The sequence below is a fragment of the Misgurnus anguillicaudatus genome, chromosome 11 (assembly GCF_027580225.2).
Source record: "Misgurnus anguillicaudatus chromosome 11, ASM2758022v2, whole genome shotgun sequence".
NCBI classification, from domain to species: domain Eukaryota; kingdom Metazoa; phylum Chordata; class Actinopteri; order Cypriniformes; family Cobitidae; genus Misgurnus; species Misgurnus anguillicaudatus.
This window is the reverse complement of record NC_073347.2, coordinates 1,430,438-1,574,616: the sequence shown is the minus strand read 5'-3', so window position 1 is coordinate 1,574,616 and position 144,179 is coordinate 1,430,438. Positions and strand designations below refer to the sequence as shown.

At 39.1% G+C, this 144,179-nt stretch overlaps 4 protein-coding genes and 1 pseudogene across 5 annotated transcripts in view; 3 read left to right on the top strand and 2 right to left on the bottom strand.

The window, feature by feature from the left end:
- col21a1 (collagen, type XXI, alpha 1) overlaps positions 1-11,311 on the top strand; it is a 114,171-nt gene extending 102,860 nt beyond the window's left edge. The window contains exons 28-29 of the mRNA XM_073872801.1: positions 8,029-8,106; positions 10,079-11,311. Of these exons, the coding sequence (XP_073728902.1) occupies positions 8,029-8,106; positions 10,079-10,266 (266 nt within the window). The 3' untranslated portion in view covers positions 10,267-11,311. The remainder of the gene's footprint in view (positions 1-8,028; positions 8,107-10,078) is intronic.
- Positions 11,312-13,650: 2,339 nt separating this feature from the next.
- Positions 13,651-44,472, top strand: bmp5 (bone morphogenetic protein 5). The gene is made up of 7 exons (XM_055171024.2): positions 13,651-14,563; positions 18,890-19,082; positions 34,427-34,575; positions 39,447-39,644; positions 41,627-41,703; positions 41,785-41,895; positions 43,606-44,472. The coding sequence occupies exons 1-7, from the start codon at positions 14,110-14,112 to the stop codon at positions 43,753-43,755; spliced, it is 1,332 nt and encodes a 443-aa protein (XP_055026999.2). The 5' UTR covers positions 13,651-14,109; the 3' UTR covers positions 43,756-44,472.
- Positions 44,473-54,700: 10,228 nt separating this feature from the next.
- LOC129416878 (5S ribosomal RNA) lies at positions 54,701-54,817 on the bottom strand (annotated as a pseudogene).
- A 16,396-nt stretch (positions 54,818-71,213) lies between these two features.
- hmgcll1 (3-hydroxymethyl-3-methylglutaryl-CoA lyase like 1) lies at positions 71,214-130,982 on the top strand. Of its 2 annotated transcripts, XM_055170787.2 has the most exons (9): positions 71,583-71,965; positions 72,949-73,026; positions 73,563-73,670; positions 76,207-76,302; positions 76,577-76,725; positions 78,836-78,899; positions 79,205-79,393; positions 102,946-103,071; positions 103,719-104,195. In XM_055170787.2, the coding sequence occupies exons 1-9, from the start codon at positions 71,870-71,872 to the stop codon at positions 103,818-103,820; spliced, it is 1,008 nt and encodes a 335-aa protein (XP_055026762.2). In that variant the 5' UTR covers positions 71,583-71,869; the 3' UTR covers positions 103,821-104,195. The 2 variants fall into 2 exon arrangements, with proteins under 2 accessions (XP_055026763.2, XP_055026762.2); XM_055170788.2 differs by lacking the exons at positions 102,946-103,071; positions 103,719-104,195 and adding an exon at positions 130,862-130,982 and having other exon boundaries at positions 71,214-71,965.
- gfral (GDNF family receptor alpha like) lies at positions 118,272-135,436 on the bottom strand. The gene is made up of 9 exons (XM_055170784.2): positions 135,253-135,436; positions 134,803-134,940; positions 133,873-134,025; positions 131,142-131,198; positions 130,721-131,048; positions 119,844-120,097; positions 119,606-119,752; positions 119,425-119,509; positions 118,272-119,044 (listed from the first exon to the last, which is right to left on the bottom strand). Exons 1-9 carry the CDS (start codon positions 135,281-135,283, stop codon positions 118,960-118,962), a joined length of 1,278 nt encoding a protein of 425 aa, XP_055026759.2. The 5' UTR covers positions 135,284-135,436; the 3' UTR covers positions 118,272-118,959.
- Positions 135,437-144,179: the final 8,743 nt, after the last annotated feature.

Sequence of the window (144,179 nt, the reverse complement as noted above, 5' to 3'; positions counted from 1 at the left end):
TTCTCACTTCCTGGTTTCCAGGACAACGCTATCAGGGCTTTACGAGCCACAGGTGTGAAGCATCTTTGAAGCAAACTGTGATTGGAGGCTGGGGGTTGATGAGACACATAAATAGCTCTACAGGAACACAAGTGAAGGTGCGATGTACACAAGAGGCAATTGACACGGGGGAGCTCCTTTGCCAAAGGCAAAACAAAGACACGCACCTTTTGAAGAGCCCGAAGGCTCTGTTGATCCGGGGATCGCTGAAGCGAGCGGAAAGAGGACAGAGCCACAGGAGGCGAAAGGAAGGCAAGCCGTGGATCTTTAAAAAGGAGCACCCCGAAATCGTGCATGTTGTTGGTGTTGCCGGTGTGTATCGAAGCGCTGAGTTGGGCTCGCCTAATACGCTTATTTGATCGCTGTACTTGCTCTCTCTCTCGTCTCGTGTTGTGGATTTATGTTGATGGAGATACCGAAGACCTTATAGGTTGAAGAGCAAACGGATCTTGACATTTGGATGAGAGAAACAAAGGAAGAAGAAACGTACCATTGTGAGACGAAGAAAGTGCAGTAGTCGTGAGTAACATAACCCATTTATGGAAGCGAATTGCATGTACTTGACCTGTATATCTTTTTGAGTGTTTCCAAGAGAGAGTGGGTGGCCCTACCCCTGAGTCAGTGTGGTGGGTGAGCCGAAGGGGCCTTGTGTTGAAACAGCTACAGTGACGAAAACAAACACTAGGCCGTGTTACCATCTCCATATTCTCGCCCAGAGCGAAGTGAAGGAAGACGGGCGTCTATTGTGTGCACTGAGCGTGGTGGGTGAGTCTTTGGATGTAGAAATTTTCACTTTGAAGTGGTGCTGTGTAATGCTGTGTATTGCAGTGAGATTGCTGTGTCTTGTCAGACATACCCCCGCCTCCAGTCACTCGTCCCGGGACGACGAAGAGGAAAACGGTTCTAGAGCAAACCTGTATATGATTATGCTGTGAGTGTGTTTCAGTCTTAAAATCACGGAGTGGCATCCTGAAGTATTTTCGCAGCCAAACGCTTGGCGGACTTGTGTTTAGGAGTGGCGGTGAAAAACTGTGCAATTGGCGGTGTGTGAGTATTACAAATAATATTGCTACCTTACCTGTGTATTTTCATCATCGCAGAGCTAGAGGCGAAGGAGATCCGCCGCCCCGAGGTCTCTACGAAGGGGCGCCCCGGTCCAGTTTTTTGATCGCCCAACGGGTATCGAGAAAAGGGCAGCGCTCGACCCGGTGTGACGGCGTGACGTTCTCGCCCCTCTGTAGACCAACGAGCTCGCCGAGAGGGTTTGGTCCCCGGCGTCATATAGAAACCACTGTCCAGTTGACGCATTGCGTAAGCCAGCTATCGTAAGTCCGCCACCCTGTAAAGTACAGCATAACCTGTTAAGTCTGCCGATCAACAGGGACGAGGAGTGTGTTGTGAGAGCTGTGAAGAGAACCATACCTACCCAGAAGCTGTAGTCAGCGAAGAGGTGAGAGAACCAATTGAAATCGATTCACTGTGTCCCTGTGTCCCAGCTGTCGTCTGTGGAGAGAGAGAGAGCCAGCGTGAACGCTAAGACACAGAGCTGTGAAGAGAACCATACCTACCCAGAAGCTGTAGTCAGCGAAGAGGTGAGAGAACCAATTGAAATCGATTCACTGTGTCCCTGTGTCCCAGCTGTCGTCTGTGGAGGAAGAGAGAGAACAAGCGTGAGCGCTAGGGAAACGAGCTGTGAAGGAAAGCCATAATTACCAACAAGCTGTAATCAGCGAAGAGCTGTCGTCTGTGGAGGAAGAGAGAGAGCCAACGTGAACGCTAAGGGAATGAACTGTGTGAAAATCCAGTTGGTGGTGAAGGAGGAGAGCCTAGAGTGGCCGTTATTTTAAGTTCCCCTTTTCCCTTCCCTATTTATTATTTTTAAGTAAATTAAATAAAGTACATTTTAATTTATGCTTACCTTGTGTGTCTGGTCATTGGGGTGGCTTTGGGAATCTCCTCGAGGTGGAGAAAGGGGCGTGACCTTATTTACACCTGGGTTCACCCCTACCTGTGACATCAACACATCTCACTCAGGACCGCAAGGAGATGAGACGCGCCGGCGCGGATTTAAAATTAAATATTGCAGTGATGAGAGACAAAGAGAGCGGGAGAACTTTTAGCCTACATTAACACCAACAACATTATAGATGCGAATAAAGGTTTCAGACATCAGTGCCAAGTTAAGGAAAACCGGATAAAAGATGAGAAACGTGTAAAAGATACAAGTATGTAGATTGCCCTGCCACTCACCTCATTACAGTATGCTATCGATAGTACTTATTGTATATGTATGTATCTTATGCCTAGAATTAGTTAAGGGGGTTGTATGATTCTTTGTTTCATAACTGCCTATTCTAAAAGTTTCATTAATTACATATGACATGTGCAGCAACTGCATAGAGGTAAGTAACTGCGCAAAGTGACGCCGGAATGACGTCTTTTTCATGTAATTTTTGGACGTCCGAATTCGGTCCATAAAAGGGGTTGTTTTGTAACGCCAGGTGACGTCTTTTGTTCGACGTCTAAAGGTTGACATCCGTAGGACCTCCGTGTAAGGAAAAAAGACATGAAAAAAGCGAAAAGAGATGATTGTCTCTGCACTTCACCCATCCATTGCAACACCGAAACACTTCAGTCATTTCCTGACAGCCGTAGGATTCGAACTCTTGATACCAATCTCTGGGTCACAAGCAAGTCTCGCTAATCACTCTGCTGCATGGCCATATCTTTACATCATACATAAGGCACACTTATTGCATTATGATCTCAACATTATGAGAATATGTGACAATATTTTCATGTTAAATTGTTAGTATGGTCATATAATTTTAATACAATGAACTACACATTTAATTACAGATTTTTAAATGAAGTTTATTTAACTAACATCGGGAGGACTAACCTCACTCTCATCTAGATTCATTTATCACAGATAAAGAGGGGGGAGTACTCTGGGTTCGGGCTAAAATTCCGAGCTCGGAGCCCTCTCCTCAGACAGCACGCCAAATATGCTTTATCTCATTCCCTAGTTATTACATGTTAATGCGAACTCGTGAATTGTACATTTAGATGAATTTGAATATAATTCAAGAAAGCAAAAAAAGTACTGTATAAATAATATAGACTATCCGTAAGTATTAATCATGTTGGTACAATAATGCTGATATTTGTTAATAAACAAATTTTTATATGCCTTATCATGTAATATAGACATTGTCCTGTCATAGATGTTTAAATGATGTCCAAAGAATTACCCAGTTTAAACGTCAAATGTTACCCGTAAATATGACGTCCCAAAAATTACCCAGTTAAAACGTCAAATGTTGCCGTAAATATGACGTCCAAGTAGGGTCATGGTTGGACGTCCAAATAGTGGACCTAGTTTGGACGTCGAATAGATGTCCAGAATTGGTCATGGACCGACGGACGCAATATAGACATGATCTGCACGTCTATCCGACGTCCTGTTTAGTGGGTATTTAGTATTTTTCAGTAATGCAGTTATTTTAGAAAAAATTTGAATAATTGCATTGCAGGCTGATTTAAGGTGTGCCCTAAATTTTCTGCTAGTACTCCTTAAATTTTCAGTCAGGGGCTACAGTGCTCCTAATAACAAAAAAATTAGTCTGGAGCCCTGAATGACTAGAGTTCAATATATATAAATAAAAAATGTAGAATTTTGTTTTGGGGGGGCACTTGAAATTTGGTCACCCTGGGGCACTTCACTGTGTTAATCCGGGCCTGGCTGCTGACCGCTGCTTTTGACTATAAAAAAATCGTGTGATTGACACTTCCTGCGGAAAAGCGCAAAAACAATATAACAAATCATCATTTTTTTCACAAAACAACATACTTTAGATATTATTTGATAGACTAGTAAGTGTGGATTAATGATGTTTAACCTGGTGGTCAGGAAATGAATGGATCAAATCAGCAGATTTGCAAAGGTTTATTTATCGCCACATATATCATAAATACAAATTAGCAGTGTAACTTTGCAGTATACCACATTATATTTCCTACGTATATATGATTTCCATATTATAGACGAGACTATTCAACGGCAATAAACGTCTCATATGGCAATACATATTTTCACAACATTATTATTTCTAAAACGTTGACAAAATTTTTTCAAATAAACTGTATTCTTACAGTTATTCAAAGATGCACACATTATTCCGCATATGACTTGATATTGACTTAACATAACAGTATCATGAAATGAATAAACAGAAGGAAGCAGGATTGATGTAAATTGTATTATTATAAAACAGCAATATTACTGAAATAAACTCTTGAGGTAAATGCGCCAAACACTCTTAAAACCACACTAACAGGTCAAAATAAGCAATAACAGTGGAAAAAACATTATTATCTCTCAACACTTTATATGACAAACAATATATTTAAAGGAAATGTTCTTACAGTATTCAAAGATGTACAGTCAGTATAGCCTACCCTTCAATACGCTTCTGCTATAAAAGTGTATAAGGTACAGAAAGTTAAATGTACGTTTGGTCTGATCGGGTCAATATGCTGATGTACGGGTGTGCAAGACTAGTCGATCTGAATCTATTTGAATTTGTGTCACTGCAGGTTTAAGGCATAATATAGAATGGTCATTTAATGCGTTATCACTTCATCTGTGTTATTTTATGCAAAGAAGTATACCTGAAAATTATTTTGTATGTATTTCTAATTGTTTTGGCCATTCGGTTCGCAGTAACCTATTTCGAGATTTAACACCGCTGGGTTTTCTGATTTCACTTGCTTGCGTGTTATTTAGTCGTGCTCCGCATCATGAGAAATTAGCCTCTTTTTACTGATAAAACAGAAGAACTAATCGAGACAGACACGGAGAATGAAACAAAACTTAGAAAACAATTATATGCTGTGCTCTTATGAACCGGATTGCTGGAGATGCAAACAGTAAAACAAGCAATGACTCAGTCTTAGATCCTTACGAAAATTAATCATAGTTTTACTATAGTTAAAGCCAAAATCATGGTTACAACAAGATGGTTTCGAAAACCAACCACCCAACAGCTTAAAAAACCTTAAACCTTACTGTAGTAAAACCACGGTTATTCTTGTTAGATGATTAACAATTATGCAATAATGGATTAAGACTTTCACCGGAACAGATAATGTTTATTCTTCTACAAAAACATGTCAAACTAGATAAAGAAGTAGTCTGTTATAGCCTATATACCTTTTATCATTCTTTCCGTGTGAGGTTAACATCATTATCTGTATTTTAAAATCATAAAAAAATAACAATGTTTTCAACGTAAAAATACATTCACATACATGTAACAGTCAGTGTTTATTTGAAAAAAAGATGACGGTTTTAATGTTTGCTGGATTTATTTTTGTTGTTATGTTGTTAATGTTAGTTATATGTTGTATTTAGAGTAATTTTTAAAGAATGATGTTTGTTCATTGTTACCATGATTGAGAAGTGTGTGTTCAGTGTAGAGGGCAGCACAATGAGTTAGCGCGCATTATTGTTGCCTCACAACAAAAAGGTCGCTGGTTTAAGTCAGACAAAGACTTTGTTTATGAGACCTTTCTGTGTACAGTCCAAAACATGTGATTAGTTAAATTTGGATATACTAAATTACTCTTTACCCAACTTAGTCACTAGTTGAGTAAACATAGAAATTTGCTTATTACCTAATCAGTTTAAGTTGGTTCAACTTTTTGGTGTAAGTTGACATTACTCAGTAAATTGAGTTAGGTGAACTACATCATCCAAGAGTTGAGTAAACTCAAAAAAGCTGGGCAGCAAGTTGCCTTGAAAATTTAAGTTAAGTCAACTTTTTATTTTTTACAGTGTAGTTCTGTCACCTACAGACAAGTAATAATCTCCATAAATACTAATATTTCTCCGTTTATGATTCGGTCAGCGAATCAGTGGCTTGTTTACCATTTTTGGGGCCTTTAGCAAAGTCCAAGAACCAGGGACCACCATGCCCCAGCATTGCCCAAGGTTTTTCATTTGAATTGCACAACAATAATATTCAGTATATAGAATTGAGATGTATATAAAGCTGGTTTATTTTGTTTTACACTGCTTAAAATAACACTAAATTGTTACAGTTTGGTATGACAAAAATTATTGGCTTATATGTATTTTCGACATGATTTAAACCCCTGCGTGGTGTCTTTATCATGTTTATACCTGTACGAGTGTGGGACAAAAGATGCGTGCCACTGATCAAACCAAACCACCAATCACATGTGTGAAGCCCGAAGTCTTTAAACTTGACTTGACCATCAAGTGAATGTTGTGCAGTTACGAGAGCACAGAGAGAGTCGAGCGAGCGCTCGTTCCAGTACTTGTTTGGCTGCATTTGTTCGCGCTGAGCAGAGTTGCGCTTTCCCGTACAGTTTCGCTCATGAAGTAGCTTATATGTGCCCTCATGAGGATGCACGCAAATATTAGTTTGTGTGCATACTCGCACATCTCTCGCTTGCGCATGCTTTATCCATACCTTAGATTTGCGTCTGAATAAACGTAACATACTTTCCCACACCTTGTGGCCAGTAGGGGGCCCCCCAAGCCTGCGAGGCCCCATGCAATTGCGTGGTTTGCGTGGTGGGTAAACAAGCCACTGCAGCGAATATAACACTCTCAATCAGCCCTGCTGCCGCCATGTTTCCCACGTAAGAGGCCAGGCAATGGGAGTTGTTGGCCCCGCCTTGACGCAGTGATTCACAGGGCGGGGGCGTGGTCGTGGTCAACTCAGAATGCATTTCCAATTGAATTTTGCTACATCCGTTGTGCGCTATGTAAATGAAAATGCAATCCCAAGTTTCCCACCCGTAAATGTAAATGCATTTTGGGAAAAGTACATTTAAACGATCATTTTCCTACAGTTTTTGCTTGACTATGTAAAGCACATCTAATCAATCCAGCTAATACATTTCCAATTTAATTTTGCTACATCCATTGCACGCTGTGTAAATGAAAATGCAATCCCAAGTTTCCCACCTGTAAATGTAAATGCATTTAGGGAAATTTACATTTAAATGATAATTTTGCTACAGTTTTTGCTTGACAATGTGAATCACATTATATCAGTTCGGGTAATACATTTCCATTTTAATTTTGCAACTTCTAAAGCATTAAAATATGTATTTAAAACAGGGCTGTAGAAAATGGAAAATGTAAATTAAAGTATTACATTTTCATTTCTACTTTGCACCAAGGATTGCACATACCTGTTATCATAGGAATTTACTCTGCAATTCCTGAGCAGATTTCTTATGAAGATGTGGTTGATTCATCAAAAATGTAAGAAAAGTTGAAAACAAACTTTGATGCTCCTCATATCATCATTAGATTGAGACTTCACAGACAGACCTGCAAATGTCAGACATTTTAATAATGAAATTAATATATCTCACATAAAGGGGGAATAAAGTAGTGGTAGCAGCAGAAAAAGAAACAGGACATACTGAAGTCACGTCACATTACATGCTTTCATTACATGCCAGTTTCTTTAAACAATGTGAACAATTTGCTACACTTTGGCCATCTAGTGAGCAGCTGTTTGTGTTTGGTGTGTAAACATATTTATGTATTATTAATTTTGAGGAAATGAGTGTACAGTCAATACATTTTTCAATAAAACAAGAAACTATAAACTTTAAAAAAAACTATAAAGAAGTCCCAATTGAGATCTGCTACAAGAGCTAAATAAATGTAAAAGTAAAATCTGAAATATTTTTTGACTTTTGAGGCAGATGTACAGTACATTTGCTTAATACTACACAATAAAAGGTGAAAAATTGGATCAACATTGGTAAAACTTAAAAAAAACATTTTTCACTTAACTTTTAAGTTTAAAAAAATGTACTTTTAAGTGTAACCAAGTGTATTAAGTTTTTAAGTTGATCCAACTTTTTCAGTGTTTGTGTAGTTATCTAGAATAATATATTGAATAAACAAGTGCACAAAATACAATTTTATGTTTTTAGGTGATCCAGGAGAGAAAGGTGAAAAAGGAAGACAAGGAAGGTCAGAAATTGGAGATCCAGGTCTCCCAGGTTCACCAGGTAAAGTATCTTTACTTATAAATGATATAAAAGAAGATTTTTGTCAGATATTTTAATTAGGAGTATTACGCATTTATTAAAGCAAGCCCCAAAGTGTGTCTGCATCAGAGCGCAGTTCCCAACAAACACAGACGCAGCAAAGACACAATGAAAATATGATTTAAGACTGTGGTGTTTATTTTTATAAATCAACATTCATCTAAAATAAACATTAACAATTATATCGTGCAACTGTTGAAGTGATGATCAAATATGCGTGGTAAATATGCATGCTTAACTTCGACTCTTTCCCCGTCAGCGTTTTTTTTTTTTAAGTTGCCACCCAGTTTTAGTTGAATGCCTTACAGAAAAATTATCTTCTTTAAATAAACATAAAATATCAAATGAAAGAACAGAGGCTCCACTTTAAAAAAAAAAGTTTCATCCTACCTTCATTAGTTCTCTTATCACCTCTCAAATGTTCAGCTAAAAGCGGAGATAATTCCATTTTTGTGAATAACTTTTGTAAGAGATCAGATTCAGAACCATGAACGGTACTACACGGTGTTTCCAGTGTTGAGTGAATGCGTCAGTGTTTAAGTTGGGTAAGATCGCCATCTAGTGGATAATGGAAATATGAATTTGAGTTAGAAACTCCTCAGGAAAGCGTTTTCTCTTTATTGATTAGGTGACTTAACAATATTTATTGACATTTATCTTGATATCGCCATTAATTGTACAATAGTAGACACATTAAAAATATGATTAAAGAGTGTGGTGTTTATTTTCATAAATCAGTACGCAGCAACCGTGGCATACTTATGTAATGTGGTCTAAACCGTGAGGTTACTGGGGTATTTTATCACGGCTTAGAACGTGTTTCAACCAATCAGAATGAAGAACCAGAACGGGCCGTTTTATAATTCACATTTTAGTTCATTTAGTGTGAGAAATGAGCAATAGCACTTTGGTCTATTTACGCATGAGCAGCAGGTTTGCTATCTTTGTTTAGGCTCATTTTCCAGCTCCCCTTGAGTTGAACATTTGATTTTTGCCGTTTTGGAGTCCATTCGGCTGATCTCCGGGTCTGGTGCTAGTACTTTTGGCATGGCTTGGCATGATCCATTGAATCTGATTTGACCATTGGCGTCGCGCTCAGAAAATAAGCAAAGAGTTTTAATATTTTTCCTATTTGGGGCTTGACTCTTCTGTGGTTACATCGTGTACTGGGACCAACAGAAAATAATTTTGTTGCGGTTTTCTAGGCTGATATGGACTGTACTCTCATTCTAGTGTAATAATCAAGGACTTTGCTGCCTTACCATGGCTGCAGCAGGAGCAATAATATTACGCAATGCCCGAAAATAGTCCCCTTGGTAACTATAAATAGCAGGGGACTATTTTTGGGCACTGCATAATATTGGGCCTGCTGCAGCCATGGCAGCAAAGTCCTTCATTATTACACCAGAATGAGAGTATAGTTCCTAGACATATCTGCCTAGAAAATCACAACTTTTATTTTTTCTGTGGGTCTTAGTACACAATGTAACTACAGAAGTGTCAAGTTTTAAATAGGTTAAGTGAAATATCAAAACTATTAGATTCAATGGATTATACTAAGCTATGCTAAAAGCGGTAGCGCCAGACCCGGAGATCAGCTGAATGGATTCCAAAACTGTAAAAATTAAATGTTTAACTCTAGGGGAGCTGGAAAATGAGCCTAATTTCCAAAATAGTGGAGTGTCCCTTTAAATGTTGGGATGATTTTAGGTTATGCAAAGTGCAGGTATTTCACAGAGCCAAAGGCAACGTCATGGGTTTGCTCCCAAGAAATACACATCCTGATTAAAACCATATCTTTATTGAATTGTAAATTGCTTTGTATAAAAGCGTCTGCCGAAAGCTTAACTGTAAATGTAATTGTAGTAATCTGTCTATCCAGTTAAAGCGTATGCATATTTTAAAATATAATTTTGGCATAATTTCATTTCAGGTCCTACCGGCCCAACAGGGGTCGGCAAACCGGGTCAACCGGGTAAGCCAGGCCCACCTGGACATAATGGGGCAGAGGGAAAGAGAGGATACCCCGGCGAGCCGGGTCAACCAGGAGTGTGCCATCCATCAATGTGCTACAGTGCGATATTACGAAGAGATCCGTTCAGTAAAGGGCCAAACTATTGAAACAGCTTGAATATGGTGCTGCTCAGACAGTGAAAGTAACAGCCAATCTCAGGATAATCATGTTTTTCAGGAGTGTCTCCCACTCGTGGACACATGAAGTACCTCTTCAATTGTAAATAATATGATGTTGCCTACATTAACACCAGCGACGGTCCGTGTCTCACGTCAGCCCTTGTGTCATAAGATGAGATGTGCCATGATTTCTCCATGCTGTTTGTCATGAAAAGTAAAAAGCCATGAAAAGCATCCATTGTAAGAAGCTTTTCAGCACTGGCAGTGGAAATTCTACCTAGATCTCGGCTTATTTCTTTACTCTCTAGCTCCCCCATGTGGCTCTTAACCATCGCCAGTCATCTCATTTATTTATAGTAACAGATTTGTTGTTTGTTTTGTGATTGTGGCTTGGTCACCTTTTGTCAGCCTCCTCTTTTGCAGTGTTGATGTAAACCGCAAGGCTCCACAGGCTTGAGCTATTTTGTGAGTGTTTTCGTCTGCAGTGCTCGTTCTTATTCCTATTGTTATTTCCAATGTCTCTCAGTGTTATTATTATGACCACTATCACCTTTCTGACCATTTGCATAATCTTTCTAGTTGTTTGGGGGGGGGCTTTGAATAAATTGAATACTTTTTTAGGATATGGAATTGATTGCCAGCCTATAAGTGTAAATATGCAAATGAATGAAAAAAAATGGCCAAGACTTGCCCTAAATCGTCTTTTCCAGGCACTTCCAATAATGATGTCAAAGTACCTTTTTATTTACACTCAGATTTTGGGGAAAAAATTAGATAGAAGACCTTGGGTTATGAATAATAAACCTTTGTTGGGTTGTTTCCCTCCCTGGTTGGGTAACAACAACTCCACATAAGCTTATTTATATACCAGCGTCGTCTTTCTAATGTTGTTTTTCTCCGAAATTTGTGTTCTGTCCAATATTTACCCCGCATTGGATTAAAACAAGTTAGTGTAACAGTTACAGTGCAGTGTAACTTTTATATAGATATTTCACAATTAGAAATGATAAATTGAATGACCTTTTTATAAAAATTTAAAAATAAAATCCAGACAGACACATAGGGACATTCTTTTGCCTTTTGAGTAATAAAACGTAAACGTACTTTGAGGTTGTTATTTATAAAAACTGTTGCAGCAGTTACAGCAATTCCAGCAACTTCTTTTTTTATGTGATTGAATGACTTTTGATAATAGTAATAAAAACCTTTATTAATTTTTTTTGTTGGTTCCTTGTTTTCCATTATGCATTATATGGGGAAATATTTTGAGTGCAGTTATATTTCTAGTAATGTCCTTATAAAAAATCTGTAATAACATTTCTGGGCAAAAATAACCCTTTAAATGAATAATTTAAAGACAACCCCCTCCCCCAATGAATTAATTTCTTTCATGTGAAACATCCTGACATTTGTTATTTTTTATTCTATTCCTAATCATAGAATGCATCCTAATAAGATGTTCAGGACCTCTGTTACAAAATCAGGTTCAAAACAGTTAAGGTCCGGTGATATATTTAACTGTAGACATAGAGCACTTTTCAATCTTTGTGTGCACCAAAGCCATCTTGTGTTCCTGCTGCCAAAAACCTCTTTTATGTTTCATATGTTTTGTCTGGCTCTCTCTCAAGTTTTTTTTCTCCCTAGGACTTTACCCACTGGGTTTTTCTCCTAGTACATTTTTTCAACCCCTACACTCTTAAAACAAAATAATGTGTTAAAATAACACATTTCTGTGTTATTTTTAGAACAACAGCTGCATCTTATGTTGTCCACCAATTTTTTTGTTTGTTTGTTTTCTCCTGCTTTTTTAATGTAAAGCTGCATTGAAACATTTAAACAATTGTGAAAAGCGCTATATAAATAAAATTTAATATAGAATTAAATTGAATATGGCCGCAGAACTCAGTCCTGTTCAAAGTTCCAGTTTGGCAAATAAATATACTGGAGTTTGTTTTTGCATGAGAGCAGAGGATTTCTTAAACTGTGTCCCAAACAATTTGTCGTTATGGAGGTGCTGCTTTCCATTTTTTAAGCTTTCTTACCCCATGATTTAACAGATTTTTTTAACTGAAGTTCTCCATATGTGATCCTGGAGTCTTTGTCCACTCAAATTATTCTCCTTGCTGAGCTTTATATAGACGCACCTCCTCTTTCAGGCAGATTTGCAACATCTTCAGTTGGTTAAAACATGTTCATTATTTCCTTGATTGTGGACAGAGATGTTTTTATGGTTGAACTATTTCCTCAAAGCCACTTTTTATTTTGCGTAGCTCAAAAATCTTTTGCTGCACATCAGAACTGTAGTCTTTGGTTTTATCCACTGTGATGAATGATTATGTGTTACTTAATATTTATTCTCTCATGAAACAGGAAGCCATGACTGGACATCATATTTTTGTGATATTTTTTGATTAAAGCTTTAAAGAAGAATTTTTTTATAGCTTTCTTTGCTCATATTTACTAAGGGTGCCAAAACTTTTGGTCATGACTGTATATAAACATTACATATATTATGTGATGTTTTCCAGGTTAAAGTATTCAGATCAAGAGTTTATGTTCATCATTTAACATTGTCAATTTTGATATGTCCTATTATTATGCCCTATAAGGTAACATCCCCCTAAAATCAACTCCAGGGGCAAATATTTTCCAATAATGGGGGAAAAAATGTGGATATTGCCCAACTGGCTTATGCCTTTAAATAAAAAAGGTCTATACTATAAAGTCTCTGTTTTTTTTTAAGACAAGGTAGGTATAAGGCCTAGTCGTTGATTTTGATGTTGAGTGGTGAAAGATATTTCAACCTTCAAAGAATCAATTTTAAGTACTCGAGGCTTCACTTTTTAGAATGAAAGCTAAAATGTTTTTAAACCAAATTCTACACCAAAACCTTTTACTGTTCTCTTGCAATTGCATTAAAATCTTAGAGTCAGATCTAGATGTCGCTGTTACTCTGACAAACTTGTGATTAGACCTGCAGTCGTCCGCTACGTAACCTCAACTGGTTCATGTTAACCGTCCGTGGCATACATATATTGTGGGCAATGCTTGTTGCCACAATCTTTGCTTAGGTTGCTTTTGGGTATTTTTGTGGTTCCATTTTTGTGGTTTTAAAAAGCATGGAAAAGTACGAAAAGGAAACACTTCTAGATAAAGATAATTCATCAGGTAGTTCTGGGCTTCTGTTAATTCGCACTCAATTGTAGTGCGTGTAAGACTGAGCAGTGCTGAAATAAAGCTGACAGGCGTTTGCCTTTGAATGATCATGAAACTTCTCATATATCAAGTGTATCTTGTTTCATGGTAAGGTTCCATGCGTGCCCTAGGTCAATGTTGTTTTAGGTACGACCGCTAGAGGTTGATGCAAACCCTCCAAAGTGTGGGACGGACTTTCTAAGGGATGTAGTCGACTGTTGATGCGCGCACAACTTCAGGTAGCCACTTTATGCGCTGATTTGTGTGGCTGCGCGCTTCTATATTCCCACGCCTTGCGCATTTCGTTGTGGTGCCATTCACGAGTGAAGAGTCCACTGTTAGACTTTCTTCTTTGAAACGATATTTGTACTTTTTCTATAACGCAAAGACAGTAACGGTAATGCTGCCCAATGGTACAACATATCTCTGATGATAAACAAGCAAGGGTAGAGCTGGTACATCACTTTTGAGTGCGAACGGAATAAAATACTTGATTAACAAGGACAGGAGTCACAGCTACGAGAACGGAGCGAAGTTTAAAAAACAACAACAACGCGACTATTAATGGTGCGCCATGGAGAGCACCGTCATCTACCCAGCGCGCGCTTGTTAAAAGCATCTTCCTGAGAGATAAAGATGAGAGCGCCAACATTTGGATTTGTGTGGTGCTGTCTGGGCTTTCTTCACAGCGTTCAATGCGGTTTGGGAGACAACCATGTGCATTCGAGCTTCATTTACAGGCGCTTGCGGAACCACGAGCGCCGAGAGATTCAGAGAGAGATCCTCTCCATCCTGGGCTTGCCCCACCGTCCCAGGCCCTTTTCCCCGGGCAAACAAGCGTCCTCGGCGCCCCTGTTCATGCTGGACCTCTACAACGCGATGACGAGCGACGAGGAGGACGCGATGCTCGGAAAGGCGCTCGCTGGGAAACCGCGTAAAAGCGCCTCCGTGGTCCCGCATGGATACTCGCGCGCGCCGCAGCAGCCGTACCGCGCCGCGGCCGTGACCAGTCAAAGTTCGCCACTGACCACCAAGCACGACACCAACTTTCTAAATGACGCGGACATGGTGATGAGTTTTGTCAATCTGGGTATGTATGAGTTAAGGATTAAAGATTTTGGTTAAGGATTAAAGATTTGGGTTTAGTTGGCGATGGGAGAGCGCCAAATCAGATGTGCTCTCTCTCTCTCTCTCTCTCTCTCTCTCTCTCTCTCTCTCTCTCTCTCTCTCTCGGTTTGTTTCTGTATGTACCCTATACAAGAAATAGGCTAATAGAAAAGAAGAAAATCAACTAGAGAGTTAAACAATGGTTTTAGCCCTAATTTTTATTAGGATATTTTAGAGCTGCTGATCAGTTAATCAGTTAGTAAATAGGCCTATATAGTAAATCTGAGGACTTCAAGCAGAAGTAACACAGTAACGTTTTTAAGTAGGATGTTTAATAATGTTATTAACCTAAAATCTGGTTTCAAATTAATTCTCATAAGACTGGATAACGTCATTAAGTATCAGTTTGATAAGTTAAAAACGCAAAATGGCCTTAAGGTCTATCAGAACTCATACAGACAGTAAAAGGAACTACTACTGTAATTTCATTCCCTAGAGCACATGTCATAGAGGGAATGAAATTACAGTAGTATGTCCCTTTAAAACTGTAAATGTATAACCCATTGAATCAGAAAAAAATCAGCAGAAAAAATAACCAAATTAAAACAACTATAAAATGTCATTTTTTTCCTGGAATATTTAGATGGTCATTTGAAATCAAATGAGCTTATTAGGACAGATAAATACTGGATACAGCTGTACAGAAAAATGCATTAAACATGCCGTTTTCAACAATATAGAAAATGCAGTCAGTGTAATTTAAAGTGCATAGCCCCTTTCAGCTTTAGTTTAGTTTTATTTAAGATTTCACTTGGTAGGTTATTGCAGCCTAGAAAAGATTTGATTAACAACGATGATGGATTACATAATTTTTTCATTTATCATTCGTTCTAAATCTGAACAAGTTTGTACAGTATTATAATACATTGTGATCATTTGGTTGCTACTACATTAATTCAATGCTTTTTTAAATTCATATGTAGTGCATACATAAAGGAATTACATTGGCCTGAATGTTAAAATAACAGTTTTTTTTTTTTCCCGTTTATAACATGTTACTGGAATATAGTCATCAACGTTCAAGCTGTACTTGAAAACTCCATATAAACTGTATATATAGGACTGTATGGTTACTGGAAATACTTAGGCAATTGCAGGTTTGGGGAAAAAATAAAAAAATGCGGCTATAAAGAGTGTCATTATATAAGGATATGCTTTTTAAAACACACACGCACACAGATGCACGCACACTTGCACACACACACACACACACATACACAGAAAATGTGAATCAAATTGTAAGGGACATTTACAAGTGTAGAGTTTGTTAATATTCTGCTGCTGCAGAAATGTGTTTTTGAAGAATGTTGAGATGAGATGATAAGTATATACTCTGAAGTGGCTGTGACCTCTCACCTCACAGTTCATGTAAACTTATCTAGTGACTGTCTGACCTGAGGATAATTTGCCTTAATTACTTCCTGTTGTTAAGCAGAGGAAAGAGCTTGAAGAAAGGCCGCTTTTGCTTAAAATCTGGTAATCTGGTGCCAGTAGCTAGTGTGTGTGTGTGTGTGCGTGTGTGTGTGTGTGTGTGTTTTCTTTCTTTGCTAATCTAATTTATGTGTTAGAAGCTGGTACAGCCATTTCTACTTGTTCTTATATCAAATAACATGCCTTTAAAAGGAGGATTTCACAGAAATGTTGTGTTAAGTTGTTTTCAATGTGGCATAAATATACAAAGAAAGTTTAGGTTAAAATATAGTTTAGATCTTGCAGAGTTAATAGTAAACGTGTTTGTAAATGTAGAGTTCACCATCATCACCTTAACACCATCTGTTTTCATTTATACAGGAGAATGAGGGCATGTACAGCACTTCAAGAATAAAGTCATAAAATAAACCCTGTATATTTTCAAGCCTCTAAACATTTTGATTAAATAACATATGATGATGATGGGTGTAAAGCAGCATGTCTACAGTGTCAGTATTGATCAGGAAGTGCACCCATAGAGACTAAACATCTCAAATTAGATCTCTTTATTATCTCTAGTGTTTAGTCTCTCATTTAGACCCGTGGAAGAGATTTTGTAACTGTGTCTCATTGTGTTCAAACTCCCCAAGATACCAAAGCCTACAGTCATTCGTTTAAGAGATTTTAAAATTAACTTTATTATTATTATTATATTTTATAGAATCTGGTCTGTTGAATGCTTTATTCTGAAATGTCCCATGGGTGTTGATTATTTTTCTGTAAACCGCACACCTTTCAAATGTCTTAAAAATAGGCCCCACAGATTGTGGTAATTCTGTCATAAGAGGAATAATTGACTCCGGTCCTTTGAATTATTCGAACATAATGCTTCATGTCGTGCTGCTTTACCACCTTGGGTGTGCATTATATTCTTATAATTCAACGGCCCATCGTCAGTTATTCCTTACATAACTAAAGGTTTGTGGTAAATACTGTACGCTGTATATTTTCTTTAAAGTTCTTTGTGTGTGTGTGTGTGTGTGCCTGGTAATTATCACGTTGTGGGGATCAATTGTCTCCACAAAGATAGGAATATCAGTATTTTTGTGACCTTATGGGGACATATTGAGGTCCCCATGAGGAAATAAACTTATAAATAAATCAGAATGATGTTTCTTGAAAATGTGAAGTAGCAGAAAGCTTTCTGTGATGGTTGGGGTTAGGGGATGGGAATAGCAGCTTGTACAATAAAATATAATGCTTTACATCTATAGAATGTCCATACATTGAAACCAGAATGTGTGTGTGTGTGTGCGCGCGCGCGTGCGTGTGTGTAATTAATCGTTTATGCCAGTGTTCTTCATTAGCAGCCAGGATGCTGAAGTTGACTTTGGCCAGCTGGTCTAACGGCTGCCTGCCCTCTGACCTCTTTGTGTTAAGTAACTACAGACTTTCACTGTTGATAAACTATCAGAGAAGCCGAGCTGCGCTATTTCACGAGCACCACGAAGCAAAACGCACTACGCTATGATGCACTTCACCAGCAGTGCTGTTTGCCTACACATCACTCTACAAGCTTTACATTAAAAAACAAGGACTGTCAGGACAACGTTTCATTTTAACTCTTGAAGGCTCACGTGCTAAATAAACAATGGAAAGTTATTCCTTTACAAGTAAAACAAATGTCATAATAATGTAAAGAAACATTGTTGTTCAGAAAGTAGCAAAGAGTTAAAGTGCATCAGCATTGACTTTTGTCATTAACATTAAATTGAAAGGCTTTTTCACCTTTAACATTTGTCTTGCAATAAAAACTAATGATGTATCAATCCTCACAATTCTTGTGACTAGCACACCAATTAGCATGGCATACCAAATATATATACTTTTGTGACTATTCCTATAAGACTTAATACAGAGTTATTTAGCCAAAGTGTGCTATGCACAATATGTTGTTTGAAAAACTAAAATACTTAAGTGCAAGTAACTGAATAGACAGCCAAACAGTTTTCAAAAAAATTTAACAGCTTAACAAAGCTTTTCCATTATCTATTGAGAAAACTAGTATTATAGTCATAGGTTTATTTATAAAATAAAAACATGCTTGCTCTTGAAAAACACATGAAAACTTTTGCATATGTTATGATTGATTTGACGTCCAAATAGATCCAGAGGAACAATGTACAGTAGTGAGAACGAATGAATCTCTGTGCTAAATACAGTACAGCACCTGCATGGTAGAGATCCCTCAATCTCATTTTTTATAGGATTATATTTGAAAAGCACAGGGTTAAAACACAAATTGAATGCAGTGCGTAATAGCCATTTGTCAGAGTTGTTTCTAGATATATGGGGCATCTCTCGTCATCTTGAAAGCACTTTCTATATATCAGACATGAAGGGTTTCTGCTCTTTAAGTCACATTACATCTGTGATTGTGATATCATTTTACCATCATGGATTTTTCGGCAGATTTAAAACTGACATCTTGGGAGGTCAGAACTTTTGATACATTGTTTACCGAAACGCTAACTTTTAATTTGTGACTTGTCAGCTTTTCGCTGCGTAGTAGCTCAGTATGTTATTAGCGAAGGCCTGTTATTCTTACCTGACAGCCCATTTATCATGGAGAGAGAATACAGGAAAGGGCCTGTCTACAGATTGCTACCTGTGTTCAGATGGCTGATTTAATGAACTCGATATTGCTTTTGTTGGTCGTCTGATGACACATTTTTGAAAAAATCGGCTATTGACGTCCTGCACATCCAACAGGGAAATCTGGAGTGAATCTGATGCATCCTGTACAGTTTCTCATTGTACATTTTGTGTTTCCGGTCAGTTGAGAGGGATAAGGATTTCTCCCATCACAGAAGACATTACAGGGAGTTTCGCTTCGACCTGACTCAAATTCCTGAAGGCGAAGCCGTGACCGCCGCCGAGTTCAGGATTTATAAGGACCAAAGTCATGCCAGATATGAGAACGTTACACTCAAGGTCACCATACATCAGGTCATCAAAGAATATCCAAACAGGTGAGCAAATCTATTTACACAACCTTATACGTAACTTAAAACATTATTAATATGTGACTTAAATCAGGTTACTTATGCATGTATCTATTTACAGAAAGTTTAAGATGATTTCATTAAACGGTTTTGCCACTTTTGAATTTGGCATTTTACCTTGACAACATCCATCATATTTACGAACCCCAATCCAGTTTTATCAGCTGTGAAATGTGCATAGTAAAACTGTAAGCATTAAAAGTTATAGTGAATCTTCTCAGTCCACACACGCCTCCTTATATTAGGCTCAGTATAGATGTGCTTTATTCCCAGTCGCAATGCACTGTTGTTGCCCATGGGAAAGCTTCTGGAAGGGTTGTTTGTAAAAACTGCAGTACTTAAATGTTATAATATAACAAAGGCCTAGTCCTGGATTAACATAAACCCTCTCTGGGAAACCGTCTGTTATAAACTGTTACATAGCATTTTTACTTTATAAAAACATTAAAAATTTAAATCTATAATTTGATTTTCAAAGATTTTTTATAAAAACTGATATTTTTCTCCGCAAAATGCAATAAAAAAAAGGGAGAAAAGATGACAGAATAACACGGCGGATATTGGATTTTGCGTAAAATTAAGAATTTACTTTTTAATAATGACCTGATAAAATACTAATTTTGGTGGTAACTAATTTTTTTTTAATGGCGTTTATCACGTTTTGGAACCAAACTTTTCATATTTCATTTTCGTAGTTTTTACGAATGTTTGTACATTGTATTGTCTTTTTGTAAATTTGTCTTGTTATTTATGTGTAACTATTTGTTGTTTGCACTCGGCACTTTATCTTGGCCAGGTCGCCGTTTTAAATAAGAAATTGTTCTCAACGTGCCTACCTGGTAAAATAAAGGTTAAATAAATAAATAAATAAATATGCTGGAGCATGCTGCACATTACAGATTATAATGGGCTGTTTCAGGTGTATGGATTCAGTGGTAGACTGATGCCATACAGTTCCCATGATAGGAAGTAACATTCAGCACAGATTATATTTTGCAATATTACCTGAATTAAAGGAATAATTCACCCAATTGAAATATGAATATATATTCAAATTAGGTCACTTATGTAGTAGAAATGTGAAGTTTTTTTTTTTAGATTGGTGCCTTCTAGGCTGAGAAAAGACAGAAAATGTGTTTTTTGCTAATGTGGATGAAAGACCCAGAATGCATTGCTTTGCTGCTTTGCTGCGGTTCGAGAGGGCAGGAGGGAGGGACATTCAACTAGGCTAGCTACTAGCAAGTTTACTCAAAAACTGAAATGGCACTGGTTAACTACCTTTTAAATACTACCTTTTTTCCATTGAAATTGTGATAAGTTGCTTTGTACCGGGATGTACGGTTAAAACCAGGAAAGCAGTAAGTAGAAAAGCAGTAAAAGGCGAGTTTGCATTAAAATGTCCATGCTAAGCGTTTAAAATATAACATCTATTTGTGTATTATTTATTGTATTACATATGAGAAATATTTAAATTCCATCGGATTTAGTATAAAATAATCAGCACGCCCCAGCTTGAGTCTGCCCGGGCTCTGGCCATTCTTCCTGTCTGCCAGGCAAGGCTCGCTCCTCGGCTAAAGCAGCCGCTTCGGCATCCTCTTGTTTCTCGCTGTATTGCGGTTCGTATGTGTAGCCAAAAGCATCGGATTTGCCCACCAGATCTTCAAAATCCTCTTCTGCCATATCGTCTTCAAAACTAAGATAGCTGACACTGTTTATTGCCTGTTGTTATAAATATTTACTGCTGAAAAGAGAGAGCTTAGCGAAGATTCAAGATGGCTGACTCTCGTTTTGATTCGTACTTTTCCGAATGGACTCGGCAGTCGAACCCCTATGGGTGGGTTGAAAACATGCGGAAATGGCTCCTACTACTGGCTGTAGTCTTTTGCCTCTGGCCAAAAAGTCCTCAGAAATCATCATTTTTTCCAGAACCAAAATACAGATATCTCCCCCCACAGGGGGACATGAGGGAGGGAAACACGGTCATTCAGAAATTCTGCAGGGTTTTTTACTGATGCAAAGCTGAATGCTAAATCGGTGAAGAATCCCTTTAAATGATAGAACAGTACAGCCAGTGTGTGCACATGCACAGTTTGTTCTTACTGTAGGAAATTCACCTGGTTATTTTTTAATGATAATGTAAATGAATGGGAGCCTATTGGACAGAGATCAGTGGTGTTTATAAAGCATTTCTGTTTTCTCCTATAAACTCAGATTTAGTCATTTTAACTTACTGTTATTTATCATGCCTAGATATTGTTATAACGTATAACATATAGTTGAAAGTTCATCTTTTGTCAAAATAAATAATAGTATGTTGCCATGACTTGTAAATCTGAGTTGATTCAACTAAAAATGTAAGGCAGCAAAGATTGCTTTACAGTGCCTGAACTTCCAATTAAAGCTTTAAAATGGACGTTTAAAGCATGCCTGCTGTGTAAAAACACTTTAGGCAGCCAATCAAGCGGAAAATAAAAGCACATCCTGTTTACACGAGCGAGTCTGGAGTCAGTCTGGAGTTTTGCCCTGTGCGCATTCAGTTTGTTTCATTTCTTACAATTGAAAATGCTGACAATTAGACACACAGATTTGTCTTCTAATCACTTCTGAAAATGTATAAATCCAAATATGCTTGAATCACAAATGTAATTTACTGTTATATATTACCATAGTTTGGACATTTTTCAAAGTTGCATTCAAATGACACAGAAACATGCAGGAAAATCTTTGCTTTCACAACCACACTATATTTCCTTTAGGATATAACTAATGTCATTTTCTTGTTTAATGTATAGGATAAATGTATAAATGCACATTGCACACAAATGATTTGCTTTTATTGAAAGCTTATTTTAGATGTATGATCTCAAATGATGGGTTGCAAAAATGACAGATCTCTGCTGTGGTCTCTTCTGTTAAGCAGGGCTAAAATTCTTATCTTTTTTTTAATGAGGTCAATGGACAGTTTGTGTGGCATGCCCACATCCTGAAACTTCATAATAACACATTACAAGGTGTTACCATATAAAGGGCTGAAGAAAATTGATAACAGGGTTCATAATCCTGGAAAAGTCTGAGGCTTTTACAGGCTAAATTGCTCTCTGTTAGCACAACATACTGTATATACAAATCTTTGAAAACATCCTTATAATCAATTAATCATAAGAAAAGTTAATTGATCAACAAATCCTTATTTTTTTGTACAACCTGTAGAATATATGATGCCAGTAATGCAACTCATTTCATTTAAATATCGCTCTGCATCTGAAGCATCGGGAAATGATGTATGGAAACGTTTCGCTAGAGAAAACTACTCCAGCCTTGTGATTGTTTTTTTTTTTATATAGCCAGCTTGTTCCAACTAAACAGCCATGACATCAGCCCAGTCCGTTTGATGTAATTTTGAACACCTCTTCTTTGCTAGGAATAACTTTGCTTTGCCAGGTGCACAGCAGAGCCCACCCAAACCAAAGCAACCCTGTTCTTCCTCAGTCTCACCAGATATACTCGTTGGTAATGGCCACGGATAAAGCTTTCCATTAACAGCTCATTTGCAAGCTCTAGCACTTATGGAAGTCTTGAAAGTCCATCAGATGTCACTCTTTGCATATCTGTGCGGCTTGTCAGAGCGCTTGCACCCGAGAGAGGTCTGGCCATCTGGCCTTAATAGAGTGGCCCTTTACATCAAGAGACTGCCAAAGGTCTCCAAACCCACCTGCCTCTTCACATTTCTAATGCTCTTCTTATCTAGATTGAGACCTTATCTTCAGTCATACGTAGGCACGCTTAAGCCAGGGCCATTGCTCTGAATGCATGCTACTAAAACATTGAGATGCAGATAGGGCTTTCCTGGAGGAACGGGCGAGGGCTTCAGATGGATCCGTCCATCAGAGACCTTATACGCTCATAGCTGTGTTTACCCACGCATGACAACCTCACACATTCACTCCTCGTCTGCGTCTGTACTGTGACTTTCCTGTGGTAAATAGAAGTATACATTTCACAGCTTTACACCCACGTCTTAAAGTTTTTTTTTTTTCTCTTTAAGGCATAGCAGAAAACTTACAGAAATGTACTGTGGCAGTAAAGGGATGGATTTGACTTGACATAATCTGGATTTCTGCACTGTGCTCATAAAACGTGGTCTGATTTTACATGCATGCATTTGGCGGGTATCTTAATTCAAAGCAATTTATAGTGAATTCAAGTTATACAATTCAGTTTGTGCGTTGCCTGATTGAACTTTTACATTGATATTTTAGTGCTCTACTAAACTTTAGTTTAATAACCATTAAGACTGTTCATATTTATGCTTATTTGTACTTTCTCACAAAATACATAATTTCAAGAAGTATGCAAATTTGGGTAAATTGTGATGTTTATTCACCAAATTTACATTTACCATGAGTTATAATGCAGGATTCTTTGTAAAGCTGCTGTGGATTGCAATACAGATAAATCAAGAACAAAAACATTATTCTAATTGTACCCTACACTCTTAAAAACATTGGGTTAAAACTACCCAAATTGGGTTGTTTTTAGCCCAACAGCTGGGTAAATATTGGACAGAACACACACTGGGCTTAACTAACCAAACAAGTTGGGCTGTTAATTTTAACCCAGCAAATGGGTTGTTTTTAACCTAATGATTGTTTCATTTTTGTTTAAACATTGGGTTAATTTTACTTTATAAAAAGATTAATATTATTATTATTTTATATTTGCTTAATTTGTTTTTTGGAATAAAACTCAAATCACAATAAAAATAAATTGTAAGCATCTATTTCACCAGAAAAAAAAGATAACTTCATTAAGTATGAAAAAGTATTTCCTCTTGAAAAGTGCTGACTGGAGTCTGTTCTGGGGTGCGTTTGCGTTCCACTCCAGCTTTAGACACACACTCACAAACTCCCCTAAACACTCCCCCTCTGGGGAATCCCTATCGCCATTTTAAAGTGCGTTCCACTTTGTCAAGTGGACAAGGGAAGTTTGTATGGACAGACCCTCGCTCCCTCGATTTTGACTGAGGGAGCGAGTCTACTTCATATGTACACTTCAGGCAGCTCCATATACCACCATTTTGTGACGTCACTTCAGCAACTCGCGCTTTGCACATGGAGGGGGCGGTCTCCACTTGACATGTGATCAAGGGCTTAGGGCGATCCATTTGAACCTACTTCAAGTGTTTCAGCAGTAGTGGGCACAACACGTAAGCAATGACGTACATCCGAGTGAACGAGACTGAGGGAAGTTAGCGAGGAAAGGTCATAATAAAACCAACTGGAACGCAGGGGCTGATGATGGTCCAAAATGCCGGCGTCAGAAAACTTACCAGCAGGGTTAATTTGACCTAGCGCCTCTGTATGGAAACTTGAGGTGCAGGATAAGCAACTTAAGCTTTTTACATGGACACAAGAAGTTGTTTTTAGACAACTATATATATATATTGGAAATTAACTATATATTTAGATATATTAATTGTCTCCAGGCCCGGATTAAGAGGACTTTGGGCCCTGGGGCTATAGCAACACCAATGGCCCCCTTTCATCTGATTGCCAAGCCAGTCTTCTACCGCAATACATATTTTTTAGTTATTAATCAATGAATTTAATTAATGTTTTCTTTATCATTAGTTATTATTATTATTTTTGCACACTAAATATTCCAGGCTATTTAATACAGTAACCCTCTGCACAGATTTTGGGAACATTTTATTGGTAAAAAAATTTGTACCCCATGTACATTTACTCCAGATATGAACTCAAAAACATAAAGGTTGCCAAAATCAGCAAAAACATTACTCATACTTTAGTCATACTTCCTCAATAAGTACTTAAAGGAATAGTCCATTTTCTTAAAAGAAAAACCAGATAATTTACTCATCACCATGTCATCCAAAATGTTGATGTCTTTCTTTGTTCAGTCGAGAAGAAATTATGTTTTTTAAGGGAAATATTGCAGGATTTTTCTCATTTTAATAAACTTTAATAGGGCCCAACACTTAACAGTGTTTTTCAACGGAGTTTCAAAGGACTATAAACGATCCCAAACGAGGCATAAGGGTCTTATCTAGCGAAACGATTGTCCTTTTTGACAAGAAAAATAAAAAATATGCACTTTAAACCACAACTTTTTGTCTAGGTCCGGTCCAGCGCGACCTCACGTAAATGCATAGTGACGTAGGGAGGTCACGTGTTACATATATGAAACGCACATTTGCGGACCATTTTAAACAATAAACTGACACAAAGACATTAATTAGTATCCTTTGACATACAACTTTCCAGTGTTGAGTTGGGTATTGGGTGTTGGGCTCTATTAAAGTCCATTAAAATGAGAAAAATCCTGCAATGTTTTCCTCAAAAAACATAATTTCTTCTCGACTGAACAGAGAAAGATATCAACATTTTGGATGACATGGTGGTGAGTAAATTATCTGGATTTTTCTTTTAAGAAAATGGACTATTCCTTTAACCATGAATAATTTAGTGATGTTCAATAACATCACCCTCATTTACACTGCATTTTACAATTACATAATGCTATAATTGTTATTTTAGAAGAGTTTATTGAGTTTATTAAGAGCTGATATACGAGGTGATTTTGGCTACATTACCTGTGTGTCTCATGCAGTGCAGAGCTTTACTGATGCTCTTCTCATCTTGTTGTGTTTATGAGCGCTTTTCATTTTAAATGCAAGTGATAGTTGGATTTTAGATCGTGTATAGCGCAGATTTAGCGCAAATTCAAAAATATGAAAGAAGACACTGTTACACAGAACAACAGAACGCGCGCGCCCTAACCTGGAAGCTTTGTTTATGCTCGCGCTTTGGTCCGCAACGCAAGCCTCCGCGGATCGCGCGCGCGTCTCACCAAACGGACGCACCGCACCATAGGGAGGGAGAGAGCTCGCACACAGAGAGCCGATGTCTGTGTGGGAAAACACTGCTATAAACTCAGCCGTCTTATCTGTATCTGTATCTATCTGTATCTAGTAACATCTGTTGACGTTTACGTGAAAATACAAGTACATGAAGGATCGCACATGGAAAACACCGCCAACTTTTAATTCTTTCACTCACATGTGAAAGCACTGTCGAGGTGCCGCACACAGCAGAGAGCGTGCGCGCACGAGAGAGGCGCCGCTGAGCCCTAACAACAGTGAATGAAGCCGTTTTAAATATTAAAATAAAAATGTAAATGGTAATCATGAAAAATCTATTCGTGGCGGCCAGTGTTGATTCTGTGGGGGCGCGCCACAAATACTATATGGGAAACACTAAAATTATCATCCAAATAGTGCTTAACTCATTAACTTCAGCTGCTTCGACGTATAAAACACGCAGATCGGGGAAGACGCAGGGGGTTAAGCTTGTTTTTCCTTTTTTTGTGAACCACTATCACTTTTTTTCATCATTTTTGAACTCCAGCAGAGGGGTCTGTCTGCGGATTGCAAGAAAGCGGCGTAACTATTGCTCCAGCGAGCGTTGTATAGACCTACAATGTTCTGCATGAAAGCATAACGAAAAGAGGAAATGGACTAATTTAGTCCTAGACTAAAATAAATGTAAGAGCTGTCCAAACTGAAAATAACTTGCACTGACATCTTAAAATACATCAGTGCCCTTTTTTGCCTCAAACTGCACAAAAGTAATGGTTTTAGGAATGCATGTTTTCCTAAGTAAACTAAGGCCTAGTCCTTGCTTAAGCTAATCCCTGTCTGGGAAACGTCTCGGTTACGGATGTAACCCTCGTTCCCTGAAGGAGGGAACGGAGACGTCACGTCGTGACCGACGAATTGGGAGCTCGCTTAGAGAGACCAATCTGCTTCGAATACTACTAAAACGCCAATGAACTTGGCATTGAGATATTTGCATAATGCTGGCGCCGCCCCGCCAGGTGCGTATATAAGGCGCACGTGCAAATAGGGAAATCAGCTTCTGTTCGCTGAGAAAGCCGGAAGGTGACCGGCCTAAACAGCAGGTGGCAGCACCTGTGGCGACGGGACGTGACGTCTCCGTTCCCTCCTTCAGGGAACGAGGGTTACATCCGTAACCGAGACGTTCCCTTTCAGTCGGTCACTACGACGTCACGTCGTGACCGACGAATTGGGAAACCCTACTAAAACGCCACTAGGGGCTGACCTCTTCCAGTGTCTGCGTAAAGCCCTCCGGTTCCACTTAAGGATAGGAGAATTAGGTTTTAAGGCAGAAGGCCGGGCACTAGATGTTCCTTTAACCCCACAGTAGTGCCAGTGACTGGGAAGCGCCCTAACTGAGCGGTATAGGGACGCTGCGGAAGCCACCGCCCCGTTAAGGGCTATTGGTGGGCGAAAGTCAACCGTAGCTGAGGTAAAAATGACAGCCGTGGCTGTGTAAGCAAAGCAGTGCTCTGCTAAGGGAAACGTGGGCTGGTAGGATTAACCCCACGGAATAATACTCACAAAGGAACCCGTTGGGACACAATGTGGGGCCCTGGCCAAACACGTAGGTTCGTAAGAATACAACTAGTGAAAGGCTGACAGCCAATGCTCCGCAACAAAGGCTGTCAAGGCAGTGGAGAGAGCAAATCAAACCATTACGCATTTTTGCTCTGTTAGCCTTCCATACTGAAACTCAATTTGGAGCCTCAGTCGGAGGCTGCAAGCCGACTTGCGAGTCTGCTCTCCGTGTCCTCCCTGGTGAGGACAGAACACGAGAGGATACAGGCTCGATACGAACATTGTAGAATCTAATGAACGTATTAGGTGTCGCCCAACCAGCAGCTCTACAGATGTCTGTTAGCGAGGAACCACGAGCTAATGCCCAAGATGAGGCAACACTCCGAGTGGAGTGCGCTCTCAAATTAAAGGGGCAAGGAATGCCCTGCAAATTGTAAGCTAGGGCGATAGTATCAACTATCCAATGAGACATCCTCTGCTTAGTGACAGCTTTCCCTTTCTGCTGACCACCATAACAAACAAAGAGCTGGTCCGAGGTCCTGAAGCTTTGCGTGCGGTCCACGTAGAATCGCAGTGCGCGTACGGGGCACAACAAAGCCTCGGTTGGGTTTGCCTGCTCCAAAGGCAATGCTTGCAAGCTCACCACTTGATCTCTAAAGGGAGTAGTGGGAACTTTGGGCACGTAGCCTGGTCTGGGTCTCAAGGTCACGCTCGAGACAGAAGGACCAAACTGAAGGCACGAATCGTCAACAGAGAATGCATGTAAATCCCCTATTCTCTTCACCGAGGCCAATGCTAGTAGGGTCAGAGCCTTCATGGATAGAAGCTTCAGACTCGCAGACTGCAAAGGCTCGAACGGAGGACTCTGTAGCGCTTTCAGCACCATGGACAGGTCCCAGGGAGGAATAGAAGGAGGGCGCGAGGGGTTTAGCCTGCGAGCGCCTCTCAGGAATCTAATAACCAAATCATGCTGGCCCACTGATCTGCCGTTAATAAGTGAGTGATGCGCAGATATAGCGGCGATATCAACTTTAATAGTGGACGGTGACAGCCTACCATCTAATCTATGTTGAAGATATAAAAGCACAATGTTAATAGGGCATTCTCTGGGGTCCTCGCGTTGCGAAGAGCACCAGGTGACGAAAAGGTTCCATTTTAACGCGTAAGCCCGTCTCGTAGACGGAGCTCGTGCCGCGTCAATAGTGTTAGATACCGCCTGGGGTAAATCACTTAAACCTTGCGCGCACTCAACGACCAAACGTGGAGATTCCACAGGTCGGGGCGCGGGTGCCATAATGTGCCCCCTCCTTGAGAAAGAAGGTCCTTCCTCAGGGGAATCCGCCAGGGAGGGGCTGTCGCGAGGAGCATTAATTCCGGAAACCAATTCCTGGTCGTCCAATATGGGGCGATCATTAAAAGGCTCTCCTCGTCCTGCCTGACTTTGCACAGTATCTGTGCTATTAAACTCACTGGGGGGAACGCATATTTGCGCATGCCCCGCGGCCAGCTGTGTGCCAATGCATCCACGCCGAGGCTGCCCTCGGTTAGTGAATAAAACAGGCGACAATGGGTATTGTCCGGTTACGCAAATAGGTCTATCTGCGCTCGACCGAATTTCCTCCAAATCAGCTGGACCGTCTGGGGGTGGAGTCGCCATTCGCCGGGGTGCGCTGCTCGGGAAAGCGCGTCTGCCGCTGTATTGAGCGAGCCCGGTATGTAAATGGCACGAAGGGACCTCGGATGCTTCTGACTCCAAAGGAGGAGATGACGAGCGAGATGCGACAGGTGACGAGAGCGCAAACCGCCTTGACGGTTGATATACGCTACGGTCGCAGTGTTGTCTGAGCGTACTAGTACATCCTTCCCTCGCAGCTCCTGAGCGAAGCGTACGAGTCCCAGATATACTGCCCATAACTCGCGGCAATTGATATGCCAATGCAACTGGGGTGCTGTCCACACCCCCGAAGCCGTGAGCTCGTCGTACGTGGCTCCCCAGCCCGTGTCGGAGGCATCTGTGTGCACAACAGCATGCCGGGAGACCTGTCTCATGGACACGCCGGCCCTGAGAAACACGGGGTCTGACCACGGGGGGAATGTTAGGCGACACGCAGGTGTAATGGTTACACGATGAATGCCAGCGCGCCACGCTCTCCTCGGGACTCGATCGTGAAGCCAACGCTGAAGCGGTCTCATATGGAGCAGCCCGAGCGGTGTCACGGCCGCTGCTGCTGCCATACGCCCCAGGAGTCTCTGAAATTGTTTCAGAGGGACCGCATTCTTCCCTCGGAATGAACCGAGGCAAGTCAGAATTGATTGGACGCGCTCTTCTGTTAAACGCGCCGATAAATCGATCGAGTCCAGTTCCATACCGAGAAAAGAGATCCTCTGCGTAGGGCAGAGTTTGCTCTTTTCCCAGTTGACCCGAAGACCCAAACGGGCGAGATGTTGAAGTGTTAGATCTCTGTGTTCGCACAGCGTCCGCAGAGAATGCGCTATTATAAGCCAATCGTCGAGGTAAGCCAGAATGCGAACACCGCTCTCTCTGAGGGGCTTTAGCGCCGCCTCTACTACTTTCGTGAACACACGGGGAGAGAGAGACAGCCCGAACGGTAAAACTTTGTACTGATATGCCCGTCCCTCGAACGCAAACCGGAGAAACGGTCTGTGACGAGGGAGAATGGACACATGAAAGTACGCGTCTTTCAGGTCTATCGCTGCAAACCAATCTTGGGGGCGTATTGCACTGAAAATTTGTTTCGGTGTAATCATCCTGAAAGACCTCTTCTGAAGAGATTTGTTCAGGACACGCAAATCCAAAATCGGTCGTAACCCGCCGCCTTTCTTGGGTACTATGAAATACGGGCTGTAAAAACCCGATCTCATCTCGGTAAGAGGGATCGGCTCGATCGCGTCCTTCGCCAGCAGGACTTCGACCTCTGCACGCAGTACATGTGCAACGGACGCTTTCACCGTGGTGAAACGTATGCCCGCAAATTTGGGAGTGTGCCGATTAAATTGAATTTCGTAACCGAGGCGGATCGTGCGTAAAACCCAACGAGACGGACTGGGAAGCTGAAGCCAAGCCCCCAGGGACCGTACGAGAGGAATTAACGGCACTACCGGTGTACCCGCGGCGGGGCAGCGAGGCGGGACAGGCGGGACTGCCAGTGCGTCTGCCGTGACAGCATAAGCATCTACAGTATGTGTGTGTGTGACACTGACCTGAGCCCGCTGAGGGAAACGGTCGTCCGGTCTCCTCAGCTGAGGACGCAGACTCCGAAGGGGTTGCTGGTGGTCCGGTCTCCGTAGCGGAGAGCTCGAACTCCTCAGAACACCCACTGGCGACAGAGGAGAGGGAGGAAGAGCATCTGACTGCCCGCTCGCATCTATCTCGATCCTCTGGAGACCTGGAGAAGGAATAGGAATGCACTCTTTTTGTGGTTTTGTGGGTGCCGGCTGAGAAGCCGGCGGAACAGAAACAAAACGAAACAAAAGATTTTCCACCCGGCCCTCTACCGGTGGAAGGAGCGGTGCCATCACCGTCTCCCGCTGAGTGATCCCATCCAACTCCAGGTCGACCGTCTCAGGGCCGCTTCGATTTCCGTTTGCCACGGGAAGCGGGTGGTGCGGGCGGGGCGGGCTGCCGACGGCTGTTCCCCCTCCGTGGTCTAGAAGACGTTCTAGCGGGGGGGGCGGAGGCAGCCGCCGGAGGGCGCCCTCGGCGAGGAGCAGGCGGGGCCGCCGGCGCTGGGGGGCGAGATGCAGGTCGCTTGCGCCGGGGCATGATCTGAGCGATCGCTTCCGTCTGCTTCTGGGCGGCGGAGAACTGCTGGGCAAACGACTCCACCGACTCGCCGAACAGGCCTGCCTGGGATACGGGCGCATCCAAGAACTTGTTCTTTTCAGCATCCGTCATGTCGGCCAGACAGAGCCACAGATGGCGTTCTTGGACCACCATCGTGGACATCGCACGACCGATCGCCTGTGCCGTGACCTTCGTAGCACGGAGGGCCAGATCCGTAGCGGCCCGGAGCTCCGAAAGCACAGGCGAGTCGTGTCCTCCCTCGTGCAGATCTCTCAAGGCCTTGGCCTGGTGGACCTGCAGCAACGCCATAGCGTGCAGGGCTGAAGCCGCCTCTCCACATGCATGGTAGGCAGCCCCCGTTAAACCGGAAGACTGTCTGCAAGCACGGGAGGGGAGGGTTGGACGATCCTTCCAAGTGGGAGCGGTAGCCGGACACAGTTGCATCACAACCGCACGCTCCACGGGGGGAATCCCCGTATAACCCTTAGCGGCTCCATCGGTGAGGGACGTGAGGGGGGAGGGCTGAAACGGCCGTAAACGGGTAGAATACGGCGACCTCCAGGTCCTGGTCAGCTCCTCGTGCACCTTGGGAAAGAAAGGTACTGGCGGAGAGGGCTGTGAAACCCGGGCAGCTCCAAAGAACCAATCATCCAGGCGGGACGGTTCGGGCTGTGGGGGGTGAACCCACTCCAACCCGACGGTCTCCGCCACTCGAGAGAGCAAGGCCACCATCTCTGGATCGAAATCCGGCGTCACGACCCGTCCGGAAGGGGGGAGGACATCCGGATCCTCAGAGGTAGAGGGCCCACCCTCGGATGCTGTGGTCTCCGTGGACCCGGAGGGAGGCACGACAGATCCAACAGACATCGTAGAACACGACTCTGCAGTTTCCATCGGCGCATCAACCGGCTGGGGATGAGGAGGCTGAGAGGCGGAGGACGAATCCCCCGCCCGGTTCAGCACAGTGATGCGGAGATCATCCTTCGAGAGCTTCACAGCCGCACCGTGGCGGCGATCAGAGCTCGTCGGACGTGGGTTGCGTTTTTCCCGGAGGAAAGACAACCGTCTCCGCAAATCCACAAGGGACATGTTCTCGCAGTGAGAACACTTACCCCCAGCGAACGCTGCCTCAGCGTGCTCGATGCCCAAGCACGAAAGACAACGCTCGTGACCGTCCTTCGGACCCATATACTTCCCGCATCCAAGATCGCACGGACGAAAAGCCCTCCTGAAAAGGACGCTAATCTCCGGATATACGAGAGAGTGGCTGCCTTTAACAAGGCACAAAGCTCTCTCGTATCACTCTTTTAGGGAAATTCACTCAGATGCTCAGTTGATGATGCGCACAGGGAAAGGCAACGCACACACTAAACTCAAAACAAAAAAGATGCAGAGCCTGTGGAATACTGCGAAGCGTCCGCTGTGGTACTGCCAGTCCAACCAACTTCCGCAATCGATCCCAACAGAGTGAAGTAGCTTCTCAGTAGCAGATACTGCCGGCTTTCGAAGCGATAAAAAGCTGATTTCCCTATTTGCACGTGCGCCTTATATACGCACCTGGCGGGGCGGCGCCAGCATTATGCAAATATCTCAATGCCAAGTTCATTGGCGTTTTAGTAGTATTCGAAGCAGATTGGTCTCTCTAAGCGAGCTCCCAATTCGTCGGTCACGACGTGACGTCGTAGTGACCGACTGAAAGGGAACCTAAATGTACATGCCTGTGTGCGAACAGTTTGAGTCAGAAACTGAGATGGCAGGCCAGAGCTCGACATTTTTTGTGATGAAATATGCAATTTCTGAATGCAGAACTTTTTTTAGTTATAAAAACACCTGCAAGGCCTGAAAGAGATCAAGCCTCAGCCAAGAAAAAGTAAGGCAAAAGTAACTAAAAATTGGCGTAAGCATCACTTGCCATGAAAAGTAACTAATTTGTATTTTTTTGGGGGGGAGTAACTTAATATTGTAATGCATTACTTTTAAAAGTACACTGTAAAAAAATTCTGTAGAAATTACAGTATTACTGGCAACTAGCTGCCAGTAACTTACTGTAGATTTTACATTTATGTTATTTACTGGCAACATTTTGTTTAAAGTTAAATGAACATGAAACATTTTCAGTCTTTATCTTCTACAGTAAGTAACTGGCAACCAGTTTGCATAATTACAGCTAATTTTTTACAGTGTAACTTTTCCCAACACTGCCCAAGACTGAGAAAATAACCCAATTAAATAACCCAAAGGCTCAACCCAGAATTTGGGTAGAAAAAATAACCCAGGAATTTTTAGAATGTAATAATTTCTTGAACTTTAAAATGTATGTATTTATTTTAAAAGCTATTTTAGCATCTATGGCTATTTTCATTTTGAGAACTGATTAATTTATACAAAAGTTTGTTTTCCAATTTACATGTTTTTAGCCTGTTGGAGTACATCCTGTTTGAGTACATCCCACGTTAGTACAATTATGATATAAACCCATCCTTTAATTTTCACTTTAAAATGTCACATTTCATATATATATATATATATATATATATATATATATATATATGTGGTCCTTGAAAATATATATATTTATAATTGCAGTACAATTCTCAGAGATACATCCTTTGTCACAATGTTTGGTTTATGTACAGACTGCGTGCTTCACGTCTACTGGATCTAAACAGCCACGTCAAAAGTAAAACAACAATTTTAAAATAATAACATAACAGGGCAACCAACAGGAGACCCGCGTGCTGTTCTTTCTCGTTGTTGCTTGTTAGGACATGTCTCTGATCTGTCTCTGTGAGATCACGCCGCTGTCTCGCTGTGTGGCCCATGTGCTGTTTTGCAAGGCAACTAAATGAACAGGAATGACTTATTGACAAAATTGTGGTTGAGATGAAAAGGGAAGGTTGAGAGAGAATTTGGTTGCAATTACAATTGACATTTGTAATTGAAATGTTTTATGACTGCAATTAGAAAAATCCAGCTGCAGTTTAAACAAGTCATTTTAATTTAACATTAGTTTATTTGCACAGGATTAAAATATAAAATATAACGTGAATCATATTATTGTCTCATCAGGGATGCTGAAACGTTTCTCTTGGACTCTAAAAAGATCCGTGCTTCTGACGGGGGATGGCTGGTGTTTGACATCACAGCCACCAGTAATCACTGGGTTTTAAACCCGCAGCAGAACATGGGCCTTCAGCTGTGTGTGGAGACCACCGACGGTAAGAGATTCACTTTATATTTTACACAGAAAATAACCAGGGCATGTAAAAATGATCAAAGTTATAGGTAATTGTTAACCAATTAGAATATCATTAAGAAACAGGGTCATTTGTGCTTTAAGACTTTAAGCCTTCTCCTAGGGACCAACTGTCCTGCAGTGTTTCCTCCAACACTAATCACACACACTTAAAGCTGCTGAAATTACAGAAAATTCACAAGAAAATTACAGGCAGGACAGTGGATCCCGGGAGCAAGATCTCTGCTTTAAGAAATCGTGCTTTATTTTCGTACAGTACATTTACTCGCAGTAGCTTTAATCTGAAATGACAAACAAGAAATGTAACAGTTTGACAAAGCGATTCTTCCTGATGCTGTAGGAAACAGTAACATGATAGGAACTGCAAAAGTGATAAAACAGTGTAGGATTAAAATCTTATAGAGTAAGAGATTGTGTCTGCGAGGGTTTCATACGGTTGGGAAGATTATTTCACTAGCAGGGAACATTTCAGACACAAAGCTCTTTTCACAAACTCAAAACAGATTTTGCACATTGCTATTTGTCAGACGACAAAAACGGCTATGTTATTTTTAACCCAGTGTTGCATCAAAAAGGGACAAACCCAGACAGGTTAGGTTCGTCCATTTTTGACCCATTTTTTAGGGTCCACTGCAGTGTGCAGGGTTGCTACAGAGTCATATATCATTTACAAGAAGATAAACAGGAGAATAATACCTCGCTGATATTCATGGCTGCCATCTTGTGTTAATACCTTTTGCTGTTCTTTCATTTTTAAGTGCAAAAAACTCAAAACTTACTGTATAGACGGTTTCAGCAGTAACAACATAAACAAACGGCTTTCGTGGAACAAGCTGAAATTCCGGTCAACTCTGCAAAGATTCAATAACAATAGAGTCCTTTAAGAGTAGTTCATTTCTGATAACAAGCTAAATTAAACTTAGTTCAAATCATAGCTAAAGCGTTTTAAAAACTACACTTAGCTAACGTTACTGTGTAAAATATGTACTATATAATGTATACAATGTTAACTATAGATCGGCTGGCAAACCTCCCATCAAATAGCAGTAATCCATGATCACCGTCTTCCCTTAGAAAACCAAAACATTTATTTTCGATTTTTTTATTTGTTCAAGAGTTCAGTTTAGCCACTAGCCATACCATTAAACAAACAGAGACCAATGGCTGGTTGCATAAACATAGCCGTGACATTAAGACTGCATCTTAAGAATGATTCTGACTAACTAGCAATTAGTTAGGGCTAATCAGTCTTATTATTTGGATTTAAATTAGACCGATCTTGTCACGATCGGGAACACGAGTAAGGACACAAACGCAGGGCTCACACGAAAGGGTAACATTTAATATAAATAACATGAAATCAAACACGAGGAACAACACGGGCAGGTAAGAACAATGACTGAAACCCTGGAAACAAACATGACATCAGCGACAATCATCCGGCAAGTGAGTACAACACAAACAGGGGTATAAATACAGACAGACTAATGATGTGCAGGATTTCACCGTGACAGATCTACCTTTCTATATAACATACTTAAAACAGTTAAGATCAGTCTTGAAGAAAAAAAATCCATAACTAACTTTAAGACAAGTCTTAAAGTTTTATGCAACCGGCCACAGAAGTTAAGTTCACATTACAGACAGACTAATGATGTGCAGGATTTCACCGTGACAGATCTACCTTTCTATATAACATACTTAAAACAGTTATGATCAGTCTTGAAGAAAAAAAATCCATGACTAACTTTTAAGACAAGTCTTAAAGTTTTATGCAACCGGCCACAAAAGTTAAGTTCCGCTCCGACACGTAACCGCGTCAACGCACGTGCGTCTGATGTAACGTCTATACGATATACCCAGGGCCTGAAATGAACACCCGCCAATTGCAGGTAGATTTTCGCTGTGGCGGGTAAGACAACCAATCCCACTAGCCACTTTGGCAGGTTGAATATCATTTTTTTAAATTGTAGTTTTCTTAAAAGTTATGCGCAATGATAAACAATGTGTAATGTGACACTGGTAAAGTACAACTCCCATGAGCACTCGCTGCACCCAGCACAACATACAGTAGGGGTTATATACCATAGAGCTCAAACGCTGATGGATTTGCGAATGCTCGGGATGCAGTCTGAACGCATACACGCACACTTCGGGAAAGATAAAACAATTGCATGGAAGTGATTGAAGAGAGGTAAAGTGTGTGCACACTCTCTGGACAAGAGTGGAGAGAAATTCATAGCACACACCTTAACGCACACGTCCCAGTTTTGTCCGAAGTCAAGGAAAACCTGCGAGCGGACTCAGCGGAGAGGTTCGCACATCATATTATTGTATTTTACCAACAACAAAATTGTGGCCAGTAAAAATGCTGAGTGGCTAGTAACTTTGGAAATCAACTAGCCACTTTGGCTGGGAGCAAAAAAGTTAATGTCACGGCCTGGATACACCTTTCCAACAAGTAAACGCGACATGTTTGTCAAGTATCAAACACAAACTTGAAATGTGACCTCTGCATTTAACCAATCTTAGTGTGTAGTGAACACACAGACTGCAAAGTGAACACACACCGTCCAGAGCAGTGGGCAGCTATCCCTACAGCACAGCACACGGTGCGATTGGAGTTAAGGGGCCTTGCTCAGGAGCACCTCAGTCGCAACCTGCCGGCTGTGGGATTCAAACCGTCAACTCCCGGGTTACAAGTCCGACTCTCTTGCCACTAGGATGCACAAACAATATTTGAGACATCATGACAGTGACCGGTATGATGTCTTGACTGATTACAGTGTTTTGTGCAGAAGTCATACTGTATTTTATTGAAGTTATTAAATTAGAAATCTTATAATTTGTGAGAACATTTCAATAAAATCAAAAACATTTATTTTTGCAACCTTAGTTTATACACTGTCCGAAAAAAGGGCCAATAAAGGTGATACTGCCCCAGTGACAGCTTGGAACAATTTTTTGACAATTTTTTTCCAGATAGTGTACCTAGCTGGTCAACAATATTTAGTCAAGAGCAAACTGTCTGTAATGTAAATTGATTAAGGATAAGGTGTGATGTTTTTACAAAATATAAACTAATAATTATATTGTAGGCTTCCATTTATTTAAAAGTTACGGGGTGCAGGTACAGCGTGTGATAGGAGAACTGGCCTTCTCGGCTAAGTCTGGTTTCTCACAAGGTTTTTTCTTCACAAGTGAAGTGTTTTTATACTGCTCTTCATGGTATTATTGCAGATTCATTATGTAATGTCAAACTCCTGCTCTTATGTAATTTGTTTTTCTTTCAGGGCCATTTCCGTGTAAGATGAAAAGGCAAATCTAGTTTGACGCCTGTTATTTATCATATTAATTGACTACAGGTTTTATAGTCAATAAAAACATGCATACCATTTAATTATAAAATTTGAATAAAATAATACTGTATAATCTGTTATATATTCTAATTATCATTTTTTATCTTTCTTGGAAAGCTGATTTGAAGTGATGAAACACTTTAAAAAATACTATACATATAAATTTGACTTGACTTCATGTGATATATGATTTTTTGTGTGTTTGGTACACAGTTCTTGATTAGGAAAGATTCAAATATTTGACAAAAAAAAATAAAACAGGTATGTAAAAAATCTAATTCAGTAATCATATACTTAACCTCATGGTGTAGATCAAGTAAATGAATGAAATGTTTTTGATAAACTCGTGTTAGATATTGGCAAATATTCCTACTTGCTTTGAGAACTAGCTAAGGCGGTCACAATATGTTGATTTAATAATCTGAAATCTTAATACAGGGTGTGTTTTGTATTTAATGTACTTTACAATGGATGTCTGCCCGAACAGCACATGTTATTTTTGTTGTGGTTTTATTTACTGTAATGATAACCATTTGGTCACTTTATAGCGCTCCTTCCTGCAGAAAATGTTTTTCTGTTTCAATTATTTATTGTCGCATTCCCAGTGTACTGACAATAAGGGCCATCAGACACATCTGCTTTCATGTCCTGTCGCATGGTTAGTATATTCGCTTAAAAACAGACACGTTTACCAATGTGAGACACCATTGACCGCAAAAGTATCATCTTTGAGCCATGACTACGCCCAGCTTTTTCTTTCTAAAATAGAAACCTGATGCCATAAAGTTGTCTGCGATATACGATCAGATTTCAGCTCTCTCCTATTCTGTTTGACATGTGGACAATCACTATGGTACCTATTGTATCATAGAAACCGACACAGAATCGGACACACAAATGGTACATATTTACCTTTTTAAAAGATACCATCACAGTGACAGCTTTTGTACCTTTTTTTTGATATCGTTAAAGATTAACAATTACGTGATTAACGATGATTAACGACAGCACGCAAGCAATGATTTGTCAGGAAGCCACGTGTTCACAAGACATGACAAACTTATATTATCTGATGAAATATTATGTAGTCTGAATGGGCATATTTCTCAGATTAATACACCTTGCTGTAACCCCTGACGCTCTCCTGATTTTGCCAAGTGGTTGATGTCCTCAGGGCTACATTATGTTGACCCTGGGACAACATTTCAATCAACCAATCAGATTTCAGAAATAAGTTTACAGTTTGTTTTAAGTTTAAGCTTACAGCCAGGATTAGCTGTTCCTAGACCATTGTTTTTCACTTATCATGTCCCTCTGATTTTAGGGTTTGGTTATGGTTGGGGTTTGGGGTGGGTTTAGGTTTTATTTAGAAAAATGTTGTCCTTGGGTCAACACAATATGTTGCCCTGAGGACATCAACCACTTGGCAAAATCAGTTCGAGCAACATCTGACACACATCTTTTTGTTTTCCAGGTAGAAGCATTAACATGAAATCTGCTGGCGTTATTGGAAGGAACGGCCCTCAGTCCAAACAGCCATTCCTTGTTGCTTTTTTCAAAGCCAGTGAGGTGCTGCTCCGTTCTGTAAGGGCCACGGGTGGAAAGAAGAAAAACCACAATAGAAATAAAACCAAAACCCAGCAAAAATCTTCACCAGCTCTCAAAATTGGAGGTAATGTAGAGTTGGTCATTCCAATATTAAAAATATCTAGCGGACCTGGAAGCTGGAAGTTTGAATCATTAGAACTTTGAACAAAAACTTGAAAAAGTACACTAGTTACTGTATGTCCAGTATACACTGACCTAAAGGATTTTTAGGAACAAATGTTCAATTTCTCATTAATGCAAATATCTAATCAACCAATCACATGGCAGTTGCTTCAATGCATTTAGGGGTGTGGTCCTGGTCAAGACAATCTCCTGAACTCCAAACTGAATGTCAGAATGGGAAAGAAAGGGGATTTAAGCAATTGCGTGGCATGGTTGTTGCTGCCAGACGGTTCGGTCTGAGTATTTCACAATCTGCTCAGTTACTGGGATTTTCACGCACAACCATTTCTAGTGTTAACAAAGAATGGTGTGAAAAGTGAAAAACATCCAGTATGTGGCAGTCCTGTGGGCGAAAATGCCTTGTTGATGCTTTGACTGAAATAACCACTCATTACAACCGAGGTATGCAGCAAAGCATTTGTGAAGCCACAACACACACAACCTTGAGGCGGATGGGCTACAACAGCAGAAGACCCCGCCGGGTACCACTCATCTCCACTACAAAGAGGCTACAATTTGCATGAGCTCACCAAAATTGGACAGTTGAAGACTCGAGTCTCGATTTCTGTTGAGACATTCAGATGGTGGGGTCAGAATTTGGCGTAAACAGATGAGAACATGGATCCATCATGCCTTGTTACCACTGTGCAGGCTGGTGGTGGTGGTGTAATGGTGTGGGGGATGTTTTCTTTGCACACTCTAGGCCCCTTAGTGCCAACTGGGCATTGTTTAAATGCCACAGCCTACCTGAGCATTGTTTCTGACCATGTCCATCCCTTTATGACCACCATGTACCCATCCTCTGATGGTTACTTCCAGCAGGATAATGCACCATGTCACAAAGCTTGAATCATTTCAAATTGATTTCTTGAACATGACTATGAGTTCACTGTACTAAAATGGCCGCCACATCACCAGATCTCAACCCAATAGAGCATCTTTGGGATGGGGTGGAACGGGAGCTTCGTGCCCTGGATGTGCATCCCACAAATCTCCATCAACTGCAAGATGCTATCCTATCAATATGGGCCAACATTTCTAAGAATGCTTTCAGCACCTTGTTGAATCAATGACACGTAGAATTAGAGTAGATTATTCTTTATTGTCGATTCTTCACATGTTTCAAGCATACAAAGCAATCGAAATTACTTTTCTCTCCATTCCACGGTGAAATACAAAAACATATAATTACAGTAATAGACTTAAGTTTACAAACATCAAAAGTGTGCAAATGGCACACGAATTGACGAAGAATTAAGGCAGTTCTGAAGGTGAAAGGGGGTCAAACACAGTATTAGTATGGTGTTCCTAATAATCCTTTAGGTGAGTGTATATTCTGCTTCTTAACTTAGTTTGCGAAATAATCAGTATTTATAACTGGACTGACAAAAGTCTAGATGCATGTGAAGTCTTTTCGTAGTCTTTCAGTGTTTCCTGTACAACCTTTCACGGTGACTGCCATACAAGTCCTTAATAATTTTTCATGAATGAAAAAAACTGTGGCTGGTCACTTCACATGTCAGTCAGGTCCTACTTTGTGAGACTGCACCTAGTCACTACAGGTGCACTCACACTATCCAAACCGTGACCCAGCGTGATTGCCCCCCCCACTCCCCCAGAAGCATGCACTCACATTGTTCTTTTATCGATCTGAGCCCTTTTCATGCTATTTCATGTTACTTGTCATATAATTGATTGTCTTCTGAGCATGTGGTGTCTTTATAGTCATAAAAACACTTGAGTACTACATTCAACATCTATAATCATAGATATCCTGGCAGTTGTCAACACAGAGAGTATGGAGCCCACATGCGCTCATAGACTAAACAACGCAACTGCTACACTGTTTGACTACTTAACGTCTGATTTGTTGTCTTTATCTAGATCAAAACACCAGTGAACAGAGGCAAGCCTGCAAGAAGCACGAACTATACGTCAGCTTCCGCGACTTGGGGTGGCAGGTACACACCCACACCCACAGTAATCGAGCACATCATAATTGATTTACTTAACCGGAGCATCTCACTGTCTCTATATTACAGGACTGGATTATTGCTCCTGAGGGATATGCAGCCTTTTATTGTGATGGGGAATGTTCATTTCCACTCAACGCACATATGAATGCAACAAACCATGCCATTGTGCAAACCTTGGTAGGCGACTATTGCTTTATATAAAATTAATATATATATATTTATATATTTAGCCTGCCACGTAACCAGTGTTGGAAAATTTTTTTCGAACTATAAATTAAAACTCATTTACAGTCTTTAAAAGTTTATGACACTGTTGTAAGACAGGGTTTAGATTAAGCAGAACTTGGCAAGAGTTATAGAGTGTTGCAGGATGAGGTATTTTTGTAGGCAAAACCCAGAAGCACTAGGTTATATGTAAGGGATAATCCACGGCTAGCCATGCATTAAAGGGTTTTATTGCACGACGTAGAGGAAAAGAACCACCCGACCACCCTTTAATGCATGGCTAGCCGTGGATTATCCCGCTTATACCTTGGTTATTTGCCAAGTTAAAGCTGTAATTAATGTTTACAGTGTAATTTTTTTCATTTTCTTAAGTTAAGGCTCACACTCCATCCGCTTTAAATAAAGTAGTGCTGAAATAAAACCTGCGCACTTTAAAGAGAGACGCACTTATGTCTCGCTCGCTCTCTCTGCAAGTGTAACTGTGTTACTATGGTTACCAATGTTTACAGTAGCAGATTAATTTCTAACTGTAATCAAACTGACTGGAACTACCTGTGCATTAAATGGTTTTAATGCACACCTTCCAGCCAATCAGAATCGAGTATTTAAACAGACCATGGTATAAGGTATAGGACTTCCCTCTCCATCATCCTGAACTCAATGGGTTTTTGAAAGGATTTTTGGTTAAATGCCTTAAAAAGAGCTTGGGTTAACATAACCCCAAGAGATTTTATGTTTTATTCTACGACATAAAACACACCAAAATGCCCCAACTCTTGACTTTTTAAAGCTTTAAAGTGTCTTTAAAAGGGGGTTTGCTAACAAGTTGCTACATGGAACTACAGACTTTGTTGAGGACTTTAAAAGTCATCATGTATGAAGATCTCAAAAACATCACAGCATGGACACAATTCCCATCAAAGATTCATCCACATAGTATTTCCTTATTGGGGAACATGTTTTTAAATTTGTTTAATAAAGTTTGAAAGAGCTGTCAAAAGCTTGGTGGTGATGATGTTGATGTAGTTCATTGATAGCATAATGTTAGCTCTTTATTTCTAGTAAACACATTTGGACTTAAAAAAGTTATGTTCAAAATGTTTAAGTGTCATAAACTTTTGTTAAAACACAGAGCTTTTTTGCGATAATCCAAAAGTCTATGGATAAAAACAGTGTCCCAGTAACTTCCAGGTTGGTAGTTTACAAACATACATAACATCCAAGCAAAACAATGGCACTGATATATTTTAAAATATGGCAGTGCAAGCTGATCTCAGTTGAAACAGCTTAAACATGCATTTTTAGTTTGGGACCACCCCTAAACCTTATCCGATAAACAGCCCTCAAAAGCTACTGTATGTATTATAATACGGCTATATATTCAAGATTAGGCCTAATTGAATAATTTTATCCTAGTTAATGTGTTCGCCATTCGGTTCCATAAAAGTTCCTTTAAATAAAGTATGACAGATGGACAAAAATATTTTGTTGTTAAGTTGTCTATATAGTTGTGTGCGTAATTTAAAATCGTACAAGGGTGTAGTATTTTGGGACATACTGTAGCACAGCTACTCTAGTACAAATTGCCTAGTTATTGGAAAAGCATTAATGGTTACACTGCAGTACAGCATGTCATGAAGTTACTCTTTTATGATGTTGTAGGTCCATCTGATGTTTCCGGATAATGTGCCAAAACCCTGCTGTGCACCAACCAAACTAAACGCCATATCAGTACTCTATTTTGATGACAGCTCCAATGTGATTTTGAAGAAGTACCGGAATATGGTGGTGAGGTCCTGTGGATGTCATTAAGGGCACCTGTCCTTCTGTGATCTTGCTGGAATTGAAAACATATCAATATGAATAGTTTTTGGCATTTGATGTACAGTATTATGTATATATTAGCTTATCATTCCTCTTATTTATTTGCCTCCGCTTTGTATGATTGGAAAGCTGTAGATCAGTTACCACTTCTCCCACAGACCCATGCTTGGTTGTTTTTCCTGAACAAATTAGGCCACAAATACATTTTAAGCATACTTTAAGTTGACCACTTCAACAAAAACCTGCTGCTATTTTAATAAAAAAGTTACATAATCACAATTTTGTGTGTGCAAAAAGAAGAGTCGTGTCAGATTTAAGGTTTCTGAAAACAAAAATATTTTGTTCTTTTTTTTAATACAATACATGTTGTGTTATTGTAAAAGCACTGAGTGTGTGTCTTAGGACTATTAGTCTATTTCACAAAGTGTTGCAACACACAATTACTGATTCATGTAAGTTTGCTGTGGATATCGGTGGGTGGATATACTAATTATTATTCTGTTTATTGTATTATTATTATTATTATTATTATTATTATTATTATTATTATTTGTTTTTGGAGAAAATAGTCTTCAACAATCTTTGTAACTTTTATATATATATTTTTTTTTCTTGCATTAGTACTTTGAGTAATATATTTTTGGAAAATATTACATTTATTTTAGAACCACGTTTATGTGTCATTAAATCTATTTTCAAATATATGTCTGTGTCTGTCTCTGCCACATGCAATCGGTTTCATGTCAAATATGTTGCTGGTTTTGAACGTGTGTCGATATTTTAACATGCTGCTATTTCCATTAGTCCAAAACATAAAGTAAAAACACATTTGAATTTTATTCATTCATTGGAACCAATAGATGTTATTTGATAATCATTGAATATCATCCCCCGTTTGATTGATTTGTTCCATTGGAACAGTTGTAAGAAATTACCTTAGGGGGGAATGTTTGCACCCAAAATCTTGGCTTTATCTTGCCATGAGATGTGTATCAAAGAATAGCAGCTTCTCCCCCCTAACTTTTTTACAAAGTACGTTTTTTGTTGAATGCCAGAAAATTGAGTGACTCTGTTTGACTTAATTAAAACCAGTGGTCATGCAGGCCAGATGTTATGCGGTCCTGATCTAAAAAGAGTGTTGACATTGAATGAATAGCAGAGGCCACCTGCTAACCAAACTCATAGTGGGATGGATGATTTGCATTCCTGTGGCCTGCTGCCCTACGTGATTACTCCCACTGCTTTACAATCCAATCTACTGTTTAATATCATGGATTGCTTCCAATTCAGCTAAATGTCTTCCTTTCTGCAACACCACAGCCAGTATGAAAGCTCCTATGTGGAGAAATTATGTGGCAGCCATTTGAGCAGCAGACACATAAAACCCACAGTCACCTTGGTGAGAGACTCGAGAGAATACATATGCACACAACTGATCAGAACTTCTGGGCCCTCATTTATGAAATGTTGAGAAGAAATTGTTTCCATAGAAGGGTGTTTCTGTATGCACAGAAAACATGCGTACACCTCACTTTAAATATTTAAATCACAAATGATTTTATAGTTCTGTGCAGTTAATGTCATTGATATATGAAAGAGCATCTGTCAATGTTTAAATCCTTTTTGAGCAGCAGGAATGGCTTATATTTAAAAAAACTGCAGCAATCGGACACGCAAAAGTGTGTTCTTTTGCTTCTCAATGTCAAAGTTTTATAAACTTCCTGGCCAAATTTGCCCATTAGCCTACTAACCATTCCCATACTAATTGGCTATATCACTCTGTCTCCTTTCCACAAAAACTGGCTTTCAAAACAGGATCTCTTTCTCTAGAGTTTTATCTTCAAAATGATGTGAAAATCATTCTGACAACTCATTTACATAAAACAATATATTGATTTTCAATTTCTAAGACACTTTTGCACATAATGAGTCTTGTAGGAATGTAACTTTCTCTATAGTAAAACCATGATACTATGGTTTACTTGGGAAATCAATAAAAACATTTTTCAATAGAATGTAAATACACACACACATTCTGGTTTCCATGTTTTGTGCGGACATTCCATAGACGTAGTGCAGTTTATTCTGTACAAATTGTATATTCTATTCCCTTCCCCTAACCCAAACCCTAACCCCAACCATCACAGAAAACTTTATCCTACATCACATTTTCAAAATTTTCACATTCCTCCAAATGTCCCCCACAAGGTCACAAAAATACTAGGAATGCTACCACAGTAGCATTGATAATTACCAAGTACACACACACACACACACACACACACACACACACACACACACACACACACACACACACACACACACACACACACACACACACACACTACAGAAAAAGTTTTTGGCTACAAATACTATAGTAATCATGGTAAATTTAGTAAGGGATGTAGTGTATTGAGTTGTTATTGAACTCTGGTAACGGTACTGTTTGGCCATCATTAAAAATGTGTTCATTTTTGATTATCCAGCAAAATGCAAAATCCTGAATCAGACCATAGTTGCTCTTTAAGGAAAATAACAGTTGGAATGTATAGAAGAGTGTAATTCCTAAAATGTTCTGTGCAATTATTTTTGATTCTTCATCTTATTCTTTCTCTTATCCCAAAAGACAACAAAACGCATGCAACCCCCGAACCCCCCCCACCCCCCCACCCCACACACAAGTACATTGCTTGGCCCACCTTACATCTCATAGCTGGAGCCGAGCCTGTTAACCAGTGTATCGCAAAACAATTGCGAACAGAGTTAGGATTTCATGTTTCTTGAACCATAAAACAACCCACCACCACAAGTTTGTGTCTCGTAAATTTTGTTCCTTGTCTGTTTTACTCTTCGAGTTAAATGAACCTTGGATGCTTGTTGTTGTTTTGAAGTCAAGCGGTGATTGTTTGTCATTATTTGTGTTATACTGCAATAAATACTGTCATGCTTGAAAAGAGTCCACTGCTAAAAATAAAGTACCATTCACTACTGTAAATATTTCAGACAGCTTTCATTACTGCTTTAGTTATATAGAAAACACATGGTTATGAATTCATATAATCTTTTCAGAATATAAAGAAGAATTCATTTTTGTTAAAACTCCAGAAAGATGGAGACACAAATAAGTGTCAATCATATGAGCTTTATATTTCTAAAGGTATTAGCGCTGTAATGTTTATTTGTAAAGTTCTCCTGCCATTACTCTATTGTAAGAACATATTTCTTGTCTTTGCTCTTGGCCTCATAGTTTATTTTGAAAGTGTCAGCTTCCAGTCAGTCCACAAACCTGCTGAAACTTGATCCAATCAAAATGTTTTCCAGTTTACTTTCTTCATCTTTCCAGATGCACTTTTCCTCTTCAGGTTTGGTGGGTGGGCCGTGGACCTCTATTACAACTCAATCAGGCTTCCCTGAGCAAGTCAACCATCTGGGTCGCATTTTCACTCGCTGGTTACCGGACGAAGCTATGGTTCATAATAAAGAGGATGTGTCCTGAGTCCAGTCTTATTTATATGTGCATTTATTTTGTTGTAACACAGGAGAGAGGGGACTACGTTTTGACCTCAGATGTCTCATTCAATCTGGGTAAAGGGGAACACCTGTACAATGCGGCATTTACCAGACTCTTTTATTTCATTGCAAATCATCGTTGGTGTTTTAGGATAGCACTGGGTTCTATTAAAGCAATGTGCCACAGGTCTTGCATTACAGGTGTTTTTCCACAGTTGAGGGGTCACAATGTAAAGCACTGTATTTACTAGCAGCCATAACTATATGAAAACCATTGTTTAAAAAGTAGTACATTTATGATTTTTTTATTCAAGTGTATCTATATTCTATATTCTAAATATTTGTGTTAATACTATATGCTTAACACACACACACACACACACACACACACACACACACACACACACACACACACACACACACACACACAAACAAACAAATTATTAGCTTAGCAACATGGTAATGTCAAACTCCATGTCAAACTTCAAATAATACAGCATGTCTCTTCGTATTTGTATGCTGCACTCAGACCAGTCAGTTATTATGAGGCTGTATTTCAGTTATGATGCTAACTGCTTTTGCAGGTCTTTAAACAGCTGGTGTCATACTGTGTGTTGTACCAAAACAAGATGTGGTTGTCATGACAATGTCCAAGCAGCTCTGATGCAGCAGTTACGGTACACAAAGCCAATGCATCAAACCTGAACTTACCTTAAACATTGCCATGCAAATACAAATCTAGTTTCTATTCATCTAAGTTAATCTGTAAATATAAAAGACTTCATGTGTCTATGACTCTTTACCATTGCATGTTGAGCTTAAAGTAATGGCAGCAAGGACAAGAGTCCTTTCAAACAGAACAGACAGACAAAAATATTACCTCACATCCCATGTGGAAGGGGTTGAGGTTTTCGCATTGTTTACTTTCCCTAGTACTCCTGTTTTCACTACGTATTTGAATTGAGCGAGACTTTCCGTGGAATTCTCTGTGCCGTACTCTGGATCTTTTGGTCTTTAATTCACGTAAACTCCACCAATGAATCTATGGGGTCACACTCAACAAAGTGTGAGTGCAAAACAAATCGGATTTGCATCCATGATGACTGATTCTTATTTGATCAGAATCGGCCTGTGTTTTATTTTTGAACTTGAAACTGATGGCCCAGATTAAATAGTTTAGCATGAACAGGAAAAGACGTTGGTCTCTGGAGAATCACATTTTGCACACGTAACGTGAATCAAATATACATATGTTTGTTAATACTGACTCTGGTAAACAGAGCATTGCAATATATTTGAAACCATAATAAATTTATTAGATTTCAATTTTGTGCAGAATGAGCAAATCTTTACCAGGTTTCCTCAATGGTGCAATTTAAAACATCTAGAATTACATTAAAGAATCTGTCCATGTGTATCAATGCCATAATGTGTTAATACAGTACTTCTTAGCTATCCACCAAACTGCCTGTAGTGTGATATTATGGTCAATCTGCCATGCGGTGGACACAGAAGTTACATTTTTATCATTCATTTCAAGCGTGGTTTAGAAACATAAATGAGAAATAGTTTGACAAAGTGCTAAAATATGAACCACTCGTGGAAAAGTTTAAATATATTTGAATAACTTTTTGGCAATTGAAAATAAATCATGTCTTTTTAAATATTTATCTAAAAAACCTCTGTATGATGGCGTCTGAACAACTTATGTAAATTAGTCCAATGGCAGCAACGGACATCATAGTTGGGATGACGTCAAGACCAGGTAGCATAAAAAGGCATTCAGTGAGTACAACATTAGCTTCTGTGCCTTTAGCAAGTGTGTTTTATGGGTTTTTTGTCAAATGTTTGGGTGAGAAGCATGCCAGGTCAGCTCTCCAGAAAGCTGACTGTCAGCATTGCAAGAGGTGCTACTGTGCAAAGTCCGATCCCATCTGTTACTCCTCGAGGGTGCCCCGGGGCTAGGGTCCTGCTTTCACCCGAGGCGGTGCAGAGACTCTTGTCTTGTCTCTCACACACAACTCTTTCTCTCGTCTCTGAAGCCCACAATGCAGTTTGTTCATCCCAGAGCAAGAGCCCAGCAGTGCAACTGTCAAGTTTTGAGGAGGTAGACATTGTTAGTTTAGATATGGAGGAGGTGGGGCAATTGCCTCCTAAACAAAAGTAATGTTTTAAAGGATAAACGCATTAATGTAAACATAGCCTCAGATGCGAGCTGTCTCTGCTACACACGCAAACACACACACACACACACACACACACACAATGAGGAGAGACGTACTAGTGAATGTACCCAGTAGTTAATACATACGGTTATTTAATGTTTGGTTTAAAGGACAAATATACTGAGTCTGAGTACCAAAATGGCACATCAGTAATGTTTGTTCTTAGTTATCATATGTGTATGTTATAAGTATAACTTACACTTGCCTGCAGGTACCACACACTTATCGTGTATATACAATTTGTAAGTACAGTAGTGTTTCTCGTTAGTTACAGTATACATAGTAATATGTGCCTTTCATTAACTTAAACTTGCCTACAGGTACCACACACTTATCATGTATACATTTTGTAAGTACAGTAGTGTTTCTTGTTAGTTACAGTAAACCTACACTATAAGTATGTATATGTTATTACCCAGTACTTACCTAGAGTTACATAATAACTTCCAAGTATGTACTACTGGTAAGTAAAGTAATGATACCAATTAATTACCATGTAGATACCTAAAAGTAAGTACCACACCTTTGTCGGTAAGTACAACTTATTTACCATATATGTACAAGGTAATAATAATTCCTTACATTTTTATAGCGCTTTTCTCAGTACTCAAAGCGCTTCACATATGAACGGGGGAATCTCCTGCACTCTAAAAATGGCTGGGTTATTTTTTAACCCAAAATGCTGGGTTGAGTCTGTTGGGTTGTTTTGCTGGGTTATTTTTTTACATTTTAAACACTTTTTGGGTAGTTTCAGTTTTCTAGGTATTGGGTTAAAACTGCTGGGTTATTATGTTGGGTTGTTTGAAGAGGCTCACGTGCTTCGCGCCCTTGATGTTTGAATGTGCTCAACAATGGTCGTCGTGAAAGGACAGAGTCACTGAAGCAGTTGTTTCAAGGTAAGTTTATATGCTTTTGTGAACATTTCATGAATATAAACAAGATTATAACATTTTGCGAGACAGCAACGTGTTAATTTATACTGACTAAGACGACGGGTGTAATTTAGAGGAATGACGACTGTTACCTCAGATCGCCATTTACACAAATTGACTTGAATAATCGTTCAAAGATGTTTGATATGGCATATTAATAAAATTAATAAAACAGATGTTACAAAATCCCCATCACACGGTTGATTACGTTAACTCATGACAAATTTCTGTAAGCCTTTAACAAAGCGAGTCAAAACCGGTACAAAGTGGACCTCCGCAACCCACTTCGGCTTTTTGTGTCACACACGCGCATAGTTTTCTCTTTCCCAGCTTAACAAGCGATAGCGACGCTGTTAAATTAAATTTAGCGACAAACGAATTGCTTTCTTGTCATTCGATATGTAAAGACAGACCGCAAAGGGCGAGGCGCGAGCAGAAGCACATGTTAACTTTACCGGCGGCGCCGCGGCGGAGGATCACGGAGCCGTCGTCTACGCTGTCACTGAGGCAAAGACAAGAAGCACATTCACTTCACAGTCGGTACGGCAGGTAACGCGTCGATAAATTAAAACGAAACAGCGTTTCCAAGAACTGGTGTCTTATATGTATGCTTGTTCCTCTCTTTTAAAATGAAACAATAATTTAAGTGTTTGAATATGAACTTGAAAACATAAACGTATTTGTCACCAAGACGGAGGCTGCGTGGAAGTGACTATCTGTTAACAAACATGTATATGTGTACTGTTATATGAATTTAGATGTGTTATTGAGTCGTATTTAGTTACTATTTTATATTCATTTCATAATATTTTTGGGTTGTCTCCTGTGATTTCAAATGTATATTGACCAACCCTCTGATCTGTGGCTGATACTGTAACAGAGATGGTATGTTTTTAGCAGAGATCAGATGTGATGTTGTTTTCCAATTCTTTTTTTTAGAGTGTGCAGAGTTTTTTAACGTCCATCCATTGATGAGGCTAGCAAGACCTTCAAACAACTTCAGCCAGCAAGTATAACATTCAATAATTCCCATCTAAAATACACTGAGAATGTCCCAATTATCTGCTTAATTTTAGATCTGCAACACTTTATTCTTTATAGTCAGATCAGATCATCATATTTGTCAGTCTGCGCGGCCCGCAGCCCCCGTTGCCGGCAAAACAGTTAAAGGAGTGTAACACCAAAGTCCCATGCAAACTGCAAACAGGCTATTGCATTTTTGGAAAAAAAATCTCACACGTGCTGGTAATGCGGCCAGGGATGCAAATGAAACCCAGAGGTGGGTAGAGTACCCAAAATCTGTACTCAAGTAAAAGTACAAGTACTTATACAAAAATGTACTCAAGTAAAAGTAAAAGTATCAATCTAATTATTTACTTGAGTAAGAGTAAAAAAGTATTAGATGAAAAAACTACTCAAGTAGTTAGTTACTCGTTACTTCTGATCTGATAGAGAAGTATCAGAAAAGCACTGAATGTCAGACTTCTTGGAGGGTTTTCACAAACCTCTCCTTAAGAGTCTCATTGTTCTGCTTATATACAAGTAAGCAGCCTATCTCAGTCCTGCAATGGGTACATTAACATCACATAATGTGTCGTTTGAGAAAAAATCTCAAACACACACACACACACACACACACACACACACACACACACACACACACACACACACAGATGTTTTTCTGACGGTTAACTCTGTATTTATTTTCATGTTCACAACACAAACTTGTCAGCGTCTGCCTTTAAACATGCAAACAATAAACAAATAAGAACGTGTGTGTCTGTTTGTTATCATGTTTTTATATAAATATGTTATTTTCATTGCCATTAAAGTGCAATTACTGAACATAAACAGGAGCTTAATAAAAATTATCATTTTAGAATTTCATATGGAACTTACAGTATCTGTTTTTGCAAATCATCTCTACATTTATTATAATTTATAATACATGTTTCTTTCAGATCAATCTTTATTCTTTTATTTTTATTCATTCATTCTTTAGGAAGGATTTAAATAAAATACAATCCCGTTTTTATTTGAATGTATTTTCTACACATTAGTGAGGTGTGAGGTGTCCGGATTTGTGTATAAATGCAGTCATTACATTATTCTGTTAAGATTGGTTAGTTGTGGGGAAATGATATGGAATTGGCAGATTTGAACGTGCTGTTTGTATGGTTTAACTTAAATTAGGATTTGTAATATCTTGTACAAGAGTGCATATGGCAAAAAACTCCGACAGTGTGAGAAATGACCATTAATACTGTTCAAATAGACAATACTGTGACACTTACTTCAGGCTGGATCTTGAATTCCTGTTCGCTGAGATGTCAGATTGTTTATTGAACAAAGCACGCATCTTTTTGACCTCTTGGAGTGAAAACATAGACCGAACTTGAAGCCACGCATGATCTGCCTCCGATAACTCGCACAACGCACACGCGCCCTCATCTGCTTCTCCTATCCCTACGCGGCCGCGCGGTCGCGCGCGCTAAAAGGGTGACCTCGCGGTCGCGCGCTAAAGGGTGACGCAGCCTTTTTCGCGCAACTTTCGAACACGCCCTATAAACTTTAAAAAAATATATATATTCATTAATTATTACCATTTGACAGTAGCGCAGTAACGCCGCCGAATGTAGCGAAGTAAAAGTACAGTTTTTTCACTAGAAATGTACTTGAGTAAGAGTAAAAGTACCCATCCTTAAATTTACTCTAAAAGTACTAGTTACCCGAAAAATGTACTCAAGTTAATGTAACGAAGTAAATGTAATTCGTTACTACCCACCTCTGATGAAACCCTTATAATTTTTATAAAATATATAATTCACTTGGCCCACATGGTTTTCTGCATACTTAAATCTGATCATTCAGTTCAGACCACTAAAAGTTTTTTCCTCTTTTGTAGATTGCAACAAATGTGGTGGAATTTCTTCCCTGGACAGAATCCTCGAAACCCTTTCCTTTCGTCCTGGCCATGGGAAACATGCAGCAGATCTCTCAATCTTTTTTCTCAATCAGTCTCTCTGAATACGGAAGTGACTTAAACTGCAATTCGGCCAAGATGGCGACGGCACGCACCGCCTACTTTAAGCTTCAAAAATGCTCTTCACAAACCAATGGGTGACGTCACAGACACTACTTGCATATTTTTTACCGTCTCTGGTTTAAAGGCATTTTAAGTGCTCAAAAAAATAAATACCCCAGGCAATGTGCCTCCACGGGAACCCCCGCAGTCCGCCACCTCTCAAATGGATGAATCCCCTGCTGTTCGATTCCTTTGTACATCTTTGTTCGCGACGATTAACTTTAATAAATGAAGTATTTTTAGTCAAATACATTCCATTCTGTGAAACTTAAAACATTTGTTCTTTAAAAAAACTTTACACATCTATGAATGATTTTACTTTTAATTTAACAATTACATTGTTTCTTTTTTACACTGCTGTAGTTTTGTTTATGTACATTTCAGTATTTCATATATATACTGTAAAATTACAAATTCTGTCTTAAATTCAAACGAATTGATTCAACCTGTTACATTGTTACTTCAATGTGCATAATTTATGATATTTTATAAATATATTTATACTTGGGTCAGTAAGCAGTCCTTTAAATGATTTTGCAACTTACAACTGTAAAAATGTAAGAGTTTGTAGTTATTTTGCAGTCAAATAAACATTTATTTGCTGTTAACAATGGTCTTGATTTACAATAAAGCACATGATAAAAATAACCCAGCAAGAATAACCCAAAACCCAGAATATTAATCCCATAAATGGTTAAAATGACTACATGTTGGGTTTTCTCAACAACCCAACCTGCTGGGTTAAAATGTGTTACCCAACGTGTTGGGTTACTTTAACCCAGCATGTGTTCTGTCCAATATTTACCCAGCGCTGGGTTGCCAATTGGGTTGTTTTTAACCCAACCATTTTTAGAGTGTGAAACACCACCAATGTGCAGCATCCACCTGGATGATGCGACGGCAGCCATATTGCACCAGAACACCCACTAGCTTATTAGTAAGAAAGGAGATAGAGTGATATAGCCAATTAGTATGAGGGATGATTAGTAGGCCAATGGGCAAGTTTGGCCAGGATGCCGGGGCACACCCCTACTCTTTTCGAAGGACATCAGGAACTAAGTTTAACGTCTCATCCAAAGGACGGTGCTTTTTGACAGTATAGTGTCCCCATCACTAAACTGGGTTTTAGGACCCAAACAGACCACAGGGTGAGCACCCCCTGCTTGTCTCACTAACACCACTACCAGCAGCAACCTGGCTTTCCCAGGTGGTCTCCCATCCAAGTACTGACCAGGCTCAGCCCTGCTTAGCTTCAGTGGGCAAGCTGTCTTGGGCTACAGGGTGATATGGCTGCTGGTTTTAACGTACTGTAACATAAAGTGCAACCATTATTTTAATTACTAATTACCTCTTATAATTCATTTTATTTGCAACCAATAGTGGACTGCTTTGAGAAATGTATCTGTGACTAAATAAGTAGGACTCAACATGGTCGTCCCATGTGTCACAGTTGGGTTTAGGTTGGGTTTAGGTTCATTGCCTGTTCATTTGTGTATTCTTTAAAATTTTGTTCATTATTCCTTTAATTTCTTCATTGTCTGTTGCCTTGGTTACCAATTGTGTTTGTTTGTTTCTATAGTTATCTATTAGCCATACCTGTGTCCAGTTTAGTTTCCTTGTAATTTTATATGTATTCATGCCCATGTTTTGGTTTAGTTTATTGTTGGATATTGTTTGTATTGTGTGTAGTTGGTTTCTGGTCTTCCAAGCTTCTCTGACACTCTCCAGTGTATTTACATTGTTCAGTGACAGTGCTTTTGTGAGTTTGAGTTACCTTTTACACAACAATGTTAAACTATGATTGAGGACCACACATTGATGTAAAACAAAATAAAATTTAGAATAACAAAACTCCTAGGCCACAGATATCTCACACTGGTCATTTTCAATATACATGTCAAATGACAGGGTGAGACAACGATCATGAATCACCACCATGTGACGGGAGGTTTGGCAGCCGGTTTGTAGTTAACATCATATACATTATAGTAGATTAATTGGCCTATTTGAAAAAATCTGCTTTGGCCGATTTTGCTGCAAAATTAGGCCGATTAATAGGCAGGCATATCTGCGGGCACCTAAGCGTTGTTGTAGAACTCGTGACGCTGCCTCTTGCTGCAAGCAGATAGCTCTCGTGTGCAGCCGTGCTCTGTTCACAAACAGCTTTAGTAAACGATGGCGGGATCGCACAAATTAAGCAGCCAGTACAACAGCGCGACGGGCTTATGTCTCGCGGTGCACTGTCTGTGCAAAGATTAGGCTCATTTCATGTGATTAATGAGTGATGATGATCTTTCTTTGCATGACAGAGAGAGCAGAGCCGTGCGCGCACGCTTTCTGTCTTTAAACTGTCTCCCTGCTTTTATTACTCAAAACAAAACTGACTCGATGGCGAAAGGTCAGAAGACCAAATCATATCCACCGAGGAAATGTTTACGTGTTGTTACAGTAACACTTTGTTTACAATTTTGCGCTGCTCAGCCTGGATTACAACACAATGCGTCCGATTCGCGAACTGACTCCTTTGAACAGATTCGTTTGAATGAACGGTTGAAACAACAGATCTGTCCCAACACTAAACTCACAAGACGTGATAAATGCATGGTGCAGAGGAGGTTGTAAAACTCTTCAGAAAGACCAGTCATAATTTTTTTAAATACTTTGACTTAAATAGTGACATTTTTACATGTAAAATATCTGCTAATGATGAGAACATTTTGTTTATTATGTACATTTAGAAAATCGGCCAAACATATCGGCCATCGGCTGCCCTGATTTCTAAATATCGGCATCGGCCAGAGAAAAAGCCATATCGGTCGACCTCTACATTATAGTACACATTTTAAACAACAACGTTAGCGCAATGTCGTTTTTTATACGCTTAAGATATGAAATATGAATTAAGGGTAATATACTTGTTTATTTTGCTTGTTATCAAAAATAAACTACCTTAAAAGGACTTTGTTGTTATTGATTCTTAGCAGATTTTACCTGAAGTTACGTGTGTTCCACGAAAGCCTTTGTTTATGTTGTTACTGCTGAAACCGTCTATACATTCAGAATGAACAGTTCTAGTCTGCCCTATTGCTTGGCATGTAAGTTTCCCAAAAATACTTTACTGAATAATGTTTTGATTTTGCAATCAGTGCTTGAATCTATCCTAGCAGCTTCTAAGGGACAATTGAAATCGTATGGCAAGACGAGAATGATCAAATCTGGCTTAAGTTTTTCAGGACTTATCTGATGGCTTAAAACCTCTTTGATGCCTCATCTAAACCTGTTCCCCGTAAAGAATATTTTTAACATATGTTTTCATCTCAGAGATGAAAAAGACAAGAACTAAACTCTTTTGCTGACATAATGACATTGCAAATAAAACATCACATCTGCCATTTATCTTTACAATTCATCCACGGCATGGAGCCCCATTTCTTCCCTCATTAAAGTCATCAAACAGTTTTGGATGCCGGCGTTAGTCATGGATATAGTTTCAGCAGAACAATGCTCTGGGAGAAAATACAAGAATTTTGGCCCTGTTAACAGCGTGTTCTTTTTAACTGTTCATTCTGCACTGTAAACATGAACACCCCATCACGCTTCTGAAACTGCACTGCAAGTCGAGGTAGGCCGAAAACATGTTCTACATCCCGTGTGTTGCAGTTGCAGTCACAATTAAAATTATGCTCATGAAATTAAGTTTAGTTGTTTATCTTAGATGTGTGCTCCAATTTTACAATGCTATTTTGTATATTACAATATTTTCTGGACTATAAGTCACGCTTTTTCATATTTGGGCTGGGACTGCGTCTTATTCTCAGGAGTGCCTTGTAAGTCTGTATGAATTAATTTTGACATTTATGAGACAAAAGAGACCATTACCGTCTACAGACATTAGTTCACTAAATGCTGCTCCAGTATTTATGTAATTCAGTGGATTCAGTGATGTGGAATGACGAGTCTGTGAATTTGATGCTCGGTGGCTTGTTCGATTAATTTATCCCCTTCAGCCTTCCAGGTATGTTCTGTATGCTTTTGTGCATTGTGTAAATAACTGATAATATTGCGATTATGTACGAACATCTATTCAGCCTGCTGTTCTGTGTGTTATGTTGAAGTGTTTAATTATTCAGAAAGAAGTTCAATTCCACACCGGCGCTCAGAACGATAAACTCTTTACTTCATATGCCACACATTCTCCCAACGCATGCGCACACTCTGAACCCCCCGTAACCTTGGTTGCCTTGGAAACTGCAAGTAAGAATACAACACCCCCCCCCCCCCATAAAGAACTACAAAAAATTGTGTCTCAACTTAAACTATAGCTGAGGAAAAATGGCTAAACACCTATACGTGGTAGTCTGTGACAAATTCCTTCAGATATGCAGGACGAGCCCTAGCCCGAACCGGTCGGCTCTCCAATGCCATTGGCCGTGGCACATCCTGACCACCCTGATTAACGTCAAGCAGTGGATGAAGGTTTTGAGACCCCAATGCTGGCATAGATGGGTGTGGGGCTTCCCTGACAGGCGAACCTTGAAACTCTGGGCCTGGCCGCGGCTGTACTGGCTCCAGTGGAGGGCCAGAAGGGGATTGTGCTGTGGCGCTCTCTCACTAGGCTCCCTCGCCCGTAGGCACCTGGTTGAGATTGGAGGGGCTGGCACTTTCCTTAGTCTGCTAGCATGCCAGCGAGAGCCATCGCTCAACAAGAATGTGGCAGACTGGAACTGACGATCCACCTGGAGGGGCGTAGACCAAAACGATCCCATTTTGCTGCTACGATGGGGTCTGCGAACCCAAACCCACACAGCAAAATCCCCGGTGTTAAATAAACACTGTGGGTGTATATATAATCCACTCCCAGATGGGTGTGTATAAAGACTGGTGTTAAAATTTAACACTGAAGCAGTGTTAAAGTTAATGAGATAATGAAGTGATGATTAAGACATTAATGGTGAACACCTGCTGGTCATTCTGTGTCAAATCAACCTTAATTTTAGAATTTTCCCTGTCTTTAATTTTTTATTTTGATGACTCTTTTTCTGGATAAAGTAATACTAAAATAATGCAGAAAGACAAAATATTTAAAATGTAATAGATGAAATCCCCACAGTTAAATAAACACTATCATCATCTCTGTTTGAAAACTAAAATTACAACTTGCTTGCAGAGTTACATGGATAACTTCGATACAACTGCTGTAAATCTGGTTAATAAAGTTAGTCACCATTGCTCCGATTAGTGTTTCCTTTAGTTGGGTACTTGGGTCTTAAAGTTTATTGTTAGTTTTTTTCTGGTCATTGTGGAAGTGTGTTAATTAAACACTTCTGTTAGAGCAGAGGAAGATGAGATAAATGAAGTCTAGAACTGTTACAATGTTAATTATGATGCAAACATAAGTGTTGTGATTCAATGATCTCATACAAAAAAATAATCACTGTATGTAAGTGTATAATTTTATATTCGGTCCACCCCATGAAATCCATATAGCCTTAAGAGTTAATATTTTTCACCGAAATCTAATTTGTGGTGTCAGTCAGACACACGGAGACATCAACAATCAGCCTATAAAACACAATCATGGTGACAATCAACAACAAAGCTTCATGCCGCAATGCATGCTGGGTACCAGGATTGTATAAAACTCATTCATAACTCCCATCATGCATTGTGACATGACAAAATTGTGCAAATTTCTTACCATTTACTGTCACCCTTGTTGAGATTTGTATCATAAGTTATGATGTCTCTCTTAAGCAAAAAAAAAAAAAACCTAAAGCATTACAGCAGTCTTACAGAACAGCGTCTTTCATAGAGCATGTTTGTATTTGCATTGTTGTCTTTATCATTTATTTATGATCAAATGTTTTAATGATTGGTAAAGAATAAAACAAATAACCAATCTCAGATGCTATGAAAAGTTTTCCCTCTACATCAAGCAATGAACAAACAGTCTTAATAAAACAATGTTACAATTGCTTAAAGAGGAAAATGAGTTTAGTGAAGGTTAAAGGACGAATGACTAACTAAAGGAAACGTTAATCACAATAATGGTGACTTCAAATGAACCCATAACAAACACAAACTTAAGATTTAATGTGATACATTCTGTGATTACATCACGTCAGAAAGAAGATTTGTACTAAATCATGTGTGTGGATGCAGAGGCCTGGGTGGTGGTGTGCTGGCTAGCTCTGTAATGCATTAAAGTTAGGTTGAGTGCTGTTTGGAATGTGTACCCCTGGACAAGATGTGCACGAATGCTGTTCTTAAGGCTCTGATTGAACCTTTCAACACCAACGTTCGCTTGGGGGTGGTACAGTGCAGCCCGGATATGCTTAATTCCCTTATTGCAAAGAAACGTAGAGAAGTCTGCAGAGGTGAACTGCGGCCCATTGTCTGTAGTGATGGCACGGGGCATGCCCCAGTGAGCAAACAAGCTTTCCAGTATCTGTGTGATGGTCTGTGATGTGACCGTTCCGGTTGGTATTAACTCAGGCCATTTAGAGTGGAGATCATACATGACCACCAGAAAGCGTTGATGATGAGGAATTCTATGGTCATGAATTTCTCCACAAATGTCCAGTTGAAGGTGGTCCCATGGGCGAGATGGCCACGGAACAGGTTGAAGAGGGGTTGGAGCTGGTAGTCCAGTCTTCCCACTGAGAAGACAAGGTTTACAATCCCTGACCAGCCGTTCAATGTCGTGATCAATGCCTGGCCACCAGACCAGGTCCCGGCATCTTTGCTTGAGCTTAACAATGCCCAAGTGGCCCTCATGCGCCATTGATATGACACGTGCACGCAGGCTGCCCGGCATCACTGTAGAGAGGCCCCTGGAGACACAAACATCACCCCAGCAGGAAAGTTAATTTTGTACCTTAGCAAAAGGTTTCAACTCCTCAGGCATCCATGCTGGCCATCCGGAGCATATATATGTGCGGAGTGTTGTCAGTGTAGGGTCACACTTAGACTCCCTCTGCAGCTCCTCCAGGGAGACGGACATTTTCAGAGGTGCATGGAGCATCTGGATGAGTTCTGGCTCCATGTCATCACTGCCTGGCGAGGCTGTCGGTGTGGGAGCATCGATGGATCGAGATAGAAGATCAGCGACCACATTGTCCCTTCCTGGTGTGAATTTGAGTACTGCCGTAGGCGCTTGCCCCATCTGTGCAGACATAAGGGTTTATGACCTGAGCCGGAGGCTGACAAGAGCGTGATCAAAGCCTGATGTTCAGTGCGGAGGGTAAAACGACGACCATAGAAGAAAAGGTGCCATCTTTAAGTTGCCCAGATACACGCGAGAGCCTCGCGTTCACCAACAGAGTAGCGCTGTTCCGTGGGGGTCAGAGCTCTGAAAGCGAATGCTACTGGACGTTCCACTCCATCCTGCTCTTGTGACAGCACCGCTCCCAAGGCCTGTGTGGATACATCACAGGTGACGATAGTCTGACTGTCAGGGTCAAAGTGGGCCAGGTGGTGTGGTAAGCTGGGACTTCAATGTCTTGATGGCCTCTGAGCATGCTGCAGTCCAGTCCCATGGCTCCTCTTTTTTTAGTAACTGGCGAAACCACAGGGTTTGGGAGTACAGAGGCAGGAAACTGAGGTAGTAGGCTGTCATTCCCAGAAATGAGGCTACCTGGGTGGCAGAGGTGGGCTCTGGGATTTTGTTAATAGCCTCAATATTTGACTGAAGAGGGGAGATGCCCCTAGATGTGAGACGGAACCCTACAAAATCTATGGCTGAGGCCGCAAACGTGCATTTCTCTCCATTCAACGTAAGGTTATGTGCCATGAGAGCACTGACCACCTTACTGAGACGATTGTTATGGGTTTGGACATCCGATGCATGAACAACTATGTCATCCAGGAAAACCGCAACTCCAGGAATACCAGCAAAGATGGTGGCCATCACCTTTTGGAAGCAGCTGGGGGCGGAGCTTAGGCCAAATGGCATACGAGTATAACGAAATACCCCAGCGTGTGTGACAAAAGCTGTGAGGTCTCTGCTGGAAGGGTGGAGTGACACCTGCAGGTAACCCTGGCGCAGATCCAGCTTCGTAAAGACTGTTGAACCATAGAAATGAGTGGTCAACTCCTCCGCTGTGGGTAATGGATACTTGTCGGTGATAACAGCCTTATTTACAGAGCGCAGGTCAACACAGACTCGTATTCCACCAGATTTTCTTTGCAATGACCAAGTTAGAAATCCAGGGGGCCGCATTAACTGGCTTGATCACTCCCATGTCCAGCATCATTTGAAGCTCAGCAGTGACTTCCTCAATCAATCAATCAGAGGCCTGTGGGTAAAAGCTGTGATGCAGCCCAGTCCATCAAACAGCGCTGGCCATCTCTGTTGCCAGGTAGAGGTAACATGGTGGATATCAGCGCCCTTATCATCTCGCAGCGTGAACCCCAAGCTGGTAAAAGATCTAGCCCACGGAGGTTGGCTCCCCATTCAGAAATGTAGAATGGGAACAATGACAGGTGTTTGGAGCCATAACGTACTGAGACGCGGAGAACACCAACCATAGTAATCCTGGAATTGCTCTAATGGCAGATGGGAGAAGAACTTGTGATACGTATTGGAATTGAGCAACGAAGCGGCTGCACCCGTATCCTGGAGGAGTTGGAGACTCACCTCATCCAACAGCACAGTACATGTTCTAAAAGCTGCCTGGCCAGCTGATACATGTCTAATTTCAGTGTAGTCATTACAGACCGGTGAGAGTGTCCTCTGTGATGCTTGCGTAGCCGACCGGCATACTTTGGCAAAGTGTTTTTTTTTTCAAGCAATTTCTACATGTGCCCACGTGCAGGGCAATTTTGGGCTCTTGAATTGTGTGAACTAGACCCACAGTTACCACAAAAACTTGAACTGCGCTGGTTTCTCTGCCGCTGTGCAAAATGCACTGGAAAACCTGCATCCTGACTCTCACTTTGGCCTATGGGTAAGGGGGTGTGGCCTTTATAACTGACAGGTCGGAGTTGTTGCATCGGGATGTCCGCGGGGGGCACGCATCGGCGAGCAGCGTAGAGCATTCAACAGCTGCTTCACCTGCAGCGCGATCGCAACCGCTTGAGTTAGTGTTAGTTCATCAGATTCTAACAACAGTTTTTCCTGTGTCTTTTCACACAGTATCCCTTCAATAAGCTGATCATGAATTACCTCGTCTTGAAGTGTCCCATAATTGCACGAGCGCGCCAGGTCTAGCAGATTAGTGTCGTAGTCCTGCATGGACTCACCCGCTTGCTGAAGCCGTTTGCGTAGCTTGTATCGGCGTAGTATGACTCGTTGCTGGCCCGTAAAGTGGAGAGCGAGCTGAGCGACCGCTTCCTCGTAAGTCTCCACTTCCCCAAGAGCGCGATATATTCTCTGTCCCTAGGCCCCGAGACAATGACGAAGCAAGGCAATTTTCCTTCGATCTGGAATATCAGTATAGTCCATAGCCTCGAGATACACCGTGAAGCCATCAATCCAACTTGCCCACGGAATGGACAGTTCGCCAGGAACAGGAAGAAAAGGTGTCGGCGGTGGTAAGCTAAACTCAGCCATCCTTGTCGCCAATGTTATGTTGAAGTGTTTAATTATTCAGAAAGAAGTTCAAATCCACACCGGAGATCAGAACGATAAACTCTTTACTTCATATGCCACACATTCTCCCAATGCATGCGCACACTCTGAACCCCCCGTAACCTTGGTTGCCTTGGAAACCGCGAGTAAGAATACAACACTGTGTGCTATTGTTTAGTTGAATAACTTGCCTCTCCAGATGAAACGTGTTCTTCGGAGTGAATTTTGTGAAATAATTGTATAAATAAATGCCACGTAAAGTCCACTGATCTGCGGAGACGGGTGTCGTTCCTTTGGAAGAGTCCGTCCTCCGGCTCTCGGCACCCTGATCCACAGCCAGCAGAGGTGCCAATGGAGACAATGGGTTCGTGTTCTGTGATGTCCACTGGATCCATTGGCACTCCTTTGGTTTCTGCATCTGCCGCTGCAGCGGAGGTGGGGCCTTCAGCCACTGAAGTTGACTTGGACATTCTTCCTCCTTCGGGACGGGTCACAGTGCTGGAGTTCGACCTGGAGATGGCGGCCGTGCTCTCTCAGGCGGCGGAGGCGGTAGGGCTGGAGTAGACTGTACCTCCCTCTCCAGAATCGTCCCGCCTCAACGACTGGTACTTTGGAGCTGCCCGGGCGTCTCAACCCACACCTCCAGTACCTTTCTTCCCGGAGGTGCACAATGAGCTGACTCATTCTTGGAGAGCTCCGTTCTCCAACTGTCTTTGGCCATTTCAGCCATCACCCCTCACTCTGTCTCTGGTGGAGCTACTAAGGGGAACGTCTGGATCCCTACAGTGGAGCGGAGGATCGTGATGCAGCTTTGTGCAGCCACCGCTGCCTCTTGGAACGACCGGCCAACCCTTTCTTCACAGGCTTGTAAGCAGTCTTCCGGTCTCACGCAGCTGCGTACCAGGCCTGTGGAGAGGCGGCTTCCACCCTGCATGCGATGGAACTGCTGCAGGTTCACCAGGTGAAGGCTTTGAGGGACCTGCATGAGGGAGGACACAACTCGCCTGCCTTCTCTGAGCTCCGGGCGGCCACTGACTTGGCGCTGAGGCCGACCAAGGTTACCATCCAGGCAGTTGGTCATGCGATGTCCACCATGGTGGTCCAAGAGCTGTGTCTGGCCGACTTGAAGGAGGCTGATAAGAACAAGTTCCTGAATGCTCCGGTTTCCCAGACCGGCCTCTTCGGCGAGTCGGTGGAGAGCTTTGCCCAACAGTTCTCCGCCGCCCAAAAGCAGACTAAGGTGATAGCTCAGATCATGAGATGGAGAAAGAAAGCTGCCCCGGGTCCATCAACACCAGCTCCTCAGTCTGCCCCTTGCCGAGGGCGTCCTGTGGTGGCCGCCTCAGTTCCCCCTCCTCGGACCACATCTCGGCAGCGCAGAGGAACTGTTCATCAGCAGCCCGCCCTGCCCACTCAGCCCGTCGCTTGTGGAGGTAAACTGAAGTCCTGAGACAGGCGACCTGGAGGGGATCACTCTTCGGGAGGTGGTAACAGCACCACTCCCTCCCCCAGAGGATGGCCGGGTGGAGAATCTTTGGTTTCGTTTTGTGTCTGTTCCGCCTGCTTTTCAGGCAGCACCCCAAACACACAAAAGAGTGTTTTCTCTAGGTCTCCAGAGGAACGTGAGCGGGCCAATAGTCATCCAGCCTCCTCTTCCTCCATTGCCAGCGGGTGCTTCCGGGAGTCTGGGCACTTCGTTTCAGAAGCCAGACGACCATGCCACCCTTCAGCGAACTCAAGTCAGTGTTACACCACACACTATCGATGTTCATGCTGCTATGGCGCACATGCCGACAGCCACCTCGGTTCTGCTCAGCTGCCCCACCGTGTGTACATCAGTAGTGCCGTTAATTCCACTCGCTTGGTCACTGGGTGCCTGGCAAAAGCTTCCTAGACCATCCCGTTGGTTATTACACCCAATCCGCCTCGGTTACACGATTCGACAGGCATACCCCCAAATTTTCAGGCATCCGTTTCACCACGGTGAAAGATGCCAATGCACATGTACTGCATGCGGAGAACGCTGTCCTACTGGCGAAGGACACGATAGAGCCGGTCCCTCCAACCGAGATGATGTCAGGGTTTTACAGCCCGTACTTTATAGCACCCAAAAAGATTGGTGGGTTACGTCTGATCTTGGATTTGCCCCCAAGATTGGTTTGCAGCCATAGACCTGAAAGACGCGTTCTTTCATGTGTCCGTTCTCTCCCCACAGGCCGTTTCTCCGCATTGCGTTCGAGGGGAGGGTAACTCAGTACAAAGTTTTACCATTCGGGCTGTCTCTCTCTCCGCATGTCTTCACGAAAGTAGTGGAAGCAGCGTTAAAACCCTTGAGAGAGAGCGGTGTTCGCATTCTGGTTTATTGGCGAATAGTGAGACGCTCTGCGAACACAGACTTAATGCTTCGGCATCTCGCTTGTTTGGGTCTTCGGGTCAATTGAGAGAAGAGCAAACTTTGCCCTGTGCAGAGGATCTCTTTTCTCGGTATGGAACTGGATTTGTTCTGCCTAACCGAAGTGCGTGTAAAGTCAATTCTAACGTGTTTCAATGCTCTCAAAGGCAAGTCAACGGTCCCACTGAAACGATTTCAGAGGCTCCTGGGACATATGGTAGCAGCTGGGGCTGTAACACCGCTCGGGTTGCTCCATATGAGACCGCTTCAGCATTGGTTTCACGACAGAGTTCCGAGGAGAGCGTGGCGCAGCGGTGTACACTGTGTAACTATAACACCTGTGTACCATCTCACTTTCACTCTGTGGATAGACCCGCCATTTCTTTGGGATAGTGTGCCCTTGAGACAGGTCTCCAGACATGCTGTAATACACACAGATGCCTCCAACACAGGGTGGGGGGCCACGTAGGACAGGTTGGCAGTTAAGGAAAAGATGTATTCGTTTGCAAAGACAACATTGCGACCATTGCGTATATCAATCGCCAAGTCATCTCGCCCATCATCTCCTCTTCTGGAGTCAGAAGAATCTGAGGGAGAATCCGTGCCATTCACATCCCAGATGGTGACTAAACCCCCAAACGGTTCAGCTGATTTGGAAACATTTTGGCAGAGCGCAAATAGATCTGTTTGAATCTCCAGACACAACCCATTGTCGCCTGTTTTATCCACAAACTGACGTCTCACTCGGCATGGATGCACTGGCACTGTTTCCCACAGTGAGCCTTCTCGCACAGACACTGTGCAAAGTCAGGGAGGACGGAGAGAACATTTTAGTGGTTGCTCCTTATTGGCCCACCAGGAACTGGTTTCCTGGACTCATGCTCCTCACAACAGCCCCTCCCTGGTGGATTCCTCTGAGGAAGGACCTTCTTTCTCAAGGAGCCGGCACGTTATGGCAACTGCGCCCCAACCTGTGGAATCTCCACATTTGGTTCCTCAACGTGAGGAGGTTTTAAGTGATTTACCATAAGCGGTATCTAATACTATTACTGCAGCGCGAGCGCCGTCTTCAAGACACGCTTACGCACTAAAGTGGAACCTGATCATCCACTGGTGTTCTTCTAAACATGAAAACCCCCGAGAATACGAGAATATAAACACGTTCCTTGTTTAAAAGGGAGAGGGGGTGGTGTAGCTACAAATATACAACAAAATATTTAAAGTAAACCATAAATCCGTACTAAAATTTTATTCATTTGAAATAATACTGTTAAATATGGAAATAACTGATCGAAACAACAAACAGCTTTTGTTCATTTTAGCTACCATCTACAGGCCTCCGGGCCACCACACAGATTTTCTTAAAGAAATAGCAGATTTCCTATCTGAGCTTACAGTCACTGTAGATAAAGCTCTTATCTTTAGTGATTTTAATATCCATGTGGATAACCCAAAAGATGCATTAGGGTGTGCGTTTATGGATGTTCTAAATTCTCTCGGTATTAAACAAAACGTGTCAGGGCCCACGCATACTCGTAAGCACACGTTAGACTTTATTCTGTCACTCGGACTCAATATTAATGACATCGAAATATCACCCCAGAGCGATGCAGTTTCAAGACCATGCCTTGTGTCATACACTGTACTTCTAGATAGGATCACTCAGTTTACATCATGCTACAGATTAGCCAGAACAATAATTTCCACCACTACAGATAGCTTTATTAGCACTCTTCCAGACCTGTCTCAAATGAAACATGTAGCAGATAACCGTGAAGATCTGGATATTATAATAGAAAACCTGAACAACGTTTGTTCTAACATGTTGGATGCCGTTGCTCCCATTTGAAAAAAGAGAATCAAAGAAAAACTGCCAGCTCCATGGTATGACCATCATACTGCAGCTCTAGAAAAATGGAAAGAAACTACCGAAGCACAAAGTTAGAGGTATGGCGTTCAGCATGCTCAGTGCGCTTAATAAAAAAATCATAACAGCCTTCGTTTCCTCTTTAGCACAGTTGCGAAACTGACTAGAAACAAAGAACAAACAGAAACCAATAGTAAACTCCAACACAATAGTAACGACTTCATGAACTTCTTTACTAACCAAATTACGGTTATTAGGGAAAACATCGCAGGCAGCCACCACTCTACCCAATAGTACATTTAACACTAGATTACCATACGAACATCTTGAGTCATTTAAACCTACTACAATAGAAGAGCTCTCTAAATTATTAATGTCATCCAAATCATCGTCCTGTATATTAGACCCGTTCCCACAAAACTACTTAAAGAGGTATTTCATGTAGTGTCAGACACAGTACTAAATATCTTTAACTCATCTCTAGAATTAGCAGTTATTAGACCGCTCATTAAAAAACAAACATTGACCAGGGAGATCTTAATAACTTTAGACCAATCTCAAATCTACCTTTTCTTTCTAAAATATTAGAAAAATAGTGGCAAGTCAGCTACGCACATTCATAGCGAATAATAATACATATAAAAAGTTCCAATCAGGATTCAGGCCCCACCATAGCACAGAGACAGCGCTGCTTAGAGTTACAAATGACCTCCTATTAACATCCGATCGTGGTGAAATCTCAATCCTTATATTACTAGACCTTAGTGCAGCCTTTGACACAATAGATCACAGAATCTTACTCAATAGACACTTTGTTTATGTAAATGAGGAAGATTCATATCACTCCCCCGTTAAATTTGGCGTACCACAGGGATCAGTTTTAGGCCCTATCCTATTCTCGTTATATATGTTACCTCTAGAAGACATTATCAGGAAACATAACATAAGTTTTCACTGCTATGCGGGTGATACCCAGCTTTACATCTCGTCACATCCTAGCGAAACCCACCAGTTTGCTAAGCTAACAGACTGCATTAGTGATATTAGGGACTGGATGGCACATAACTGTCTAATGCTAAACTCCAATAAGACTGAGATACTTATTATTGAACCAAAATCGCTCCAAACATAATATGTCAGATTACAAGTTGCCCATAGATGGCTGCACGGTGGTGCCATCTTCCACAGTTAAGAATTTAGGTGTGATGTTCGACAGCAATCTATCTTTCGATAGTCATATCTCCAACGTCTGCCACACAGCATTCTTCCATCTTAGAAATATCTCAAAAATACACCATATGCTGTCTGCATCAGATGCAGAAAAGCTTATCCACGCTTTTATGACCTCTAGAATAGACTATTGTAACTCGTTACTCGGGGGATGTCACGCAAATCAGGTAAACAAGCTTCAGCTGGTTCAAAATGCCGCTGCAAAAGTGCTTATAACCACATTAGTACAATTCTGTCATCTTTACACTGGCTACCAGTTAAATATCGCATACAATTTAAAATATTACTAATCACCTACAAAGCCCTAAATGGCCTAGCACCCACATATTAAATAATTACTATCGGAATACAATCCACCACGTAAACTGTAAACTGCAATCAGAAATTTCTGGCCACTTAATTATCCCTAGAATATCAAAAGTGTCTAAAGGTGGTAGATCCTTTTCCTACTTGGCCCCTAAGCTCTGGAATTATTTACCAAATAATGTTCGAGTATCAGACACAGTCGATCAATTTAAATCTAAACTTAAGACATTCTTCTTTAACAAAGCATTCACATAAAAGGTCAAGTAATTGTACTTTTCCCGCAATAGTTAGTTTGTCTAGAACAAAGCACTCACATACCTCATATGGGTAATATACTTTTGCCGCCATAGGTAGCCTGTCTGGAACCGAGCAGATTTTAAACCACAATAATGTATGACACTTGTATTACATGCGAACGGCCCCTACGCTAATAGAATTCTGTTTTTCTCTCCCTTTGCTTTGAACAAAAGCATTCATGCATAATGAATTGTAAAATTTGGAGTATACTATGATCCAGCAGACTTTTTTAAAAATATTGCTGGGGCGCCGGTTGCCCATCCATGATAAATATGAATCATTGTAAAGACGTTAATTACACTACAGAGGACAGCAAAAAGTAAATATTTTACATTTTGAGATGACATTAGAGGCCCTTAACTAACCAAGCAGGATTTGTTTGTCCCGAAATTTGTGTATAGCTTGCTTCTAAATCATCCACAATTGTAGATAGCAAAAGATAAACAGAAATGAACCTTCAATACAGCCAAAGTAACCCATACTTCAATTATGCTTCATTTAACATTTTAGCTTGCTGTCATGCTCAGTGGATGAATGTTTGCATGCATGGAATAATAAAAGGAAAGCCCCCACACCAGCTCACCTGCACTGCGTTACTTCATGTTTTCTGGGATTGGCCTGAAGGTGCAGCTTAACTCTTTGAAGTAAACCCGACAGCTGGTATTTGTCAAGATGAATGTCCAGTTTTTGTCCTTATAGTTAGAAGGCATTCAAAGAAAAGGAAAGGCTAAGTGGTTTGATAGGAACACAGATCTAATGCGGCTCACTCCAGCTGGGGGCAATTCACAATTATCTACACCCTGCTGTAGAATGTGCCGGATAACTCCAGGCATAATGACTGCACTGGATTACACACATTCATAGATAAATAAAACAGTCCAAGTACAGATTAGTATGTAAAGACTATGTAAAACATTATGGGGCGTTTTCCCGGACAGGGATTAGACTAGTCCTAGACTAAAATAAATGTAAGAGCTGTCCAAACTAAAAAAAACAACTTGCACTGACGTGCAAAGGGCATCAGTGCCCTTTGTTTCCACTAGATTTCCACTAAAATACCATCAAAACCATTACCATTAAAACCAATACACTGTTTTGGGCCATATTCCTTTAGAACAGTGGTTCTCAAACTTTTTCCGCATAAGGCCCCCCTTGTGTACGATGCATTCCTTCGCGTGCCCCCCCAAAGAAAATTTTTAAGAAAAACTGTTCTAAAATTTAACATTTTAATTAAACAAAACATATTAAGTTATACAAAGTAGTGCTGTTGGTTAGTAGTCTTATTTTTTAGGTTTAATTACACAGAATTCATGATAAATGAATGTATTTTATAAAATGTCATAAAACTGGGGCCCCCCTGGCACCATCTCACGGCCCCCAGTTTGAGAACTACTGGTTTAGAACCAATATAATTCCCAATAAAAACAATAGAATTTCTGTGATGGTGTCTATTGGGTTTTTGTAGCAGGGTAGTAAGACATGTTTGTTAAAACTAGTTATTTTCCTTATTAAACTAAGGTCTAGTCCTGGCTCAAGCTAATCCCTGTTCGGGAAACTACCCCAAAAAGTAGTTTCAGTTCTTTACAGGCAGTTTGTCACACATTTGTCAAATAAATATTGTTACACATTTGAGCTAGTAAAAGCTAAATGGTGAACATTTTGAAAGAACCAACAATCTTTTCAATTCCATCATTTAAACCTAAAATATTCTTGATTTAAAAGACATTTTACATTAACATGTTATTTGTCGTAAAGTCGTTTTTGCCATCAGCTTTTTTTGTTGTTGTTGTTGTTGAGTAGAATAAAACTTGCTTGCAAGTAATCTTGTTTTTTTTTATTATTCAATTGGTTTACAATCTGGGTCACAAAATAAATCAAAAAGATTTTTAAAATCCTAATCATAAATGACTGGAAGGTCATATAGAAAATGAATGAAAATGTATTATTTGAAAACACCAGAAAACCTGAACATAGCTTGCTCTTAGTTTGTAAGGTTGTAATGAATCAGTCAATGCCATGCGAGAAGCATTGATACCTAATAAATGTGGCCCCTGGACCCACCAGTGGCATTTCCCCCCCTTCTGAGAGAGAGGCCAGACCATCTCACAGCACACCGGCATCTTATTGAGGAAGAGCTCAACACAAGAGCTTCCTTAAACCTCTCTATTGTAAGCACCTGGGCCGAGAAGAATGGCTCTTTCACAAGTAAATTGCGGCCTGGCTTTACAGAGAGATTTTATAACATAGCACAGTTGACATTGGCAAGAGTGCCACAGTCAGCCATTGAAAACCTTCAGTTGCCTCAGTCACAGGAGATCAATCAAGCCAGCGTATTTCCCCGAAGCTGTAGCTTTCCGCCGGGGAGAAAAGCCAGAGCTAGTAAAATAAGTAGCGTGTGGTTAGTCTTATTGTAAAGTCCCATACTTCACGTGAAGCTGTCATTCTGAATCTAACAGAATGCTGTCTAACATCTTTAGCCCTCCCCCCTCTCTGTATCACTGTCCACAGGCAGGGATGCTGCTGCCATGGTAACAGCTGAGTCATTCCATGTCCTTTGATGAGACGCTTTCTGGATGCTGGCGTGCTGTTCCGGTGACTCAAGAACAGTGTGAGGAAGCGCATCTGAACTCTGATCTCTACAGGTGTCATCAGGGAGCGACACTTGGCTAGTAGACCGCGCTAGCCGGATGGGTAACATCTCCACCGGGGTCAAGCACTGCCTGAGCTATGAGACTCTCTTGCAGGATTTTCCATGGTTGCCACGTCTCCCGTGGGAAGAGAAGGTGGGGGATGTTTTTGTGCGTGCATGATTTATGCATGACTCTTGTATATTTAGTATAATATATACTGTATATACAATGCATAGTAGCTTAACTAACTCAATGGGAAAAAATGTCACAAATTGTTTTGATCAAGGGAGAAACAGAACGAGATTGAATGTCAATGTATTATATTATATTTAACATTGATGAATGATACATTACAATAAATGGGCTGCAAATTCTTTCAACTCACAAGAAAGAAGAAAATAAACAGGTCATTGCCCAGGGCAACTGAAAAGGGTTTGAAGTTTGGGGGTTGAAATGAGCAGTTATAGATCTTATAGATCAAGTTACTTCTGCTGAGCCATTACAGCCTATTACAACTACATGTCAAATAACTCTCATTAATTTGCTGCTACTGCACATGTCAACAAATGTCAACAAACTAACCTCATTAGTGTATCAGTAGAATGTGGTGGGTTAGAGTTAGTATAATAAAATACTTATAGGCTCTATACACACTGCAAAGTTTCTGGAGTGACAACCGCATTTAAATGCAGGAGTGAATCCCGTAAATGATCGTTCCATGTCTGTACAGAACAAGACTCACTCACGACAATGCGATGAATAACACACAAATCTCGCGTTGTGTTGAAATAATATTACAGCGTTCATTATTAAGAGGCTCAGATTTTACAGTCATTCAATTCTTCTACAAACAGGCATCCCGTCTATAATGGCTTTTCACTACTGCTCAAATTTCGAGCTTAAACTTTGGCTGCACAATCCCAAATTACGGATATGCTTCTTTCCAGTGCACATTATGTCATAAACAACCTGGCAATGTTCTCAAGACCAGATTGAAAACATGATGTTGTACACAGCGTTTCACAGGAAGCGTAGACACAGAGGATATAGATCTTAAGCCACCTTTCCGATTTTCCATGCAGCTCTGTGAAATTGTTATATGCTCCTTCCTTCCTCATTGTTTTTTCAATTTACAGTGTTCTCAACTGCCTAAGCTTCCACATTTTGTCAAAATTGTGGAGGTTGGGCCAAGAGACGGACTTCAAAATGAAAAGGTAGAGGTTTCACTGTTGTGAAGTATGTGTTGCATGTGTTATTTTGTAGGCCTTTGTTTCATAACTAGAAGCACAAACAGTATGTGATCCTTTTATCAAAACCATGCTAAAGTCTGAAAATCAAATTCTGAGTTAACAAGCCTTCAAAGTTTGATTTCAACCATTAATTTCACTATGAGTTCTATCTTTGACAGAGCCTTATGCAGTCAATATTAAAGATATAAAGGTTATATTTTCACAGAATGCTCTTTACATTATGTAGTAAACAGTAAATCTTAAAAAAAGACCACTCACTCAATGATTAAATGACATATGACGTGCTACTATCTCTTCATGTGCATGTTTGCCTAAAGTTATAAACATTATCTTCAAAGTCCATTTTAAATCATTAACCATATAAACTGCTAATTTATGTTTTTACTTAAATTATTGATTTGATGATGCTGGCGCATAAATTATTGTTTGGCTCCCAGATGTGCAATCTCTCTGGATGCGTTCAAAGAAAATCAAGACTTTTCTGTTATTTATTTTTGCAGGAAATAGTGCCAACAGAGGTCAAAATACAGTTAATAGACATGCTGTCTCAGACCGGCTTGCCTGTGATCGAAGCCACAAGCTTTGTGTCTTCAAAGTGGGTAGCACAGGTAATAAGCTACTATTATAAACCTAAAGAGTGTGTTGACTGATATCTCTTTGAAGCCACACAAAACCATTGATTTGGGTATTGTTATCATGTTTAAAAACAGTATTTTTGTGGTTAAAAGTGACTTTAGTTCATTCCTGTTCTTAAAAGTGTTGATGGTTTCAATGTGAACTATTTTATCTGTATTTTGTTATAAGTTAAACATGATGGGGTGGTTTCCCATACAGGGATTAAGTCTAGTCCCAGACTAAAATAAATGTTTGAGCTGTCTTTGCTGAAAACAGCTTGTCTTAGGATGCACACCAGTAATGTTTTTTATAAGGTTTTGAAATGTTAGAACAAACTACTTAAATGTCCTAAAATAACTAAATCTACACTGTAAAAGTTTTTTAAACTGTAAAAACATTTTTAACTGCTGCCTTACATTTTATGTTTTTTGTTTACCCATCAGATTTACAAGTTATTTCAACTTACTATTATTGACAAGAGATGAGCTGGTACAACTTAAAAAATGAAATTGACTTATTTCAACTATATTTTTTAAGTTTTAACAATTCTAGTCAAGATAAATAATAATAAGTTAAATGGCAGCAAGGGATTTTTTTACAGTGCAAGCCCTGGCTTAATCTGAACCCTGTCTGGGAAACCTCCCCAAGTTGCTGGTGCACTGTAAAAAAATCCATAGAAATTACAATGGTATTGCAGCTGGGTTGCTGGTAAATTACCATAGATTTAAATTTATGTTATTCACTGGCAAGAGTCTGTTCAAAGTTGAATAAATTTCAAACATCAACAAGTCTTTATCTCCACAGAACAAAACTATACAATAACAGCCTCATGCAAAGCATTCTGGGAACCAGAAATCATCATCAAACTTTTTCTGTTTTTTGCTTCAGATTTTGTTTCCCAGAATGTTTTGCTTAATGCCGTCTTTCTAGTTCTATTCTGTAAAAACAAAGACTTGTTAATGTTTAATGTTCATTTAACTTTGAAAAAAATGTTGCCAGTAACAACAGAAATTTAAATCTACGGTAAGTTACCGGCAACCCAGCTGCAAATTTCTACGGAATTTTTTTTACAGTGTAGTTTTACTCATCATGGCTGTGACAGTGTCAAATGTATAAAATGTTAAGAACTGTTTCTTGCTAAAACTATTAAAAAGTGTTAGAAAAATAATGTAAACTGAATTCTAACCAAATATAACACTGAGGTGTGCACATATACACTGTTTTTACTTAACAATGACGTAACATAATTTAACATTTTGAGTTTTGGACATACAAAGGGGCGGTTTCCCGGACCGGGATTATCTTAAGCCAGGCTAGGCTTTAGTTTTATTAGGAAATGTAACTAGTTTTAACAAACTTGCCTTACTAAAGACATTATTTGTGTGCATTTTGAGGCAAAACAAAGAGTACTGATGTATTTTAAGTATTTCAGTTCAAGCTGTTTTCGGTTTGGACAGCTCTTATTTTTTTTGTCTAGGACTAGTCTAATCCTTGTCCGGGAAACCCCCCCTTAACTTTTAAGCATATAAAATTCCATTGAAAAACTTTCAAGTGAAATGAACTTATCAATACGTTTAAGGAATACCCATACTGCTTTGTGCCTGAATATTTTGAATATTTAAGCTTTTTCATAGAAAAAGAACTGATAAGAACTGTAACTGCTGAAGTACTTGTTAATACAATATAATAGAGATTTAAGCTATTATATTTATAATGTTGTTTTGTTGTTAATTATAATCAGTGTTTACTTACATGAACTCTGTTCAGCATACTTTTATAGTTCTGTCCACAGTACTGACAATTCATGTGAAAAATGCAGTTTTGTGTGCATTTCTGTGGAGAATCAAGTTTGTTCAATGACTGATATAGTCAGTCATAAATGTTGTGACTAATGTAAGGTCTAGTTTTACAGACAAGGTTTAGCTTAAGCCAGGACTAGGCCTCAGTTAAAATAAGACACTTAAGCATTTTTTATATACACGCCTGTGTATCTTGGTGTGTATCTTGAGAAAAATCAATAGCACTGGCATATTTTAAGATTGTTTTGTGGACGTCATTTTCAGTTTTTAGTCTAGGACTAGCCTTAAGCATTGTCTGTGAAACCGGGGGTAAAAAGAAATAATGCATTTATTAAAAATAGGAAATGTTTGAGCTCGGATAAAGCAATTAATTTTACAAATGATTTCAAATTAAATCAACTTAAGTTTATTGGGCTTGCTCAATTATAGTGAAATTACAAAAAAAAATTAAGTTAGATGTACTCTTGTTTTAGTTCACATTATTTATTTTTTAGGGCAACAAATTTTCTCAATTTTTTAAGTAAATTCAACTTGTCCGGGTTTACAGTGGACTAATATGATATTTTTAGTGTTGCCTCTGACCATTTTTACAATTCCACCTGTAATGCTCTCACTTTTTAAGGAAAATATTTTAATATTGGCACATCCAACCAAAAGATGGCACCTATGAAAACATCTGGTCTACTCAAATATATTAACAGTAAAATAACCAATTTTTTATGATTTATAGATGGCAGACCACACAGCTGTACTGAAGGGTATTAAAAAGTCTCCTGACATTAGATACCCTGTTCTGACGCCAAATTTTCAGGGCTTCCAGGCAGCTGTAAGTAAATATTTGCATCATTTACATTTATTTACAAGTGACATTTGCAATTTGCCCTCCATAGCCAGTCAACAATGTTTGTTTAGTATAATAAACCTCTCGATTTGTGCATGTCCTCTATCTAGGCGTCCAGGATCACTTATCTTACATAAGAGTAAAGTTTTTATTTGGAGAACATATTTGTAAATGTTTGGGCAATTTCTTTAACTAGCTTTGTCTTTCTCACAAGTCAACATCTATAAGCACAAGCCTGATGAAATGTTTCCTGTTGCAGGTTGCAGCGGGCGCTACTGAAGTGGCCGTGTTTGCATCCGCCTCAGAGACCTTCAGCAGAAAGAACATTAACTGCTCCATAGAGGAGAGTTTACAGAGATTCGAGCAGGTCATCTCTGCAGCCAAACAGGACGGCATAACAGTGCGTGGGTGTGTGCTATGACTATTACTCTGTTTTCTTACATGTTTGGGCTGGTATTCGATTAGGCGATTTCCAAAATCTTGCTGAATAGAAACACTTACTCCACACTATCTTCTGTTGGACGTCTTTTCGAAGGATGTTGAAACATCACTGGGGCCGTTGAGTCGCTGAGAAATGTACATTTATGCATTTACCAGAGACATTTATATGAAGTGACTTACTGAATCTACACATTTTTTTTGTGTGTTTTTTCCCGGTCGCTGTGATTTCACCAAGTAAATTGTGATCCCGGATCAACATTTTAATCAAAGATACCCAAACCTATCCTTAACTCAAACCCTAACCATTTTTGAACCCTCAAATTAGTGTGAAATAATAGTTTGAGGAGTATTTCTTAAAAGCCCCTAACCCAATTCTAAACCTAAATCTAACATACACACTAATCCTAATCCTGCAATCTGATTGGTTAATGAAAATGTTGATCCAGGACCAACAATGGTGTTGATCCGGGATCACATCTTACTTGGTGAAATCACGTTCACCGTTTTTTCCCTGAGGATCAAACCCATGACCTTTGCATTGCTAAATCAATGCTTTACCAGTTGAGCTACAAAAACTATAACATGTTGTCAAGATGTGGCTACATACAACAAAGACCTCTCTATTAATAAAATTATGAATAAATTAATAATTAATTACATTAATCTTATGACCAAAACTCTGCGGTAAAATTGGCTTTATGTACATTTTCACCCTTTTAATTGGATAAGCATCAGAGACCTGATTTATAAAAATCCCACATTCATATTTATAATAACAGTCTTTGACATAGAAAAGTGCTTAGTATTACGTCAGGCTCTGAGCAGACATTGTTGTCCGATAGCTGCAGGTTTTGGAAATATAAACCATTCTTGCTGCTCGGATTTAAACATTGACAGTGGGAATTTATTATCTAGGCACAGTTTTAAGGCAGAGATCTAAAACTGTTCAGCTGCACCCAGTTTTCAAGATGATCTTTGTTCTATGGATTACACGTACACGCTTTCTACACAGCATTTTAGAAGTAAGGCCCCTGGACTTGTCCCTAAAAGGTTGTAGGTTTTGTAGGCTTCTTGCACAGGACAACCCAACCCACAAATTGGCCAAGAATCTGTGTTAGTCGGCTAATGAACTGACCATTGTACACTGGACTAAGGCCTTTGCTCAGGGAAAGTGTATTTGCGCAAAGTACACTAAATGACCCGTTGATAAAAGTTTGTGATTGTAGACCGTTCTAGTACACGAAGTGTTGTTTTTGGAGTCAACGTTTATGTTATATGCAAACAACAACAGAAATATATTTGATTTAACCAGCAGGTCAATGGTTTCTTTCATTTAGCCAATTTAGTATTTTTTGGACTCTTTACCTTTGAGGTTTTTGAGATTGGACACCCGAGCAGGATATAATTATTCCAGATTTAATGAGTAAATAATTTAAGTTCCAGATGTGTATTCAGTGTGGCGCTCACTGTCAGTTACAAGTACAAGTCCAGATGTGTCCAGAGTTTTCAGGCTGTGCTCCTTTTTATTGAAGAAATATCTGAAAGAGAGAGAGAGAGAGATCAACCACCCCACAGTCTGACGCACTAATTCTGGCAAATGTGACTCAACGCCTGCTGTTTCAAGAAGGGACTCAATGGAAATTCTGGTAGCAAAGAGCAGTATCGTTTGACAACCACAGGCCCAAGAGAAACATTTTCAACTTTTCGCTTGTTTGCTCTCTGTGTTTAGCAGAACATGTTTCCTTCACATATGGAAAGCACATATAGCTTGTACGCCGCTCTCCGGCACCATTTCTCATTTTCACTGTCGTCACTATTGGTAGTATTTGTCACAACTGTTTGACACTGACCATATGTTTTGCCTATAGTGCTGAATATTTTGCTTTATTGGGTGATAGATCCACTGTAATCCATGCTAAAAATGCAGTTCTGGCCAATTTGTAGTGTTCTGCTTGTGGTTGAAATAAAACAGCACTTAGCATTATAGTAGTTCACCAATGTTACAGTTGTGACTGTTTGCAAGCTTGTGGCTATATATTCAACACCATGCTCTGACATTTTCGTTGCTTACTTCCAGGTATGTTTCATGTGCGCTCGGCTGCCCCTATGAGGGACAAGTAAAACCATCAGAAGTCACAAAGGTATTGTAGGTGCCTTATTCGATTCTTATCAAATTGTTCAATGTACCAAAAGCGAAATGGAACAGAATGGAGAAGTAGGAGAACATTACCGAACATTAATGCATCACAGAAATCGATTTTTTTTGTGACAGCCTGATTTCTATCATGTGACAAATCTCAGAGCTCTGTAGATATTTGTTCTTCTGATGCTGTAACACTGCGGGCCTGTCTCACGTTCAGAATAAGCTCTCTGTGTGCAAACCTTCATCTTGTTTATGTTTCCAAAGGCAATACGGTTTTTGTGGTTTACCTCTGTTCCGGTTCAGGTGGCGAAGCGGTTGTTTGAGCTTGGCTGCTACGAGATATCCCTTGGGGACACCATTGGCGTAGGCACTGTGGGCTCCATGGCCAAGATGCTGAGCGATGTGTTGACAGAGGTGCCCGTAAGTGCCCTGGCCGTGCACTGCCATGACACCTATGGTCAGGCACTACCCAACATTCTGATTGCTTTGCAGGTAAGGGCCTGATAAACTGCTGTGTTCATACTTTGAGGAAGGGTTTTGGGAAAGTAAACTTTGCAACAAATAATGTGTATGCATTTGGTATGTGCTTTTGGACAAAATGTGATGTTGCTGGCTGTAACATAACAAAAACACCATCTACCCCAAATTACTACAAAAGAAAATCTACTATTCTTTTTCTGTTCAAAAACGCATACACGAAGAACATGATTTACTGTAAATCCACAAATAGCTCTTTCTCAATAGCAGAATTGAAGTCTCTAAATAAAGATCTTTCAGCTAAACCAGCATATGGAATTGTTATAGCTGAACAAATCAGTGATAAAGTTGGTTATTTATAAATAGTCCATTTCTAATTTGTCTCTTGTGCTTCATTGCTTAATGTTATGGTTTAACCTAAATCCAGCATTACAACCTCACCAATGACACATCTAAAAGGCTATACAATAAACCAATACAATAAAATAACCTGATTGCATTGGTAAATTAAAAAAGAAAAAAAAAAGGTAAAAATACATTTTTACCATTTTTACAATACAATACTGATTTATGGGATTTACTCTATGGGGTGAGGTTCAGACTTATTTCATAAATGTCAAGAAGTGAATTTTGCATTTACACTCACACATTTATTTTATTAGCAGACAACAAATCAAAATCAAATCACTTTTATTGTCACATCACCAGCAGCAGGAAAAGTGGGAGGTGCTCTGTAACAGTGCAGGTACAAATAGCAATCTTTAAAAGGTAACATAAAATATACACAGTATACATTAAACATAGTCACATTAGACATACTTTCTGCGGACATTCACAATATACAATATACTTAAGTACACAATACACAAATAAAATATGAAAAACATATACACCTGTATAAACATGTATTGTACAGGTTTTAGTGCAAATGAATGATGGTGGCATTGTAGATTATTATATTAACTCTTTCACCGCCATTGACAAGTTATTATGTCAATTAAGAGAAAACGCTTCCCTGCCAATGAGTATTTTCGGCTTTCTGCAATACCTTTTCTATTATTCACCTTGAAGCCAACTATAAACACAGTTAAAGAGAAAAAAGAGTAGAGTTTAGTTTTGTGGTTTCAGCTGATCAGGTAGAGGTTGGCTATGAATGTGTTTGATGGCGGGAGTGAGTTGAGGTAAGAGGGTGCGGTTTCATTGACTGTCCTAAGGTGGAGTTTTAGAGACTTAAATTTGATGTAGGATGCCACATGTAGCTGTTGAAGTGACATCAGGAGGGATGAGACGTGGGTCTGTGTAAAGTTGTAATAAGGCTTCTTGAGGCTGAGGATCCATTTGCAGGCTTTTAATAAGCACAATCAGTCAGACAGGCTGGTCAAATACCAGCAAACACAACAATATAGTTAAGGAAAATCTCATAGTCGTAGAACAGGCATAGAGGTCAGGGCAGGCAGCAAACAAATCATAAAACGGGTTAAACAGATCAAGATCAAAAACACAGGTAGACTGGAATAGTAACAACGCTCAGAACTGATAGCCGGGGCAAATCAAGACTTCGCAAATACTGTTTGTGACTGAAAGGGTTTAAATAGGAAGTTCAAATGAGCATCAGGTGGCAGTGTTATCAGTCCACGTATGTGAAATGAAGTCCGAAACAATAGTCAACATTGAGTGGATGGCTTCCCCTGGTGGCGATCAGGTAGCGGAGCAGGAGCCTCATTTGAGACAAAAACAACCCGAGTGGCTCCCGACACATGAAAATGTGTGACGCAGGGGGCTTCCGCAAGGTCAAGGTACCAGCTTATCTGGATGCTTTCTGTGGAATTCTGTGATGAGTGAAGGGTCGAGGATGTCTCCCGCCCTCACCCAAGAGTGCTCCTCTGGACCCTACCCCTACCAATCGACCAAACATTGAAGGTTACCTCCCCGGCATCTGGAGTCAAGGAGATTGTGAGCCTGGTATGCTTCCTCGCCACCGTTCAGCAGGTGTGGTGAACCTTCTAGCTGCCTCCTCTCGCTCCCCTCTTGGACCACCAGTGGGTTTTAACAGAGAAATATGAAAAGTATGAGAAATGCGGTAAGTGGGAGGTAAAGCCAATCGATAAGATACAGGATTCATTTGTCTAGAAATTTTGAATGGACCCACATACCTGGGACTGAGTTTCTTGCATGGCAGTCTGCGGCGGATGTCTCGGGTGGAGAGCCAGACCCATTGTCCAGGTTTATATTCTGGATGAGCTCTGTGATGTCAATCGGCCTAATCCCTCTGTTTTCTGATGGCCCTCTGAAGGTGATGGTGAGCTAAGTTCCGAGTTTCCTTGCTTCTTTAAAACCAGTCATTAAAAGCAGGTAGATCAGAGGGTTCGCCTGACTAGGGGAAGAGTGGTGGTTGGAATCCTAGTATGCAGTTGAATGGGGTGAGACCAGTGAAGAGTTTGATTAAGGAGTTTTGAGCGTATTCAGCCCACATGAGGAATCTACTCCAGTCGGCTTGTTTTTGATGACAGTAGGAGCATAAAAATGAGTGAGTTCTTGGTTGAGTGAGTCTTTCAGTTTGCCTGTTAGACTGTGGGTGGTATCCTGAAGTTAGACTGATATTGACACTGAGTTGTTTGAAGAAAGGGGATCAAACTCTGGAGGTAAACTGTGAACCACAGTCAGATACTATATCCTCTGAAAGAGCTTGGGCATGGGGATACGATGGCAGGCCTTGGATAATTGATCCACTACAGTAAGAATTACAGTGTTATTTTTGGATTTGGGGAGATCAGTTATAAAATCTATGACAATGTGAGACCAGGGGCATTTGGGAAGGGGGAGTGGTTGAAGTAGACCGGCTGGGGAATGGTGCAATGATTTGGTTATGTTGCATATCGTAGAGTTCTTTACAAAGTTGGTTGCATCAGATGACATAGTGGGCAACCAAAAGAAAGTTTTGTTCGGTGGGCATGCATATGGAGGGGGAGAAAGAGAGTTGGATTGTTCGATCTCTCTCATAGTGTCCCATTGGATGAGGCGAGGATGAGTGTTTCGAGGATGATGCTCTCAGTGGATTTATGAAGATTAGTATCATTATGGAGATGGGAGAGTGTGTCAGCTTTTGTGTTCTTAGATCCAGGTCTGTAAGTTACTGTGAAGTTGAAATGAGTGAAAAACATAGCCCATTGAGCATGGGATTCATTCTCTTGGTTGAGCAAAGATATTCCGTATTTTTGTAATCTGTGATTACCGTAACTGGATGATGAGCCCCCTCCAGCCAGTGCCGCCATTTTTGGAACGCTGCCTTCATAGCTAGTAATTCCTGGTTGCTTTTGGATACTAATTTAACAGCTGTGACCTTGATGGAAAAAAAACTTAAAACTTTTTTTTTAATTAACTATTGCTTACAGTCAGATACAGCCTTACATATATGATCCAGAATACTGAGTCAGTAACTGATCAACAGGAACAACAGCAGCAACGATTACAGCAGGACATCTCTATCTGGTATTTATTTCTTGTTTGTTTATGTGTTTTTCTTTTTGCATTTGCCCGTTTAAAAGGTGTAAATGTCGTAAGTGCAGTACAATGCCAACTAAGGCAGAAAATGTTTGCTGTTGTTGGTGTTGTTAACATTACATGCACACAGGAAAATCCCCAGTGTTAAATTAACTCTACCAGTGTTAACTCAACACTATTTGGTGTTTATATAATCCACACCAAGATCTGTGTTAAAAAAGACTGAGTTGTTAAAAATACAACTCTGAAGCAGTGTTAAAGTTCATGAGATAATGAAGTGATGATTAAGACATTAATGATGAACACCTGCTTTTTCATTCAAATCAATTACATTTTGGACATTTTCCTGTCTCTAAATTTGTATTTTGATGACTCGTTTTCTGGAGAAAATACTAAAATAATAATGAAAGACAAATTATTAAATGCAATAGATGAATACTGTTGGATGTATGCCTCCAAAAGCTGCAATATTTCACGTTTGCCTCTATCAGCATCTCTGTTTGAAAAATAAAATGATGAAATGGATAAGTTTAACTTCTAAACAGCTGTCAGAACAAAATACAAGTGCTCAACTATTCCAGCATCCACACGCGTGATTTAGTAGACAAATCTTCTTTCTGACGTAATGTCTCACAAGTCAAATAGACATTTATCACAAAATGTATCACATTAAATCTTAAGTTTGTGTTTGTTATGAGTTAATTTGAAGTCACCATTATTGTGATTAGTGTTTCCTTTAGTTAGGCATCTGTCCCTTGACCTTCACTGATGTAACGCTCCTCTTTTAGCGATAGCAACAATGTTTTAGTAAGACCACTCATTCATTGCTTCATGGAGAGGGAAAACCTTCCCCTTCTCAGATTGTTTGTTTTTATTATATTGTACTCTACAAATCATTGAAACATTTGATCACAAATTAATTATGAGGAAACAGTCATATAAAAAAGCTCTATGTAAATGACATTGTATTGAATAAGACTGCCGTAAAGCTTTAGTGTTTTTGTTTTGTTGTTGTTGTTTTTTGCTTAAGAGAGACTTCATGATTTCTGATACAAATCTCAACAATGGTGACAGTTAAAGGGATACTTCACCGATTTAGCATTCAGCTTTGTATCTGTAGAAACCCGGCAGTATTACTGAATGACCATGTTTCCCTCCCTCATTTCCCCCTGAGAGGAGAGATATCTGCATTTTGGTTCTGCAAAAAAGTCCTCCGATGATGTAATATGACGATTTTTGCATCATCGGAGGACTTTTTTGCAGAACCAAAATGCAGATATCTCTCCTCTCAGGGGGAAATGATGGAGGGAAACATGGTCATTCAGTAATACTGCCGGGTTTCTACAGATACAAAGCTGAATGCTAAATCGGTGTAGTATCCCTTTAATGGTAAGAAAGTTGCTATTTTTTTTCATGTTGCAATGCATGATGGGATTTATGAATGAGTTTTCTACAATCCTGGTACCCAGCATGCATTGCGGCATGACGCTTTGTTGTTGATTGTCACCATGATTGTGTTTTATAGGCTGATTGTTGATGTCTCAGTGTGTCTGACTTACACCACAGATTCGATTTGGGTAAACAATATTTAACTCTTCAGGGTATGTGGACTTTTATAGCACTGTTGGATTTCATGGGAGCCTCTTTCTCCAGAAAAAGAGTCAACAAAATAAAATTTTTAAGACAGGAACAATTCCAAAATTTAGTTGATTTGACACGGAATGACCAGCAAGTGTTCACTATTAATGACTCAATCACTTCATTATCTTTTTAACTTTAATTATTTATTTTTTTTTAAATTATTTTTTAACACCAATCTTGGTGTGGATTATATAAATATGTTAATTTAACACTGGGGATTTTGCTGTGCACGTATGCACCGATTGCAAACAAAACAAGTGCGATTTTTATTTACTTACGCACATTCTCGATCTAACTTGACGTGCAGGGCAGGCGTGCTTTTCTTGGGGTAAAGGCCCATAAAAGGAGTATGGGGTCGATCAGTCGTGACGGATACCCCCGTTCGAAAAAATATTTCAGAAAATTGTAGGAAAAACGAGTTTGGCTCAAAAATACTCCATCACAAGCTCAACAGCTTTTTTAACACTTTGCTTATGTATAGCATGAGGGTTACAACTCTTAAATTGTGTTAATAAGCCAGAATGCATGAAATAACATTACCCCCCCCCCCCCCCCTTAAGAACATGAACATGAACACTTTCAGCTGTGCAGGTCTGATTTTGTGTTCATGCATTCTTTTGCATTATTATGTATTGCTTACATTGCTGGAAGTATATACAATTCAGTGCAGAACTTGCACATGCAAACAAGATTTATGAAGGATTTATGAATGTGAAGTATGCCTCTGCATTGACAATCATTTCTCATGACAAAGCAAAAGGTAACTAGCAAAAAATAACATGAACCAAGTGTTTACAAATCGTCGCCACCTCATATGTACAAACAGCTACAAAAGTGACTGAACCACACTCCAAAACTGCTGCAGCAACAATGAATAAACATTTTCAGTAATTTCAAGTAGGAACAACAAAACAGAACACTATCCACAGCACAAAACCCAGCTAACAAAGCACTGTCAGATGTTTTTGTATGTGTTGAATATGCTTTTATAAAACAACGCCTTCCCGTGGTTGAATTTTCTAGAACCTTAAACCACAGAGTGCAGACACATTTCAGAAACAATACTGGCAGGGCTTTATCAGCTATCCAGGGCCCATTGTGAAGTTGTTCGTGGTTTGTCTTCTCTTGCAGAGCTCCGATGCTTTTGGGGGTGGGGCGGGTCAGCAGATGTGAAGGGGTGGACACAAAGGCTTACCTATTAGATGTCTGTTTCATATGACAGTGGCTCGGCCCTTAACAAAGCCCATGAGATGGAGGCTAGAGCGGGGCCCTCGGGGGCTTCAACTCATCTGTCGCTAGGGCCGTTGAACTCTGGGACAATGCTGCGCTTAAAGGGCAAGGAGGAAATTATCCTTTCATCACTCGCTACTAAACAGAGGGAGACTGGGGAAAAGGAAAACCCCTTGCTCTAGTATATTTTGTCCTATGCCCCTTTATAGCCCTTTCTGTCTGATGATCCATGTAACGGCGTAACTTGGTCGGCTACAGAAATGGCCATGATTTTTTCCCTGTGAATTGTGCGACAGAAAAAAAGCAAAGATACCTCACAATCTATATGCAATATGCAAAGTGATTTTCCTAGTGCTTCGCTAGTCCAGAAGCAACTGTTTATGTGCCTTAAAAACCTCACAACTCACTTTCTACATCATTTAACGTTTTAAAAAACGTTTGTCTTTTTTTGGTAATAATGATGGAAATACAGTAGCTACTTTGAAACTCACTTGTCATCAGTTAAATAATTAAGTAAACTTTACCAACTTCAAGCTACACTACAAGAAATAACAAACTTTAAGAACATTGCATAAACTATCCAAAGATGTTACATTTCTTAACAAAAAAAGCCTTTTTGATCTAACAGTGAGAGTTTTGGCAAGGGTGACAGTGTTAAATCTCAACAGAATAAGTACTAAACTGGTTTCATGCATAAAATACAAATCAGATGGGGACAAGGCCTAGAAGAAATTTCCAATGAAAATCTCTATTCACAGGCCAGTTTTGACCATGACTTGGTTGAAATGAAACAGCAATGTGGTTTGCTGGTCTTGGGTGATTTAGGATGACCTGGTCAGTTTTTCACCCTAGGTGGCCTAAGTGCTTAAACACCCTGTAAAATCCCTATCAGAACAGACCATACAAATCAGCTTGACCAGCATCGGAGAAAAGCCAACTTCCTCTGTATTTATTTTAGAGACTATTGCTGGTACTGATTTGGACATGGACCATGTTCCAAAAATAAGTAGTAATAGGTACTGGGTTCAAAATAACCTAGTGTATGATAACACAGGCATTAGAATCATTAGGGCAAAATAATTCTAGTGCAACTTTTAAAAAACATTTTGAAAAGTACCTGTTGAACACAGAGCCAGCAATACTTGTGTAGTAGAGAAATTAAAAGGTTGGAAAAAGTAACACCATGCATTTCAGCCCACAGGCCCTCATTAGGTCTACAACAGTTAAGATAAAAAGTTATGTTGTTTAAATACATACAAGCCAGAACAAAATTCAGACTTCAAGTTGGCACCTCAAGTTCCTGGAGGTGAATCACCATTAAACTGATTCATCATAGACACACCATGAGCACAGATAGTAATAACTGCCTGCCATTTGTCCTCCTCCACCGAGCCCCCAGCAAAACTCAGGGGAAACAAACGATTTCATTGTGGATTTTCATTAGGGTTCGCCAGCAGTCTCTGCCACCAGCTGAGTCAGAAATGAATTCTGCTGACTTTTCTTCAAGATAAAGGCGTTATGAGTCCTTTTGTATGCATTTTCTCAGGGACTTTTCAAAAGGATAAATTAGTATCTTCAGATTGTAGCCCAAACATTTGGATTGTTTATTGTTTCTCTAACCGGATGATGAACACTATATAGTTATGCCATCCACATTCATTTGATATCTTGCATGTTTATTTTCCAAAAGAGAAAAATCAGAGATTACTTTAATACACCACTTTTTTCAAAACTAATTTCAGACTAATAAAATGTTATATAATACAACATGATTCTGTGGTTACGTTGGTTTTATGAAACCCAGTGACACTTTATAAATAATGAACAAGCTCCCGTTACTCTGAAAACACACATATGTGTGGGAGAGTTTCACAGCTTTTGACTCTGGGGGGCGTGTATATATACATATCTGACCTGCAGGGTGCTGTGGAAGTTTCTGACCTGAGCATGGCAGAATGACCTGTGTTTATGCAGTCATACTCTAAATGTAGAAGGTCAGCACACAGACTTCAGTCCGTCTCAGAGGTCCTGCGGTTATGGCTGGGAAACAGACTCACTGCAAAACACCTTCCCCCTCCTTTAACCCAGCCTGACAGATATCACGACACTTAATCATGGCAGGATGCTTAGGACCTCAGAGCCTTTGCTGTGTTTCATGCTGTGTTCAAATAATTTATTTGATGTCCTCCAAAAATACCTAAAAAAAGGAACTCTTGTGAAAGCGAGACTGTTGTCCTCTAGATGAGAATAAATGAAGCCTAGTCTCAGTAAGGTCTTCAGTCAATTAAAAAGGAGCTGCCTGCCAGTTTTCTGATAACTTTATTAAAACTGTAAGATCAGTTGTGGTTCAAGTCGAATTTTAAGCCATTAAATTCAATAATTCTAATGAATATGAGGCTTAAAAGTGAACATCTTTTGAAGACAATGTCACAATTCTCATGTTTAGTGAGATTCATGGGCGAGGCTAGCCCCTTTTTAGGGGTGCTTCAGCACCCCTAAAAAAGAGCTCAGCACCCCTAAAACTTGGGGCAAGAAATTTAATTATTCTAAAATTCGTCTTTCGTCTTTGACCAGGTTAAATAATGTCCAAAACATACTCCGTAGTTTGTGGTTTAAAATATATAATAAGGTAGAAAATGAAAACCTCCCCGCTTAGCAAATGGTGTCATCCTCTTCTTCTACTTCTCTGTACCTGCATCGCTTAGCCCGTCCGTCATTCAGCGCGAAACACACGCAGAGTGAGAATCAGTTAAAAGTGTTGTGATGCAACTTTTTTTGTTCAATTACATTAGTCATTTGTATTCAGGTGGAACATTGTTTACCTTGGCATTAAAAGTGTGCCCCCAAACCATAAAGTCTAACTATTTAAAATGTTATGGTACGTGCTTTTCAGTTTATTATTGGCTGTTTGTTGTTAAGCATCGAGTCATAACAGCACCGCAAAAGCAGAGAAAACCCTGTTTAGAACAGGGTTTAATATAGGTTAATTTCATGGATAACTCTACATCTAATTACAAGTGTAAAATTCTCCTTAACCTAGGGTTAAAAGCGTGGTTTTTAACGAAGATAACCCATGGTAAAGCACAGGGTGAAAAGCCCTTAACTCTCTGATCTTTGCACTGTTATGTCGCAGTGTTTACCGCCTGAAATGCGCACTTGATTGGCTGAGTGGTAATATGTGGGATGGCTTAAGTCTGATTAAAGCGTACACTTATCTATGTCTGTTGCATCATCCGCTAAACCACTACCATAAAAACTACAAAAGCTGCCCAAGAAATAATTAGTCATGCCCCATCAGGTTTTAAATCATAACCTTCTGTTTTGGCTGTATGCGATGCTTCTGGGTCCGGACCTGAACCGTGGTCCGCCTGTTAGTGACCTGTGGTTTATACTGTCAAAAACCTATAAAATATATCTTTACTTAAGTCAATGTTTTTTTCTTTTGTCTTTCTATAGAATAGGAAAATCTACTTCGTCTTTCTGCAAAATATAGTACTAATGAAAAGCTGTGCCATGGTTTCATAGATACGGATTATTTATTTACTGTCTGGTTGCTCTGTCTCAAATCCGAAAGCTGTCAAACATAATCCAGTGCTCAGTGTTCCCGTTGAAATTCAAGCACCCCCCACCCCTCAAATATCTTCTTAGGCTCATAAGCTCTCCAGCCACATCTTCTATTATACTGCAAACTTTAAACAGGTCTCTCTGAGAACTACAACACAAAGCTCTAGGGCCGACTCCAGCGATCTGTGCTTTTAACAGCACATCTGGTTCTAAAGCCAAGCTAATTGAATGCCTGCAATTTGGAATTCCTGACCACCACTTGCTTAGCCTTGTGTCCTTGCACAGTATTAGGATTCAGCAAATCTGGACAGAGTCCTACGCTGTCACCCTCTGTGCGTTTTGCTTTTTCACAATTTTAGGCCCTCTGGCTTCTCACAGCGGATGAATACAAGAAGGACTGGCGACGTAGCGAATTACCACTCTCTGTTTACATAAACACAGCGTCTGCCCTGAACAATATCCTGCGCTCATTCAAATAGTCAAAAGCCCAGGTCTGGAAATCTGAAGTGCCGTGCAAAGCGGCATGGGTCCCTTACCTAACGCCAACAAAAACAATAATTATAAGCGACTCAGACGGCTCGACTATGAAACAGGGTCTTGTCGCTAAGAAAGACTAGCAATTACGAGGCATTGTTCTATAAAGAAAAGCAGTTTTTTGTTAGCTTGCCATGCCCCAAAGGCTTGCGGGGACCAGATTCTTACTGATATTCACTGATGCTATATTAAGGTCAAATGCAGGATAGGAGCGTTAATTTCACCGCTCTGTTGGATTCCACCCTCTTTCCCTCCCTCCAGACATCTGGCTTTGCCTGAGAAGCTGGAAAATGTCTTTAATATTCTCATGACAGTCAAGAGGACATATGGAAAACATTGTAATACCTTAATCTGCAGTGCTTAAAAAAGAGAGAGGGAGAGAGAAAGATGCTTTGCTTTCCAATTCATAGGTTTGAGAAGTTCTGAGTACCCTGCAGGTCTGTAAGATGAGAAAATCTTCAATACACTTCATACGCGTTTCTCACACCTGCTTACAACCAGTAAAGTAAGTCATGACACCTGCCGGGATTAAGTGGTGGCTGGTGTTAAAAAAATGTGGGGGGCGCAAACAAACTTAAAAATCAAACTTTTACTGTAGTAATGCAGGACTGTAAATAGCCATTTATCAGGTGATGCATATCATTACTGCTTAGCTAAAATGCTGGAAATGTTACTGTTGAAGTCAGCTGTTAAAGCATGAAATAAATGTACAATGAATCTGTAAATTCGAGTACAATGCGGGTTTATTATCTGTAGTGAACTAATCAACTAATCATTCATACACACACACATGTATGCACGCACACACACACACACACACACACACACACACACACGCCGTTTCTCAATGTCAAGGATACTTCCTTGGCAGGACTAAGTCCTTACAAGTCACTTCCTTCAGAGGTTAGGTGAGGCTCCTCTTAAGCATTCGGAGAACACGTAAATGGAACAGGCTAGCAAGTGCACGTCATTGCGTAAATCAAATGTGTGCTTTCAGAGCTGCGCGCATAGAATTGTGGGTGATTTCAGCGCGCAAAGGATACACATACGCATCCTTTCCAGTATATGGGATATTTCTCGAACCAAGGACTCAGGCTGAAATTCCGAGGATCCTCTGCATTGGAACAGTCCTTCGACGGACGTCGATGACGTAGCATCCTCGAAATTCTGGCTTCCAAGGATCCTTCCTTGACATTGAGAAACGGCTACACACACACACACACACACACACACACTTCAGCTTCAATCTCTCATTTGTTTTCACTGGAGTGGGGACTGGAGAGTTTAAAGCTGATTGCCGCCACCTAGTGTACTGGATGAATTAATTTTACAGACCTGAAAAGATTCGGGACTTTTGACAAAACATTCGGGGCTTGAGGCCCAGAAACCAACCAACCCCTCCCTCCGCCCCTGATACAAGTCAAATTGTGTTTATTTATTTCTTTGTGAAAAGAACAGATAAACAGAGACCGTGCATTGCTGTACATGTTTAACATCACATAAAGCAGATAATTCAATTATTTTTTTCTCCCAGTGACAGCGGAGGTGAAAAACACGCAAACTGTATGCTGAACAGGCAAATATAAACACATCAAATCACATACTATTGCGATTAAAATATCAACAAAAACTGAAATTAACATCTGAAACCATCTTGTGTAACCTAAGAAACACATGAAGCCAGATTAATGCAGACTCTTTTCACATTAGATTTTGGGTCTTTACCTCAGACAGATACAACTTGTTGCAGTTTTATTTTTGTTCTGGATGTTGATCTCCCACTCTTATGCTACACTGTAATGTTTAACTTCAGCAGCCATGCGCAGATCTATCGGTGTATGACATCAAAATATCACACGAGAGTTTAGAAACTAGTGCGGCATTAAAGAACACTGCCACCAACTGGACAAGACTAGGAATTACATTTACTCAAGTTGTATGAGCCATCTGCCAAAATGGCGTTCAAAATTTTTCTTTTTCCTGCTTAAAACTTTTTCTTTCAAAGACGCAACTGAACACACACACAGACACTAAAGTTGTCTAATCACAGGCTTGTACATTTCTTTTTGCTTCAATAGCAATAGCACAAGCAAATGCTTTCCTTCACAACTAGGGTGGCCATTCGTGCCAGTTCCGCCGGACACGTCCCGAACATGTTTTCGGGTTCGTTCTCCGGAAGTTGCGTTGGTCGACCGCATATGTCATCAAGGTTTAATTTTAGAAAAGCAACCGTTACATTTCAAGGTAAGAATGAAACTACAATGATTGTATGTCTTAAAAGAAATAAATCTGAATTTTCTAATGTATTTTAACTGAAATGTGAGAACCTCGATGACGTATGCGGTCGGGCAACGCGACTTCCGGAGAACGAACCCGAAAACATGTTCGGGACGTGTCCGGCGGAACTGGCACGAATGGCCACCCTATTCACAACAGACAACATACAGTCCAACTCGTTCTGCACGGTTCTTGAAGTTCCCTTAAACACAGTTGTTTTCTTGTGGGTGTGTTTTTAAACTCCAATAACAACAAAGTCAACCAAGCAACGGAATATACCAGATTATCTGTGCTCTCGCTGCCACTATCTCCATGCAAAGCCAGCTCAAACGCATCACAAAATTTTGTGCAGTCTATAAAGCATTCACACTTTAAAACAGCAAACAGGGAAAAAATAATACCCATGACTTACATGTATACAGTTAGCCAACTCCGTTTGACATAAGGGGCCCTATTTTAACGATCTGAAACGCAAGTGCAAAGCGCAAGTGACTTTGTGGGCGGATCTTGGGCACTGTTGCTATTTTCCCGGCGGGAGAAATGACTCTTGCGCGAGACGCAAATCAATAAGGGGTTGGTCTGAAGTAGGCTCATTATTCATAGGTGTGGTTTAGGCGTAACGTCAAATAAACCAATCAGAATGCTATCCAACATTCCCTTTAAACGCACGGGCGCAAGTTCCATGGCGGGTTGCTATTATTATGACGGATTTACCAGGCGCACGCCAGGAGCGGTTCACAGCCGAGGAGACCCACGTTCTTGTAAGAGCAGTCAAAGACAGAGAAGTTGTTTTGTATGGGGATATGAAAAAACCCGCCCAAATCAGCGTAGGTTAAACAGGTGTGATAGGAAATATCCCAGCTAGAAATAAAAAGTTCTAAGAACGTTCCCTGAAAGTTCCCGAATGTTCCCAAAAACATTCTGCCAACGTTAAAAGCGGCTAGTTTTTTTTAAGTTCTAGGAACGTTTCTGTTGTCTGAACGTTAGAGTAATGTTACATTTTACCATTTTAAACGTTAAGACAATTTCATGTTTTAATGTTCAAACAATGTTTAAAACAACAACTGTTTATTATATTGACTTGTTTAATTGTTATGTAAATGATAGAGAAACATTGCATTTTATTATTTTATAAAACATTATTTCTGTATGCAGTAAATATATATTGCTGTAGAAAACTCAATTCACTTACTAGGTTTAGATGTTGATGTTTGTTTCATTTTAAGTCACCCTTATTGTGATTAGTGTTTGTTTTAGTTGGTCTCTTGACACTTGACTTTTTGCCTGCTGGTTTTTTCCTGGTTGTGTTGGCTTTGTGTTGATGCACCACATTTGTTGTGAACATGCCAAGTTGATGGGTGTTATTCTGTGGTTGTTGGTACATAATGGTAAAGATCATCACCTAATTCATTTACTAATCAAAACTTTATTTTCTGTCAAAAATGTAAATGAGATCCAGCACTTTCACAGAATTTTGTCATTAAGGAGTTTTAGAAACTTTGGCCAAAAATATCTGCTGTATAACTGGGATGCACAAACACCAAGAATCAGACCACGAATCTCAACCATGGTGACAACCAAATGAAAAACTTCATGCTGCAATGCATGCTGGGTATTAACAAATTACAAACCTCATTCAGGACTCCCAGCATGCACTGCAGCATGGATAAATAAGGATTTTTTTTAACAATTTTAATTGTCACCATGGTTGAGGTTCGTGGTCTGATTCTTGATGTTTGGGCATCCCAATTATACAGCGGATATTTTTTGTCCAAAGTCTCCAAAACTCCCCAACGACAAACCGCTGCGAAAGAGCTGGATCCAACACACACCATTGGCAGAAAATAAACTTTTGATTAGTAAATGAACCAGGTGATGATCTTTACCATTGTGTGCCAGCGGCCACAGAAATACACTAATAACTTTTCAGAGCAAATGTGGTGCATTACCACAAAGTTGACACAACCAGGAAAAAACTAATAGGCAAAAAGTCAAGTGTCAAGAGACCAACTAAAACAAACACGAATCACAATAAGGGTGACTTAAAATGAAACATCAACATCTAAACCTAGTAAGTGAATTGAGTTTTCTACAGCAATATATTTACTGAACATTCAGAAATAATGTTTTATAAAATAATAAAATGCAATCATTCTCTATCATCTACACAACAACCAAACAAGTCAATATAATAAACAGTTGTTGTTTTAAACATTGTGTGAACATTAAAACGTGACATTGTCATAACGTTTAAAAATGGTAAAATGTAACATTACTCTAACGTTCAGACAACAGAAACGTTCCTAGAACTTAAAAAAAACTTGCCGCTTTTAACGTTGGCAGAATGTTTTTGGGAACATTCGGGAACTTTCAGGGAACGTTCTTAGAACTTTTTATTTCTAGTTGGGTAGCCACAATTGTCTCATCAGCTGTCAGGAGACGGGGGAATCTCAAGAGTGCCAGCATAAATCGGGCACGCCGTGTAACGGGAGGTGGATCTGCCTACACATGACCTGACGCCAGCAGAGGACATCGCTGCGTCCACCCTCACCGCTGAAAGGGTTTGGGGGCTTTGAAATCAGACCCAAGAAACGCAAGCAAGGTCCAACCCCAAAGTACACTTACAAATCAAGTTCATCTACATTAAGGTTTCTTATGAAAACATTTTAATTATTATTTACATAAAATAAACATAATACAGCCACACAACAAACTTATGAAAATATTTTAATCGTTATTTGCATGAGATATTTTTAACGCAGCCACACAATAAATAAAAACTATCACCACAATGCTCACCTCAATGCTTTCCCTTATCTCATGTGTTAATATTTTTTATTGTAACAATTTATGATTTGCAAAAATAAACTGTTGCATCTGTGTAGGTTAGATAAGCAAAGTGTGTGCGCGTTGTGCACGCTATACATTATGGTCAAGCATGCGCCCTTAAAATAGCATAATGAACCACGCGCAACACGCCACTGACTTTAGATTAGTTTTTTTTTGGTCAGTGGCGCAATTGTTTTTTGAAACTGCAAAATAGCATCAGGGATGGTTTGCGCCGGAACACGCCTCCTTTTTTTGCGCTGAACCGCCCAGGGAGCGCAAGTTCATTCCCTAGTTTGCCGACGTGCGTCTGTGGAGCGAAAAACCCGCTGTGCGCCGGTGCAAAATACGAATGATACATGCATCACTGAAAAAGTAAATTGCGCTGGGTGCAAGATAGGGCCCAAGAAGTGGTGGAGCACACAGACTGCAATCATTTGACTTCGTTGGACGATCTGGTCCAATTGTCTTAATCTTTTATTTATTCTTCAATTAAATGCCTTGTATAGAGTGATTTTGTAAGAATAAAATCAAATTTTCCTTTATCTCAAGATATTTTACTTGCTTCCAAATATTTTACTTGCTTCCCTGTTGATCAGTACTGTACGATATCAGTCAAACAGCAATCTGCAGCGCAGTTATGAGACTCTGATAACAATCCAAATCACAGGAGGTCAAAAACGTAAAAAAAACTATATTGATTCGCTTACAACATAAGTGGGAGGGTTTGGGGCACACAGTCCTGCGCCTCAGGGTGGATCCGAAACCAGCCAATTAGAGCTCAACCTCAGGTCACATGTTTTTACCCTTTTTACTGACCTACATAGACACTTGTTTGGGGTGTGCCCCAGACACACAAACAACAAACCAATTTTTTTTAATATATAAATTATAACATGACTAATAGTGAAATAGTAAAGCTAAATGGTTTTATTTTGTATTAATTTGCACTATATATTTAACTTTTTGGTAAGCTTTGTAGCTTTCCTCTCTGGCCAACTTTAAGGGGTCGGCACTCCAGTGCCCCCATTGACCAGCCCCCACTGCCGGGATTTTAATTGCTTACTAAGGATTCACTCCAAGATGAAAATTCACCATTGTTTACTTGTTGTCACAATGTTCTGAACGTGCATGACTTTCTATCTTCTGTGGAACATACTGTGACAGTACGTACTGAATTTGATGAAGTCCCTACTCATCCACCTTGAAAACAGACAAGACTGATACATTGGACGAGCTGATACATCACATGTCATGCATGGTCATAAGAACAAGTGAGCCGTTTACTTGGATGATGTAAAACAAGCATAATTTATCCACAAAGGAACAACTGTTTTACATGTATTTATATTTAAATAGAGCCGCATTATCGCTTTATGACATTTTTGAATTTTTTGAATATAACAAAGCCTCTCCTTTTTCTTCTACATTGTGATAGTAAGGTGTCCATCGAATGCTTCACTGGTGCTATATGGCACTAAAAACGGTTCTTCTATGATTACGAGCAAAGAACCACTTTTGGTGCTATACAATACCTTCATACAAAAAGATCACTGACAGCACTGCACAGCCTTCATCTAAGTTATCCCTTAAAGGGATTTATTGTCTATCAGAAAGTAACTACTTTATTCAAGATGAGTAGACCCATGTCTAATTCTTTGCAAAGCAACAATTTCGTGGTGTTTGGTTTAGCGCTCCAACATAAGTGCTGACATGCAAGACCGGCCCAAAACGCTTCATTAATTCTCATATGGAGGCCAGACACTTGTGGTTGAGAGTAAAATGTCTTTTTATCCCACACCCTGTTGAATTTCTACAATTACACTGATTATGAACATTGTGCAATACAGAGTTGATGTTGAGAAGGTTCAGAGAGACAGGAGGCGCATTTACAGGTGATTATTTTTTCATATGTGTGAGCTGTATTTATTCAGGACCTCAAGAAGACTGGGGCATTGTACTCAGGGTTAAACCATAGGGCCTTTGCATGATCAACACTGAATTATTATATTGCCCACGGTTCAAATATCTCATTTGCCAAAGCCGCAAGTATCTTTGACTTAGGAAATCTGGTTTTAGAAAAAAGAGCAATGTCCCACCAGTGGTTTAAATCTCTCTAATATTTGGTTGTGAGTCCAAGACGGTCCAGAGAACTATATGGCAAAAATGATTACATTTGGCACACTGCCTGGGAAGGTTCTCAATACTCTTGGTGCCAATTTTGGGGTCAGTCTCTCTAACTGTCTAGAGCAGTGGTTGCCAACATGTCGATCGCAATCTTTGACACTTTGACACTTCCACTGTAGATCCTGCAAGTAAGAGAAAAATTAAGTTGGTCCAGGCCCGGATCATAGTGATCACTGCGAGAATTGCCGGCATCTTGCCAACTAATTTGTTCTGCTGCTAGTCAGCCGTTGTATTGCTTTTATGAACCAAAGTCAAAAATTACAAATTCAGCATTCAATAAAAAAATCATCAATCAGTTTCACTTCACTGCACGCGCGAGCAGAGCATTTGCATCCGCATCGCCCACGCACCACGTCCTTGTGTAGCGTGTATAGAATTGGTGAATGAATGGGTAATTTCACAGAATTAATTTTTTGGCACGAGTCACAACACCATGACTTTTCCCGTATTTTATATACACATGATATAAAAAACACATAAGAACCTCACTTTGTGGACTGCGCGTGAATGTTTCTTCAACGAGATTAAAACATGAAACTGATTAAGTTCTTCATAATAGTCGAATGATAAGCGGTTCTGTCAGTGATTGATGATGGATTATAGGAACAGTGTTAAGTATAATTTGATACTAGGGGTGTCACGATTCTCCAAATCCTCGATTCAATTACATTTTCGATCCTAAGATTCAATTCAATTCTCGATTTTTACATTTTTGTAAAGACAAAATATGCCATTATTATTTATTATTATTTTTATAGTTTCACATTAACATGCACATTGGGTGCTTTTCCTCGCATAGGGGTTTGTGTGCTTCACTTTATGTGAGAGAGCTTGTAGAGAGAGGATTCCTTCTCGGATGTACATGGACTTAATGCGTGCGTCTTGGGGGTTGTTTCCACTTGGTATTAAGATGTGTTTTCATTGATCATATCACAAGTGGACGAGAAAGACGCATCACGTTTACACCTGGTATTTAAATCCGTCTGTTTTGTCCACTTTCGACCGCTTCTGTCTTGAATTCTGTGAGGGGGTAGTCTGTCGAGACGGTGGGCGAGTCTATCCGCTGTCATTTAAGTTATGATGAGTTTATATGGATGCAAACTAATATTATGTCAGAGTCCACTGCTTGTGTTGTAAGTAAACATGCTGCACAGAGTTTTGTACATGAGTATGTTAGAGCTTTCTCTAAATTTTCAGCGCAATTGATGAAATAGGATTGCGCAACTTTCACACGCTTGAAAAATGAAACTGCGGAGATCAGCTGCTTTAGTTTTATCAATGAACGGCTAAAAATAGCATTGTTCACCGTGTGTTCACGCCAGAAGTCAGATAAGACGTAAAACATTGTGCTTAGTACCTCAGATTAGATAAATGAGCGGAGAGAAGGCGGTCGAGTGTGGCTGTTCGAACCATAGACTGTAAAAAAAGATGGACGACGCCCATTTCGCTCTCTTCCATTGGTGAAAAGTGAAGCCGTCAGTGTCGCGATACGGCGCTGACATCTTGGGTCTTAAGTCCGCACAGTAGCGATTTCGGGACCAGTCCTGCGCAGTAGTGAGCAGGAAGTAAAGGCCTCACCCTTGCTTTCGCAGAATGAGCATATCACAGCTGTCAATCATGACGTGACACCACCGTTTTTATAGCATTTCACAAGTTCGCATTAACACGTAATCGATAGGGAATGATATGAAGCATATTTGACGTGCTGTCCGAAGAGAGAGCTCCGAGCTCGGAATTTTAGCCCGAACCCAGAGTACTCCCCTCTCTTTAACTGTGATAAATTAATCTAGATGAGAGTGAGGTGATGGGGTGGAGGAGGGATGCTGCAAAAATCTGTCACGGGACAAAGGTGAGGGACTGCCATTTATAGGCACCTCTTTGCACTGATTGGTTGGATCACATCACCATGCTCCTCCCGAACTTAGTTAAATAAACTTCATTAAATAACTAACTAAAAACAAACTTCTTTAAAAACAAACACTTGAATTTACATCAGCGTAATAAAAACTACAGTAAATGACAGAAACCAGCTTCGGAAAAAAGATAATTGAAGTGTAATTAAATAAATCTGATCGAAAGGGGTTTCGACTCCCTCTGAATGTGGTTGAAAGTGGTCGAAAGTGGACGAGCTCAAAAAGTTTTAAACACCATTTACACCTGGCATTAACAGCATCCACTTGTGATCCGATCGATTAAAACGCATGTTAATGCCAAGTGTAAACAGCCTTGGAGTCCTAACATCTGAAATAAATCCAGCGCAACATGAGCAGCTGCGCTTCTCTCTGTCTCACATGCACGCGCTCTCGCATCTGTCCGAAGTCTAAACATAAACTAAAGTAGTAATCCTGACATGGGGGGCATGGCAGCATCGACGATCCCATTTTTTAATTCGAAGTTCGAGGTTGTGACTTAATTTTGATCGATTTCGATTTAAAATCGAAAATCATGACACCCTTATTTGATACAGTCAAATCAACTCTGCCCACATGAATGGAGCTCATTTAACAATTAATATAAAATCTTTTATATCTTATATCTTATATATCTATAATGATATTTAAAAAGATTACAACTTTTATTTCAACAGAGATAATAAAGGTACAGTGGAATGGACCGATTCTGATAAAACAATAGGCTACATAACTGATCTAATGTAAATGATTTAAGAAGTCTTGCTAAAGTCTTACTAAAACCTACCAATTATACATAAATTAAAAATGGTTATAATATTGCATATAGTATAAAACAATTTATTTTATAAAATCTGCATCATTTTTTGCATAATTCTCATTGGATTTACTACAATGCTTTTACCAGTGGATGTCGCCAGCGTGCAGTGTTCTGACCACATTGCGCATGCGCATGTTAACTGTTAATTTTGAGAAAACTTTTCCTTATTATGAGATACTAAGTCTTGACGGTAGCCGCGACGGTTTTCATTTATACTTTTGCCTTGTCGTCTGCGTCGACGTGCAAACACACATGCAGACCGCTGGTAGGCAGTATCCACACATGTTACCACAGTTGAGTTGCAGTGTGACTGTCAATGAAGAAGCAGCTTTAACCCACAAGCGAAGAAGAAAAAGCAACTTGTTGTGTATGCTTTGAGATGACCAGGGGCCCATTTTAGAAAGGTTGTTAAGTGAAAACTCTTAAATAAGGGAAACTCTGAGTTTTCCATTTCAAAATGAGAGGTAGGTTAAACCAGAGACAGCAAGTCAAGCCTGTTTCAGAAGGAAAGGTAACTTATACTCAGAGTCTGTTTCTGGAGTAACTTACTCTCTGAACCTAACCTGGTCAGGAGCAGGTTGTATTTTGTAAACTCAGAGTTTCTTGTGGTCTCCTCCCCGTTTTTAAAGGACTAGCGGTGTTTAATCGTGTTAGTTGCTTTAGTATATTCATTCATTGCACACATTTTTATTACATACACTGTAAAATATGTTTTTTAGCTGTCTTTAAGTTATAATAAATTGCCAGTGCAAATCATTTTACCTTAGTGCTTTATATATTTTATAAATTACACTTAAATTAAAAAAAAGAAATTAAACAGTATATTGAAATGACTTGTAAAGTTAATTTGATATACTTAGGTGCAGAAACCGTCTAAGTGACTAAAATCTCATATGCTTTTATAGATGATCCTGTAGATGATGATGTTGCATTCATTTGTAGGAAGTTACATTTATGCCGCGAGAGGATTTTGAGACCCTGAGTGGATTTATCTTGCATTTATGTGAGCGGTATTATTTTTCTTTGCAGTCATTTTAGATATATAAATATCCTTAATTGACTAATACCAGTCTTTGTGGGGCTCTTACATGTAAACAGTTGTCTTGACATTTCTTATGTAATCACTCATCATTATCGCTGGTTTAGTGGGTAGTGTTGTGTGCAGTGGTTTGGGCAGACGTACTGTCGATGACATGAGTTTGAATACCAGCTTGAAAGTCTTAGGCCTAATAAAAATTTTTGCTAAGCTGCTGTGATCTTTTTGTCAATGGGATTACATCTGCATGAAAATGAATATAATAACATACAGTCCTCCTTAAAGGAGCAGTATGTAAGAAATTTATATCAATTAATCATAAAATGGCCCTGATATGTCACTAGACATTAAGAAACAATTTTCATTTCAAATACTTATAACACTGACAACAGTGGTCTGGACAGGATATTGTCATTTAAAAAGTGGAGTTGCAGCCCTCAACTGATGTTTATGTTGTCATTTTATGTATTGGCCACCAGTTTTGTGATTGCAGTACCAGTTTTGGCCACAATCCTACATACTGTTTCTTTAACTTCTGATACTTTAACCGTGATGAAAAATTAAATGTACGCATTTACTAGCAATTTCCAACAACAACTCTTTTCTTTGAAATATATGATCGTAGTTGTACAATTGCAGTAACACTTTCAGTTTTAGTAGTAAAAAGGATTTAGACCTCTTTGTCACATGCTGTTGCCATGTTGAATCGTAATATCGGCGCTCCATTGATGATGGCTTTTCATAGTGGCTTAACTCAGAGTAAACCTACTCAGAGTTGATTGAACTAAATCAGATCAGCTGTTCTCTAACTGAAAACTCTGAGTTAAAACTTGAACTCTAAGTTAACTTACTCTGAGATAGGAAACTCTGAGTTGGTTTAACCTATTGAAACAGGCCCCAGCAGTGATGGAAGTAAATAAACAGCGACTTATGTTGCAGTTTGAGTTAAATCACTCCTCAACTTGGTCCATCTTTGTTCTCACTGTCGCAAACGAAAATACCTATGACACATTTTTTTTACCTGACGGGAGGGGTTCTGGGACCAATCAGCACTTGCGGTCCGCGTCCAATTGACTCGCTGTTAAACATGATCTTATAAATAATTATAGTTTAAATATAACTTGGAGCACCTGCCCTAAAACTACATGATTCTCAACAATATAAAATATCACTGGGAAACTTTTTTTTTCGAATGACACAGCCGGTCACAAGACACATGGCAACCAATGAAATTTCACAATCAAAGAATGTTAATTAAAAGTCGGCATAAAGCTTCTTCATGCGGCAGCTTTTGAGAGTGTAAATGCACAGCTTTACGGCAAATGCAGACGGCGAATGCTTTTGACAGTAAAATCATGGTAACATTCCTGTACCGGTTCATTCTAATATTGGTGCCAAAGGTTTCTCATTGAAAACAATGAAGTACCCTGCACGTTAAAAAATTATGCCAAAGGGCTACCATGTGCATTAAAAAGTGATGCCAAACATCAATATGTGACGAGTTGGGTAAGTTAAAAATCTACTTTTAGTCTCTAAACCAATAGTCTACACCAGTTGTCATCCGAGAATGTCACGGCCACACATGTAAGTGAGGTAGAGTACTGTACATTTGCGCAGCCTCACTATATTTTTCATTTGTTTTATTAGGCCTGTAATTGCTGCTTTGTAGCTATTACAATTGTCCTTTCACTTTATGTTATGCCATGCAATTGAGGATCACATTCAACCTTGAAAGAACACATTTACTAAATTCAAATGAATCTCTTCATTCACCATCATGTTTTCTCTTACATGCCAATAAACCCAGGGTAGAATTACTATATCATCATATCCTGGTTAAAATATCTCCTGTTTAGATGGGACTTTCCCAGAAAAAATCACTTGAACAGAAGATACAGGTGCGTTGCAATGAACAAGACGTTCTGTACGTCTTAGGGAAACAGGACGAATACCTCAAAATAATGAATGCTATTGTCCTCGAGTTTTACACCCCCAGTCTTATAGGACGATATTAACAGGCCTTTTCATTTGTCATTGGCAGATGGGGGTTTCTGTGGTTGACTCCTCGGTTGCAGGCCTTGGAGGGTGCCCATTTGCTAAGGGAGCATCTGGCAATGTTTCTACAGAGGATGTTGTATATATGCTACATGGACTTGGAATTGAAACTGTAAGTCTCTCTTTCAGATATTTACAACCAAAGACGTTTCATTAATATGTGTCGGGAATGTTTTATGTTAATACTAAAATATGTTTTGCTACTTAAACTGTCCAAGAGTGAAACGGGACTTTGTTTTCAGGCCCACACATGATTCAGGTGTGCTCTTAACATCTAAATGCAAACTATGCATCATACAGCCAGCAAATGGAAAATGGGTGTTCTGACTAAAACTAAGACAACTTTTTTAGTGTAACGGTCAAAATACTCATAATAATTTTTCCACAGCCCATTTTTTTCATGTTGCATGTAGAGCAATTAATCAAAATATGGAAAGTTGTTAATGTCATAATAGAGAATGTGTACAGTATGGATGTCAGTGAGTCAGCTGCACCTGTCTGGAGAGAGAGAGAGAGAGCGTTTGGAGGGCATTACTGGTGAAAATTGTCCTGATATACCTGATACACTGGTGGTTCGCAGTAATTATGTTCTACAGTTTCTCACACATCTTTATCCACACCCTACTGCCTCTTTAACTCTCTCACTGAAAAGCCCTTAGTAACACCAGAGTCTGAATGAGTTTCTTTTGGTAGTGCGCCCCCTGCTGTCCGTTGTGAGTTATGTCACTAAGTCTTTTTTTTTGGTGGTTTCTGTCACAGGGAGTGGACCTGTTCAAATTGATGGAGGCTGGAGAATTCATCTGCCAAGCCTTGAACCGAACCACTAACTCCAAAGTTGCCCAAGCTATGAAATCATCTTAGCTTTTACATTCTAGCCCAGGTAAAAAGTATACTTGAATGTACTACAAATATACTTAAATACCAGCAAGTACATTTTAGTCCATTGTAGTATATGTGCTAAATAACAGCATAATGTTTACACTACAAATATACTAATAAAAAGTATAGTTATGCAGTATTCATTTTTACGGTTCATGGACAGGGTTCAGATTAATCCAGGACTGGGCCTTGGTTATATTAGGACATTTTAGCAGTTTTGTCATGATGTTTTCATTTAGGGCAGCTCAAACATTACCTTAGCCTGGGACTAGATTTAAGCCCTGTCTGGGAAACGTCCTATAGACCCTTTGCGAGTAGACGGCACAGTTACATCACTGCAAGCTGTGTGGTGGCAAATTTGTATGTAAACATAATAGTTTTAGAACAAACACGTAGGCTATAAATATAAGGAAGAAATAATAGAAAACAGGAAAATGATACAATATTTAATAAATGGTATTATATAGAAAACATGATAGCATTGCTTTAGCAATTCATATTGTAAAAAAAATTGATTTGCCAATAAAGAACAATACATATACATTACATACATGCATATCAGTAGCCAAGCCATTTAAACTTTTTATTTATCTTAAAAATAAACATAACGTGATGAAAATGCTATAAGACACATTACACTAAAGGGAAACATAGAGGAATCAGACTTCGACAGAACACTGGATCCATAACAATCACAGTTTAACGCTAAAACACTTCTCACCGCTACTGCAGAGCTGTGACTTTCTGCAACCAGTTTGGCTCCACCCACAAAAAACGTTATCTCTGTTTGCAAACACGCAAATGGTCTATAGAGTTTATGTTAAGAAGTACTAAAGACTGTGTTTTGTATATTTTGCATACAAAATTAAATGCATGAAAATTGTATATTTACTAAATGTACTTAAATAAAGTGTATTTTAACCACCTTTTTGAACTATATGAAACAAATAAAAATAAAGTAAAATACAAAATACTTTGGACTCTGGGTTCAAGCAAATGTGTTACATTGATCATGTAAACTTCGCTGCAAGCCAACACTCGAGCTGGGTCTCTCCGTGCTTCTACCCACTTAGGGTGAGAACATGGAAGGATACCCGCTCGACACGGAGGCTATAGAACCTAGCGAATGTGTTAGGTGTCGCCCAGCCCACAACTCTACAAATGTCTGTTAGTGAGGCGCCGCATGCTAGCACCCAGGAGAAGGCAACACTGCTTGTCGAGTGCGCTCGCAACCTGAGTGGGCACAGCTTGCCCTGAGTTTGGTAAGCTAGGGCGATAGCATCCACTATCCTCTGCTTGGAGACAGCTTTTTCCTTCTGCTGGCCTCCATAACAGACAAAGAGCTGTTCTGAGGTCCTGAGGCTTTGCATTAGGTCCACACACACACACACACACACTCACCTAAAGGATTATTAGGAACACCTGTTCAATTTCTTATTAATGCAATTATCTAATCAACCAATCACATGGCAGTTGCTTCAATGCATTTAGGGGTCTTGTCCTGTTCAAGACAATCTCCTAAACTCCAAACTGAATGTCAGAATGGGAAAGAAATGTGATTTAAGCAGTTACTGGGATTTCATGCACAATCATTTCTAGGGTTTACAAAGAATGGTGTGAAAGTTGAAGACTTGAAAAATGTTGCCTGGTCTGATGAGTCTCGATTTCTGTTGAGACATTCAGATGGTAGACTCTGAATTTGGCGTAAACAATGAGAACATGGATCCATCATGCCTTGTTATCACTGTGCAGGCTGCTGGTGGTGGTGTAATGGTGTGGGGGATGTTTTCTTGGCACACTTTTGGCCCCTTAGTGCCAATTGGGCCTCGTTTAATTGCCACAGCCTATCTTAGCATTGTTTCTGACCATGTCCATCCCTTTATGACCACAGTGTACCCATCATCTGATGGCTACTTCAAGCAGGATAATGCACCATGTCACAATGAGTTCACTGTACTAAAATGGCCCCCACAGTCACCAGATCTCAACCCAATAGAGCATCTTTGATATGGGGTGGAACGGGAGCTTTGTGCCCTGGATGTGCATCCTACAAATCTCCATCAACTGCAAGATGCTATCCTATCAATATGAGCCAACATTTCTAAAGAATGCTTTCAGCACCTTGTTGAATCAATGCGACATAGAATTAAGGCAGTTCTGAAGGTGAAAGGGGGTCAAACACAGTATTAGTATTCCTAATAATCCTTTAGGTCAGTGTATATCCACAGAGCGCAGATGGGACAGAGCAAAGCCAGGGCTGGGTCTGCCTTCTCCAAGGGCAACATTTGCAGGTTCACTACCTGATCCTTAAAAGGAGTGGTAGGAACCTTTGGTACGTAGCCGTGCCGAGGCCTCAGAATCATATTAAAGTTAGCGGGCCCTAACTCGAGGCCTGACTCCCAGACTCTGGTTGCGGAGACCACTCGGCCAAGCATAGCCATCATTTACCTGTCCCGAAGGTGGCAACACGTCCTTATACTCTGTGGAGCGATGGTGCTTGTGCTTCTGTGCGACACGTGAGCAGCGTGAATGCTGAATGTTTGATTGTTATTGTTTCTGTTTTTATGTGTGTTTTACGGCGGTGTGCACTTTTTAAACTTATAACCTCTTTAAACTTTTAAAAACCTTTTTGGAGCCATGAATTTTATCTCTTTGACATTTTTGATTTTTTTATCGTTTTACCTGGGGAAGTGATGACGGTGGCGGTCACAGGATTATCTACTCCTGAGAGCTATTTGAACTCTATTCATTTGCACCGGCGGCAAGGGATAATATTCTATATTCGGCTCGCAGTAAAGATGATGCGGCAACAGAGGATATATTTAAAGTTCCTAAAAATCATTGAAGGAAAAGAGGAAGAAGAGGGGGATGTCCAACGCCGGCTAAGGAGATGAAGATTGGCTGACAGATGCTGGCTTTCTCTGCTCCCTTCCATCCTTCTTTCCAATGTACAGTCCATTCGGAATAAAGTCAATGAACTGGAGGCATACGCCAGGTGTGAGCGTGATTTTAGTGACATATGCCTGCTGGCTTTCACTGAGACATGGCTAGGAGAGGCGGACTGAAATGAGGATCTACAAATTAGCGGCATCGGGAGCCATGTGCGTATGGACAGGTCACCTGTAATAACATACAAATCCACCGGAGGAGGAGTCTGCTTCTACATTAATGAGAGGTACTGTAACACCATCATTGTTCGGGAGGAAATTTGTACTCCTGATCTTGAGCTGCTATCCATCTCTCCTCGCCCTTTCTATCTTCCAAGGAAATTTTCCCCAGCTTTTACCCTTCTTTACCCTGGTGTATATACATCTGCATGCAAACGCTTCCTTAGTTGCTCATTTAATTGCGGAAGTGACCAACAGTGCTCTCTCACCTGATGCTCCAAAATTTGTAATGGGAGATTTTACCCATTGCCAGATACAAATGCTTTTAAATCCATGCCCAAGCCCACATTTAGTGCCTCGTGCCATAATAGTGTTCACCTGATACCTACTTAAAATTCTGTATGTGACAGGAGAAGATTGTAAAGACGGTGAAATGCTGGACTGAAAATAGCATAGCCAGCTTACAAGCATGCTTTGAATGCACAGACTAGGATGTGTTCTACGGTTCTTGCACTGATTTAAATGAACTTACACAAACTGTGTCATCTTACATATCATTCTGTGTAGACAGTAATATTCCATGTAAAAACATCACAATATTTCCTAACAACAAACCATGGGTCACAAAAGAACTAAAAGGTGTCTATATAAAAAGACACACATTTTTTATACAGGGAGTAGTCAGTAAAATAAAGAAATTAACAGAGAAGTAAGAAATGGGATAAGATGGAGCACAAGTATAGTGGCGGGGACCTTCGTGGAGCCTGGAGGGGAATAAAAACAATGTCTTCAATTACTCAGGGAAGCGGAGACAGCAGGAAACCCATAACAATTAAGGGGATAAATGATGCTGACCTCCTGAATGCTTTTAATAATTTCTATTCACGCTTTGAAAAATTTGACCCTTCTAAAAATATTTCTTGTCTGGGAGAATCTTTAGTGCTTTAAAATGATATTACCATCAGTCAAGAGTGTGTCAGGGATCATTTGATTAAAGTTAACATAAGGAAGGCTCCTGGACCTGATCTTATCGGTGGGCGAACACTGCGTTATTGTGCCGACTAGCTGAGCGGTGTCCTCAGCACATCTTTCAGATGTCACGTGAGAGTGTAGTTCCTACTCTTTGGAAATCTTACAAAGTGATCACAGTTCCTAAAAAGATTAGCAAACTAGGGCATTTTAATGATTTTAGGCCTGTCGCTCTAACATCACTAATTATGAAGGTATTTGAAAAAATTGTTAAAATTTTGATGCTATTATCTGTAGAGAGTAGACTGGACCCCCTGCAATTTTCGGTCAGGGAGGGGAGTAGAGGATGCAAAGCTTTTTATCTTAAATAATGTATATAAGCGGGGTGACCCCGAATAGTCGAAGATTCGATGCATCAGTAGGAGAAGCCTGATTCGACTACCTCACAGTCAAATCGTCGCAGATGTGTTATGAAATGAGGATCATTCAAATTTGGCCGTATATGGGTGCACATTATCTGATTTCACATTTAACAGCTTTCTCCCAATACATTAAAATAAAGCATATTATGATAATGCTATGCAAATAATATGTGAAGTAGCAGGTTTTTTTTAAAATGCGTTAATAAATCCAACAACCCCTGTGGCTACACGCCCATAAGAGGTAAACCATTGCCTCTTCTACATTTAAAAGAGAAAGCTGGCAATTCTGGCTATACTTTCATTCTTTTAATAATTTCTACTTTCTTATTTATAAATCACTCTGGGTTATCTTATTTATCTATTTGGCGTGTGTTTTGTTTCCGTGCACTTCAGGCATTTTGCACACATTTGTTCTGGGCTGGGTTCCCCGAAACCTTCTTAGCTCTACATCGTTCTTAAGTTGTAACTTAAGCTGTACCTATCGCTAATACGTGTTTCCCTAAACGTTCTTAGTATATACATATATATTCTCTGAGACATTCAGTCAGTTACTGTAAGCTTGAAATTTGACAGGTATCATATTAAACTGAACATGCCATTCCAGATTAGATGAAAATTTACCAGTAGGCTAAAAGAGAAAATTATATAAAAAGAAGACAATTGAGACAGAGGAGAATGAAACAGAACATCTCTCTGAATGGAAAGCTCCCATATGTTGCCAACCAGGAAAGACATAAAATCTAAGATCTAGACTTAAACTGGTCAGAGTGGAGCCACAGGCAACAGCTGAACTCGCTCTTGGTAACAAAGCTGTTAGAGAAGAGACTAAGAGATAGAAAGAAGAGCAGACTAATGTTTGACTGCCATATGAATTCCACCACATAGGGATAGATTCATCATTCCCCAGGCCTCAGCCCCTGCCTCGACAGGATATCTGCTACCACATTTTTATTCTGTGCAATGTAAACTGCCTGTGCAAACCAGTCTCTCAGTTGCGGAAGGAAGTGTTTCAGGGTTATAAACACAAGCAGTTTATGTGCCATAAGAGATGAAGACCCTCCCAAAGACTTCAGGCTGGGTGGCCTTCAAGAGCTGGGGTGCCTGTAAGAGAGGCAGGGGCGGAAGGGGGGGGGGGGGGGGTTTAGGACGATTCTAAGGGCCCATGAACTTTTGGGGCACCAGCCAAGGACTGTGCCGCATGCGCAACCCTCTTAAGCTGGTCCTTCTTAGCTCTGCCACATCTTTACTCTGCGTTTTAGCGTCTTCTTTAATCCACGATCTTACAGTGCAGATTGAACTCCAGAAGAGAGCAAGGTGTGTGTTTTAACTGCTATTTGCTATGACATCTGCATATGTGCACTTGCCTAATAAATACATAATGAGGCACTGGAGCAATACAATGCAGTTTTCTTTCCACTGTAAAGTCTTCGCTCTGTTCACACCAGTTCACGTAACAAACAAGGTGATTTACGTTCCCTGTTTTGTGTTATGATTCTGACGTGAAGTCAGCCCTTAGCTGTTTAAATTTACATAGCCCATATAAGCTAATTAACATAAACTAGAACACGGTTAAACACTTTAATGTTTTGTAACACAATATGCCAAGGGAGTATTTTTATGTAGTCGAGAATTGAGTTGATTGTGACAAAATGTCCAGTAACTAGTCCAGTAATTGCAACAGCTTAGAAATCAATGTAAGTTAAATGTATGCTGTAAACTGCTATAGTTTAATTTCATTTAATTTTAAAATCCTGTTGATAAAAAAATGAAGAATAAAGAATGGTTTAAGAGTATAGTTGTTTTCCCCACACTGTAAAAAAAATTTCGTAGAAATTTCAATGTTATTGCAGCTGGGTTGCCGGTAATTTACCGTAGATTTAAATTTATGTTATTTACTGGCAAGAGTTCGTTCAAAGTTAAATAAATTTTAAATATTAACAAGTCTTTATCAATAAAACTATACAATAACAGCCTCATGCAAAGCATTCTGGGAACCAGAAATCATCATCAACCTTTTTCTATTTTTTGCTTCAGATTTTGTTTCCCAGAATGTTTTGCTTGATGCTGTTTTTTTAGTTTTACTCAGTAAAGACAAAGACTTGTAAATGTTTAATGTTCATTTAACTTTGAACAAAATGTTGCCAGTAAAAAAATACATTTTAATCTACGGTAAGTTACCGGCAACCCAGCTGCAATTTCTACGGATTTTTTTTACAGTGCAGTTTCAATGATCTGTTGTTATTTTTGCTTTACTGAAGCTGTTGTTCTTCACCTTATAAATAATGCTAATAAAATAAAGCTTTGGTCAAGCATTTTTGACCCAGTCTTATTTGAGGCAGAACGGAAATGTATAGAAAAGATGCATTGTTGTTGTTTGCCATTTTAAATGTTAATTTTATTGGTTTGTGTAAGAGCTCAAGTATACAATATGCAACTGAGACTGTTTGTGAAAATTAGACTAAAGTTTCAGATCTTATTATGAGATAAAGAGCATCACAGTTTAATTTCAAGCCTTAATTTCAATGTCAAAATTAAAGATATTAAGTTTATATTTTCACAAAATGTTCTTTACATTATGTATAATGATTTTATGTAGAAAACAGTAAATCACAAATAAATACTTCAGCTGGGTTTTATAGGCAGGGTCACAATTATCTTTTATCTTTGTTTAAGAATGTTGCATTTTCTCTTGATATTTGATTGCTGTACTGTATTTTTCAATTTAATGTACATTTGCACAATAAATTATCTTAGCTGCAGACAGTGTAGGTCTCTTTAAATACTGATAATACGTATCAGTGCAATAACAAAACGAAAACAAAACAACTGCAAAAGAAACAGGGCCCGGTTCCCCGATAACGTTCACTCTTAGCACGCTTAGAAGACTCAAAAAGATATATCTTACCAAAGTTGTTTATGTTCCTAAGTGTGTTCCCCGAATTATCTCTTAGGAAGCTTCTTAAAGGTCACGTTCTTCCTGATACCATTGTGTAATGTTGCTATAATAGCATAAATAATACCTGTAAAATGATAAAGCTCAAAGTTCACTGCCAGGCGATATATTTTCTTCAATAGAATTCCTCTTTAAAAGGCTACAACGAACGGCCGGTTTGTACTACAGCTCTCTATTTCCTGCTTTAATGACGTCAGTAAAACAGTTTGTTGACTAAACTCCGCCCACAGCAATACGTCAGTCACAAGCTTTGGCTCAAACGGTTCTGCTAAGCTAAGCTGCTATCGAATCACAGCACACTAAACAAACTACACAATCAGAACGTGTTACGTATTTCTGAAGGAGGGACTTCACATAACAAGGAAGACATCAGCCTGTTTTGAGGACAGTGAAAACAGCGCTATACAGATAAGCATATTGTGTGAAAAATACCGCGTTTTTTTACACGTGAAACATGAACACATGTTATATTGCCCACTATAAACACAATCAAAGCTTCAAAATTACAGACAGAACGGGAGCTTTAACACGCTGCCTCTAAGTTCAACGTAACAGTGGCGTTGTCCCAAGTGAAGGTGCTGAATTATTTGCGATCGATCGCTCAGGGATCGATTTTCCACTTCACGCGAAAGTGCATTACGCCGTTAAGAAAGACAACACGCTCTATACAAATGGAACATTACTCAAATTATTCCAGTAACATTTATTTTAACATAGTTTAAGTTATCTGTAAAATATAGACTATTAATTAAATTATCAAATTGTCAGTAATACGGGTAGATGACCCTCGCTAATCATTCACCCTCCTTATCCCGTTGTGCCACTTGTGCCGCTTCTTGGCATGGGTTTAACGACTTAAAAAATATATATAATACACTTTTATACTAATGGTAAGGTACTTAACAATCAGAATTACTTGGCAAGCAGCTGTAGTACTTCTGTTTAATGCGGTATTGCTTGCCATTAATGTTTTCAATAAAAAACAACCTATCTACAATAAACAGAGAGAATTAGAATATGGTCTGAGAAGATCCAGCAGCTCCATAATGGTTTGTCTTGGGAGGCGAATTTTTTTATTTAGCCACGTCAGGCAAATTGTCAAAAGGTTTTAAGTGTTACCGAATAACAACAAAATGGCATGGACTAAACGGTTACAGGGTTAAAGGTGTTGTGTGGAAGTCTGTTCCCCCTATGGTTCCCTTTAGTGTTTTTATAGCGTTTTTATCACATTATACGTTTATTCTTTTATATACATTGGAAGTTTTAATGGCTACTGAGATGTGTGTGTGTGTGTGTGCATTTATGTAATGTATCTTTATTGTAAATTATTTTTACAGTATAACAGTATGAATCATATTATATGTATAATATATATTTATTATGTATGGAAACATTACAGTTTTAAAACAAACAGTAGAGAAAAAGGAAAAAAGACAGGTTAAAAGATATAAACTGTCAAACAAGAAATATTTAATAAATTGTATAATAGAATACATGATATTATTGCTTTTAGTATAAGAAATTCAAATCTTTAATCTTTCTAAATAAATTATAAACGTAAACGCTATAAACATAGAGGGAACAGACTTCGATGGGGAACAAACTTCAACACCGGCACCGTCTTTGATTCATTCTGATACCAAATAAAGTCAACTGCATAAATAGCCCTGTATCCATTGCAAACACATTTTATTATAAGTCTTAAAATGTCCATAACATAAAATCATTGTCAGCATACCATAGTTTGACTTGTACTGCGCTGCGCTGATTTCTAAAGACTGCGGCGATAGCGTTAGCTCAAACAACGCTAAGAAAGAGCTTACAAATGGTCCAGACCAACCTTACAAAAGTGTGACTTACAGAAGATATACTTATCATACGAACGTTTTGGGAATCGTGCCATAGAGTTAAGAGAGAGGTTAAGGAATATGTTGAGAACTACTTAGCGATAAGAACGTTCTGTATTAATAAATTGCAGGCAAAGATTTTGAATAGCTAGGTTGGATTGTATGTTTGGTGCGAAATGGGTAAGGTAGGGGGCCCAACCTCATATTCTTTCAAAGGGCCCAAAATTTCTAGCAGCGACCCTGAAGAGAGGCATCCATCGTGAGAGTCCTGCTGCCATAAAACCCAACAGCAACAAGGATTGAATTTACACATGCAGGAGACCTGTATAATGGTTGAATCCCACACTTCTTCTGAGAACACGCACTTCTTAATGTTCAGTCTTAGAACTAAAGACCTTATATGGGGCAACAAAACATTTCAATGCCAAGCTGTGATCTCTTCCGACTGGGCCAGTATAAGCCTGTTGTTGATGTCATTTATTACATGGATCCCTGAAGTTGCAAAGGACCCAGAGCTTGTGGGGGTGTGTAGTGATAAGGGTAGGCCAGAAGAAAAGACTCAGTACTAATACAGCACAGCCTCAGCTTGACTCTGAGAAGATTGCTATGTTCTGGTATAACCTCTGTTTAAAAATATGTTTAGTTAAATCTATTGTGACAAACAAATCCTCAGACTGTCTGCAGAGTCAGCCCAGTCTCACGAAACTACGTACCTATAGTCACATAAATGTTTGATTATTTTTCGTGATACTGTCATAAATTTCTGAGTTTGTTCGTGACCGTATCACCAATTTATGTTTACCTGTCATTGTCACGTATTGGTTACTCAACTCTTTCAGTTTAGGGTTAGATTTACATAACATGACATCCTTACCCCTCATCCTTTTTAATACTAGAAAGTACTCTGTAAAAATATGATTCCTTCTGGTTAATGCTCTTTAGCCAAACTATGCCTTTGCCTCGTGTGTATAACAGTGGGCTGGGCAGTTCATCAGGGATGTAAGGAGAATGAAAGTTCTTTGATCGCTTACATAAAATAGGAAACATACACTTCCGTTCTGTCTGGTCTTAAAGTGTATGTTGCAGGTTAACCACCACTGTCGATTAATGGGTACATAAATCACTCAAGATATGTGTATAATTTTTAAAATGTCTCAAAAATGGTCTTAAAGACCACTTTTTTTACGTTTTTGGTATTAACGGTTTTTTTAACGCAATTCTGCGATGACGTCACGTTGGGGAGAAGTGGAGAAAGACTCAGCCAGAGCCATAGAGATAGATGAGACATTTATTGCTGTTTAATACTTACGTATATAATTTGGAAATCATATATACATCGTAGGAAATATATAATGTGTTATACTGCAAAGTTACCTTGCTAATTATTATTTATGATATATGTGGAGATAAATAAAACTTCGCAAATCTGCTGATTTGATCCATTCATGTCCTGACCACCAGGCTAGAGATTTTTAAACATCCTTAATCCACACTTACTAGTCTATCAAATAATATCTCAAATATATTGTTTTGTGAAATAAAAGGATGCTTTGTTATATTGTTTATGCGATTATAACGAATCACACGATCATTTTATACGCAGCAGCTGTCAGCAGCTGCAGCACACTCGGATCCGACCGCATACATACTGTAATAAACAGGCGTTCGGCGGCTTTTTACATCACGACAGGCTATGCCATTTGAGGAGGACACGCTCATTGATCACCGTATTTTTATAAATCCTGTACATGTTTGGACCTGCCGAACAGGTTGAGCACTTTTATATACTTTGTTGAGCAGAAAGGCTGCTCAGTTTGACCAGCGGGCTGCGGGAACCGGCGCACATCACGCCGCCAGACGGTGTTGCTAATATAACTCGAAATGTATAACTATTATCAGATCGGCCCGGGAAAGTCCCGACTCTCTCGATTGCCATTCCGCTACTGGCTGTAAGAAAGTGAGTGTGTTTGGGTCGCTGGTCCCCGCGAACAGACGTGACGTGTTTCACTCACCTTCCAGGATTAGAGACATGCTGCCAAAACCGTTTGTGCTGAAGATCGCATAAAGTTACACCCATTTCAGGCAGGATCATGGACCCCCTCAAGCCAGCATGCACGAGTATGTTAATTGTTTGTTTACTTTCTACACGAAGATATGCTAACCTTATGCTATCTGGCTGTCTGCCTATCTCTCTATACTAGCCTATCCATCTGTCTGTCTGTCTATCTATCTGTCTATCTATCTTATCTATCTATCTATCTATGTATCTATCTATCTATGTATGTATGTATGTATGTATGTATGTATGTATGTATTTATCTATTATCTGTGCTATCAGAACTGTACTTTACTCGTCTTTCTATAGTCATTCTCAATGCTCTCAAGGCGGCTTTGGTCAATTCTCTCCCCAGCGTGACGTCATACAGTGCGTTGTGAGGGAAAGGAGAATCATTGCAAATTGCTGTACTTTTTCATACTTTTTCGGGTTTTGTGATACCCAACAACATAAAATACAATGGATAACAGTTTAAATGTTTATTATCAACAAGCAAATTGCACAAATTCGTTGAAAAATTTTACCTGCAAAACGCCCTTTAAGCCCGGAATACACTGCACGATTTTTGTCCTCTTATAAGATCATTACCTTATCACACTGTGCGACATGTATCGTTTAAACTCGGGTACGAGACTGTACGATGATGACACGGAAGCTTCGGCGGCAGCGTCACACGTTGCGCAACGTCACCAGCATGCGCTCGTGGTAAACAAATACTGGCGCGCAGGTCGTAGCAGCAAACACACTGTGCGGTGATCATGCCGAATTTCTGACACTGCCAGAAAACTATCGTAGCCTATCTTTGGACGCAAGACCGGGAAACCGGCCGTCTTTGAACCTCTCTCACTGTACGACATAGGACCACAGACGGAGAGCCACGATCACAGAAATCGCGACGATAGTTTCACGATGGCAATCTTTCGTCTGGGACAGCCAATTATCGTGCAGTGTATCCCGGGCTTAACTCAATCTACATTTGCAATCAAAATCTCAAATCTCACACACAACTAATAAATTCCTTTTCTAACACCCACACATTTAGACAAACGACTTCCTGAGGACAAAGAAGCTGATGACGTTTTTTAGGGTCTTTGTGGGGTGCTTTGCAATGTCACCTGACCTTGGCATTGCCTATAAATAGCTATGATTTCACTAGTGCTCTGAAGGCACAACATTGGCAATAGGGTTGGGCAGTTTATAACCGTAATTATATTTTTCTATTCCGTGTACACTGCGGAAATATAAATGTTAGGCCTGGCTAACACTGCACTTTTACATGATAGACTGAGTGTGATGAAGAAACATGTGAAATAAAACACGCCCAAACCAGCTCCATATACATGCTTTCAGCCACGCAGTGCTGGTCCACAGAAAAATTTAGAGCAGTTGTCTTAGAAGCAAAAGAGCTCAAAAAGAAATCCATGACCATATTTATTATGGGTAAAGTTTCCTTTGCATTTTTTATTTGGAAGGTTTTGCTGTTACTGGAGGAAGCCAGTGCTGTCCACCGATCAGAGTAACATTAAAGAAGTACTGGATGCATTAACAAATATGACATTTCATTAATATGACAGAGACACGCATCTAAAATAAAACAGACAGGAGATCAAATGATTGATGTTTGGACTTCTCATTACATTTACATGACACTTTCATATAGAGATTTAAAAATGAAAGCATGAAGATTTGTCATTACGGGCATCTTCAATGTGTGTAGAAAAAATAAGCAGGCTATAATAATGTATAATATAATGCATATAATAATAATAATAATAAAGATCATGTATAATCAGTGTTGGGGGTAACGCATTACAAGTAATGTGCATTACGTAATAATATTACTTTTCTGAAAAATTTAAATAACGCATTACTTTTTAAATTTACACATTAATATTTAAGTTACTTTTTAAGTTTAATTAATTTGATAAAAAAACTATGTACTGAATTAAACTAAACATAGTCACATTTTGCACTTTATGTGTACACGCCTGTGTGGGAACAGTTTGAGTCAGAAACTGATATGGCAGGCCAGAGCTTGACATTTTTGTGATGAAATATGTCATTTCTGAATGCAGAACATTTTAGTCATAAAAACATCTGCAAGGCCTCAAAGAGATCAAGCCTAAGCCAAGAAAAAGTTACTAAAAAGTAATGTAAGCATTACTTTCCATGAAAAGTAACTAAGTAATGTAATACTAGTTAATTTTTGGGAGTAACTGAATATTGTAATGCATTACTTTTAAAAGTAACTTTCCCCAAAACTATTTAAATGTTTTTACTGGATCCGTAATTTAATTTTTTTTAGCCAAACTTGATATGCTGTAAAAGCACTGCTAAGCTTGTAAACAAGAGTTTATAGTTCTTTAGACATTATTGATGCATCTCTGACATCAGTTGACACTCACAGCATCTGTCTGGAGATAAATGTTTAACTACAGGTGCTATGAGCTCTACTGCAAACACATTTGACTTTATCCTGATTCAGGAATCCACCTCTTATAATTTAGTCTGTATTTACACTTCTTTGCTTGCCACTGCTTGCTCTAATTGTTGGCTATGAATTGTAAAGCACCACTTTGTTTACCTTTGTATTACCTCTTTATTTGAGAGGGTAATAGATATTGAGCTTATTTAACTATCAGGTGTATAAGAGAGAAAGCAAACAAACATACGATATGACTGCTCCCGTAAATTTACTTAACAAAAGCAGGCCAACCTGTTATAGAAAACCAACTGTGTTAGGTATATGTGTAATTAACAAACACATGCACGTGTTTTCTCGTTTTTAACTGGTTCTGCCTTTCTCATTGTGTTTCTCACCTGTCCACCAGGTCAATAAAGCTATTGTAATCCCTCGGGGGAATTTTTGTTTTGGGCTCTTAGAGTAGATAAAGATGCACACATTAGTGTTGCGTAATAGAGATGCATGTTAAACACATCACCTATCTTACATCTTATAACTTGTTGCATGTTATGATTAATAATTGCAAACTCAATTCCTACAATTTGTGTTGTTAAAGAATGATGATGCTTTATAATGAATCACACCCCTAAAAGAGTGATGATAAAGAAGATAAATGCAATCAACCCAAAACAGAATAATTACAGTATGAAACACATTACGATCCCTGTGTGACAAAAGGTTGACCATCTGTGTGAAAGAAGATCAGCTTAAGTGAAACGTCTCATTAATGTCTGTGTTAAAGCCTCTAATGGTGATTTAATGTGAGGCCTGACACTGGGGTTCACCAAACACATTATAAGTCTTTCAAACATCTGGATTGTGGTGTTTGGATGTAAGGGGTGTAAGAATGAAGACAAGACAAAGTGATGCATCCTGATGAAAATCAGATGGGTTAAACGAGAAAATAATATTTCATCCTGTAGGCTTTCCTTATGTTAGCTACTAAACTTTTGACATTTATTCATCTTAATTAAGACAACATCAATTGCGCTGAATGTTACACATTAGCACTTTATTCATAATGCAACACATCTGACCTGAATCAAGCTCAGACAAACAATATGTTTTATGCAATACCAAACTACACAAAGCTTAACACAGTCAACATTGGTGCACACGGAAGATGAGAGATGGCAGAGATGGGCACATGGCTCAAATAATTTGCAATAAAACCATTGCAGCTTCACAGACATTAGCAATTCTACATTAAAGGGATCATATATTTATACATTACTGTGAACACTTTATCTAGAATGTGCAAAATGTCAAAATAACATCAAAATAAAGCATTTTATAAAAACACTCAAATATCATCAGACACCAACATCAAAGATTTTGACTGATGGGCCTCAAAACTTTGTTGTTTTGCAGCAGCTTGGTGTAACCTCCTAAAAATAAAGCAGACAAATAAGTCATATGACAGTTATGCTTTACATTATAATGCATTAAATTAATTAAAATGATAGTTCACCCCATTTTCTCATCCTCATGTTGTTAAAACCTGTATGAATTTCTTTTTTTCTGATGATATTTTGATAGATGATGGTAAGCACACAGCTGAGTGTAACCATTGACTTTCATAGTAGAAAAAACAAATACGATGGAATCCAATGGGTACCATCAACTGTGTGCTTACCATCATTTATCAAAATATCTTCTTTTGTGTTTATACGAAAAAAACAAATTCATATAGATTTAGAACAACATGAGGATGAGAAAATGATGACAGAATTTTAATTTCTGGGTGAACTATCCCTTTAAGCCTTACCTTAGTCTGTGCAAAACAAGGCTGACTGCGAGCAATACAACCACCGTCAACACAGAGATGTATATCAATAAGTACAGCAGCTGATCTGGTATGAAACAAGCAACAGTTACATGAAAATATATAATATAAATGCATACTCACTGAGCAAAAAAACCCACTTTTAATAAATGACCCAACTCACCACTTAACTGCACAGCACTCGATTCATTGGTCGGTTGCCACCCAGCACTTGAGTCATTGGTCGGCTGGTGTTGAACACTGGAATCATTGGTCAGTTCATATTGAACACTTGTTTCATCTGGTAGTTTGTCTTTGGTCCTTGAAAGCTCTATAGGGGTTTAATTAAAATGCTAAGTCTAAATAAGATATTAGCAGTGGGTAACAAAGATAACTAGCCAAAAACCTCCTTAAATACTTACTGAAAAGGGACTTGTTTTGGAAAATGTGTTGCAGTTCATTACACCTATGCAGGTCATGATGTGGTACTCCGTCACAAACACATGGCTCGTGTAGCACTGAACCCATTGTAGCCACAAATGCCACCCTGCATTGGTGCTGTTCGCCCAGAAAAAAGTCAGGATCTAGTAGCTGTAGCCAATTGCTGGTGGTATGGTCATCATATGGAACCTCCTCTGCACCGAAACATTTGGACAGGTACCTGGTAAATGTTTGCCTGTGAATAGTAAATTGTTTGTTTCATTAGCAGGATAAGTCTGACCGGCAGCTGATCATGTGCCTGGTTCTGATATTAAGCGAGTTATAGGTGAACCACACTGGTGGTGGGGACATTTGAGATGTACAAGTAGACTAAAAGAAATTCTCTCCATAAGTGGGTTATGTTTTTTGTGCCATTCATATAACAGAAGCCTGTATCATGTATATCTGTTGAAGAGCTATAAGCTATCCAATCTTTTCGCTTGTTTAGTCTGACGACACCATGAGTTCCAGGTATAAACACTCCATCAGCTTCCTTAAACAAACTACACTAATATAGATGGTTTCAGCAGTAACAACATAAGCAAACAGCTTTCGTGAAACAAGCGTGACTTACAGTAAACTTATGTAAAGAATCAATAACATCACAGAGTCCTTTTAGAGTAGTTTATTTCTGATAACAAGCAAAGTAAAAGGTAAAAGTAGATTGCCTTAGTTCAAATCATAACTAAAGCGTAATAAAACTACATTGAGCTAACGTTACTCTGTGAAATTAAAATAAAAAATGCGCACATAGCGGTTATCCATGATCGCGTCTTCCCCCGTCTTAAGGAAACCAAAACATTTGTTATTATTTTTGACAAGGTATTTTCCAAGGTAGGTTCCAGAATTTAGTTAGCCAGGCCGATAAACAAACAGAAGCCGGTTTAAGTTAAGTCCTGTCCAGACGCGTAACTGCAACAATGCGTGTGCGTCCAATGAAAGTGTCTATACTCACTGTGTGTAACTACCATTCCTGACCTACAGTATATCTCCATACTGAAAATATAGATGGGATGTCGTGAGCTTGGATAATGTAGTTTACACCCAGAGTTTATAAAAGTATAGCTTAAATATGTGATATGAAAAATTGCATGCATAAACGTTGGTTAAGATTGTAATTTAATATGATGCGACCCGGAAATTGCACATGTCACGACTCACACAATCACTATCCACAAGCATTAAACCTTAACCCCCAGGGGTCCAAAAACGCGGGGACGCGTTTTGACGTGTTTTCTCCTTATCATAGCAGAATCAACTTAAAATACTCCATCATTAATAATCAAACACTTACGTGTTTGACATCATTTGAAACTCTGAAGGGTCATCTTTAATTAGTGTACATTCACAATAACAAGAGATCTTTGTGTTTTTGTCAAATAAAGAAAATAAACAGGGTGCGCATTCAGACATTTCTGTCTCTGCCAGCTGTCTCTTAAAACACGTTACAAAAATCAGTTGAAACTCCGCGAATACTCGTCACACAAACATAATACATATATCCAAAGAAAGCCTGAAATGTCTACTTTAAACAAGCTAATTATAATCAAAAACAAATAATTCTTGTTTATATAATCTGCATTGAAGTAAAGAGAGTACCGTTTTTCCTGGCTGAGCTCATTATCTCTAATGCGGTCATGCCCTCAGGCTGTTGACATGGTAATGAAGAGACAGCAGTTCCAACAATAATAAACAAAGCGTAAAGTTTTATCAGATTTAAAGACTTTACCGCATGTTTGGATTATAAACTTTATACACACACATGAGGAATATCTTCATTTATGTCTGGACATTGAGGAAGAGAAGCGTTTATCTTTAACGTTACCTAAGAAGAAGAACGATGGAAGACGCAATGCAGAAGGATATATTCCTGAAGAAACTGTAAGTCATTTTTCTTCATTTATATTTGGTATCATGTAATATGTTATGGCTTGTGCAGTTCAGCCTACATAAGCAACCTCAGCAGACTGCACGCTTCGGATTGAAAAACTTTCGCATTGTTTACAAATGAGTAAGCGTGATCACGTAATGGCGGATTTCATTGTTACATGCCTAACAGTGTTAGACACCGTTATTCACTTTCGTATCCTTCATGGCAACTTTGAGTAATGCTGCACTGCTGTATCTTTTAAGTGTGTCCTGTAATATGATTCCATGTTTACATGCTTATTTACAAACGAGTACGCGCGTGAACACGTAATGGCGTATTTCATTGTTACATGCTGTACAGTGTTAGACAGTTATTCACTTTCGTATCCTTCATGGCAACTTTGAGTAATGCTGCACTGGGGTATCTGCTGTAATATGATATTGTTTACATGCAACGCATTCCATGCATTGCGCTTTACACGCGACACCGTTTTATTATGAGCTCCGCGTTGTTTACACGGAGACGCAAGCTCGCGCACATGCGATGTGTTTTTAAAGTTTATACTCGCTTACAGAACCGCGTTTAAAACAGAAGCTAGACGATAAGGGGATGGGCATCTGAAAACAGTCATCTGAAAACAGCTTTTTATATAACTAATCATCGCAGATGTTTATGTGAGATACTAATTTAGTTTAGGTACATGATAGTTTATCTGAATGTAGTGCTATATCATTTACCCATCAGTTATGTATGTAAGGGTATTTCTGTAGACAATTTGTCTTGACAGCTGTTCATAACTCTCTTACAGGTCTGCATCCCTCTCATCAGTACAAAACTATGAAGTGGAAAAACATATTCACACTCTTTGGACATAAATTTATATGGTAACATAAGCCACATGAAGTTTACAGCTCAGTGCCCGGTTGCATGAAACTCCTTAAGTGAGGGTTTCCCTCAGGGAGAAAAAATCCCTGAGGTAAGGGATTTATTTAAGAGCATTGCAACAAAGGTCTTAACTGTCACCCTAACCTAAGTGTTTATACTAAGTATTTTACGGCAGTCTCTGCCAAAACACGGCAGCGGAGACGCGGTTGCTGTAGTTACAAAATCTCACAGCGGTAACAAATCAACGCACGCAGCTCAACAGACAGCGGATTTGTGTAAAATGAAACATCGCAAATAACAGACTGTAAAGTGCCGCATCTTTAAAACCTCAAAGTAATTCAAACTGGAAACACTTTAGATTGACGCACGATCAAACTGCTATTCTCCTAATAATGCGCATCACTTTTCTCTAAGGATTATTTCGATCGTTAGAAATGCGCGTTGGTACTTCATTTTCTTGAATAACCATACAATCAGCCATCGCATGTGACGTTAAGGGACCTGTTATAGTCCCTTAAGTTTTTAAGGGAAAATTGGACTTAAGGACTTTGTTGCAACGCATAGCAGAACTTAATGTAATACTTTAGCATTTAAGGGTAAATACTTATTGACAGCCTTAAGGTTCACTTGAGGGTTTTTCTTGCAACCCATTTTTTATTAAGGGCACCCTTAACCTTATATTTAAGGGATTTCTTAGCTTAAGGACTTTCATGCAACCGGGCACTGTTGTTTATCAGTTTTTTTATACAAGTTAAGTTTTTTAAATAGGGTTCGTTTCCAAATAAATTGAAAATGTCCTACTGACCTTCATTTCTATTTTGATTATATTGTTAACTTTTTAATAAACCTCAAACAAACATGTATACATTTGTCCTCACATTCTTTACTGTAGTTCCCTCCCGCCTCATTATGCAGCTCATTATGCGAGCCTTTGTTTGCTAGCTGTCAATCAATCCTTCTAGCATACGGCCACTCTAAACAAAAAGTGTCTTACAATTTCTAAATCAATATATTGGTTTATGTGAATCAGAAGGGCAGGATGATTTTCACATCATTTTAAAGAAAAAACTCTAGACTACTAGATTCTGTTTAGGAAAGTCTTGTTAAAACATGTTTAGTATGGGTTTTGTGAACTTATATCAGTGACTTAAAATTTTTGCTTTTTTAAAAACCACGCATAAACATTTTTCTCTCAAAAAAACAAACATGTACATACATGTAGCTCATATAATATTTTAGCCCAGTTTGTGCTGAACGCAGTGGTATGAGACACTTGCCATTATTATGTTTTAAAGCAACTGAAAAAAGACCAAATGTAAGAGCATGTCAGAACCTCTGACAGTGTCCCAAAATGGTCGGACCCCAGAGGGTTAAACAACAATAAAGGGTTTCATTGTATACGGTAATTTTACACAGTAATGTTAGATCAGTGTAGTAGTTTGTAGGCTTTATCTATGATTTGAACTAAAGTAATTTACTGGTTATTTATCTATTTGGTTACACTTTATTTTAATAGTTCATTTTAGACATTCTACTAACTTTAAATAACTTTGCAACTACATGTCAAATAACTTTCAATAATTTGCAACTATACGTCCACTAACTGTTATTAGACTATTAGTAGACTATACAGGTTAGGGTTTGGAAAGAGGTTTGGGATTGGGAATAAGTTGACATGCACCTGCAAAGATACTTCTAGACAGTTGAATGTCTGTTGAGATATCATCACAATAAAGTGTTAGTATAGATATTAAGCAGACAGTTTACTAATTCTCTAAAGATTGGTAGTTGATAAGTAGTTCCAAAGCTACCCATAATTGGTAAAATGTCCAAAGTGGACTATCGAAATAAAGTGTTACCATTTATTTTTGAAATAATCTACTCTAGAAGGCAAGGACATAGGTTGGATTCTGGTGATTGGTGGGGACATAAATAAAATGGTTGCATTGCAAAAACTGTTTATCACCGTTTACTTGACATAAACAACAGACAACTCAGTATGCAATTTACTCAGTGACATCTGACTAAACAATTTGTTATGTCCTAGGGCCTAATAAACAGTAACTGTTTAAGTCTTATCAATATCACATTGTAATATATGAATTCATATTTACTTTATAACATTGAAGAATATGCAATTAATATTTAATTTAGCCAAAAAAAATCCCAGTGTTGAAGTAGGTATGTATATCATGCTGTTTCCTGAACAACGTTTATTAAAAGGAATAGTCTACTCATTTTCAATATTAAAATATGTTATTACCTTAACTAAGAATTGTTGATACATCCCTCTATCATCTGTGTGCGTGCACGTAAGCGCTGGAGCTATATTTTATGGCGTAATAGCACTTTTGGGAGTACTTTGACTCGCCTGAAAAGTCCGCTCCCCTTCTCACTCTCATAATGGGAGAGGGAGTGTGTTACTGCGCCGAGTCGAAGTACTCCCAAAAGTGCTATTACGCCATAAAATATAGTTCCTCTTTTAAATCCGCTTAGAAAAGCCCTACGTTTTATTTTGTACCACCAAACTTGCTCGTCCAACCACTCGTCCCAAATAGGAAAAACGTTGATGTGTTTGGTCACTTCTACCTTTATCTCCAAATGGCACCATTGAATGAATGGGGCCAAGCCAAACGCCATCGTTGCCTCGCAGCGCGCCCCAGCGCCCACGCGCACGCACACAGACGACAGAGGGATGTATCAACAATTCTTAGTTAAGGTAATAACATATTTTAATATTGAAAATGAGTAGACTATTCCTTTAACGTTTCTGTAGTTCAGATTAAATCTTTTCATTAAAGGAATAGTCTACCCTTTTGCCATATTAAACTATGTTATTACATTAACTTAGACGAATTAATACATATCTATCTTTTTTCAATGCGTGCACTGTACAGCGCATGGTGTTAGCATTTAGCCTAGACCCATTCATTCCTATGGTACCAAACAGGGAAGCCACCAAACACTTCCGTGTTTTCCCTATTTAAAGACTGTTACATGAGGAGTTATATCAGTAAGTATGGTGCCACAAAATAAAACTTTTTTTTGGTACCATAGGAATGAATCGGTCTAGGCTAAATGCTAACACATTCACAACGCGCTGAGAGTTGTGAATGTGCTCCAGAGATTTTCTGATGCAGGTGCTATGGGGATGCTCAACACTTAAGAGAAGGTGCTTTAAATTTTGGGGCATTTCATTAAGGAGGTCGCATCGGACCACCCTTTATATACGATTACACGCCCGCATTAACTAGCCTATACTCGTTCCACGACTATGTAAAAGTATTCAACTAAAGGGCTATAGTTACAACATACATAAGACTGCCAATGTAAACCTCTGAAAATAATATTTCACAGTTCTGTCACAGTCTAGCCCTGAATACAACGGAGCAGCAAACGCAGCAACAGACACTCTGCACGCTTCGGCTTAAAAGTCTCAGATCACGAAATCACACAGCCAGTTACCAACACTAGTGATAAATCAGCATTGGCCACTGCACCCATTGGCCAAAGAAGAGATGAATATTGATTTTAGGCGTAATCAAAGTTACACAAAGATAATGACAATTAAAGATCAGGAGGTTGAGATTGTGGAATCATACAAATATCTGGGATGCGAAATTGATAACAAGCTGAATTTTAATGTACATGTGGGGAAGATTTGCAAAAGGGGCCAGCAACGCTTGTATTGTCTACGGAGATTGTCTCAATTTAATGTTGACAGAGTATTGATGTCTACACAGCAAAATCCCCGGTGTTAAATACACACTGTGGGTGTATATATAATCCACTCCCAGATGGGTGTGTATAAAGACTGGTGTTAAAATTTAACACTGAAGCAGTGTTGAAGTTAATGAGATAATGAAGTGATGATTAAGACATTAATGGTGAACACTTGCTGGTCATTCTGTGTCAAATTAACTAAATTTTCCTGGATTTTTTTTTTTTTTTTGGAGAAAGTAATACTAAAATTATGAAGAAAGACAAAATGCAATAGATGAATTAAGGAGAAATCCCCAGTATTAAATGAACATTGTTGGGTGTATGACTCCAAAAGCTGCAATCTTTCACGTTTGCCTCTCTATCATCATCTCTGTTAAAAAAAACTAAAACTATAACTTGCTGCGTTATTTTCTAAACCGGGATGATAAGTTTAACTTCTAAACTGTCAGAACAAACTACAAGCATCCACACACATGATTTAGTTAGTAGACAAATCTTCCTTCTGACGTGATGTAATCACAGAATGTATCACATTAAATCTTAAGTTTGTGTTTGTTATGGGTTCATTTGAAGTCACCATTATTGTGATTAACATCTCCTTTAGTTAGGCATTCTTCCTTTAACCTTCACTAAACTAATTTTCCTCTTTTAGCAATTGTAACATTGTTTTATTAAGACTGTTTGTTCATTGCTTGATGTAGAGGGAAAATTTTTCATACCATCTGAGATTGGTTATTTGTTTTATTCTTTACCAATCATTTAAACATTTGAGCATAAATAAATGATGAAGACAACAATGCAAATACAAACATGCTCTATGAAAGACACTGTTCTGTAAGACTGCTGTAATGCTTTAGTTTTTTTTTTTTTTTTTTTGCTTTATAACTTCTGATACAAATCTCAACAAGGGTGACAGTAAATGTTAAGAAATTTGCACAATTTTGTCATGTCACAATGCATGATGGGAGTTATGAATGAGTTTTATACAATCCTGGTACCCAGCATGCATTGCGGCATGAAGCTTTGTTGTTGATTGTCACCATGATTGTGTTTTATAGGCTGATTGTTAATGTCTCAGTGTGTCTGACTGACACCATAGATTAGATTTCGGTGAAAAACATTAACTCTTGAGGCTATATGGATTTCATGGGGTGGACCAAATATAAAATTATACACTTATATACAGTGGTTATTTTTTGGCATGAGAACATTGAATCACAACACTTATGTTTTCATAATAATTAACATTGTAACAGTTCTAGACTTCATTTCTCTCATCTTCCTCCGCTCTAACAGAAGTGTTTAATTAACACACTGCCACAATGAGCAGAAAAAAACTAACAATAAACTTTAAGACCCAAGTACCCAAATAAAGGAAACACTAATCGGAGCAATGGTGACTAACTTTATTAACCAGAATTACAGCAGTTGTATCGAAGTTACCCTGCAAGTAAGCTTACGATGGGCCTGTATGGGCATAGCCTAAGGGCCCCGCACAGGTTTGCTCACTGGCGAAACGTTGGCCCCTTAGCGCTGGCCCCGCATGGGCAGCCCTCACTTAGCCCCCAGGAAGCCCTCACATAGAGAAATCCCCAGAGTTAAATAAACACTGCTGGATGTATATATTGTCCCAATCTTACAGAGTGTTAAAAAGTAACAATGAAGCAGAATTAAAACCGCTGTTATCCTCTCTCTCAACATCTCTGTCTGAAATCTAAAATTGCATTTTACATCTTACTTGTAGAGTCATTTTCTTACTTTAGGTTGAGATTTTGTTTCATTTAAAGTCACCATTATTGTGATCAGTGTTTGATTTAGTTAAACTTGACTCTTGAATCTTACCTTGTTCAGTCTTTTGATTGCTATAACTTTGTGTGTTTAAAACATGTTTGTTATGGCAGCATGTGATCCTTTGGTGGTGGTCAGATCAGTAAATAAAGTCTGAACATCATCATATAAAAACTTATGTATTAATTTATTGTTTGCACGCTTAACAGAAGGATCTTTCTCTGACAATGTGATACTATAGTATGAGATCGAGCTTTCTTATAGCAGTTTGTCTTTCTGAAGAATTTTGAAACACTGACACTTAAAATTAACTGCTCTTCAATGTAGACACACACATATCAAGAATCAGAGTATGAATCACAATGATGGTGACAATAAAACGAAAAGCTTCATGCTGCAATGCATGCTGGGTATCAACAAATTACAAATCTCACCCAGAACTCCCAGAATGCACTGCGGCATGAATACATAATGACCTTTTTTTACCATTTTCTTTGTCACCATCGTTGAGATTCACACTCCGATTCTTGACGTCTGTGCATCCACATTGTTCAGCGGCCAATGTTTATGTGCAAACTATCAAAATCCTTCAGAATGACAAACTGCCACGAGAGTTCTGGACCCTACACTGTTGTATTTCATTATTAACAGAAAATTATGCTTCTGATGAGTGGGGAAAACTATATTAATAAATCTGTTCATTAAATGATTATGTTTGACAATGTTTATGTATCAACCATCAATATTCAACTACAATTGCATTTTCTTTGCTATAACATGTGTTTTAAACACACTTAGATATAGCAGTCAGAAAACACTAACAAGCCAACGGTCAAGAGTCAAAGTCCAATCAAAACAACCACTGATCACAACTATGGTGACTTTGGATGAAACAGCCAACATCTCAACATAAGATAAGAAAATGACTCTACAAGTAAGATGCAAAATGCAATTTTATATTTCAGACAGAGATGTTGAGAAAGAGGACAACAGAGCTTTTAATTCTGCTTCATTGTTACTTTTTAACACTCTGTAAGATGGGACAGTATATACATCCAGCAGTGTTCATTTAACTCAAGGGATTTTTCTGTATGAGGGCTTCCTGGGGGCTAAGTGAGGGCTGCCTGCGCAGGGCCAGCGCTAAAGGGCCAACGTTTTGCCAATGAGCAAACTTGCGCGGGGCCCTTAGACTAGCCCTAAGTGGGCCCATAAAGGGCCATTGTAGGCTTACTTGCAGGGTATCCATGTAACTCTGCAAGCAAGTTGTTATTTTAGTTTTCAAACAGAGATGATGATAGTGTTTATTTAACTGTGGGGATTTCATCTATTACATTTAAATATTTTGTCTTTCTGCATTATTTTAGTATTACTTTATCCAGAAAAAGAGTCATCAAAATAAAAAATTAAAGACAGGAAAAATTCTAAAATTAAGGTTGATTTGACACAGAATGACCAGCAGGTGTTCACCATTAATGTCTTAATCATCACTTCATTATCTCATTAACTTTAACACTGCTTCAGTGTTAAATTTTAACACCAGTCTTTATACACACCCATCTGGGAGTGGATTATATATACACCCACAGTGTGTATTTAACACCGGGGATTTTGCTGTGTATGTTTTATAAAGCTTATATTGAGTCTGTCTTAACATTTGCTATGTTGTGCTGGTATGGCAGTCTTGGTGTGAAGGCAAAGACTGCAGTGGTGAAAATAGTTAATACTAGCAGTAAGATTTTAGGAATTCAGCAAAGTCACCCTACCGAATTATATAATAGACAGGTAGTCTGAAAAGCCCAATCCATCCAAACGGTTACTTCGCATCCTCTTTTTTCTGAGTTTCAGCTTTTACCTTCTGGATCTCGGTTAAGATTCCCTCCGGTTAGGAGTAATAGGTATAAACATTCATTTATTCCTACTTCTATCTCCTTGCTAAATTTGGGTAGAGGGGGAGAATATGGAGGCAGGTAGTCGACTGGTCTTGTTGTGTGTTGTTCTGTGTATTTTTATTCTTATTCTGATTTTAAATGTACAATTTTAATGTAGTGTTAATTGTTCTTTATGTGCTGGTCTTGCTGTACAACCAGTTGCCCTTAGGGGACATAAATAAATAAAGAAAGAAAGAAAGATCACATGTTTGGGCGTCATGATATTTTAGCTAAATATATATTTTAAAATTATTATTTAACTCCCTTTTTTAGCAACACGAAAACACTATTCAAACATGACATTAAAATATAAATATAAAAAATTACAGACATTTCTTGGGGGTGCTGGGCGGGTGCTATTGATATTATAGCCGGAGCTACAGCACCACCTAGCTCCTCCCTGGCGCCGCCACTGGCTAGAAGGACTCTGTTTTTATTGATTCTATGCAATAGTCTGCCGGAAGTTTCGTTTGGGCCACGGGGGCCACTTGTTTATGTTATTGCTGCTAAAAAAGTCTACAACGCTACGTGTTGTCCAAACTAATTATATTTATGTAACTTGATTGTTGTCTTGGAAACCTATACAGTGTGCATGATTTTCCATCGAGGAACTATAAGTTCTAACCTGCACCGCTTATCTTCAGAGCAGCTATCCAGCATCTCCAGGCAGGTCCAGTGTGTTTGGGTGTGGTCAGTCTCACAGGAGCTGGAGTGCAGAGAGGTCTTCATCAGTTGACATTCTTGATCTTCTGTATCACAGTCACAGAACACCAGATTCTCCGCTATATTGTGAGGAAGAGCTGAGTAGAACTGACCCATAGCCTGCCTGCATCGACGGGGTCTGCACTTGTGAGGACTGCAGGCCTGGATAAATGGCACCATGTTCCTATTACAGACCTCCTCCTCAAGACATGCCATTGTCTCCTCCAGACATGATTTGCCTATGTGGTGTACTGAATTAATATTGTGAGAAAGATAAGTAAGGACAGGTTTCATGTCATTGTCTGTACATCACAACACATGGTACTGTACATCAAAGGACTTACCATGTCCTATTTGGGCACTGGCTTGCAATTTTGCCTCAAGTTCTTTCTTTTCTTGAGCTGGAAAACATTAAAGGATTAGTTAACAAAGAAAATAAAGGTTATGTTATCATTTTATTGAAACCCATACTGTATGTTAGCCATTACTAACTGATAAATCTGAAAGTGTATTCATGCTCAGATTTGGTGTTATTAAGGCCATTGGTTGAAACTAAATGTGAGGTGCTAGTTAAAATATGTTGAACAAAAAAATTCATAAGAATAATTAATAAAAGTGTTTAAAAATACCAAAAATATAACCTGCAGATTTCTGCTTTTAAACCATTTCTTACATTAATGTGCAATAGCCTACTGCAAATCCAATTTTAATACTTCAATGTAGGTGACCTTAATAATACACAGCAAAATCCCCGGTGTTAAATAAACACTGTGGGTGTATATATAATCCACTCCCAGATGGGTGTGTATAAAGACTGGTGTTAAAATTTAACACTGAAGCAGTGTTGAAGTTAATGAGATAATGAAGTGATGATTGGGACGTTGATGGTGAGCACCTGCTGGTCATTCTGTGTCAAATCAACCAAATTTTCCTGGATTTTTTTTGTGGAGAAAGTAATACTAAAATTATGAAGAAAGACAAAATGCAATAGATGAATACAGCGAAATCCCCAGTATTAAATTAACATTGTTGGGTGTATGACTCCGAAAGCTGCAATCTTGCACGTTTGCCTCTCTATCATCATCTCTGTTAAAAAAACTAAAATTTTAACTTGCAGCGTTATTTTCTAAACCGGGATGATAAGTTTAACTTCTAAACAGCTGTCAGAACAAAATACAAGTGCTCAACTATTCCAGCATCCACACGCGTGATTTAGTAGACAAATCTTCTTTCTGACGTGATGTAATCACAGAATGTATCACATTAAATCTTAAGTTTGTGTTTGTTATGAGTTCATTTGAAGTCACCATTATTGTGATTAACGTTTCCTTTAGTTAGACATTCTTCCTTTAACCTTCACTAAACTAGTTTTCCTCTTTTAGCAATTGTAACATTGTTTTATTAAGACTGTTTGTTCATTGCTTGATGTAGAGGGAAAACTTTTCATAGCATCTGAGATTGGTTATTTATTTTATTCTTTACCAATCATTAAAACGTTAGATCATAAATAAATGATAAAGACAAAAATGCAAATACAAAAATGCTCTATGAAAGACACTGTTCTGTAAGACTGCTGTAATGCTTTAGTTTTTTTTTTTTTGCTTAAGAGAGACATCATAACTTCTGATACACATCTCAACAAGGGTGACAGTAAAGGGTAAGAAATTTGCACAAGTTTGATATGTCACAATGCATGATGGGAGTTATGAATGAGTTTTCTACAATCCTGGTACCCAGCATGCATTGCGGCATGAAGCTTTGTTGTTGATTGTCACCATGATTGTGTTTAATAGGCTGATTGTTGATGTCTCAGTGTGTCTGACTGACACCGCAGATTAGACTTTGGGGAAAAATATTAACTCTTAAGGCTATATGGATTTCATGGGGTGGACCGAATATAAAATTATACACTTATATACGGTGATTATTTTTTTGTATGAGATCATTGAATCACAACACTTATGTTTTCATAATAATTAACATAGTAACAGTTATAGACTTCATTTCTCTCATCTTTCTCTGCTCTAACAGAAGTGTTTAATTAACACACTTCCACAATGAGCAGAAAAAAACTAACAATAAACTTCAAGACCCAAGTACCCAACTAAAGGAAACACTAATCGGAGCAATGGTGACTAACTTTATTAACCAGATTTACAGCAGTTGTATCGAAGTTAAACTTATCATCCATGTAACTCTGCAAGCAAGTTGTAATTTTAGTTTTCAAACAGAGATGATGATAGTGTTTATTTAACTGTGGGGATTTCATCTATTACATTTAAATATTTTGTCTTTCTGCATTATTTTGGTATTACTTTATCCAGAAAAAGAGTCATCAAAATAAAAAATTAAAGACAGGGAAAATTCTAAAATTAAGGTTGATTTGGCACAGAGTGACCAGCAGGTGTTCACCATTAATGTCTTAATCATCACTTCATTATCTCATTAACTTCAACACTGCTTCAGTGTTAAATTTTAACACCAGTCTTTATACACACACACATCTGGGAGTGGATTATATATACACCCACAGTGTTTATTTAACACCGGGGATTTTGCTGTGTAATGATTTGTTTAATAATGAGGAACTGTACATAGTTTATTCTTACAGTGTAAGCATATTAAGATTTATATTAATACTTATCATGGTTGAAAACACCTTTCTGGATCTACACGCGAAAAATGTTGAGTAAAAGCAATATTTGTCAGCTTTGTCAAGAGTTGTGTGCTAAAGATGCTGTCATAATTTGGTATGCAAATGTTATCAGGGCTTGAAGAAAATCGCTTTGTTACTTTCACCCCGTTCTCCCCTATATCTTTAAGTACCAAGGTAACAATATGTTCCAGTATTTATGGATATTATCTGTCCATAAACTCTCCAAACTCTCCACACTACAGAGCTACATAGACTTAAATCAGAAAAGAGCAAGTGTTTGTGTGATAATATTCAGGATGCCAATTAGCAGGCAGTTGCTAAAGTAACAATAATAGTTTGTAGCATATAGTATTTAAGCAGGCCTCTTTAAAGTGCAATTACATATTTTTGGTAAGTAATACTTAAAGCATGCGATATACCCAAATGTTGCTGGCATTGAGAATACAGCTGTTGTAGTGTGCTGCATGGATCTGAAGTATAACATAGGCAGTCTCCCAAAGCAGGTGAGCGGGTCATTATCATCTGAAGAGTGCCGTTACAGATCTTTGGATCAGTCAACTGGCAACTTCCATCTTAGCACGGAGAGAAAAATCAGCAAAACAGACTTTACTGGAAGCCCTTGTCACAGACAACATTGATCTACAGTATACAACTGGTACTGTGGACGGGACATCAACACTGGCCGTTCAACCAAATCTGTTTATATATGTGTTATATTATATTTTTAATACAGTAAGGTGATGTCTACTGTATGTGCCAGTACAGTACCAGTGTCTATATAAAGTGTATAATTCTTAAAGTGATCCTTAAATGAAGCTATAAAAAGAGCTCAGGTGCTCTTTGATTTATAAAATGCTGCATGTTTTTTTCAAAACGATCAGGGTAGCAAATTACCTTAAAAGTAGATTTATTCTGTTATGTATTTTCTTCATTGCTTTGTTTTATTAAAGTATCTCCAATAAACAATGTTGTGTCCCCTTAAGCTATACCAATTCTCTCACCTGGTGGAGATGCGGCCATAAGTCTTAAGAGTTTGCTCAGGGCTATTGCTCGTAAATCCAATAATTGCCAGTGCGGTTATAGGACAATACAGATTGGGGTGGGTTGGCACACAATTTATTCTTTGTTTAAAAAAGCAAACTAATAATATTCAAAATAATAATAAGACAAGACTTAATTCTTTTTTGGAGAGGGCATTTGATTTGAGGCATTTGTTGTCACAATATGAATAAAAATGATGTCATCAACAGGTTTAAATATTTAAACCTTTTCAAACATTCAGATTGTGACAACTAATTATGAACCAAAAATTTAACTTTTTCGTTTCTTTAATACAAACAATAGCCTACCTTTTAAATCACAGATTTGACTGAAGAAGTCTTGTTCATTTTTACAGAAGTGAGGGGAAACACAGGCATCCACGTGTGAAATGCATACAGTAGATCTTGATGTGTTAATGGAAACTACCTGATACATCAAATGACACACTGGGGAAAAAACTAAACAAAATGAGATTTATAATATAAAATAATAACTGTTCAGCATGGAGGTAATAATACCTACTAATAATAAAAACAAGCACATTGTCTATCCCTTTCTTAGGCCATTGTAAAACGAAAACAAAGTTTGTTCACATGCACTGCAAAGATGCAAAATCCGTCTGATGAGACAGATAAAGTTCATGACATGTTAACTGAAACTGAGAGATTGAAAATTCCTGTTTCAATCTACACACAATACAAAGAGAGAAGCATGTTTAGTTTTCACAATCAATGAAGCATTAAACAGATTCTACTTACCAATAAGAAGTGCTGCTTTCATGGCTTTCATACAGTAGAGTAAGCGTGGTAGAGACGGTTGCTGTTGTGTCAGTGTTCAGTACCTGTGTGAGTGGACAGCTCTGCTTCTCTTCACGCTATTCATACACACTGAGTGACGTCACTGTGTCGATTATTAACACAGCTCAGGTGTCACTCACCTGCTCATCTCACTATAGAGTCAATAACCTGAGATGAGCCTATTCACTTGATAAATACTAAAACATTTCTCATGCTTATCAGCTATAAACTGTTTATTTCAATATAAAAACATAGCTGCAGTTATTGGGGTTTAAGTACTTTCAGTGGCTGCTATAATAGTATAATAATAACTTATATTAGTTGAAGCTGCAATCCTTAACTTCTTTTGCCAATTCAAGCAAGTACCTAAACAATCACTGTTCAAATGATGTTTCACATTTTACAACGTCTGAATGGGCAACTGGCGGCCCAAGGGCCGCACACGGCCCGGGGTAAATTTTAATACGTCCCTCTGGACCATATTATACTTAATCAAATACTTTTAAAATTATATTTTTGAATTAGGATGTAAATACTTCCAACCAGGAGGGGGTGCTAGGTCCTGCGGATCGTCACAGTAAGAATAGTCCCGTGTTTGGGCTTATGTGAAGAAGAGGTCTTGACTGGGTACGAAAACCCGAGGCCCGACCCGAGACACGATCAGGTTCGGGTCTAAAAGTTTCACGCGTGCCTCAGACACGGGGGTCGGGTACAATAATCGGGTCTCGGGTTATTTAAAATGAATGTGTTTTTGCCAAACGGACCCGAGAAGCCCTGAACTCTCGCATGTGTGTGTCAATGTCCTTTTCAAACCTCTCCTATATTTGCCAAGAGCGCTTGAGACATTGTGTGGCTGGCAATAGGATATTTTTGTTGAGACAGACATGTCAGATAATTTTAAATGTTTTAGCGGTTACCTTGGTGTCATCGTCATATAAACAAATGGAGCAGTTCGCCAAATTTGTTGCGAGGCCACCGGGGCTGCAGACTGCACACACGTCAGTTTACATTTGGGTCCAGTCGAGTTAAAAACAATGCCACTGGTTTGGGTGATGGGTTGTGCTCGGGCCAGAATTGCTCTCAGATTTGAAAGGTAAAAAATTTTAAAGGTAAAATACAATGTTATATATATATTTTGTTTTGAATTTATGTAGCCTTTTATTTATTTCAAATAATTTTGTTCTCTAAAGGCGGGATGAGAAACTATTTTAAAAGTGCCTTGCTTGTAACAGATGTTAAAGCAATGCAGTTTAAAAAAATTTACTGAAATGCTTGTCCACTGAAAATAAAAGTTATGATTTAGAATTAGCATAATTGCTAAGTTTTATAGTTAAAATCTTTAAAGACAGGTTAATTGTATATTGTGGTGACAGATTTTTCAATTTTTTTGGATTATTTATCAAAATTATAGTCTATGTGGCCATGCTCAAAATCCTGGGACTAGTTTGCAGAAGAAGTTTTACTAAACCATTTTGTTTAAACCCCTAAAAAAGGTATACCTGGTCAAGCTGGTATACAAGTAAAATCTGCACTTTTTTAGATTCAAATACACAAAGATCTGGTAAATCTCCACTAGATGCAATCAGGTAAAACCATCAATAAGTACAGTTTCCATAGTATGTTTAGGGCAAAATTGCCAAGAACTACAATTCAGGGTTTTACACATAGTTGGGTTTGACATACACACATGCTACTTGCAGCAAAACATACACAATTACTTGTCCTTTATTTACAAATGTATTTTTTGCATTGCATTCAATATAGACAAGATAAATTCACATTTCTCCAGGTATACACTATTTTTTAAAGGATACAGTATTATACATTCAGTACACATTAAAGCTGCAATCTGTAACTTTTGCCATCCATGTTTGAAACATAAAATAGCAGTATGTACTGTAGATACGTTTACATTGAAAAGCAGCTCAAAAATCATTATTATAAAACAGGCAGTTCTGGTTCTTAATTCTGATTGGTTGAAACGTGTTCTAAGCCGTGATAAAATCCCCGGTAAACCCACGGTTCAGACCGCGTTACATAAATATCACTGCGCCACTGTTGCTTTATACTGATTTATGAAAATAAACGTCTTTAATCATATTTTTATTTGTCTACAATTGCACAATTAATGGCGATATCCAGATAAATGTCAATAAATGTTGTCGAGTCATCTCATCAATAAACAGAAAACGTTCTCTGAGTTGTTAATCTTAAATTGATATTCTCGCTATTATCCACTGGGTGGCGATCTTACACAACTTAAACACTGACGCATTCACTTAACACTAAAAACACTGTGTACGTTTTGATCAGGCTCTGAATCGGATCTCTTACAAAAGTTCTTGACAAAAATTTAATTATCTCCACTTTTAGCAAAAAATTTGAAGGGTGATAACAGGACAAATGAAGGTAGGATGAAACAGTTTTTTTTTAAAGCGGAGTGTCTGTTCTTTCATTTGATATTTTATGTTTATTTAAAGAAGATCATTCTGTAAGGCAGAAGTCCCCAACCACCGAGTCGCGACCCAGTACCGGGTCTTTGCATAATAGCCACGTAATAGCTTAATCGGGTATTTTGTACTTTAAGAGCAGACTTCAAATAACATAAATCATTTCTACTTTTGTATAGAGCCGTGCTCTCTCTTTTTCTCGGTCTCTCTCTCTCTCTCTCTCTTTACCAGCGCATCAGCGATCACATTGCTGTCATAAGAGTTTTGAGCATACAGTAGGCTACTTCTAAAACACAATCAATCAAAGAATTGCAGAGGTATGACTTTATGAATCATTTGCGTACCTCGCAAATCATGTAAATACGCGGAGACGTTCAACTGTGTGCCATCGCAAATGACTGAAAAGTAATTATTTTATTCTTCTTTAAAACAACTTCAGAATTATCCAGCGAAACTATTAAAAATATTTTTAACGTAGGTTTGAACCTACTATTATTCTGGCATCTCTCCTCCTTGTCTGCATTTTTTCTGTTCTGTTACTTGGACTTGGGGCTCGAGCCCAAACAAGATTTGAGCTGCCTTCGGGAACAGAAAGCCAAGCTTGTTTACCATTAATTACTAAGTAATTACTGGTCGCGACCAGTACTTGATTCTGAGGAACTACTTTGTTTGGCGGAAGAGTAATATTTGTACTAATATAATTACAACTTATTTGTGTCTTATTTTATTAAATCCTGCTAACGTTATGCATATAAAGTAACTGTAACTGTTTTATAAACGCAATAAGCCCCGCGACGCAGTGGTGTTACAGTGCATTTTATAACAGCTTAGGGGGTTTTAGGCACTCCGCTTCGTGCATAACAACGCTCCTTAGCTGTTACACAATGCACCAGTAACCCACCGCTTCTCGGGGCCCATTGCTTTATTATAAGCTGACCGTTGTAAAATGTGAAACAATGAAAAGTGATTTTTTTAAGGTACTTTAAATTTGCAAAAAAGTTAAGGATTGCAGCTTCAACTAAATTCCAAGATAATATTAATAATAATAAAACATTTCAATTAAAATAGATAAACATTTCCAAAGAAAAATATCCACTTAATATACACATTTACCTAATAACAACATTAGCAGCAGCAGAAACATAAAAAACATAAAATCTCAAACACCTGAGAGATAACCACAAGTAGTTCTGTGCTTCTGTTAACGTATTGATACTCAAAGCATTTACTGCAAATATGCAACATGTGTGTCATTGTTCTGTATGAAAACTATTTGATCTGAAAGGCCTTTTTGAGCCAACAAGCGAAACAGTCAGAACAATTGATTGATGCAGTACTGCGTAAAACATTGATACACCTTCTTTGGGAAGAACTGTTTTAAACACCAAACAGAGATGCCTAACATTGGAAAAAGGTACAGTAGCCTACTGGCCGGTTAAATATCACACATTAAACATTCACGATGCATTCCTGATCTGCTTGGAACTAATCTAGAACAATCTGCTGCAAATTGGATGAAGAATTGTGTTATTTTACAATTCTGTTATACTGAAAGAGACAGTTAAAGCTGGTTTATTCTACCTCAATAAACATTGTTGGCTTTAGAATGCTGGAAAACAGTCAACACTGCCCAGAGAGACATCAACAAACACCTGCATGATTCATCAGATATTGATTTTGTTGGATATATCTCTAAACTTCATTACTCTGAAAGCATTTACTCTGTGTTTGTAGAGTCATGTAATGTTTAAATATTAAATGTTTTTAAAAATAACAAAAAGCCAATCATGAACTGAGAATAAAACTTCAATAAAACAAAGTTCTGTGTGTGAGTAAGACTGCTTCAAGCCAGACTCAGATGACACAAGTCTTCATTTCCCATTTCCCATACATATTCTTTATGATTCATTTTTAAAACAAATGAATAGAATAATAACAATGGGATGCGTTTAAATGGTAGTTCCCATCTATGCAAGGGTTTTCTATTAAAAACCTCAAATTATAAAATACATTTTTACAAATCTCACATTTGTTGGGGCAGTGTAAACTAGCCTTTACAACAATTAGACATAGGAAATTATACACGGTTTGTAAACAAATAACAAAAATAACTACACTATACCTATACAGTATCATTGTTTTGTAAGCAAACTGTTGTCAGTTAAATCATGCAGTGTGTAAAGTGCATTCAAAAAGATGATAAATGATTAATTCGCCCCAAAATGAGAGTTCTGTCTGTATTTTATCACCCTCATACAGTATGTTGATTTAAAACCCATATGAGGCATAACATTACGACTTATTTACCAGTTAATAAATGACCCAAGAGTGTCAGTTACATCCTCACATTAGTTCTGACTTCATTTTAAAATAATTTCATGACATGCATTGTTTACACTACATTTAGAGGCATTGTATTTTTTCCTACAAAAACAAACACACAACTTAACTCTTTCGCCGCCATTGGCGAGATATCTCGTCAATTAAGAGAAAACGCTTCCCCGCCAATGACGAGATTTTCCGTCTTTCCGCAATACCGCAACTTATACAACCTGGAAGTAGCGCCTCACGTGAAAGAGAAAGAACTCCGTGCGTGTATGTTTTAAAGATCGCTCTGCAACTGATCTCTATGAAAAGTCCTTCGCAAAAATTGAATTATCTCAGCTTTTTGCTCAAAATTGGGTGTTTTTGAAGAAACCTACCCATGTTTGAGAGGTGATTACAAGAGAACGCAGAGGGTCTTTTCTTTCATCTGATATATTGTTTGTTTATATATTTAAAGAAGAACATTTTCTGGAAGGCATTAAACTTTTGTGAAAATCATGAAAATGCAGGCGCTGGCAGGCAACTTATTTTAAAAACGCTGGCGGGGAAAGAGTTAAGAGAAACCCACACTTAATCCTGCAATACTAGAGAACTACAGACCCGTATCTCTCCTTCCCTTCATTGCCAAGACTCTTAAATGTGTGGTTTTTGACCAGCTCTCCTCCAGGACAGCAACCAGTCTGCTTTCAAGAGTGGCCACTCCACCGAAACTGCGCTGCCCTCAGTCAGTGAAGCCCTAAGGCAGGCAAGGGCAGCCTCCAAATCATCTGTTCTGATCCTACTGGATCTATCTGCACTTTTGACACTGTCAATCACCACAACCTCCTGTCAACCCTCAAGGCTATGGGTTTCCCTGGAACGGCGCTACTGTGGTTCAGGTCTTACCGCTCAGGTAGGTCATTTAGACAACCCTGGAGAGGTGATGTCTCTGAACCCAAATGTCTCAGTGCTCGGATCACTGCTTTTTTCTATATACATGACATCCTTGGGTTCTGTTATTCGGAAACATGGCTTTTCCTACCACTGCTATGCGGATGACACACAACTCCACTTGTCATTCCAGCCTGACGATCCCATGGTTTCTGCCTGCAACACAGCATGCCTAATGGCGCTTTTCCATTGCATAGTACCCCACAATTTAGTTTAGTATGGGTTGGGTCAGCTCACCTCACTTTGGCATGGTTAGCTTTTCCATCGAGTTTGCTATCACTTTGCAGTGGGAGGGATTATAGGCGTGTTGTTATATTTGCTCTGCCTGCTGCTGTCACAGCATACAAGTGAGAGCGTCCTTGTACATTCCCATACATGTATTTATTTCTCAGTCACAAATAGATCTTTGCACATCCCTTTTGTCACTAACGTTGCCTCTTTCTCTCATGACAGTTTCTGTATTGCAGTAAACATCAAATTTAAAGCTCTGCTCCAGGCCTTTAAAACCATCACTGGGTCAGTGCCCCCTTACCTTCACTTGCTTATACAGACTTACGTACCTTCCAGATCCATGTGCTCTGCCACAGAGCGACGGCTTGTGGTGCCATCCCAAAAAAGGGGGAAAAAAAACCCACTATCGCGTACCTTCTCTGGTTCTGTTCCTGATCTGGGGAATGATCTACTGGTTGTGACAAGATCTGCTGACTCTGTAGGTGTCTTTAAGAATTGGCTAAAACCCATTACTTTTGCCAACACCTCGCTTACTAATATCTCTTCTTTTATTTCTATCCTTATCTCTACATTCTCTGTCTTAAAAAACTAACCCTTGTGTTAGACTTGATAAGACTACTTCTAGTGCACTATTGCTGTTCTTGTGTTGCTCTGATTGCTTCTATTGTTACCTCATTTGTAAGTTGCTTTGGACAAAAGGATGTCGGCTAAATGACAATGTAAATTTAAATGTAAACTTAAAAATGATCAAGACCTACCTACCTACAGAATGGAGATGTTTTGAGCTTGTCCACTTTCGACTACATTCAGAGGTAGTCGGAAACGCATGTAACCAGATTGCTTTCATGTAGTCGAATGTGAACAGTTTTAAAAGACCACATACCCTTTGCCTATTGATCTAATGTGATGTATCAAGCACAATGTTTTTACATCAGTCCTGCATGAACCTGCACTGTTCTAAAGAAGGATGTATTTACACATGTTTTGTGTTATGCTATTTAACACAATGTGTGTCATTTTAACACATTATATGTCATTTTGTGTTCAAATAAAACACAAGTTGTGTTAAAAGTAATATTTTTACAACCGTTCTAAGAGTGAGAACAAGCAGCGGACCCTGACCCCTTACGAAAAATAAGTTTATTCAAGTGTGCTTAAAGTATACTTCTTTTAAACTTAAAATAAGAAAGTATACTTTCAGTTTACTTTTTATGTACTTTTCTAAAATGTACTTTAGGTCTTTCTCAGAAATATACTTAAATTGTAATAAAGTATACTTGACCTATACTGACAGAAATGTCTAAGTATATTTGGCCTATACTTGTTTACTGACATATACTTATATAGTATAAAGTAATGAATGAATAGCCCTGGTGAAAAATAAATATACTTTATTGTATTTCAACTATATTTAACTTTGCAATAGTACATTACAAATATACTTAGAAAGAAATGTACTACTTTGAATATATTGAAAGTATGCTTACAACATATTTGCTTACAATTAAACTTTTAACATATTTCAAAATAATTATAATTTAGTATATTTTCTAAAAGTATACTTGGAGATAAAGTTCTGTGCAATTTTTAAAGTATAATAATTTGAACTTATTTTAAAGTTTACTTTAGGTATACTTTATCTGTTAAAGTTCTCATTATAATAATGCACTAACAGCATATTTATAAAATACATTATTTAGCATCCTTTAGAAACAGTATATTTTAAGTAAATTTTGAAAGTATATGTAGTGTACAAATGTATATTATCTTTATGGAGAATCTTTAGTGTTAATAAACTAGGTTATTAATTTACTGCTGCAGGTATACTTGCAAGTATTCTTTTACTATACTTTTAGTTAACTAGTACTCATACTGAAAGTGAACATGCAATTGTTCTGTTAGTGTACTCTTATTAAACTAGTAAGTTACTAATTGTGTGCTGCAGGTATACTTGCAAGTATTCTTTTACTATACTTTTAGTTAACTAGTTGTGTACTAGTCATACTGAAAGTGTACATGCAATTGTTCTGTTAGTGTACTCTTATTAAACTAGTAAGTCACTAATTGTGTGCTGCAGGTATACTTGCAAGTATTCTTTTACTATACTTTTAGTTAACTAGTAGTGTACTAGTCATACTTGAAGTGTACATACAATTGTTCTGTTAGTGTACTCTTAGTAAACTAGTAAGTTACTAATTGTGTGCTGCAGGTATACTTGCAAGTATTCGTTTACTATACTTTTAGTTAAATAGTAGTGTACTAGTCATACTGAAAGTGTACATGCAAGTGTTCTGTTAGTGTACTCTTAGTAAACTAGTATGTTACTAATTGTGTGCTGCAGGTATACTTGCAAGTATTCTTTTACTATACTTTTAGTTAACTAGTAGTGTACTAGTCATACTTGAAGTGTACATACAATTGTTCTGTTAGTGTACTCTTAGTAAACTAGTAAGTTACTAATTGTGTGCTGCAGGTATACTTGCAAGTATTCTTTTACTATACTTTTAGTTAACTAGTAGTGTACTAGTCATACTGAAAGTGTACTAAAAAGTGTTCTGTTAGTGTACTCTTAGTAAACTAGTAAGTTACTAATTGTGTGCTGCAGGTATACTTGCAAGTATTCTTTTACTATACTACTTTACTACTTTAAGTGAACTTAACATCATACTATAAATATATATACATTGCACTTAAAGTACAATATGTTCCTGTGTATTAATTTTTATACTTGACATATACCTTTTAATTGTACTTTCAATTTGAAGCTAAATCTTTCGTATGCTATCAGTGAGCTAATGAAACAAAAATAATAAATAAAAAAATGACAAATATTGGATCATTTTGGATCTTCGGGACGGCACTGCATCACATACAGGAATGCTATAATGGAAATCATAACATGGGCTCCAGAAAACATTGTCAGTGGACACAATCCACTGTGCCATTCGCCGT

Excerpts from the sequence above, each read along its gene's own strand:
- bmp5 (XM_055171024.2), top strand. The coding sequence starts at position 14,110 with ATGAGAGCGCCAACATTTGGATTTGTGTGGTGCTGTCTGGGCTTTCTT. Across the intron at positions 34,576-39,446 it reads GTGTGTGGAGACCACCGACG|GTAGAAGCATTAACATGAAA; the intron begins GTAAGAGATTCA and ends TTTGTTTTCCAG. Across the intron at positions 41,704-41,784 it reads TCCGCGACTTGGGGTGGCAG|GACTGGATTATTGCTCCTGA; the intron begins GTACACACCCAC and ends TCTATATTACAG.
- hmgcll1 (XM_055170787.2), top strand. The coding sequence starts at position 71,870 with ATGGGTAACATCTCCACCGGGGTCAAGCACTGCCTGAGCTATGAGACT. Across the intron at positions 71,966-72,948 it reads GTCTCCCGTGGGAAGAGAAG|TGTTCTCAACTGCCTAAGCT; the intron begins GTGGGGGATGTT and ends TTCAATTTACAG. Across the intron at positions 76,726-78,835 it reads GACGGCATAACAGTGCGTGG|GTATGTTTCATGTGCGCTCG; the intron begins GTGTGTGCTATG and ends GCTTACTTCCAG.
- gfral (XM_055170784.2), bottom strand. The coding sequence starts at position 135,283 with ATGAAAGCCATGAAAGCAGCACTTCTTATTG. Across the intron at positions 134,941-135,252 it reads GAAAGCAGCACTTCTTATTG|TGTGTCATTTGATGTATCAG; the intron begins GTAAGTAGAATC and ends TTTTTTCCCCAG. Across the intron at positions 119,045-119,424 it reads CTTGTTTTGCACAGACTAAG|GAGGTTACACCAAGCTGCTG; the intron begins GTAAGGCTTAAA and ends CTTTATTTTTAG.